Source organism: Schistocerca nitens, chromosome 10 (assembly GCF_023898315.1).
Source record: "Schistocerca nitens isolate TAMUIC-IGC-003100 chromosome 10, iqSchNite1.1, whole genome shotgun sequence".
Taxonomy (NCBI): domain Eukaryota; kingdom Metazoa; phylum Arthropoda; class Insecta; order Orthoptera; family Acrididae; genus Schistocerca; species Schistocerca nitens.
This window is the reverse complement of record NC_064623.1, coordinates 167,641,382-167,785,560: the sequence shown is the minus strand read 5'-3', so window position 1 is coordinate 167,785,560 and position 144,179 is coordinate 167,641,382. Positions and strand designations below refer to the sequence as shown.

The 144,179-nt window shown below is 44.4% G+C and overlaps 1 protein-coding gene and 2 non-coding genes across 3 annotated transcripts; 2 read left to right on the top strand and 1 right to left on the bottom strand.

Moving 5' to 3' along the window:
* Positions 1–56,281: 56,281 nt before the first annotated feature.
* LOC126209966 (thyroid transcription factor 1-like) lies at positions 56,282–134,396 on the top strand. Its single transcript, XM_049939078.1, has 5 exons — positions 56,282–56,361; positions 106,425–106,684; positions 113,598–113,846; positions 127,265–127,537; positions 134,197–134,396. The coding sequence occupies exons 1-5, from the start codon at positions 56,282–56,284 to the stop codon at positions 134,394–134,396; spliced, it is 1,062 nt and encodes a 353-aa protein (XP_049795035.1).
* On the bottom strand, positions 56,677–56,751 carry Trnat-ugu (transfer RNA threonine (anticodon UGU)). Its single transcript has one exon. It is a non-coding gene; the product is annotated as a tRNA-Thr (tRNA).
* Trnat-ugu (transfer RNA threonine (anticodon UGU)) lies at positions 56,919–56,993 on the top strand. The gene has a single exon. It is a non-coding gene; the product is annotated as a tRNA-Thr (tRNA).
* Positions 134,397–144,179: the final 9,783 nt, after the last annotated feature.

Genomic DNA, 144,179 nt, shown 5'->3' with positions numbered 1-144,179 from the left:
CATGCCCAAGGCAGGATTCGAACCTCCGACCGTAGTGGTCGCGCGGTTCCAGAATCTGGCGCCTAGAACCGCTCGGCCACAGCAGCCGGCCGCAGTTTACAGAAGTGGAAGATGTTCTGCACGTTCGCCAGAGTTCCTTGGCCGCGGTGTTTTCCTTTGGGATTACTTAAAGGAGAGTTTGTGCATCAAATTCCCTAAATTTTGCTGAACTGAGTGCGAACATTCGACGAGAAATCAACGTAATTGACAACAACATGTTACGTCCGACGATTCTCAGTATCGTCAGTCGAGCACAGAAGTGCATCGATGTCCAGTGTGTTAATTTGGAACATCTGTTGTAACAATGCTGTTAACACACTGATGAGCCAAAAACTCTTCACCACTGCCCACTACGAGGTTGTGTGCTGCCTGGTCGCACTGAGGGCACGTGACGCCCTGAGAGAAGTACGCTACTGCCCAATAAAACTGCTACACCAAGAAGAAATGCAGATGATTAGCGGGTATTCATTGGACAAATATATTATACTAGAACTGACATGTGATTACATTTTCACGCAATTTGGGTGCATAGATCATGAGAAACCAGTGCCCAGAACAACCGCCTCTGGCCGTAATAACGGCCTTGATGCGCCTGGGCATTGAGTCAAACAGAGCTTGGATGGCGTGTACAGGTACAGCTGCCCATGCAGCTTCAACACGATACCACAGTTCATCAAGATTAGTGACTGGCGTATTGTGACGAGCCAGTTGCTCGGCCACCATTGACCAGACGTTTTCAATTGGTGAGAGATCTGGAGAATGTGCTGGCCAGGACAGCAGTCGAACATTTTACTGTATCCAGAAAGGCCCGTAGAGGACCAGCAAAATGCAGTCGTGCATTATCCTGCTGAAATGTAGGGTTTCGCAGGGATCGAATGAAGGGTAGAGCCCCGGGATGCACATCCATGACAGCAAGAAATTCCAGAAAGAACATTTGTCTTGCTGCCAGGTCAGTAGGAATCCACTTCTGACCATGCCTTATTTTGTACCCATAGTAATGCTAGATGTTTCGTAGGATTTTGTGCATCGTGCTCGCAGGAATGTCGAACGTTCCCCGTGCACTGCATGTTTGCACACCACCGTACGACGGCTCCTACAGTGCCTATGGCCATACACTATGTGTTAAAAGCTATCCGGACACCTAGCTGAAAATGACTTACAAGTTCGTGGCGCCCTCCATCGGTAATGCTGGAATTTAGTATGGTGTTGGACCACGCTTAGCCTTCATGACAGCTTCCACTCTCGCAGGCATACGTTCAGTCAGGTGCTGGAAGGTTTCTCGGGGAACGGCAGCCCATTCTTCACGGAGTGCTGCACCGAGGAGAGGTATTGATGTCGGTCGGTGAGGCGTGCAACGAAGTCGGGGTCCCAAAACATCCCAAAGGTGTCCTATAGTATTCGGTCAGACTCTGTGCAGGCCAGTCCATTACAGGGATGTTGTTGTCGTGTAACCACTCCGCCACAAGCCGTGCATTATGAACAGGTGCTCGATCGTGTTGAAAGATGCTATCGTCATCTCCGAATAGCTCTAAAACAGTGGGAAGCAAAAAGGTGCTTAAAATATCAATGTAGGCCTGTGCTGTGATAGTACCACGCAAAACAACGAATGCAAGCCCGTCCATGAGAAACACGACGACACCATAACACGACCGCCTCCGAATTTTATTGTTGCAACACACACGCTGGCAGATGACGTTCATACCCACACTCTGCTATCGGATCGCCACATTGTGTGCCGTGATTCGTCACTCCACACAACGTTTTTCCACTGTTCAGTCGTCCAGTGTTTACGCTCCTTACACCAAGCGAGGCGTCGTTCGGCATATCCCGGCGAGATGTGTGTCTTATGAGCAGCCGCTCGACCATGAAATCCAAGTTTTCTCACCTGTCGTCTAACTGTCATTGTACTTGCAGTGGATCCTGATGCAGTTTGGAATTCCTGTGTTATGTCTTGGATAGATGCCTGCCTATTACACATTACGACCCTCTTCAACTGTCGGCGGTCTCTGTCAGTCAACAGACGAGGTCGGCCTGTACGCTTTTGTGGTGTACGTGTCCTTCCACGTTTGCACTCAACTATCACATCGGAAACTGTGGACCTAGGGGTGTTTATGAGTGTGGACATCGCGTGTACAGACGTATCACACAAGTGACACCCACTCACCTGGCCACATTCGAAATCGGTGAGTTCCGCGGAGCGCCCTATTCTGCTCTCTCGCGATGTGTAACGACTACTGAGGTCGCTAATACGGAGTATCTGGCACTAGGTGGCAGCACAATACACCTAATATGAAAAACGTATGTTTTTGTTGGTGTCCGGATACTTTTGATCACAAGTGTATCTTCGACAGATGTCGGATCAACTATTTTCCTCCCTCTGCCACATTGCGCTTCAAAAGAACGTGCCTCTTCGAATTTTGTAATCATTTTCTCCAGACCATTAGCAGACAACGGACCAGTGTCTTTTTCCATATCCCTGACTGTCCGAAACTTCAGCAGGGCTACTGACGCACAGTCACCGATCTGGTAAAAGAACAGCGGCGCGCGATCTTTCATGGAGACACCCAAGTTGGGCGTTTCCGACGCAAACCGAGAAACAGCGGCGTGCCGCGCATCGTTGGTGTGCATACTCTCACGCTTAAAGCTGTTTAAAACTGTTGGTCAAATTTTCCTAAAATTTTTTTTGTTCCAAGACGTTTCCCCTTACGTCAATAATAAGCTGTTTAAGGGTGGTAGCACGTCAAGCGGCCCGACTTGGAGCAAGACAGGCAACACAGAACATTTTATTTTCTACTGTCTATACTTTTACAAATAAATTCGTAAAACTTTGTCAGCGTGACCAGGTAGGATTCAGGATTCACACTCATAACAGTGGAAGTTCAAACACATAACAGAATAATTTTTTTTTTTGCTTGTAAAATCAGCATTTTTTCACTTAGTATTAACTGCATTTGTTGCTATAGGTACACTTTTCTTCATAAGCAAGAGAGATTGTTCGATGAATTTTGCACAACATACAAACCATACTTACACGTGTATGAAACTCTAGAATTTTCCAAATCTATTAAAAACTGTGGTAAAGATTGAGGTAATTAACTATAAGAGCTGAGTTTTTTTTCTAAATATGAGCTTTAAAATTCGACAGCTCATTCATTTGTTCAAAATTAAATAAATTCTAGAGTTTCATATACCTGTAAGTATGGTTTGTGTGCTTTGCAAAAATCATCAAAGAATTCCTCCTACTTACGAAGAAAACTGTACCTATAGCAACAAATGCAGCCAGTAGTACATGAAAAAATTATGAAATATCACATGTAAATAAAATTATTTTGTTATGTTTTTGAACATCCACTACTATGAGTGTGAATCCTGAATCCCTGCTGGTCATGCTGACCATGCTGACATAGTGTTGTGACTTGGCAAGACAGCCAAGCCACTAGGAGGTAAAGCCGAAAGGCACGCGTTTAAGCTCACGCAGGATGGTGTGAGGTTTGGAAAATGACAAGGTCTTTATAGTAGCAAAAATAGTACGTAGCTTCTGGAATACGTAACTTTAATCCATAATTGGTGAACATCGGTCTGACGGTACATGCATCACAAGATAAATAGCAAATGACGTAGCAAATGACGTAGCTGAAGGCTATGCTAACTATCGTCTCGGCAAATGAGAGCGTAATTTGTCAGTGAACCATCGCTAGCAAAGTCGTCTGTACAACTGGGGCGAGTGCTAGGACGTCTCTCTAGACCTGCCGTGTGGCGGCGCTCGGTCTGCAATCACTGACAGTGGCGACACGCGGGTCCGACGTATACTAACGGACCGCGGCCGATTTAAAGGCTACCACCTAGCAAGTGTGGTGTCTGGCGGTGACACCACACATAGTTTTACGAATTGATTTGTAAAAGTATAGACAGTGGGAATTAAAATCTGCTGTGGTGCCTCTCCTGCTCCAAGTCGGGCCGCTTGACGTCCTACACCCCTTAAGTTTGACGTCGTTCTGAGCATTGGTCCTCTTTCGACAGCGTTTCTAAACGGCAACTTTAATTATTGATACACTGCAGACGTTATAAATAATTTTGCAAGGTCTTCCTGAATTTTTCTTCTTCGAGCTTTAGTTTCGCTACGTACAAACGTAAACAACACTACAGACTGCGGTTTCGACGTGTAGTGCTGATGCGACTTTCGAATGGAGTTTCAAGTTGCCTTCACACGGAGAGCGGCAATCAGCGGTAGGCTAAGCTCTTATCGGCTGTTGAGCGAACGCTGATGAGCCGAGATTTGGCGTGGCCCTTATCGCTTAAGATACCAGTTGCGTTATATAAGGCTACTCGTCGCCTGACGAACATGTATTCGCTTTTCCTCCACTCTTGTGGTGACATACAGCTTCTGCCAGATCGATAGACTAAATGCAGGGGGTATCAAAAAGAATCATCTGATTTTGCACTGTAACTGATAAACATATGCAATGAATTTTGTTTTTTGATGAATGGGAAACTCAAAAAGTTTTAACAGAATCTTCCGTCGGTTCTTGGTAGAACAACAGTATAAAAATAAATGAAAAGCACCAGTTTGCTTTTGTTCTGCAATATTACTTTTATTGCTAACCGATTTTCGGCTTACAAGGCCATCTTCAGACATTTACTTAGTACACTCCTGGAAACTGAAATAAGAACACCGTGAATTCATTGTCCCAGGAAGGGGAAACTTTATTGACACATTCCTGGGGTCAGATACATCACATGATCACACTGACAGAACCACAGGCACATAGACACAGGCAACAGAGCATGCACAATGTCGGCACTAGTACAGTGTATATCCACCTTTCGCAGCAATGCAGGCTGCTATTCTCCCATGGAGACGATCGTAGAGATGCTGGATGTAGTCCTATGGAACGGCTTGCCGTGCCATTTCCACCTGGCGCCTCAGTTGGACCAGCGTTCGTGCTGGACGTGCAGACCGCGTGAGACGACGCTTCATCCAGTCCCAAACATGCTCAATGGGGGACAGATCCGGAGATCTTGCTGGCCAGGGTAGTTGACTTACACCTTCTAGAGCACGTTGGGTGGCACGGGATACATGCGGACGTGCATTGTCCTGTTGGAACAGCAAGTTCCCTTGCCGGTCTAGGAATGGCAGAACGATGGGTTCGATGACGGTTTGGATGTACCGTGCACTATTCAGTGTCCCCTCGACGATCACCAGTGGTGTACGGCCAGTGTAGGAGATCGCTCCCCACACCATGATGCCGGGTGTTGGCCCTGTGTGCCTCGGTCGTATGCAGTCCTGATTGTGGCGCTCACCTGCACGGCGCCAAACACGCATACGACCATCATTGGCACCAAGGCAGAAGCGACTCTCATCGCTGAAGACGACACGTCTCCATTCGTCCCTCCATTCACGCCTGTCGCGACACCACTGGAGGCGGGCTGCACGATGTTGGGGCGTGAGCGGAAGACGGCCTAACGGTGTGCGGGACCTTAGCCCAGCTTCATGGAGACGGTTGCGAATGGTCCTCGCCGATACCCCATGAGCAACAGTGTCCCTAATTTGCTGGGAAGTGGCGGTGCGGTCCCTTACGGCACTGCGTAGGATCCTACGGTCTTGGCGTGCATCCGTGCGTCGCTGCGGTCCGGTCCCAGGTAGACGGGCACGTGCACCTTCCGCCGACCACTGGCGACAACATCGATGTACTGTGGAGACCTCACGCCCCACGTGTTGAGCAATTCGGCGGTACGTCCACCCGGCCTCCCGCATGCCCACTACACGCCCTCGCTCAAAGTCCGTCAACTGCACATACGGTTCACGTCCACGCTGTCGCGGCATGCTACCAGTGTTAAAGACTGCGATGGAGCTCCGTATGCCACGGCAAACTGGCTGACACTGACGGCGGCGGTGCACAAATGCTGCGCAGCTAGCGCCATTCGACGGCCAACACCGCGGTTCCTGGTGTGTCCGCTGTGCCGTGCGTGTGATCATTGCTTGTACAGCCCTCTCGCAGTGTCCGGAGCAAGTATGGTGGGTCTGACACACCGGTGTCAATGTGTTCTTTTTTCCATTTCCAGGAGTGTATTATCACCAAAGAAGTTAAATGTTACCAGTCAACGTTGGAAGAGAAGTAACACATCTAGAGTGAAAGTAGAAACATACAGTAAGTAACATCTTTGCAATGAAATATTAAAAACTGAACAGTACATAAATAACAATGGAGTTGACAGGAAAACCTTTAGCACAAAATAGGAATAGCATGCCTACATAACAGTTTCTATTAATAAACAAAACTAATAAAATAAGATAAAATTAGTACTAGACAAGGCTGCAGCAAGAGGTATGAAACAAGGAGAGTGATACACAACCAATTAAAAAAAAAAAGGAGAGACAGTTGTCAATGTAAATACAGAATACATAAGGAACTTAAGCAATATCAATAAGATAAACAGAAATTAATAAATACAGGAAAATTGAGCTGTTTGAGGGAACCTACAGTTTGAGAGTGTGGTGGTACAGCATTTTAATATTAACATTATAATCAAAGCAGTGGCTGTGTACCAGGTTTCATTAAATAAATGAGCAAAGTAAAATATGAGCGGTATTTGATGAGACAACTACAATGGGTGTTAAACATGGACAGTAATACAAGTACCAGTTAAAAGAAAGCCTTAACTATTGAAACTATAGTCTATGTGGAATACAAACACAACTGCAAGAAATAAAACAACTTAATGGCTACAGGAAAATGGGAATATGTAGGAAGAGAGAGTGTGGGAAGTAAGGAACAACAAAGATTATTATATGAAGTTTAGGAGAGGGGAAGTGTTGAGTTGTGTCTGGTCATTTAGGATGAGATCTGGGCTGTGAGCAAGATGTTTGTTACTTCTCTTCCAATGTTGTCCGCTAACATTTAACTTCTTTGGTGATAATACTCAGTAAACGTCTGAAGATGGCCTTGTAAGCCGAAAACCGGTTAGCAACAAAAGTAATATTGTAGAACAAAAGGAAACTGGTGCTTTTCATTTATTTTTATTTTCAAAAAATTTTTTTTCATAACTTTTCATAGGTGTTCAACACGGCCCTCGTGAAATGCACGGCATACGTCAGTGCGATATTCAAATTGTTCCCAAGTTGCAGCGAGCATGTCTTGAGTTACAGCTTCCATAACTGCTGTTATGCTATAACCCAGTTCATTCACTGTTGTTGGTAAAGGAGCCACTTAAACAGAGTCTTTTACAAGCCCCCACAAGAAATAATCACATACAGTCAGGTCCGGTGACCTTGGAGGCCAGTAAATATAAGGCTGAATCATTTGGTGCAAGGCGACCGATCCATCGTTCAGTAATCCTTTGATTTAAAAATTCCCGCACTTCCAGATGCAAGTGTGGCACTGCTCCATCCAGTAGGTAAATGAGGTCGTTCGAATCAGTCTCCAACTGTGGGAAACAGCAAGTTCTCAAGCATATCGAGATATGTGCTTCCTGTAACAGTGTTCTCGGCAAAGAAAAATGGACCATACACATTTTCCCGTGAAACTGCACAAAACACATTAAATTTCGGAGAGTCCCCCTCATGTTGTACAACTTCATGTGGTTGTTCCGTACCCCATATTCTCACATTGTGACGGTTCACCTTTCCATTTAAATGGGATCCTGCTTCGTCACTAAAAACTAAGTGTGAAAAAAAACTGTCATCCTCTAGGTTGCCAAGAACGAAATTACATAACTCCACGCCGGCCGCGGTGGCCGAGCGGTTCTAGGCGCTTCAGTCCGGAACCGCGCGACTGCTACGGTCGCAGGTTCGAATCCTGCATCGGGCATGGATGTGTGTGATGTCCTTAGGTTAGTTGGGTTTAAGTAGTTCTAAGTTCTAGTTGCTACAGTTCATTGCACATGTAAAACCGAATTTCTTCGTCTTCGTCTTAACTTTCCCCCAGGATCTGAGTAATACATGAAGCTGTTATATGTAATTACGTGTCTATATCATATTAATATCTTTGTGCTGCAGAAGAATGGCGTTCCGCAAGGAAGTGTTTTGGCGCCATTTCTGTTTAATATTTGCACGAACGATCAACCTATAGCTCCAAACACAGGGAACTTCTTATATGCTGACGACTTCGCTCTAGCCACCCAAGAGCGTAGATTCTGAATCTGTGGAGAACAACCTCACGAAGGCCCTTGAAGGTCTATCCAGATACTACAACACAAACCATCTTAAACCAAACCCTTCAGACACCTAAGTGTGTGCTTTTCATTTGAGAAACAAGGAACCCACTGGCATGTTGAAAAGAGTATGGTCGGGGGTCGAACTGGAACACTACAAGATTCCAAAATACCTAGGAATGGCACTTGACAGATCTCTCGCTTTCAAGAAGCACTGCATGAAATGCAAGTCGAAAGTTTACACCAATAACAATCTCGTACGGAAGCTGGTTGGATCACAGTGGGGTAGTCAACTGAAAACAATACGAACATCTGCGTGAGAGTATGCCTGTCCTGTTCGGTATAATTCAACTCAGCTCTCAACGGAACCTGCAAAACTATAACAGGTTGCTTGCTATTCACTCCAGTAGAATGGCTTTACCACCTCGCAGGAATAGTACCACCACCTGTTCGAAGACAGATATCTGAGCACAAGGAAAGAAAGGCAGTCGAACAGGAAATTACCCATCCTCTATATGGGCATGAACCGCCTCCGCAACGGCTGAAGTCAAGGAAGAGTTTCCTTAGGACATCAAAGGAACTTAGAAGGGAACCTCCCCATCGCACCCCCCTCAGATTTAGTTATAAGTTGGCCCAGTGGGTAGGCCTTGAAAAACTGTACACAGATCAATCGAGAAAACAGGAAGAAGTTGTGTGGAACTATCAAAAAATAAGCAAAATATACAAACTGAGTAGTCCACGTGCAAGATATGCATTTATACTCCGCAAGCCACCCAACGGTGTGTGGCGGAGGGCACTTTACGTGCCACTGTCATTACCTCCCTTTCCTGTTCCAGTCGCGTATGGTTCGCGGGAAGAACGACTGTCTGAAAGCCTCTGTGCGCGCTCGAATCTCTCTAATTTTACATTCGTGATCTCCTCGGGAGGTATAAGTAGGGGGAAGCAATATACTCGATACCTCATCCAGAAACGCACCCTCTCGAAACCTGGCGAGCAAGCCACACCGCGATGCAGAGCGCCTCTCTTGCAGAGTCTGCCACTTGAGTTTATTAAACATCTCCGTAACGCTATCACGGTTACCAAAAAACGCTGTGATGAAACGCGCCGCTCTTCTTTGGATCTTCTCTATCTCCTCCGTCAACCCGATCTGGTACGGATCCCACACTGATGAGCAATACTCAAGTATAGGTCGAACGAGTGTTTTGTAAGCCACCTCCTTTGTTGATGGACTACATTTTCTAAGCACTCTCCCAATGAATCTCAACCTGGTACCCGCCTTACCAACAATTAATTTTATATGATCATTCCACTTCAAATCGTTCCGCACGCATACTCCCAGATATTTTACAGAAGTAACTGCTACCAGTGTTTGTTCCGCTATCATATAATCATACAATAAAGGATTCTTCTTTCTATGTATTCGCAATACATTACATTTGTCTATATTAAGGGACAGTTGCCACTCCCTGCACCAAGTGCCTATCCGCTGCAGATCTTCCTGCATTTCGCTACAATTTTCTAATGCTGCAACTTCTCTGTATACTACAGCATCATCCGCGAAAAGCCGCATGGAACTTCCGACACTATCTACTAGGTCATTTATATATATTGTGAAAAGCAATGGTCCCATAACACTCCCCTGTGGCACGCCAGAGGTTACTTTAACGTCTGTAGACGTCTCTCCATTGATAACAACATGCTGTGTTCTGTTTGCTAAAAACTCTTCAATCCAGCCACACAGCTGGTCTGATATTCCGTAGGCTCTTACTTTGTTTATCAGGCGACAGTGCGGAACTGTATCGAACGCCTTCCGGAAGTCAAGAAAAATAGCATCTACCTGGGAGCCTGTATCTAATATTTTCTGGGTCTCATGAACAAATAACACGAGTTGGGTCTCACACGATCGCTGTTTCCGGAATCCATGTTGATTCCTACATAGTAGATTCTGGGTTTCCAAAAACATGATACTCGAGCAAAAAACATGTTCTAAAATTCTACAACAGATCGACGTCAGAGATATAGGTCTATAGTTTTGCGCATCTGCTCGACGACCCTTCTTGAAGACTGGGACTACCTGTGCTCTTTTCCAATCATTTGGAACCCTCCGTTCCTCTAGAGACTTGCGGTACATGGCTGTTAGAAGGGGTGCAAGTTCTTTCGCGTACTCTGTGTAGAATCGAATTGGTATCCCGTCAGGTCCAGTGGACTTTCCTGTGTTGAGTGATTCCAGTTGCTTTTCTATTCCTTGGACACTTATTTCGATGTCAGCCATTTTTTCGTTTGTGCGAGGATTTAGAGAAGGAACTGCAGTGCGGTCTTCCTCTGTGAAACAGCTTTGGAAAAAGGTGTTTAGTATTTCAGCTTTACGCGTGTCATCCTCTGTTTCAATGCCATCATCATCCCGGAGAGTCTGGATATGCTGTTTCGAGCCACTTACTGATTTAACGTAAGACCAGAACTTCCTAGGATTTTCTGTCAAGTCGGTACATAGAATTTTACTTTCGAATTCACTGAACGCTTCTCGCATAGCCCTCCTTACGCTAACTTTGACATCGCTTAGCTTCTGTTTGTCTGAGAGGTTTTGGCTGCGTTTAAACTTGGAGTGAAGCTCTCTTTGCTTTCGCAGTAGTTTCCTAACTTTGTTGTTGAACCACGGTGGGTTTTTCCCGTCCCTCAGTTTTACTCGGCACGTGCCTGTCTAAAACGCATTTTACGATTGCCTTGAACTTTTTCCATAAACACTCAACATTGTCAGTGTCGGAATAGAAATTTTCGTTTTGATCTGTTAGGTAGTCTGAAATCTGCCTTCTATTACTCTTGCTAAACAGATAAACCTTCCTCCCTTTTTTTATATTCCTATTAACTTCCATATTCAGGGATGCTGCAACGGCCTTATTATCACTGATTCCCTGTTCTGCACTTACAGAGTCGAAAAGTTCGGGTCTGTTTGTTATCAGTAGGTCCAAGATGTTATCTCCACGAGTCGGTTCTCTGTTTAATTGCTCGAGGTAATTTTCGGATAGTGCACTCAGTATAATGTCACTCGATGCTCTGTCCCTACCACCCGTCCTAAACATCTGAGTGTCCCAGTCTATATCTGGTAAATTGAAATCTCCACCTAAGACTATAACATGCTGAGGAAATTTATGTGAAATGTATTCCAAATTTTCTCTCAGTTGTTCTGCCACTAACGCTGCTGAGTCGGGAGGTCGGTAAAATGAGCCAATTATTAACCTAGCTCGGTTGTTGAGTGTAACCTCCACCCATAATAATTCACAGGAACTATCCACTTCTACTTCACTACAGGATAAACTACTACTAACAGCGACGAACACTCCACCACCGGTTGCATGCAATCTATCCTTCCTAAACACCGTCTGTACCTTTGTAAAAATTTCGGCAGAATTTATCTCTGGCTTAAGCCAGCTTTCTGTACCTATAACGATTTCAGCTTCGGTGCTTTCTATCAGCGCTTGAAGTTCCGGTACTTTACCAACGCAGCTTCGACAGTTGACAATTACAATACCGATTGCTGCTTGGTCCCCGCATGTCCTGACTTTGCCCCGCACCCGTTGAGGCTGTTGCCCTTTCTGTACTTGCCCAAGGCCATCTAACCTGTAAAACCGCCCAGCCCACGCCACACAACCCCTGCTACCCGTGTAGCCGCTTGTTGCGTGTAGTGGACTCCTGACCTATCCAGCGGAACCCGAAACCCCACCACCCTATGGCGCAAGTCGAGGAATCTGCAGCCCACACGGTCGCAGAACCGTCTCAGCCTCTGATTCAGACCCTCCACTCGGCTCTGTACCAAAGGTCCGCAGTCAGTCCTGTCGACGATGCTGCAGATGGTGAGCTCTGCTTTCATCCCGCTAGCGAGACTGGCCGTCTTCACCAAATCAGATAGCCGCCGGAAGCCAGAGAGGATTTCCTCCGATCCATAGCGACACACATCATTGGTGCCGACATGAGCGACCACCTGCAGATGGGTGCACCCTGTACCCTTCATGGCATCTGGAAGGACCCTTTCCACATCTGGAATGACTCCCCCCGGTAAGCACACGGAGTGCACATTGGTTTTCTTCCCCTCTCTTGCTGCCATTTCCCTAAGGGGCCCCATTACGCGCCTGACGTTGGAGCTCCCAACTACCAGTAAGCCTACCCTCTGCGACCGCCCGGATCTTGCAGACTGAGGGGCAACCTCTGGAACAGGACAAGCAGCCATGTCAGGCCGAAGATCAGTATAAGCCTGAGCCTGAAACCGGTTCGTCAGACAAACTGGAGAGGCCTTCCGTTCAGCCCTCCGGAATTTTCGCCCCCTGCCACACCTTGAGACGACCTCCCACTCTACCACAGGTGAGGGATCAGCCTCAATGCGGGCAGTATCCCGGGCAACCACAGTCTTAGTCCGATCGGGGGATGCGTGGGACGAGCTGGCCGTCCCCGACAAACCCCCATCCGGACCCCCACAGTGATGCCCATTGGCAACAGCCTCAAGCTGTGTGACCGAAGCCAACACTGCCTGAAGCTGGGAGCGAAGGGATGCCAACTCAGCCTGCATCCGAACACAGCAGTTGCAGTCCCTATCCATGCTAAAAACTGTTTTGCAAAGAACGTCTGAACTAATCTACAGAGAGCGCAAACAAATCGACAAAATTTAAACGGTTATTAAAATACAAGATTGCCTAGTAAATGCAGTAATGCTGCTACTTGCGCACTGCTGACACTGCTCGACAGCGGAAGGAGACTACGCGATTTTACACTATTCAGGTACTAAAACGCGATGCTACAACTCTCAAATACTATAATACGCCCGAAATTTATGAATTAAACAATGAAAGTACCAAAAACACGCAAAGAAATTAAGAATTAAACTATGTAACAAATGAGTGAGCTAGGAGTATACGACTTGCTGCTGCAGCTGCTTATCCAACGGCGGCAGGGAGCACACTGACTGTGACCAACCGACACTGGCCGTTCAAAACAAAAACAGAAGACAAACGACTACGCGAATTTACACTATTCAGGTACTAAAACGCGATGCTACAACTCTCAAATACTATAATACGCCCGAAATTTATGAATTAAACAATGCAAGTACCAAAAACACTCAAAGAAATTAAGAATTAAACTATGTAACAAATGAGTGAGCTAGTAGTATACGACTTGCTGCTGCAGCTGCTTATCCAACGGCGGCAGGGAGCATCAAGGACAAGGTGACCTCACGAGCGCCGTGGTCCCGTGGTTAGCGAGAGGAGTTGGGAAACGAGAGGTCCTGGGTTCAAGTCTTCACTCGAGTGAAAAATTTACTTTTTTTATTTTCGCAAAGTTATGATCCGTCCGTTCGTTCATTGACGTCTCTGTTCACTGTAATAAGTTTAGTGTCTGTGTTTTGCGACCGCACCGCAAAACCATGCGACTAGTAGACGAAAGGACGTGCCTCTCCAATAGGAACCGAAAACATTTGATCGCAAGGTCATAGGTCAACCGATTCCTCCACTGGAAAAGACGGCTGATATATTCTATACGACACTGGTGACGGCATGTGCATCACATGACAGGAATATGTTGTCGACCCACCTAACTTGTACACTTGGCGAATGGGTAAAAAGATTCTTCTACCTTGCCCGACTTAGGTTTTCTTGTGGATGTGATAATCACTCCCAAAAAAGTGATGAAAACATAAGAGTTTGTCACATAAACTGCAACAAATGAATGCAACAGTTTCACAGTCGCACAATTTTCCCTGTGCTCTGTCAAAACATATGTTTTTCATACAACGTCCCCATACTACGGCGCAGTTACCTCGCATCGGACGAACAGATAATAATTGTCTGAAAATAAAAAATTAAACTTTTCACTCGAGGGGAGACTTGAACCAAGGACATTTCGTTCTGCAGCTCCTCACGCTAACCGCGGGACCACAACGCTCTGGGCTTCGAATTCCCATAGATGTTGCCTATCTTGCGCATGCACTACTCAGTTTGTATATTTTGCTTATTTTTTTTCATAGTTCCACGCAACTTCTTCCTGTTTTCTCGATTGATCTGTGTTCAGTTTTTCAAGGCCTATCCACTGAGCCAACGTATAACTAAATCTGAGGGGGCTGCGATGGGGAGGTTCCCTTGTTAGAACCACTGCTGAAAAAGCTAGGTTACAACTGTGGAAGGCTACGACGTACCTTCCCGCTGGTTGGAAAGGAGTTGTTAAAGCTTTACCTCCAGGCCATGACAGGGAATGGAGAACTTGGAAGTCCCTGAGATCCGGAGTTGTAAGATCAAAAGTTAACTTGGGAAGATGGGGATACACTGATCCAAATGGTATTCGGTATGGAGAAGAACAGACAGTTGGGCACATGCTCCAGTGTCGATTGTGCCCAGTCACCTCTACAGAAGATGATCTTCAACAAGCAACAGAAAATGCACTGGAAGTGGCCAAGTTTCGGTCAAAAGTAATTGAATCATAACTGTCTAAAATGTATGTACATGTACCTATATGTTTCTGACACGAGAATAACAACAACAAGTGTTCATATCTCTTTAATTTCTTGTGTTGGTACAACAAACAAATGATTGACGCAGAAAACCGTTTCATTTATATTTCAGTTCGAGCCGCACTCGTCGTGATAACGTCATTTACGGACAGAATAGTTATATGTAGTGCCTAGACAAGGGAATGACTATTCAGCAGATTGCAAATTGAAAGTGTAAGGCGTCGGGCTACAGTTTGTTACAAGAAGCAGCAGAATATAAGCAAATGAGGCTGTGTGAAAGTACAAAGGAAAGCTAGTGACATTTTAACGAGGCCATCCCTAGAATTGCGTCAGAACAGATTTCCTGCTGATCAGAATCTTGAGGGACAGACGCGAATTGGGATGTAGGAATTTGTTTGCTGAAACTGGCTGCCAGATTATCTGCGGTGATAGGGACGCGCCTCGGCTCATTAGAGCGATAAGGCACAGACAGGACGCGAGAATATTCCTCAAGGTTTCCCCAGATACCCTATCTGGCCACAATCGCACGCAGTCAAAGCGACTCGTGTGTTAAGAAAAAAAAGTACTGCCAACAACGGAGACAAAGAACGCCTTAAACTGCGTCGTTCATAGTAGCGTAGGTACAAAATACGTAGACAGGTAACGTGGCGAAAAAGTGTCAGTCTCTGACGTCTTTTACAGACTATCATTATTCAAGGCTATATATACAGTACGACGGAGCTAAGACTACTCCAAATGTATCCAGAATGAATAAATGTAGCGTGGTGAGGTTTTTGCCAAATTACAGCGGACATTGTGGCGAAATTTCTGACTATATATATAGGAATATACAGCCTACAGTTGCAGGTTAACTTTATCGTTTACCCAGGTTTCAACGTTGGTAATAACGTCTTCTTCAGAAGATAAAATATTATTTAAATGTTTGCCTAAAACAAGCCATGTCCTAAGTCAATTTTATAAAACTTGATGCATAACCATAAGGTTTTGTCACTTCTATTAAACAAGCTGTATCAAATTCACTTTAAGTCCGTTGTATGGGCCTCGTCGTGTGACAAAACATGTCACATTACAGAAAAACAAAGTCGGTGTCTTAGTTTGGCGGCTACAAACTATGAAAACTGCTTACGAACGGCGGAAAATACATTAATGGCCATTAAAATTGCTACACCGCGAAATGACATGCTACAGACGCGAAATTGAACCGACAGGAAGAAGATGCTGTGATATGCAAATGATTAGCTTTTTAGAGCACTCACACAAGGTTGGCGCCGGTGACGACACCTACAACGTGCTGACGTGACGAAAGTTTCCAACCGATTTCTCATACACAAACAGCAGTTGACCGGCCTTGCCTGCTGAAACGTTGTTGTGATGCCTCGTGTAAGGAGGAGAAATGCATACCATCACGTTCCCGACTTTGATAAAGGTCGGATTGTAGCCTATCGCGATTGCGCTTTATCGTATCGCGACATTGATGCTTGCGTTGGTCGAGATCCAATGACTGTTTGCAGAATATGGAATCGGTGGATTCAGGAGGGTAATACGGAACGCCGTGCTGGATCCCAACGGCCTCGTATCACTAGCAGTCGGGATGACAGGCATCTTATCCGCATGGCTGTAACGGATCGTGCAGCCACGTCTCGATCCCCGAGTCTGCAGATGGGGACGTTTGCAAGACAACAACCATCTGCACGGACAGTTCGACGACGTTTGCAGCAGCATGGACTAGCAGCTCGGAGACCATGGCTACGGTTACCCTTGACGCTGCATCACAGACAGGAGAGCCTGCGATGGTGTACTCAACGACGAACCTGGGTGCACGAGTGGCAAAACGTCATTTTTTCGGCTGAATTCAGGTTCTTTTTACAACATCATGATGGTCGCAGCCGTCTTTGGTGACATCGCGATGAATGCACGTTGGAAGCTTGTATTCGTCATCGCCATACTGGCGTACCACCCGGCGTGATGGTATGGGGTGCCATTGGTTACACGTCTCGGTCACCTCTTGTTCGCACTGACGGCACGTTTAACAGTGGACGTTACATTTCAAATGTGTTACAACCTGTGGCTTTACCCATCATTCGATCCCTGCGAAACCCTACATTTCAGCAGGATAATGGACGACCGCATGTTGCTGGTCCTGTAAGGGCCTTTCTGGATACAGAAAATGTTCGACTGCTGCCCTGGCCAGCACATTCTCCAGATCTCTCACCAATTGAAAACGTCTGGTCAATGATGGCCGAGCAAGTGGCTCGTCACAATACGCCAGTCACTACTCTTGATGAACTGTGGTATCGTGTTGACGCTGCATGGGTAGCTGTACCTGTACATGCCATCCAAGGTCTGTTTGACTCAATGCCCAGGCGTATCAAGGCCGTTTTACGGCCAGAGGTGGTTGTTCTGGGTACTGATTTCTCAGGATCTATGCACCCAAATTGTGTGAAAATGTAATCACATGTCAGTTCTAGTATAATATATTTTTCCAATGAATGCCCGTTTATCATCTGCGTTTCTTCTTGGGGTAGCAATTTTAATGGCCAGTACTGTACATCCCCATATGTTTATTCGTTCTGGTTATATGTTGGTCGCCTATCTCAGCTGCCTCATCCCGTATATATATATATATATATATATATATATATATATATATATATATATATATATATATATATACAGGGTGTTTCAAAAATGACCGGTATATTTGAAACGGCAATAAAAACTAAACGAGCAGCGATAGAAATACACCGTTTGTTGCAATATGCTTGGGACAACAGTACATTTTCAGGCAGACAAACTTTCGAAATTACAGTAGTTACAATTTTCAACAACAGATGGCGCTGCAAGTGATGTGAAAGATATAGAAGACAACGCAGTCTGTGGGTGCGCCATTCTGTATGTCGTCTTTCTGCTGTAAGCGTGTGCTGTTCACAACTGCAAGTGTGCTGTAGACAACCTGGTTTATTCCTTAGAACAGAGGATTTTTCTGGTGTTGGAATTCCACCGCCTAGAACACAGTGTTGTTGCAACAAGACGAAGTTTTCAACGGAGGTTTAACGTAACCAAAGGACCGAAAAGCGATACAATAAAGGATCTGTTTGAAAAATTTCAACGGACTGGGAACGTGACGGATGAACGTGCTGGAAAGGTAGGGCGACCGCGTACGGCAACCACAGAGGGCAACGCGCAGCTAGCGCAGCAGGTGATCCAACAGCGGCCTCGGGTTTCCGTCCGCCGTGTTGCACCTGCGGTCCAAATGACGCCAACGTCCACGTATCGTCTCATGCGCCAGAGTTTATACCTCTATCCATACAAAATTCAAACGCGGCAACCCCTCAGCGCCGCTACCATTGCTGCACGAGAGACATTCGCTAACGATATAGTGCACAGGATTGATGACGGCGATATGCATGTGGGCAGCATTTAGTTTACTGACGAAGCTTATTTTTACCTGGACAGCTTCGTCAATAAACAGAACTGGCGCATATGGGGAACCGAAAAGCCCCATGTTGCAGTCCCATCATCCCTGCATCCTCAAAAAGTACTGGTCTGGGCCGCCATTTCTTCCAAAGGAATCATTGGCCCATTTTTCAGATCCGAAACGATTACTGCATCACGCTATCTGGAAATTCTTCGTGAATTTGTGGCGGTACAAACTGCCTTAGACGACACTGCGAACACCTCGCGGTTTATGCAAGATGGTGCCCGGCCACATCGCACCGCCGACGTCTTTAATTTCCTGAATGAATATTTCGATGATCGTGTGATTGCTTTGGGCTATCCGAAACATACAGGAGGCGGCGTGGATTGGCCTCCCTATTCGCCAGACATGAACCCCTGTGACTTCTTTCTGTGGAGACACTTGAAAGACCAGGTGTACCGCCAGAATCCAGAAACAATTGAACAGCTGAAGCAGTACATCTCATCTGCATGTGAAGCCGTTCCGCCAGACACGTTGTCAAAGGTTTCGGGTAATTTCATTCAGAGACTACGCCATATTATTGCTACGCATGGTGGATATGTGGAAAATATCGTACTATAGAGTTTCCCAGACCGCAGCGCCATCTGTTGTTGAAAATTGTAACTACTGTAATTTCGAAAGTTTGTCTGCCTGAAAATGTACTGTTGTCCCAAGCATATTGCAACAAACGGTGTATTTCTATCGCTGCTCGTTTAGTTTTTATTGCCGTTTCAAATATACCGGTCATTTTTGAAACACCCTGTATATCCTTGAATACTGAGAGCTTGTATCAGAGTTCATGCTAATGCCTCTGGAGATTCTGTAACAACTACAGCTATCAATCAAGAGGATTACACACCGATACACGGATACCCTGAGCGCTTCCAATAACGCAACTTGATAACATGGTAAAAGAATAATACGGCTGAATTAATCCTCAAGCTGTATCCCTGCGGCATATGCTTACACCATCTGTTGCAGAGTGGCCAGTTCCTGATTAAGCATGTCACCCCTCTACAGACTTATAGACCTCACTCATCCTGCGTCCATGTTCTCTTGATGCTCAGGTGCACGGAAACACAGTAGTTGTCAGAGACAATATCTTCCTTGATGCGAACATCACCGTTGTACTGATTACTGAACCCCCTTTTGCACTGCTTTTTTTATTCTATCTGTACGTTGAGTGAGCAATAAAGGAAACCATAGAAAAATTTGAAGAATTAAAATTAAGGGAGAAGAAATTAAGATCTTGATCTTTGCCGATGACACTGTACCCCTGCCAGAGACAGTTACGCACTTGGAAGACAATAAGATTAACATCAACAAAATTAGAAAACGGGATGTAGACGAATTGGTGGAATGCATTCTGAGGCATCAGGGAATCGTGAATTTCGCATGGCAAGAACGTGTGTGGCGGAGTGCGAGGCAGGGCGGAGGAGCCGGCCGGTGTGGCCGAGCGGTTCTAGGCGCTACAGTCCGGAACTGCGCGACCGCTACGGTCGCAGGTTCGAATCCTGCCTCGGGAATGGATGTGTGTGATGTCTTTAGGTTAGTTAGGTTTAAGTAGTTCTAAGTTCTAGGGGACTGATAACCTCAGAAGTTAAGTCCCATAGTGCTCAGAGCCATTTGAACCAGGGTGGGGGAAGAGACTAAAAAGATGGATGTAGGTTGCAGTAGTTGTTCAGAGGTGAAGAGGCTTGCACAGGATAGGGTAGGATGTAGATATGCATTAAACCTGTCTTCAGACTGAAGATCACAAAAAATTATTTTTACTGATCTGAAAATATTTTTAAGGACTTCTATTGATTAGTATCGGTGCAGATGAGAATATTTTCCACGTATTTAATGTGAGCTGATTTTAGACGTGCATGTTATGCATAAATATTATAGATAGAAAAATCCTCCTTCTCATAATTTTGTTAATTTTCTTCAGAAGCCCTGAATAAATTATCGATGTGTACAAGTAAAGTAATAGATTTCTCGGTAGGGGGTACCAGTATTGAAAGTTATCTAACAACCAATAATGTTTGCAATATTAAATGCAGAAAATATGCATAGTGGTTTGCTGTAGTTGTTACTGTTGTAGGAACTGAAGAACATATTGCAATAATGCTAAAAGTAGGAGAGAGTGTAGAATTAATAGTGACGAACGTAGGAAGTATGCTAGTTGTAATGGTAGTCATTGAGGTAGCAGTTATTGTAGAAGAGGTAGGAGGAAGATGAGTAGTATTGTTTGTGCCAATGGTGGTGATGGAGTTAACATTGGTAATGTTGTTGTTGAGGTGTTGAGGTGATGTTGGTGATATTAGTAATACTGCTGGTGATACTGCTTATTGTTGTAATAATACTATGGGCAGTGTTAGTACGAAGGCAGTTCAATAAGTAATGCAACACATTTTTTTTCTCGGCCAATTTTGGTTGAAAAAACCGGGAATTTCTTGTGGAATATTTTCAGACATTCCCGCTTCGTCTCGTATAGTTTCATTGACTTCCGACAGGTGGCAGCGCTGTACGGAGCTGTTAAAATGGCGTCTGTAACGGATGTGCATTGCAAACAATGGGCAGTGATCGAGTTTCTTTTGGCGGAAAACCAGGGCATCTCAGATATTCATAGGCGCTTGCAGAATGTCTACGGTGATCTGGCAGTGGACAAAAGCACGGTGAGTCGTTGGGCAAAGCGTGTGTCATCATCGCCGCAAGGTCAAGTGAGACTGTCTGATCTCCCGCGTGCGGGCCGGCCGTGCACAGCTGTGACTCCTGCAATGGCGGAGCGTGCGAACACACTCGTTCGAGATGATCGACGGATCACCATCAAACAACTCAGTGCTCAACTTGACATCTCTGTTGGTAGTGCTGTCACAATTGTTCACCAGTTGGGATATTCAAAGGTTTGTTCCCGCTGGGTTCCTCGTTGTCTAACCGAACACCATAAAGAGCAAAGGAGAACCATCTGTGCGGAATTGCTTGCTCGTCATGTGGCTGAGGGTGACAATTTCTTGTCAAAGATTGTTACAGGCGATGAAACATGGGTTCATCACTTCGAACCTGAAACAAAACGGCAATCAATGGAGTGGCGCCACACCCACTCCCCTACCAAGAAAAAGTTTAAAGCCATACCCTCAGCCGGTAAAGTCATGGTTACAGTCTTCTGGGACGCTGAAGGGGTTATTCTGTTCGATGTCCTTCCCCATGGTCAAACGATCAACTCTGAAGTGTATTGTGCTACTCTTCAGAAATTGAAGAAACGACTTCAGCGTGTTCGTAGGCACAAAAATCTGAACGAACTTCTCCTTCTTCATGACAACGCAAGACCTCACACAAGTCTTCGCACCCGAGAGGAGCTCACAAAACTTCAGTGGACTGTTCTTCCTCTTACACCCTACAGCCCCGATCTCGCACCGTCGGATTTCCATATGTTTGGCCCAATGAAGGACGCAATCCGTGGGAGGCACTACGCGGATGATGAAGAAGTTATTGATGCAGTACGACGTTGGCTCCGACATCGACCAGTGGAATGGTACCGTGCAGGCATACAGGCCCTCATTTCAAGGTGGCGTAAGGCCGTAGCATTGAATGGAGATTACGTTGAAAAATAGTGTTGTGTAGCTAAAAGATTGGGGAATAACCTGGTGTATTTCAATGCTGAATAAAACAACCCCTGTTTCAGAAAAAAATGTGTTGCATTACTTATTGAACTGCCCTCGTAATAATAAGGGTAATGGTGATATTCACGAAGGGAGTAATGTTGATGATAGATGTGATGGTAGTAATGCTAATGGTCTTGCCTCAGTGGTAACAGGGGTTCCAATCAGATCACCAAAGTTAAGTGCTGCTGGAAGCTGGCTAGCAACTTGGATGGGTGACTGTCTGGGTCTGCGGAGTGCCATTGCCAAACAGGGCGCACTCAGCCCTTGTGAGACCAGTTGAGGAGCAACACTATTAAGAAATAGAGGCTCTGGTCACGAAAACTGACAATGGCTGGGAGAGTGGTCTGCTAACCACATGCCCCTTCATCATGTGATGCCTATTTGGACAGAGATTTTGGTAATAGTATTCGCAGCGTAGAAGTAGTAGTGATAGTAGTAATAATAATTGGGGGTGGTAATGGTAATAATAAGTAAATAGTGATGGTAATACTAACTGAGGCAGCAGAGATAATTTTGAAGGTGTTTGTAGTAGTGCTGATGCTGGTAGCAATGGGAGTAATATTAATAGTGGCAAAGGCAATAATGATGGTACTGATCACAGTAATTGTCGCACTAGTTGTAAGGTAGAAGATGTAATAGTAGATTGAAGTATCAATGGTAGTGATAGTAGTGTTAGTAATAGTGATGGTGGTGGTGGTGGTGGGGGTGATGAGTGGAAGTGATAGTGATAATGGTAATGGTATTAATCATGGCAGCAGTGGTAGTGAAGTGATGGTGACCTTAGTATTGGACGTCTTGTGGCAATAACAGGGAAATAGTAGAAATGTTAGTGTTTATAGCAATGGAAGTGTTAGTGTTTGTCATTATAGCATAATCATTATTGGTGGTGGTGGTAGCAGTAGAAAGAGAAGAAGAAGAAGTAGTTGTGGAGGGAGGGGGAGGAAGAGGCAGCACAGAAATATTAGTTCTTACAAATGATGGTATTGGTTTAATGGTGACAGAGGAATAGTGGGACCTAATCTTGATTGTATTGGTGATGGTGGTAGTGTTAGTGCAACTAACATCCTGTAGATGACAAGGCCATTAGAGACAGGGCATGAACATTGGTTGACGAATGAAATTGGTCATGCCCATTCAAAGGAACCATTCCAACACTCTCTTTAGGCGATTAAGGGACGTGGTGGAGACTGTAAATCTGGGTGGCGAAACTGGAATTTGAACTGGCGTCCTCTCGAATACGAATACAGTGTCCTAACTACTGCACCATCTAAATTGCTGGCAGTAATAGTGATGGTGATGCTCGATTGTCTTAGCATCACCTTCTTCTAACAGGAGGCATCCACGCCTTAATATTTTTTTCTGGTTGGTTACCTAGAAAAGCAAGAGTAGTAGTTCTGAGCATGCCATTCCGCAGTCATTCTGGAAGGCACAGTGCATCAACACAGGTATGCAGCCGGCCGTTATTTCCGGGCGGTTCTAGGCGTTTCAGTCTGGAACCACGCAACCGCTAAGGTCGCAGGTTCGAATCCTGCCTCGGGCATGGATGTGTGTGACGTCCTTAGGTTGGTTAGGTTTAAGTAGTTCTAAGTTCTAGGGGACTGATGACCTCAGATGTTAAGTCCCAGAGTGCTCAGAGTCATTTAAGAACAAGTATGCATTGTCCTTGGGGACACAGCACGCAGTGTATGTGCATAGTTGAAAGAGCATCAGGATGCGTTTCACTGTACTCCCCTGGACACCAGACTCGCTGGATTTAAACTCAATCGAGAATCTATGGGACCATGTCGATTGGTACTGTTCATGCCATGGATCCCCAGCCAAGTAACCTAGTGTAGATGCCCACAGCACTGGAGTCGGCGTGGCTACACAAACCTATCGGTACTTTCCATGTTGCGACCAGATGAACCTACTTTCGTCTGGCCATAACTGTGCGTTCTTAGACTGCTCTGACAGAAAGCTCATCAAACTAGAACACATGAAATATTATTTGACTTTATTATATAAACGAATAAAGGTTTTACTTAACTTTGACAGACTTTTTTGCCAAAGGAGTAGTCGATATTTACAATTTTCATTTGACCATGAAAGCATTACTTGATGCACTAAGTAAGAAACTATTATCCTTAGGTACAATTTTCGACATGTACAGCACTACGCGTTCACCTGGAACTTTAAAAACTTGTTGGTCCTACACTACAACTGACTGCTTCAGGTGATGTCACAAACTGGGCCGAGCTCTTCAACGCTCGACACTATATTGACATCAGCATGATGGTGCTGCTGTACTGAGAGGGGGTTTATTCTCGAGTGCCTCCTACTGGTTACTGTGGTTTACAGCGAGCTATCCGTAATGTCTGTGGTGTCGACAGGCGTTAACGACTCTGGTATGGTACCGCCATCTCTGCACGACAGGGCATTCCAGAAACACATTGACTTTCTGCATGTCTCACAGCATTCCATGCCGCAAAATGTTGATATTCAGGCTGCTGACAGGCGGTTACATTAATGTGACTGGACATTGTACTCTTAGAACAGTAGCAAAGTAAGACTGCGGCAGATCTTTGGTGTTACCAGGGTGGTAACTAACGAATTCAAACTGGTTCAAATGGCTCTGAGCACTATGCGACTTACCTTCTGAGGTCATCAGTCGCCTGGAACTTAGAACTACTTAAACCTAACTAACCCAAGGACATCACACACATCCATGCCCGAGGCAGGATTCGAACCTGCGACCGTAGCGGTCGCGCGGTTCCAGACTGGAGTGCCTAGAACCGCTCGGCCACTCCGGCTGGCAACTAACGAATTAAAATATACATAAAACAATATGTGAATGATCTGCAAGATATTACAAACCAGGAAAAAGGAGTTAATTCTGTTGCTGAAGTCACGTGTCTGGTGCATTTCCTGGAGCTATCCGACACTGCTTCTGGTACACGTTAAATTGAACCTATTTGTGACTTTAAAATACATCTGGGCGGAATTATTAGAGCCTATTTCCCGGCGACAGCGTGCTAGTAGACACAATGAATGAATGACTATGCAACGCCAGATGAGTAAGCAGACAATTCACGAAAAGTATTTACTCAGTCAAGTGGTTAAATCTGTGAGTGCCCGGTATTGACAGCCACAAGTTCTTCAGGAATTGGTGCTCGTAAAACTGCCACATTGTGTCACAAACTGTAATTGATACTGGATAACAACACGTGCTATAAATACAACCGATGGCCGAGTAGATCCACAGAATTCACTGTAAATTGCTGCTGCCTTTTAACTATTTTGTTACTAAATCTCGCACCTGATAGTCTGAGAAACACACATTCACACAATACTACAGCGGTGCATAAAGACGCAAAAAGTATAACATTAAAATATTCTTTCTCTTTGTGTGCTCAACTTGCTGCTACAAGACGTATCTGCTATATCGTTGGGCTCTCTCGAGGAACGATAAGATAGAAAGAGTCTTATCTCGTTTTCCGTGTGTCGTAATATCAAGGGCAAGTTGTTCGTCAGATCATCCATCAGAAATTAAAGCTCTGGACAGCTTCGTTCCGTGTCCCAGATGCCTACGAAAACGCATTACCGATAGTGCCATAAACGCCAACCAGCTAATAGCGTTTAGGACCCAGTTTTGTTATTACAGGGCTTGCCCAGAACTAGATGCTACCCAGGGCAGTTTCTGCATTGATGGCAACCACATCATAGTTCTTCTGCGTTTCTTCTACGTTTAGATGATTTCGTATTACCAGCTCTTCCGCAATTGCGTACGTATTTTCACAGAAACGTAGACAGTTGTGGTAAGAAACCGAATACGTGGGCTCCTGCCCACTCCTCGCTTATAGGGTGCCTAAAGGGTACTGCGTTCTCGGATAGCTATACAACAGTTCAAGCAAATCACATAGACTCACACAGTGGTTACGGTTACTACAACCACACACAAGTTGGGAAACGGGGCCAAATTTCTAGTAGTTTACTGTCGAGTTGAGATTTTCACAGACAAATGTTTTATTCATATCTTACAGAAACTAGCAGTACGGCAATAACAGCCTCTTAAACACGCCGCTAACGGCAATCAAGTAATTTATAGCAATAGAACAGTTTAAAAAACTTTAGAGAACATTAGTAAACAGGCTACTACAGTAAATACAGAACTTTGTTAATAAAGTACGGTGAGGTAGTGAAGCTACCAACACCGCCATTAAAAAAAAATCAAAGGTCTCAGCAAACACACGATTAATGGCAATAAAGGAATGGAGGAATTTAAAAAAGTTTTTAAACAAAAGTGTCCTGGAATATCATTAAACATAACAGATATGACGGACCCGTGTAAGGGGGCCACAAATCACCCACTCATGGATGCTCAGGCTAGGCAGAATACTGACCAATTTAAATACGCCCGTAAACACAATTGCCACTCTCAGGCTGGTCACTGCACCGACTTTTAGCCAGCGAAAACTTGTAATAAGATGGCTTAACTTGCTGACAGAATTAGAGCTAACCTCGTGCAAGGAAACATTACACCACACAGTCCTGAATGAGCGACCACATGATCAACCAACAAGAATCATGAATTTGCTCGTAACACACGACAGAATAGCGAAACGGTTAATCTGCCAAAACTACAACTCCTATCGGGCAGTAACGAGAGGAGGAGGAAAGATCACTGTTTTCAATAACACCGGTGCCAGGGACAGGAAACCCGGTCGCCGGAGGCCACAAGGCAGAAGAGACACTGGTTACGCAAACATATTACTTAATGATTAAACCTTCCACTAACTGAACTTGCAGTTATGCTCGAACAGGCAGTACACGACCTTCGATGGCAAGGATCCACACATCCGACCGCGCACGCGTCGCCAGTGTACCCGACACACCACGGTCTCGCGACAACACGCTCTGTCACCGGAGTTCACGTCTTCTCTGCAACGTTGACGGGTAGTGACCGCTCTTTCATGTTAGGTGTCTCCTTTTTAAACTCCAGTGTTGAAACGGAGGACTTAAAGAAGCTTGTTAACGTCCCACCAAGGCGAAATGAACAGCAACTACTCGTGGGGCGATTCTGTATACAACCAACACGCGGGGAGCTCTTCCGTCAACCCGACCCGCTCGTTACACTACCGACATACATCACGTGGCGACTCGGTACAACCGACCACGCCTGCTTCGCGCTGAAGAGCCACACTGCACTCCCGTGTCCACCAGATTCTCTCCCCGCCACGCCCCTACTTCCGCGCCACCACCCTAGGTTACAACCGGTCAAAGATCTCACTTCCTCCATAGCAGCTTCCCGGAAGCAAAAACGCAGATATCGATAGCAGAGAGAAAAGACAACCAAGCAGCTACTCAATGACAGACAACATATCAAACAAACATGTCAGGGGAAGAGAAGGAAAACCAATGCAATCTAAACACAAGGTGTAGCACGAGTCGATACACGGCTCACACATTAATAGTTTTCATTACTATAAAGAAGATTGACAATACTTTGTATGAATAAGAACTTGTCGCAAGCGATGGGCGACATGCAAATAGTCAGTCTCCCTCTCTATATACTGTGTCCGTACAAGCAATCGATATGGGTCACTAACAGCTGCTGTCGTAGACCTCTGCTGGTCTCCGTCTTCTAACCGCCCCGGCCTGCTACAGCCGGTCCAGTACTGTGTGCAGTGGTTAGCACACTGGACTCGCATTCGGGAGGACGACGGTTCAATTCCGCGTCCGGCCATCCTGATTTAGGTTTTCCGTGATTTCCCTAAATCGCTTTAGGCAAATGCCGGGATGGTTCCTGTGAAAGGGCACGACCGACTACCTTCCCCGTCCGTCCTTAATCCGATGAGACCGATGACCTCGCTGTCTGGTCTCCTCCCCCACACAACCAACCAACCAACCACTACTGTGCGGTCGGGGCTGTCAGGAGCGGCCCTTATATTCTCCTCTTGTAAACGCCGCTCCTGCGTGGTGTGCTCCTTGTCAGCGAGCTGTTGGCTGACGTCGTATCATAGCCTTTCCTTCTCGTGCGTTCTTCGTCTTGCTGCCGGCGCTTGTGGTTACGCCGGAACAGAATAAATCATATACATTGACGGAAAAAAAACACAGCACCAAGAAGGAGTCGTACGACATAAACGACAGTCGGTAGATGCGTTTCTACACTACTGGCCATTGAAATTGCTACACCACGAAGATGACGTGCTACACACGAAAAAGATGCTGTGATATGCAAATTATTAGCTTTTCAGAGCATTCGCACAAGGTTGGCGCCGGTGGCGACACCTACAACGTGCTTACGTGAGGAAACTTTCCAACCGATACCTCACACACGAGCAGCAGTTGACCGGCGTTGTCTGGTGAAACGTTGTTGTGATGCCTCGTGTCAGGACGAGAAATGCGTACCATCAAGGTTCCGACTTTGATAAAGGTCGGATTGTAGCCTATCAGAATAGCAATAATTAGCACAACAAAGTACGTAAATGGTGAGGCATTGGCGTCGGATGTTGTCTTTCAGCATCCCTAGAGATGTCGGTCGATCACGATACGCTTGCGACTTCAGGTAACCCCAAACCAATAATCGCACGGTCTGAGGTCTGTGGACCTGGGAGGCCAAGCATGACGAAAGTGGCGGCTGAGCACACGATCATAATCAAACGACGCGCGCAAGAGATCTTTCACGCGTCTAGCAATATGGGGTGGAGCGTCATCCTGCACAAACATCGTACGTTCCAGCAGGTGTTTATCAGCCAGGCTGTAACATATCGGCGTACCTCTCACCCGTCACGGTAGCAGTTACAAAACCAGAATCACGCATTTCCTCGAACAAAAAAGGACCGATAACGGTAGATGTGGTACATCCAAGCCATACTGTGACTTTCTCGTCGTGCAATGGAGTTTCCACGACAGTTCTAGGATTTTCGGTAGACCAAATTCTGCAGTTGTGGGCGTTGACAGACCCTCGGAGCGCGAAATGAGCTTCGTCGGACCACAACACGTTACTCAACCAATCGTAATCTTCCGCCATCTTTTGAAACGCCCACACGGCAAATGCCCTCCGCTTCACTAAATCGCCAGGTAACAGTTCATGATGCAGATGGATTTTGTACGGATAGCGTCGGAGGGTACGCCTAAGTGCCAACCAAACAGTAGTCTATGGAATGCCTGTGCGAAGTACAACTGCACGAGCGCTGACTTCCCCGTCTATAGACGAACCCGCTACAGTCTCCATTTCTTCCTGAACTGTCTCAGCAGCATTACGCCTTGCGCTCGGTCGGCCACTACGGAGTCTATCGTCTAAACAACCCGTGGCTTCGAACTTCGAAATCATTCTCGCCACAGCTGCATTTGTCAACGGACCTTTACCCGTTCGAGTCCCCTTCCTATGGCGATAGGATCGTAACGCTGAAGTAGCACATTCCCCATTCTGATAAAACAGCTTCACTGAAAGCGCCTTTTCAGGTAACGTCAACATCCTGCGACTGCTGGCGCATCTGATTCTCTCTCTCATTACGGCTCCTTTTATACACGATTGTCAAGCGCAGTCACTGACGTTTTGCTTTCCAGCGCCATCTGTCGCACATTTTGTGAACTTTGTTTTTTTCTTTTGGTTCTAATAAAACCACATGTCATTCCAAACATGTGTGTCAATTTTTACCCCTGAATCTACATTATTCCATGGTTTATTCAGTTTTCCAATTTATACTGACTTCTTGATCACACGGTGCATACTGGAAATGAGCGTTTGGCGTCATTGGCCGGGAGACCCCTTATGGAGCAGGTCCGGCCTCCTTGGTGCAGGTCTTATTACATTCGACGCCACATTGTGCGACCTGCGCGCCGGATGGGGATGAAATGATGATGAAGACAACACCCAGTCCCTGAGCGGAGAAAATCCCCGACCCAGCCGGAAATCGAACCCGGGCCCCTTAGGACGGCAATCCGTCATGCCACTCAGCTATCGGGGTGGACAAGTACACATTGATGCAACGTTATTCAGTACACTGTTCCCAGACATCTGCACTTACACCTGTTTTGTCGCTAGGGGCTAGTGGTAGACACAGTGGAGTATTTCTTGACATGGGTGCAGCAGTTGGTGTCAGGCATCGCTACACACAGCTCATTGGCCTCTGTGTTTCAGGCGGTGGTGACCCGTGCGGCCAGCAGGCGGCAGCACATGCTCAGCAGTATGGCGGGCTGTTTGTGGGGGAGGTGCCCGCCCACCACCACCCACATCACCACCAGCACCAACACTGGCTCGCCCAGCACCACCCCGGTGAGTACCGCCACCGTCGCCAGGTTGTGATCTTTAAGCACTAAATGGCGCGTCGATTTGCACATTTCCTTACATGCCTCTCGCAGTTCCTCTGGTTCAGTTGAAACTGATACTCCACACTGAGCACTCGAAGCAACGTGCCGGAGCGTCTGCAGTTATCTGGGACTGACTTTGGGAGTGTTGTCTCCCGCATAACGCCGAGGACAGCAGTTGCTCTCTGTGTTGAACACGTAGGGTACGTTCGTACTGCAACCTCTATGACCACACATCGCCGACATGGTTCGGCGACGATGAAACAATCCCATTGAGTCTGCAACTGACATGCAGCATCTCTGTTCGACCTACTACTCGCTACGATCTACATCTACATCGATACATCTACATCTACATTTATACTCCGCAAACCACCCAACGGTGTGTGGCGGAGGGCACTTTACGTGCCACTGTCATTACCTCCCTTTCCTGTTCCACTCGCGTATGGTTCGCGGGAAGAACGACTGCCGCAAAGCCTCCGTGCGCGCTCGAATCTCTCTAATTTTACATTCGTGATCTCCTCAGGAGGTATAAGTAGGGGGAAGCAATATATTTGATACCTCATCCAGAAACGCACCCTGTCGAAACGTGGACAGCAAGCTACACTGCGACGCAGAGCGCCTCTATTGCAGAGTCTGCCACTTGAGTTTGCTAAACATCTCCGTAACGCTATCACGGTTACCAAATAACCCTGTGACGAAACGCGCCGCTCTTCTTGGGATCTTCTCTATCTCCTCTGTCAACCCGACCTGGTACGGATCCCACACTGCTGAGCAATACTCAAGTATAGGTCGAACGAATGTTTTGTAAGCCACAACTTTTGTTGATGGACTACATTTTCTAAGGACTCTCCCAATGAATCTCAACCTGGTACCCGCCTTACCAACAATTAACTTTATATGATCATTCCACTTCAAATCGTTCCGCACGCATACTCCCAGATATTTTACAGAAGTAACTGCTACCAGTGTTTGTTCTGCTATCATATAATCATACAATAAGGGTCCTTCCTTCTATGTATTCGCAATACATTACATTTGTCTATGTTAAGGGTCAGTTGCCACTCTCTGCACCAAGTGCTTATCCGCTGCAGATCTTCCTGCATTTCGCTGCAATTTTCTCATGCTGCAACTTCTCTGTATACTACAGCATCATCCGCGAAAAGCCGCATGGAACTTCCGACACTATCTACTACGTCATTTATATATATTGTGAAAAGGAATGGTCCCGTAACACTCCCCTGTGGCACGCCAGAGGTTACTTTAACGTCTGTAGACGTCTCTCCATTGAGAACAACATGCTGTGTTCTGTTTGCTAAAAACTCTTCAATCCAGCCACACAGCTGGTCTGATATTCCGTAGGCTCTTACTTTGTTTATCAGGCGACAGTGCGGAACTGTATCGAACGACTTCCGGAAGTCAAGGAAAATGTCATCTACCTGGGAGGCTGTATCTAGTATTTTCTGGGTCTCATGAACAAATAAAGCGAGTTGGGTCTCACACGATCGCTGTTTCCGGAATCCATGTTGATTCCTACAGAGTAGATTCTGGGTTTCCAGAACTGACATGATACGCGAGCTAAAAACATGTTCTAAAATTCTACAACTGATCGACGTCAGAGATATAGGTCTATAGTTTTGCGCATCTGCTTGACGACCCTTCTTGAAGACTGTGACTACCTGTGCTCTTGTCCAATCATTTGGAACCTTCCGTTCCTCTAGAGACTTGTGGTACTCGGCTGTTAGAAGGGGGGGCGGGGGGGGGGGGCAAGTTCTTTCGCGTCTCTGTGTAGAATCGAATTGGTATCCCGTCAGGTCCAGTGGACTTTCCTGTGTTGAGTGATTTCAGTTGCTTTTATATTCCTTGGACACTTATTTCGATGTCAGCTATTTTTTCGTTCGTGCGAGGATTTAGAGAAGGACTCTGGAAATCACATTTAACTGAGTGGTACAGGGTTCATCCAATCACCTTCACAGTTCTCTATTATTCTAATTTCGTATAGCGCGCGGAAAGTACGTACGAGCTCTGATTTCCCTTATTTTGTCATAGTGATCGTTTCTCCCTATGTAGGTCGGCGTCGACAAAATATTTCCGCATTCGTAGGAGAATGTTGGTGATTGGAATTTCGTGAGGAGATTCCGCAGAAACGGAAAACGCCTTAGTTTCAATAATGTCCACCTCAAATCCTGTATCATTTCAGTGACACTCTCTCCCATATTTCGTGACAATACAAAACGTGTTGCCCTTCTTTGAACTTATTCGATGTACTCCGTCAGTTCCATCTGGTAAGGATCCCAAACCGCGCAGCAGTATACTAAAAGAGGACGGACAAGCGTAGTGTAGGCAGTCGCCTTAGTAGGTTTCTTACATTTTCTAAGTGTCCTGCCAATAAAACGCATCTTTGGTTAGCCTTTCCCACAACAGTTTCTATGTATTCCTTCCAATTCAAGTCGTTCGTAATTGTAATTCCTAAGTATTTAGTTGAATTTACGTTCTTTAGATTTGACTGATTTATCGTGTAACCGAAGTTTAACGGTTTCCTTTTAGCAATCATGTGGATGTCCTCACAATTCTCATTATTTAGCGTCAGTTGCCAATTTTCACACTATACAGATATCTTTTCTAAAAGATTTTGCAATTTGTTTTGATCTTCTGATGACTTCGTTAGTCGATAAAGGACAGCATCACCTGCAAACAACCTAAGAGGACTGCTCAGATTGTCTCCCAAATCGTTTATATAGATAAGGAACGGCAAAGTCCCTATAACACTACCTTGGGGAACGCAAGAAATCGCTATTGTTTTACTCGATGACTTTCCTTCAGTTACTAAGAACTGTGATCTCTCTGATAGGAAATCACTAATCCAGTCATATAATTGATATTCCATAAGCATGCAATGTCGCTACAAGCCACTTGTGGGGTACAGTGCCAAAAGCCTTCCGGAAACCCAGAAATACGGGATCAATGTGGAATACCTCGTCATTAAACTCAACACTTCATGGGAGTAAAGAGCTAAAATCAAATGGCTCTGAGCACTATGGGACCTAACTTCTGAGGTCATCAGTTCCCTAAGGACATCACACAAATCCATGCCCGAGGCAGGATTCGAACCTGCGACCGTAGCGGTCGGTCGGTTCAGGATGTAGCGCCTAGAACCGTTCGGCCACGCCGGCCGGCAGTAAAGAGCTAGCTGTGTTTCACAAGAACGAAGTTTTCTAAATCCATGCCGACTGTGGGTCAGTAGACCTTTTTCTTCGAGGTAATTCATAATATTAGAACACAATATATGTTCCAAATCCTGCTGCATATCGAGATTACTGATATGAAGCTGCAGGGTTTCTGCTTTATGATCAATGAACCAACGCCGTCTCGATCACTACATCTTTCATTAATAATTACCGTTTTAGATCTGCTGAGCAGATCAGCTGTAGAACTAAGAGGCTTAAGAAATTAGCCAACCAGTTGTTCACCAAAGATTTATTTAGCCCTTGACCTAGGTTTCGATATTTCTAGAAACATCATCTTGTTTTTTATGTCAGTTTTATATACGACAAGAGCCGCTCGGCTTCATCTAATGTAATGTACCACCATGTGATGTAGCGAGGCCCACTCCTTCTGAAGAATATTTTTAGAAATATCGAAACTTAGATGAAGGGCAAACCAGATGGGGACGTTCGCAAGACAACAACCATCTGCACGAACAGTTCGACGACGTTTGCAGCAGCATGGACTATCATCTCGGAGACCATGGCTGCAGTTACCCTTGACGCTGCATCACAGACAGGAGCGTCTGCGATGGTGTACTCAACGACGAACCTGGGTGCACGAATGGGAAAAATGTCACTTTCTAGGATGAATCCAGGTTCTGTTTACAGCATCATGATGGTCACATCCGTATTTGGCAACATCGCGGTGAACGCACATTGGAAGCGTGTATTTGTTATCGCCATACCGGCGTATCACCCGGTGTGATGGTATGGAGTGCCATTGGTTACACGTCTCGGTCACCTCTTGTTCGCATTGACGGCACTTTGAACAGTGGACGTTACATTTCAGATGTGTTACGACCCGGGGCTCTACCCTTCATTCTATCCTTGCGAAATTCTACATTTCAGCAGGATAATGCACGATCGCATGTTGCAGGTCCTGTACGGGCCTTTCTGGATACAGAGAATGTTCGACTGCTGCCTTGGCCAGCACATTCTCCAGATCTCTCACCAATTGAAAACGTCTGGTCAATGGTGGCCGAGCTACTGGCTGGTCACAATACGCCAGTCACTACTCTTCATGGTCCCGGCGGAGGTTCGAGTCCTCCCTCGGGCATGGGTGTGTGTGTTTGTCCTTAGGATAATTTAGGTAGTGTATAAGTTTAGGGACTGATGACCTTAGCAGTTAAGTCCCATAAGATCTCCCACACATTTGAACATTTTGAACAACTCTTGATGAACTGTGGTATCGTGTTGAAGCTGCATGGGCAGCTGTACCTTTACACCCCATCCAAGCTCTGTTTGACTCAATGCCCAGGCATATCAAGACCGTTATTACGGCCAGAGGTGGTTGTTCTGGGTACTGATTTCTCAAGATCTATGCATCCAAATTGCATGGAAATGTAATCACATGTGAGTATTTGCATAATACCCCCCCCCCCCTTTTTAAACCAACCAACCAACCAAATTTACCCTCTCCAATGTTTGTACTCTATTTGTCCTATGAATACCTGTTTATCATCTGCATTTCTTCTTGGTGTAGCAATTTTAATGGCCAGTATTGTAGTCTTTCACGATGATTCCGTACTTATACTCTGTATCATACGTTTTTAGTCATAATTCTGTGAACATGTTATAGACCATTCTTTGATTTCCATTCTGAGGAAGGTACTCCTAGCAGTGTTGAAACCCGGTTAATCCGTTAAAAGTAGTGACCGAGGGTTGTTTTCATTGAGCTGAAACTGCGGAATGCTGCTGAGGATGCATTTCGCACTATAACACCGAACATGCTCAAAAATATGTCAAGAATAATATGGAGGCGTATAGGTTTACAGCGTGATGGGGAACATACCGATATACTGAACAGTCAATTCATAAGTATTTGGGCTACTTCAAATCAAATCAATTATTATTCGCCCAACCTGTAGATGCCAGTAAGCAAGCCAGTAGGTGTGATAGCATTTACGCACCCACGGCTGTCCGACAAAAGTGTATGTTGAGACGCTGAGCCTGGCGCGAGTAGACTACGGCGTGAAGTGGTCGAGGAAAACATTGGGAGTGCCTGGAGCGGAGCGCGCAGTTTGACAGAGCTCGAGACTGGGCAGGCTGGAGCCGTTGTTAAACAGGAGCAGGGGGTGGTAATGGATGAGCAGCTAGCAGCCGGCTGCGGGCCAGGTAATGGTAATGGTGATGGACGCGCGCCCATTACGGCCGTGACTCACCTGTCTGGCTCCCCCAGCGCCAGCCGGTTAGTCTCTGACGGATTCCCATCCCAACCCTAGCCCGGCGAACGCTCTCCCCTCGCGGAAAGAGCGGCGCCGATTCGTACTCTATTCGTACAAGCTAGACAGTCAGCTCCTCAAAGTATCTCAAATGCCCATTTACCCACAATATGTTTAGTGAGTGACTACTGATGATATTGTAGAACAATGTAACTAAGCAAACAACTGTCAAAGTTCATTTCATTTTAAAAGTTAAGTAAAACTATATGTTTAGGTTCGCAGCTTCAACATTCACGATTAATTTAAATGAAACTCTATGGTTCCAGGGACATTTTCAAGTCTCAAACATTTATGTGTTCGTATGCAGACTGAAGTGAAGAATGAAAATTTATGCCAGGGTAGGGAATCGCACCTGGGTCTCCTGATCCCTAGGCAGATGCGCTAACCACTTCACTGCCTGGCACAGTGGCTTTAAGCATTTGCACAGACCACTCTAGAATGCCTCCCTCTTCAAATTGTCGTTCAGCATCAGCCCACTTGGTATTCCCTCTGTAACGCTGTTCAAGTGTAGGGGCAATACCAAGTGGGCTGAGACGAGAATGAGAATTTGGATTGAGGAGGGAGGCATTCTAGGGTGGTCTGTGCAAATGCTTGAAGCCACTGTCCCACGCAGTAGAGTGGTGTGGCGTGTGTACTGTAAGACCTTCAGTACACACACCATCAGATTATTTGACTTAACGAAGTAGGCGAGTGTCAGCAATATGTCTCGTGGTCCTATCGTGGCGTGTTTATCTTCTGCCGATAGGTCAGACGATAGAAATTCCACTTGCACGCTTAGAGCAGCAGATTGACGGTGACCAACTTTAAACAGAACTTGATTAATTTTCACACACATTTATTAAAATAATAACAAGCATAAAAATTACTTAACTTGGTTCTGGATGCTGTTTACAATTGACAATCTGAAGTTCCTTTGGTATTGGTATTTATTCTCACATATATCTCTGACACATGACAAAAGTGTCTATAAATTTATCTTCATGGCTACGTACAGGAAAATGGTAATCTTATTAGGCCCAGACAGAAACTTGAATATAGACTGGTACAGACTGGTGCAGACAAATGGAGACTGACTAATCGGAGGTCTGTACACTTGTTATAATAACTCGCGCGTTCATGTATCACTGTGCGAGTGTAATCTGCAAGGAGAAAAGGTTCTATGTTAGAAGCAATCTCATTGGCTGCGTTACATATTAATACGCGGATCGGCGGAAGCAGAATTTGGTCCGTCTCTAAGGCAGCGCCATCTCGTAGTGCGGAGACGGACGAGCGCTGTGCCTGCGCTGTTGTGCTTAGCGGGGCGCGCTCTAGTGGGAAAGTTGCGTACGCGCTGACTACGCGGAACTATGTACACAACAAGTGGTTAGCGTGTCTGTGTAGTGAACACGAGACCTGGGTTCCAATCTTGGCCTTGGTGCCAATTTTCATTCATCGCTTTAGTCTGCATGTATACACGATTAATTTGTCACTTATCGGTATAATCGCCACCTTTGACCACAGTTATTCTTTGCCTTCAAACAACCACACGTACCTGTGCTGCTCCCTCAGCCAAGGTCGCACTTCAGTTTTCAAGGTCTCCCCATCTTCAAACGGAAGCCCTTGAGTCGAGGCCTGGGCTGGTCTTACACATGGCCTATAAGGGACAAATATGGATAACATGCTGGCCATTGGTGTGCCTCAACATCAAGCAGACAGTTAATAGTGATATGTGCCATGTTATGTACGAGCATTGTCCTGTTGGAAAATAGCACCACAGTACTTTCATATGAGAGGTAACACATGAGGATGTAGGCCGCAGCATACCTTTATGCAGTGAGAGTTCCTTCCATCACTACCTGCGGTGGTCTGAAGTGATACCAGATTGATTCCCACACTACGTACCCAGGAGCAAAGCGTCTGCGCCTCTCCTAAACACTGGAAGAATGTGATCTGTCCCCAGTCGTCCCATACGCGCCGCCAGTTGTCATCCGGGTATTACAGATCCGTGATTCATCACTGTACACAATGCGACGCCATTCACCGGCAGTTCACGGTTCGCAGTCACAGCATCATTCTAAATGCAGCTTTTTTCACGTCGACAAATTGTATATATCTGCATTTTTCTTTAGTCTTGGTTCCATTGTCAGCCGCAACGTCACAATAGCCTCTCTGTTACTTTTGGCTTTCTTAAAGCCAAGCCAGCCGGAGTGGCCAAGCGGTTCCAGGCGCTGCAGTCTGGAACCGCGCGACCGCTAAGATCGCAGGTTCGAATCCTGCCTCGGGCATCGATGTGTGTGATGTCCTTAGGTTACTTAGGTTTAAGTAGTTGTAAGTTCTAGGGGTCTGATGACCTCAGAAGTTAAGTCCCATAGTGCTCAGAGCCATTTTCTTAAAGCCAAACTGATCGTCTTCTTTCCCTATAGGAACGCCATAATGTTCTATTTACGTTTTCTCTTTCATCAGAATAATTCCATACCACGCAGCTACAACTCTCGAGACTGTTTCGGCGCAATACTGCTCTGAATTGAGGCTAATAGTTTCTGCTCTAACACCACGTTTTCGAGAAACGAAATTCGGGAAAGTAGCGGATATCTGGACTGCCTGAAATTCACACGCAACCATTTATCCACCTGTGACGTGTATAAACCGTGCGACTGCCTGCATTTTGCCTGACACAAAGGCAGCGTGCTCCCGTAGGCGATGACCTATACAGTTAACGCTTGCATCGAGCGACGTGAAAGCATTCACATCGTTAAGAGCGGCTGCGACATTTCGTGACGCTTTGTGGTGTTACTGCGGGCGGAACTCAAAAGCAACTGGTGCTTTCTGAACGTACAGTCAGTTCCAAAATGATATAAGCGCTGCAAAAGCCTCGGTGGCTACGCGGCCAACATGGCTGACTAATAACTGAAGAGGTACGCGTTCGATTCCCCGCTAGGTCGGAGATTCTTCTTCCGCTCGGTGACTGGGTCTGTGTTGTCATAACTGGCATTACACTGTTGACATGGATGTATGGGAAAATCCCGATCGCCAATAAATTAAAAAAAAAAAAGCTTGACTAGCGCGTCCGCTGTTTATTCAGCGAACTGCGTGATTGGAGGTACACAAATACAATGTATTAACATGGTTTTAAGTATCACCTGAAAAAAATACAGGTACATAAAAACATTTCTCGTTTATTTATTGGTACATGTCGGCACTTCTTTCGTGCCACATATACTTGCTTCACTCAGTCGAAGAGAAAGATTGGACGTGATGCAAGCTCAAGAAGTAAGACTCCTTCACACAGTAAAACTAAAATTATGTACAAATCTTTAACATAATGCAGCGCTTCAGCAACCGTGAATTGTTCAGACAATAAGAAATTGAGCCTTCAGTTGCAAGGCAAAATTGTTTTAGTTTACCTAGGTTTCGATGCCAATAATAGTATCTTCTTCAGAATCTATAATTTACCCAAATGGACATACATTAAACATTGAAATACATCATCAATCTAATGATTTCATAAGAAGCAAAAGCGTGATACTTACAAAAATTAAATTATTTTGAGGGCCAAACGTGGGCCATGTCACAGAATAAAACTGATACAGAATAAAGATGCATAATCGTAAGATTATGCCTATCAGTACCAAAAACAATAAGGAAAACGTAGACGGAGCTACGCCGGGAGAGGAATTACAATTTTCATTATTATGAAATCATTAGATTGCTGATGTATTTCAATGTTCAATATATGTCCGTATAGGTAATTTATAGGGTCTGAAGAAGATACAATTATCGGCATCGAAACCTGGGTAAACTAAAAAAATTTTACCTTGCAACTGAAGGCTGAATTTTTTATTGTCTGGGTAAAATATTGTTGTACTACAATTTCAAAACAACAACGTCAAATATTTAACGAAAATTGTGCAAAAATCTAATATGAAACAAAAATATCTGCACTCTACAGGGTGAAAAGTATTTCAACCGACGAAATCTGGGAGGTTGTAGGGCACATCGAAACAAATATTTTTCCCTAATGTCATTTTTTCCTATGAGGAGTATTTAAACCGGTAGAGGAAGACTTCTCTGGTCGCAAATTAATTAAACCAACAAACACTTTTCCATTTTTTTTATGACCAAGAGACAACACATTAACACAAACCAATTTCAATGACATAGATTTTCAAAAATGCCTCCATTGACACGTAAACAAAGGTTACACCGTCGGATCATGTTCTGTCTGACACGGGCGAAAACCCCAGGAGTATCCTGAATTGTTCCTGCTGCTGCTACTATCCGGGCAACGAGATCCTCTTCTGATGCAACAGGAGTTGCATAAACAGGATTGCGCATCTAGCCCTACACAAAAAAGTCCAGAGGGGACATATCTGGGGATCGAGCAGGCCATGGTACAGGACCACCTCTGCCAGTCCACGTTTCTGCGAACCGTCGGTCCAGGAATCGACGCACACGACAACTGAAATGTGCCGGCGCCCCGTCATTTCGGAGCCACATGCGTTGTCTTGTAGGGAGCGGGACGTCTTCCAGCAATTCTGGCAATGCTCTGGCGAGAAAATTGTAATAGTGCCTGCCATTTAATGACCTAAGTCATTCCTTCTCTAAATCCTCGCACAAACGAAAAAATGGCTGACATCGAAATAAGTGTCCAAGGAATAGAAAAGCAACTGGAATCACTCAACAGAGGAAAGTCCACTGGACCTGACGGGATACCAATTCGACTCTGCACAGAGTACGCGAAAGAACTTGCCCCCCTTCTAACAGCCGTGTACCGCAAGTCTCTAGAGGAACGGAGGGTTCCAAATGATTGGAAAAGAGCACAGGTAGTCCCAGTCTTCAAGAAGGGTCGTCGACCAGATGCGCAAAACTATAGACCTATATCTCTGACGTCGATCTGTTGTAGAATTTTAGAACATGTTTTTTGCTCGAGTATCATGTCGTTTTTGGAAACCCAGAATCTACTATGTAGGAATCAACATGGATTCCGGAAACAGCGATCGTGTGAGACCCAACTCGCGTTATTTGTTGATGAGGCCCAGAAAATATTAGATACAGGCTCCCAGGTAGATGCTATTTTTCTTGACTTCCGGAAGGCGTTCGATACAGTTCCGCACTGTCGCCTGATAAACAAAGTAAGAGCCTACGGAATATCAGACCAGCTGTGTGGCTGGATTGAAGAGTTCTTAGCAAACAGAACACAGCATGTTGTTATCAATGGAGAGACATCTACAGACGTTAAAGTAACCTCTGGCGTGCCACAGGGGAGTGTTATGGGACCATTGCTTTTCACAATATATATAAATGACCTAGTAGATAGTGTCGGAAGTTCCATGCGGCTTTTCGCGGATGATGCTGTAGTATACAGAGAAGTTGCAGCATTAGAAAATTGTAGCGAAATGCAGGAAGATCTGCAGCGGATAGGCACTTGGTGCAGGGAGTGGCAACTGTCCCTTAACATAGACAAATGTAATGTATTGCGAATACATAGAAAGAAGGACACTTTATTGTATGATTATATGATAGCGGAACAAACACTGGTAGCAGTTACTTCTGTAAAATATCTGGGAGTATGCGTGCGGAACGATTTGAAGTGGAATGATCATATAAAATTAATTGTTGGTAAGGCGGGTGCCAGGTTGAGATTCATTGGGAGAGTGCTTAGAAAATGTAGTCCATCAACAAAGGAGGTGGCTTACAAAACACTCGTTCGACCTATACTTGAGTATTGCTCATCAGTGTGGGATCCGTACCAGATCGGGTTGACGGAAGAGATAGAGAAGATCCAAAGAAGAGCGGCGCGTTTCGTCACAGGGTTATTTGGTAACCGTGATAGCGTTACGGAGATATTTAATAAACTCAAGTGGCAGACTCTGCAAGAGAGGCGCTCTGCATCGCGGTGTAGCTTGCTGTCCAGGTTTCGAGAGGGTGCGTTTCTGGATGAGGTATCGAGTATATTGCTTCCCCCTACTTATACCTCCCGAGGAGATCACGAATGTAAAATTAGAGAGATTAGAGCGCGCACGGAGGCTTTCAGACAGTCGTTCTTCCCGCGAACCATACGCGACTGGAACAGGAAAGGGAGGTAATGACAGCGGCACGTAAAGTGCCCTCCGCCACACACCGTTGGGTGGCTTGCGGAGTATGAATGTAGATGTAGATGTAGATGTAAGTAGCAGATACGGCCCAATTAAACAGTCCCCAACAACACCGACCCACACATTAACGAAGAACCGCACTTGATGAGACTAGTAACTGTGGCATGTGCGTTAACCTCACTCCAAACATGCGAATTGTGCATGTTGAAGACTCCATCACTCCCGAACAGTGCTTCATCGGTAAACAACACAGAGGATGAAAATGTAGGATGCATTTCACACAGTTCCAGGCACCACTGCGAAAACTGTGCTCTGGATGGATAATCAACTGGTTCCAGGTTGTGGACACGTTGTAAGTGAAATGGACGTAACAATTGCGCTTTAAGGACTGTTCTTAGATTCGTCTGATTCGTCCCTATGTTACGTGCACTTGCATGAGTGCTGATTGAAGGATCCCGCTCCACATGCTGCAAGACAGCTTCCTCAAATTGCAGCGTTCTTACCGTGCGACGGCGTCCTTGTCCAGGTAATCTGCTAAATGACCCGGTCTCACGCAGACGTTGGTAGACAGCAGCAATGGTCGTATGATGCGGGATACGGCGATTAGGATACTGTTGTCGATAAACCCGCTGTGTAGCTCGTCTGTTGTGTTGCGCTACGTAGTACGCACCAACTGTATCAATGTACTCACTCCAGGTGTATCGCTCCATTAGTAAACAGAGACAATGCACTACTACACTGGTGGACAGCAGTTGCCTACAACTGAAGACTGTATTACGCCCTCTAACAACTGACGAACGTAATACGGCCTCAACCGGTTTAAATAATCCTCATAGGATTAGCCTCGATGTTTTATCACCAATCCAGGTTTGTTCTTTACATTAACTGTTACAGGCCGTCCTTCCATTATACGCTTCAGAATCGATGCATACGGCCTCCACCTGGACCACTCAAATTCCTCGAACACAATTACATTATGAATGCGACGAATTGAGAAAATTTTCTCACGGAAGCAACATCTATATCTGCCATTTTGTTCCGAATTCGGATTTGGTGGATACGATCCTCGCATTCATAATGTAATTGTGTTCGAGGAATTTGAGTGGTCCAGGTGGAGGCCGTATGCATAGATTCTGAAGCGTATAGTGGAAGGACGGCCTGTAACAGTTAATGTAAAGAACAAACCTGGATTGGTGATAAAACATCGAGGCTTGGTCATATTTGTATCTAATGAATTTTCAATTGGCGATGAAGCATTGATTTCACGACTTAATGTAGTTCATGCAGATTGCCATATATTGCATTGTTGTTCCATGAAGGCGGAGGTGGATTCGTCGGATGCGTCCCCTACAACCTGCCAGAATTTGTCGGTTTAACTACTTTTCACTCTGTATATTGCCTTTTTGATATCAATACATATGGTGGAAAGTATCACCGACATTTATCGTTATTTTCTGGTGGAAATATCGATATATCGATATTTTATCAACAGCCCTAGTAAACAATGCAGACTTTTCAAGGAAGACAACTCAGTGTTTATAAGAGCCATTTACGCACATCATCCTAGCTGGATAGCTGCCCACTCGGTCTGCATGTCGTATGGAGGAATTGACAACCAGGGTTCAACAGTATCGAGGTGCCAGTTTCCAATCATACAATGCTAGCATGGTATGTGTCTCTATAAACTGTATATACGATGTTCAGGTATTATTTAGTTTCCTTCACCCCTTGCGTGTGCTTTATTTTTTTCGTCGTGCAGTGTGAATGTAGCGAAATGATTACGACAAAAAATTCGGATTAAAGGAGAGCTTGTACCGAGGCTTACTGACAGCAGTTCTTCGCAGGGAACATTCCGCTAATGATGCAAGAAAAGGAGAGGGGGAGGGGAAACGATAATGTTACCCTGTAAGACGTGTTGCGAAGTCCAGTGTGCTAACCAACACGCCACCTCGCTCGGTAAGACCTCGAGGGACTTGCAAAGTGTGAACGCCCTAGTTATCAGGAGGGTGAGGTCTGCAATCTCATTTGGGTGGACTGTGCAGCATGGATACGGCTGAGCTTTCACCGGATAGAAATGAGAGGAATAACATCCGTGACACAGCCGGATAGGCGTTATGGTAATCGCAGGACGTCTGGATAGCTCGGTTTGGGAGGACCAGGTTTTTCGCGGAATATTTGGCTGTATTGGGGCATAATGTCTTCTCTTGGACTGTAGTGAGATCCGCCTCTTGTGTCACAATTCTTGATGGATCTTTTTCTTTACGCCTCCGACAACACCTATATGTGGAAGGCAAGTGCAGTAACGTTGGCCATCAATGTTTCGCCAGGTGGTGCACCATCTCCATACGTGAGATACCAGAGTGTCTCTTGAGCCATAATAACTGGACACATTTAAGTTCATTCTCACAATGACAGACGAAGAGAGCTGAGGTAACGTCAATCGTAGAATGTACGCAACATCGGTCAGTGAAATAGCTATCCTTCGTGCATCTACACTACTGGCCATTAAAATTGCTACACCAAGAAGAAATGCAGATGATAAACGGGTATTCATTGGACAAATATATCATACTAGAACTGACATGTGATAACATTTTCACGCAATTTGGGTGCTTAGATCCTGAGAAATCAGTACCCAGAACAACCACATCTGGCCGTAATAACGGCCTTGATACGCCTCGGCATTGAGTCAAACAGAGCCTGGATGGCGTGTACAGGTACAGCTGCCCATGCAGCTTAAACACGATACCACAGTTCATCAAGAGTAGTGACTGGCGTATTGTGACGAGCCAGTCGCTCAGCCACCATTGACCCGACGTTTTCAGTTGGTGAGAGATCTGGAGAATGTGCTGGCCAGGGCAGCAGTCGAACATTTTCTGTATCCAGAAAGGCCCGTACAGGACCTGCAACATGCGGTCGTGCATTATCCTGCTGATATGTAGGGTTTCGCAGGGATCGAATGAAGGGTTGAGCCACGGGTCGTAACACATCCGAAGTGTAACGTCCACTGTTCAAAGTGCCGTCAATGCGAACAAGAGGTGACCGAGACGTGTAACCAATGGTACCGCGCATCATCACGCCGGGTGATACGCCAGTATGGCGATGACGAATACACCCATCCAATGTGCGTTCACCGCGATGTCGTCAAACACGGATGCGACCATCATGATGCTGTAAACAGAACCTGGATTCATCCCAAAAAATGACGTTTTGCCATTCGTGCACCCAGGTTCGTCGTTGAGTACACCATCGCAGACGCTCCTGTCTGTGATGCAGCGTCAAGGGTAACTGCAGCCATGGTCTCCGAGGTGATAGTCCATGCTGCTGCGAAAGTCGTCGAACTGTTCGTGCAGATGGTTGTTGTCTTGCAAACGTGCCCATCTGTTGACTCAGAGATCGAGACGTGGCTGCACGATCCGTTATAGCCATGCGGATAAGATGCCTGTCATCTCGACTGCTAGTGATACGAGGCCGTTGGGATCCAGCACGGTGTTCCGTATTACCCTCTTGAACCCACCGATTCCATAGTGTGCTAACAGTCATTGGATCTAGTCCAACGCGAGCAGCAATGTCGCATTACGATAAATCGCAATCGCGATTACAATCCGACCTGTATCAAAGTCGAAACGTGATGGTACGCATTTCTCCCCCTTACACGAGGCATCACAACAACGTTTCACCAGGCAACGGCGGTCAACTGCTGTTTGTGTATGAGAAATCGGTTGGAAACTTTCCTCATGTCAGCACGTTGTAGGTGTCGCCAACGGCGCCAACCTTAGGTGAACGCTCTGAAAAGCTAATCATTTGCATATCTCAGCATCTTCTTCCTGTCGGTTAAATTTCGCGTCTGTAGCACGTCATCTTCGTGGTGTAGCAATTTTAATGGCCAGTATTGTACGTGATTACTCTGCTGTTCACTGTAAAGTGCCTTTGTAGCGGGTTCACCGAACCAAAGCTGTTTCTCTACTTTTTCCCTGTCGAACGGCATGCGGGAAAATAAACGAACATAAAATCTTCCTGTGAGAGCTCCGATTTCTCCTATTTTATTATGATGATCGTTTCTCCCTATGTAGGTCACTGCCAACAAATTATTATCTCAAATGGTTCCAATGGCTCTAAGCACTAAGCAGATGTGTTGCGAGCTAAACAGGCCTGTTGTGGCACTGGTGTTTAATAAGGCGGCAGAGAAGTGACGCCGGCAATATTGCCGCGGCAGAGCGGGGGTGGGGGCGACGAGCGATTAAGTTGCGGGGGTGCGCGCGCCCCCAGACCCCGGCCGCTCATTAGGGGACTCCCCGCGGCTCTTAACACCGGTCCCGGGGCAATATCTCCAGGCGGCGCTGGCCGCGTTCATTGTATTAGCCGCCGCGATTGTGCCGTCATTAGCCGGCGCGCTTATTGCGGGCACGCGCCCGATCCGATGATTTATCTCAATCTGGTATTCATGCGCCTCCCCCCCCGGGCACTGCCGCGGCCCGGACGGCGCCATCAATCCCGGTTAGGCAGGCAGCGAGCGCCAATATGCCGCCTTATTGGCCGCCACGCTGCGAGCCCGGGGCGGCCGTCTGCAAACACGGAACCGGCCGGCGCTGTCGCCCCACTGCCTTTAAGGCCTCTTCCACGACCGGCGCAGCGCTCGTGTCCGACAAGTCGTCAGAGCCTCTCTTACCCACACTAACATACCGCGTGATCAAAAACTCAGTCTAAATTTGAAAACTTAAGAAACCACGGAATAATGTAGACAGAGAGGTACAAATTGACACACATGCTTGGAATGACATGGTGTTTTATTAGAACCAAAAGAAAACAATGGTCACAAATTGTTCGACAGATGGCGCTGGACACCAAAATGTCAGTGACTGCGCATGACAATCGTGTATAAAAGGAGCTATAATGAGAGAGAGAATCAGTTTCCTCTCCTTCCCCCAACTGTCCAGTTTTCCTCCACCTGCTCTCGGCTGTGGTATGTCACGTTTGCCAACTTTTTGGTGCAGTAGTTGAAACGTCCCCTTATGAGCAATTCTACATAACTGAGCTTAAACTGACACACAATATTTTGTGCGCAACGCTATCTGACTTTCAATAATCCCTACAAAAGAATGGGCCCTGACTAACATTAAACTATACCTTTCACAAATCACTTACCTCACAAAAATCTTCGCTACTCAAGCTACTGCAATACAGCGAGCGCCACTACTGCCAGCTAAATAAAAGATTCAAAGTACTGAAGGCACTAACTACTGATAGGCATAGTTAGCAAATGAAAGATTTTGATAGAGAACAACCAATGTATTTACCTCAATAGTCATAATATATATAGCAGTTCATGACAAATTTCAAAACTCCGCCATCTCTCTCCCCACATCCACCACTGCTGGCGGCTCACCTCCAACTGCGCAACGCTACGCTCTGTTCACAGCCAGCTGCCTAACACTACAATGGTTGAGTATTACAACAATGCAAAGCAGCCACAGACTGCACACAGCACAGCCAGTGATTTTTCATATAGAGCGCTACGTGGCGTTACCAATAAGAAAACATAAACAGCCTACTTACATAGCCCCCATGCTCCCCACAAAAAATTTTACAAATTGTTTTGGGCAGTGGCCACTAATGATTTGAAAAAATTTTTCATAATTACAATAACAAAGAAATCAAATGCACACACTTATTGATACAATGTTGGTCAAAAGCTAAAATTTTCTCACAGTCCATAAAGATAGTCCTGATCATTCATCATAATAGTAATTACAGTTTTTTTCACAAAGTCTCATTAGTAAAAGAAATTGCACACGGAAGTAGTGGATTTCCAGGCAGTCTTGAAGAAGTAGTGTTGTCCTTCCAACGGAAAGACAGTGCTGACTCTTGACATGCAGACAAGTAATGGGCCACAACAGAGTAAACCCACCGCAGAGTCAGTCGAAGTTTTGAAGAATATTGGTAGGTAGGTCATCACAGAGTAGACCCACTGTAGTCCTGGTAGAGATTGTGGTATTGGTGGGCCACCAGAGGTGCAGACCCACTGCAGTCCTTGTAGAAATAATGGTATTGTTGGTTCATCAAAGATGCAGACCCACTGTAGTCCTTGTAGAGATGGCCAGCAGCCATCTGTTGTGATTGTGCAGGTGCACAATCACCATCGAAGTGTCTTGCAGATAATATAGCAAGTCCATAACCACCACTTGTGCACTCACAAAGTGTTTGGAATTGTCCTTAGAACCAGCAATGCTGTTATCCAGTCCCTTGCTGAATTATTAACACACGTGCAAACACTAACAGTCCCTACTTCACATATATTGTCCATATGCTATGACCAACAGAAATGTGTGCAGTGAAATGGAACTTACAAGTTACTTAATTTGATGAACTGGTGTCAAGTACAATTTTATAACATAAGAACACAATAACAAAGGTACAAAACACATCATTAAAAAAATAATAATACAGATAACATTTGTAGTAATAGGGGCTTTACAAAAGAATAGAAATAAACATATACATCAGTGTTACAGGAATTATGACATAAGTAAATACATAAAAGATCAGAATAACTTTCGAAACATCAACTTCACACATGAGCATTAAAACAAAACAGAATAAATAATGTCTAAACATCTTTACAAAGAAAATAACATATTATCAGAAAAATTCTACAACATAACTCTTATTAGCTAAACACATAAAGACAGGAAAAACACAAATATACAAGAGTAGACAAACACATAACAGAATAACACAGGGGGAAAGGACAGGGTTTGTTTTACTGCAGTATTTTGCAAACAAAACTTTCTTTACTTCTTGGAGATCTCCCTTCATTCATCATTATTCCCAAAAAGTCCTATCTATACCTCCTTCCTGTATTCTATTCATATTTCTTTCAAAATAATTATTTCTCATTGTACAATACTCATTTTGGCACAAATCTTTTTCATATAACTTCTCAATGCATTCTTTCCCTATTCTTCATAGTCAGTTTCTTATATAGTCTACCCCTCTTAAGCTAACTTAAATCTACTGAGATCAGATGCTAAACTAAGGAACGAGGCAATGCAGCAGCACAAAACAATTAACACAAACAGCAATGATAAAATATTCAAATTCGCAAAGCAAGCAGCAATATTACAACTGTTCCAGTGAATGTTCAGTGTTGTTCGTCTTTCTCGTGTTGCGAACAGAAACCATGCTGTCGCTAGATGTGAATTTTATGTCTTTTGCGAACAGAATTCAGACTGTCGGCGTGTTTTTTAATTGTCTGTCTATTGTTTTACCTGTGTGCTTCGTATGTATTTTATTAGCATCATCATCCCTCTGTTCTTTGTTTTAAGATCCAAGATTTTTTTTCGCCATGTTACTCTGTAAGTCTCCGATTTTATCGCCTGCTTTTATTATTTATTCTCTTCATCTTTTTAACAAAGTCTGTAGACTGAAGAGCGGCATACTCAGCTGCTGCCAGCCCGCCCCCTTCGGGGGGAATTGAAATTCAATAAAAAAAAAAAAAGAAGAGAGAATCAGATGCGCCACTAGTCGCAGCATGTTGACGTTTCCTGAAAAGGCGCTTTTAGTGAAGCTGTATTATCAGAATGGGGAATGTGCTATTTCAGCGTTACGATCCTATCGCCATAGGAAGGGGATTCGAACGGGTAAAGGTCCGTTGACAAATGCAGCTGTGGCGAGAATGATTTCGAAGTTCGAAGCCACGGGTTGTTTAGACGATAGCCCCGTAGTGGCCGACCGAGCGCAAGCAACACCAACTCAAAGGAAGACCTCGGAGCTTGTTGGTGACGTCACGTCAGCTAGGCACGGCGAACGCCAGGTCTGTTGCAGGCAGAAGCGCCTGGGCGTGCTTATCACTATAAATCTCTTATTTTTGGACAAAATGTTTGGTATTGTTTTGGATTCTGCAGTTTTATTTAGATGAAAGATTTTCTTACTATCGTAAAGCTACAAATGAAGATCATAGTTCTATATTACTGAATCCTGTCGAAACAAACGTAGATCAATATGAGAAGATGCTTTGCCCCACTGCAAGCTTCGAAAATTTTACATTCAAGTAACTATATTTACTTGATCCATTTTGTTATCGAAACTTACCCCAACTCCCTTACAATTAACTCGTTTCTTTTATTTATTTATTTATTTTCGTTTGATATCGTCACTGGAAATGTGAGTTTAAATGTCCAACTGTTGCCAGTCATTAGATTACAGTCGTTTTCAACGAAAGGAATTCTAAACAGAAAATAAAATAGCTTCATACATCGAAAATACTGATGAGTTTAAACTTTTTTAAACATGCACATTAGAAAAGATAAATATTTCCATCTTGCAACTGAAAGGAGAAACTTTATAAGATAAACAAATTTTATTTGATAAAACAAGTATCTCTGTTTTGCCTCTTCTTCAGTCCCCCACCCCCTCCTCCAACGTGTACAATCGCGAGATATTTCACTAACATTCAGTGCTCCTCACCCATAGTCAACTAAGATACCCGAAGAAGAGCCCCAATATGTTCACAGTTTCTTGTAAAAGCAACTCAGTACAAACGTAACTTCCTCAGATTTGCAAATAAGGTAAAGAAGCACGAATTCTGTTGCTGCTGGACCATGAAGTTATTTTTGTATGTCAATCCTCAAAACAGGTGGAAATTTAAGTTGTGGAGTACACTATTTGTTTAGAAGTGTAATGAATTGCACAATTGATTGTGCAATGAATTGCAATTAATTGATTGCAGACATCTCTCAGTACTATGTGAGTTGCTCAACTACCGCCAACAGTTTCACATTTTCCTGTGTCCGAGAGGGAGACACCACCATTATGAGTATGCCTGCAACAGACCTGGCGTTCGCCGTGCCTAGCTGACGTGACGTCACGAACAAGTGCCGAGGCCTTCCTTTGAGTCGGTGTTGGCACAAGGCGTAATGCTGCTGAGACAGTTAAGGAAGTTCAAATGGTTCAAATGGCTCTGACCACTATGGGACTTAACTTCTGAGGTCATCAGTCCCCTAGAACTTAGAACTACTTAAACCTAACTAACCTAAGGACATCACACACCTCCATGCCCGAGGCAGGATTCGAACCTGCGACCGTAGTGGTCGCGCGGTTCCAGACTGTAGCGCCTAGAACCGCTCGGACACTCCGGTCGGCAGTTCAGGAAGAAATGGAGACTAGCGGGTTCGTCTATGCACGGGGAAGTCAGCGCTCGTGCAGTCGCACGTCGCACCAGCATTCCATACACTACTGTTTGGTTGGCACTGAGGCATACCCTCAGATGCTGTCCGTACAAAAACCATCGGCATCATGAACTGTTACCTGGCGATTTAGTGAAGTGGAGGGCATTTGCGGTGTGGGCGTTTCAAAAGATGGCGGAAGATGACGATTGGTTGAGTAACGTGTTGTGCACCGACGAAGCTCATTTCACGCTCCGAGGGTCTGTCAACGCCCACAACTGCAGAATTTGGGCTACCGAAAATCCTAGAACTGTCGTGGAAACTCTATTGCACGACGAGAACGTCACGGTATGAGACTTTTTTTATCGAGGAAATTCGTGATTATGGTTTTGTAACTCCTACCGTGACGGGTGAGAGGTACGCCGAAATGTTACAGACTCGCATCATCCCCAGCCTGGCTGATAAACACCTGCCGGAACGTACGATGTTTATGCAGGATGGCGCTCCACCCCATGTTACTAGACGCGTGAAAGATCTCTTGCGTTGCGTCGTTTGGTGATGATCCTGTGCTCAGCCGGCACTTTCGTCGTGCTTGGCCTCCCAGGTACGCAGACCTCAGTCCGTGCGATTATTGGCTTTGGGGTCACCTGAAGTCGCAAGTGTATCGTGATCGACCGACATCTCTAGGGATGTTGAAAGTTAACATCCGACGCCAATGCCTCACCATAACTCCGGACATGCTTTACAGTGCTGTTCACAACATTATTCCTCGAGTACACCTATTGTGGAGGAATGATGGTGGACATATTGAGCATTCCCTGTAAAGAACATCATCTTTGCTTTGTCTTACTTTGTTATGCTAATTATTGCTATTCTGATCAGATGTAGCGCCATCTGTCGGACATTTTTTGAACTTTTGTATTTTTTTTTGTTTTAATAAAACCCCAGGAGTCATTCCAAGCATTTGTGTCAATTTGTACCTCTCTATCTACATTATTCCGTGACTTAATCAGTTTTCAAATTTATACTGACTTTTTGAACACCCGGTACATAAGCAAGCTGTACGCTCGAATACAGCGTGACGACAAACTCCTGCTGTCACTTCTAAGACTCGTAACGTGGAAACTACTCTGACGGAAAGAAAATCGCCAACATCGAGTAGGAATTGCGCAACATGAACGAAAACTGGCATGCGTGTTTTTACATCTGAAAGATGATGCCTATTCCAATTTCACACTAGACGTGTGCCTTTCGAGCATCGCTTCAGTTGTGTGACTGGATTCGTGATTTCCTGGCTGAAAGTCGGTAGTAATTGGCGGAAAGTCATCGAGTGAACCAAAAGTAATGTCTGGCGTTCGCCGAGGATTGTTATAGGTCCTGTGTTGTTCCTCATGTGCATAAACGAATTAGTACAAAACCTGAGCAGCCCCCTTAGATTGTTTGCAGATGACGCTGTCATTGCCGGCCGGAGTGGCCGTGCGGTTCTAGGCGCTACAGTCTGGAACCGAGCAACCGCTACGGTCGCAGTTTCGAATCCTGCCTCGGGCATGGATCTGTGTGCTGTCCGTAGGTTAGTTAGGTTTAAGTAGTTTTACGTTCTAGTGGACTGATGACCTCAGATGTTAAGTCGCATAGTGCTCATAGCCAGCCATAAGTTCTGCATGCCATTTGACATTTCTCCTGGTCTGTCGATATTTCGATGCATTCCGAGTCAGATCTACAACGATGGAAATAAGCTTTGAGTGCTGCTAAGCGGTTTGCAACAAACCACGGTTTTCTATCTCTGATAATTTGAAGGATATGATCCCTTCGATATGCTAGCGGGACTTTGTGGATACTTTGTGAACTGTATTTTTGACACCACCTTCATCAGATTATGTAAAAATGAAGTTGGATAAGCTTCATCTGTCAGTTGCCGCTGAAGGGCATTAAATAAGAAAAAGTAGCGTCTCGATGTAATATCCGGTCGTCAAATATCTTATCAGATATGTGAAGATCTTACGTTTAACAAGACATTTGACGATCTGTTGTTATAGCCAATAGCTACTTATTCTTATTTAACTCCTTCAGCGGCAATTGATGGATGAAGCTTACTCAGTCACATTGTTACATAATCTGGTGATACCTTACAAGGGCGAAACACTTAATTGTGATTAACAAAAACAAGTTTGCAAACGAAACTGTTTTCATTCAGAAGACTTAATCACGCCCAGGGTAGTCCGGGAATAAAAAAGAAACACATATTTTGATTAATAAAATGTCGAAGATACCGAAGATATTTTGAAAGTCACCCGTGATTTATTTTCATATCTTTCCGTCTCGCACCAGTTCATTGGTAGGTGGCCTTGAATGAAATTTCTCCTTCACATTCGTATAAGTATTGCATGTGCCACCGTAGCTATAGACTTGAAAATAATGACGAGTTAAAATTTCTGTACATCAGACTACGACTAATGGTGGACAAGAAAGTCAGTTTGCCTGATCTGGTTCTATGGCGTACTAGAACTGGACCCCTTGTTCATCGTCTCCTGCTTCGGAAAGAGGGAGACGAAGGAAGCAAGAACAAGTGAATGTTATGAAGGGCAGTCAAATGTAAACGAGACAGATGTAAAAAAAAGTAAGTAAACGGTTTATTATTTCAAAAGTAATCGTCATAACTGATCACACCGATATCCCACGGTGGGACAAGGCGGTCAGCACCGTCACGGAAAAATGATTACTGTTGCTCAAGGTATCATGACTGTATCCAGCAAATCGTCGGCCATGAATGTTTCTCTTCAGCGCTCCGAAAATATTGAAATCGTCTGGGGAGAGATCGGGACTGTGTCGAGGTTGTGTAAGGGCTTTCCAGCGGAACTTCTGCAACCTGCTCGAAACAAACTGGACATGTGGGATCGTTGACATACGGTCACCATCTCTCCACACTCGATTTCCATATTTTTGGAGCCCTGAAGGAAGCCATCCGTGGCGTCGATTTACTTCGAACAAAGAGGTGCACTGATGGATATAACCACGGTTCCGTAGCAAACCGCAAACTTACCGTCTTGTCTCACAGTAGGATAAACTTATTAACAGTCATTGCGTTTGAAAGAATAAGCAGTTTACCTACTTTTTTACATCCGTGTCCGTATCATTTGACTGCCCCTTATAATATTGTAAGTCTGTGGTCTACGTAACCTTAGGCTGAAGTAACTCACTGATATTTTTTTCTAGAGTTATTACAAAAATCGTAGCTACGATGTAGGCGGTAAAGAAAGAAATGTTAGAACCGGCTAGAGCGATATTTGATTAACGCAACCCAGTGGGCTATACTGGGCGGCGAATGCTCAACTGAAACGAAAGTATTATCGGGTATGCTCCAAGCAAGTGTAATAGGCTACCTAACATTTTCAGTAGACACAAATGAATTATCACGTATGATCACAAACACTACCAGACTGTTGGCTGATGATGCTGTTGTGTGCAGCGAAGTGTCGTTGGACCATCGTAAGGATTTGCAGAGAGGCATGGACAAAAATACAACTGATTTTATGAAGGCAGTTGTCGATAAATAATAGATAAACGTAAGATAATGCCTGTAACACAGGGAAAGAACCCTATCTTATTCGAAACAAATTTAATGACGAACATCTGAAGGACGTCCTATCGTTTAGATATCTAGAGACAATAGAAGCGGTTAGATATTAGACGATCACGTAGAATCAGTATTAGGGAAAACGAATGGTAAACTTAAATTTGTTGGAAGATATTGTGTCCATTGGTGAACAAGATGGCACACGCACTTCAACATTTATTAAATGGTTAAAACGTCAGCATACGTTTTGCAAATTTTACAATATGCACAGCAAAATAATATAAATTCGTAACTTTGTTATCACTGAATGTAACTGTTCGACACTCTCACGGTTCGACAGTACTGTGCAAATCTCTTGTTCGAGTGGCTAGCGTTGCTGCCTGTGGATCACGGGGTCCTGGGTTGAATTCCCGGCCGGGTTGGGGATATTCTCTTCCTGGGGACTGAGTGTTCATCGTCATCATCATCATTCGTGACAGTGGCTAGATTGGACTGTGTAAAAAATACTGGACTGTGTAAAAATTGGGACTTCGTTTGGGCGCTGATGAGCGCGCAGTTGAGGGCCCCACAAACCAAACATCATCATCATCATCATCATCATCATCGACAGTACTGTGGATCGCTGCCTAGCAGTACATTGTTCAAGCACTTGCTGATCAGTATCAGAGCAGTAAACCCCCGATACCTTAAAGAATTGAGCTCCCACCTTTGGAACAACTCGAAACCTTTGATTACGTTATAAATGAGTTAATAGGTTTCTTGACTTGAAGCATGTAAGAAAGAAAAAAATTTAGAAAAACTATGACATTATCGGTATGCTTAAAGTTTATGGAAAGTAGCTAAATGCTTTCATTATGAACCGCTGGATGAATAAAGTATGGGTAATTTCCACTCCATCTTATGAAAAAGTTAATATTTTACGCATCTAAATGTTCATGTCGTCGTATTTCCACAGGTGTGTGTCATACATTGCTGTAAGTTCACAGATGTATTCACTGATATTTTTGGATACTGTCTGCAAACTGTATTGCGAATAGAGTCGATAGTAAAGACGTAATGCCCGATGCAGACGTTTGACTGCATGAACAGTGAAAATGTGGTAAACAAACTTTTTTTTCTTGCTGCCTTTTCTGAGTGTGTGTGTGGAGGGGGAGAGGAGGGTTCCATGTGGGTGTGGGTGTGTGGGTAGGGGCAGGGTATGTCAGTGGTAAGAAGTTTCGTAAAGGTTTGTAATTATAAGTTTGTTGAAAGCCGCTAAGTGCTGTCACTGTCAAATACTGTATTAATATAGTCTGGGTATTTGTACGCCGTCAGTTACGCTTCCTCAAGACAAAGACACAGTTTGTAACTGCAGTACTTGTCTTATTGTGTTAAACTTTTGACATAAGATTACACTACTTAATGAATAGGTTACGACAAATTTTTAAATATTTGGAGTCGGTCAATAATTATATGAAATATTAACAATCAAGGTGACTGTTTTTAGGTTACTGCGTGCTGCGATAGCGGTTTAGTGATATTAATAGCTTCGCGCCAGGTCCTTGTATTCTCACTGTGAGTGTTCCGAAATCTGGGCCACAACCTTCCGATTCAGGAAGGACACGCCCCCTCGGGCTTGATGTTACGCAGTCTAAGCAGTGGACTGCTGTTCCTGCTGTCTTGGCGTAATCTGACGTAAATGGCCGGCTGGGGATGGCCGAGCGGTTCTAGGCGCTACAGTTTGGAACCGCGCGACCGCCATGGTCGCAGGTTCGAATCCTGCCTCGGGCATGGATTTGTGTGATATCCTTAGGTTATTTAGGCTTAAGTAGTTCTAAGTCCTAGGGGACTGATGACCTCAGAAGTTAAGTCCCATAGTACTCAGAGACATTTTAACCATTTTTTTTATTTTTTTGACGTAAATGGGGGATGGGCGTCGCTGGTTGGCGTCGTCGAAGAAGTTGCCCTCAGGCGCTGCAGAAGTCCACGAGCGGGATGCTGGCGTCCACGTGAGTAGAGAAGTCGAGCGAGAAGGTGCAGGGTTACGCAACCCGTCGACACTCGAGGGGGGGCAGTTTGCCTACCTTTAGGCGCTAGAGCAGCCGCCAGATTGAACCGGTCTCGAAGTTTCTGACAGGATCATTTGTTCATTTGTAACGGGCTCAGTAAAGTGGCGTGGGTTGTACCAGCGAACTGGGGAAGGGGGTCTTACAGGGCTCCTTTGTAGTTTTATTAACATACATGTTTATGAAATGACAATTAAATGGACACCCTAGCTGCAAACAAGCGTTGATGTGCTTCATTGTGGACATGTTGAAAATGTGTGCCCCGACCGGGACTCGAACCCGGGATCTCCTGCTTACATGGCAGACGCTCTATCCATCTGAGCCACCGCGGGCACAGAGGATAGTGCGTCTGCAGGGACTTATCCCTTGCACGCTCCCCGTGAGATACACATTCCCTACATGTCCACAACACTACATTCGTAGTGCGCCTAATAGATGTTTGCCCATCATACTCATTACTCGTGCAAGGGATAAGTCCCTGCAGACGCACTATCCTCTGTGCCCGCGGTGGCTCAGATGGATAGAGCGTCTGCCATGTAAGCAGGAGATCCCGGGTTCGAGTCCCGGTCGGGGCACACATTTTCAACATGTCCCCAATGAAGCACATCAACGCCTGTTTGCAGCTAGGGTGTCCATTTAATTATCATTTCATTTCTAGGAAAGCTGCATGGTCATCCACGGTAACTGTTCTTTCGTGAACAGATACTACCGTCATATATACATGTTTATGTTTCACTCCCACGCGATCACGCCACAGGGGGCCGAAAACAGGAGGGTTGAAAAAGCATAACTACCCCTTATTGCTTCAGACCGCTTCAAAATCGAATGGTTTCCTAGTATTTCTAATTTGTACACAAGAGCAAAACATGCGGTCAGGTTGACCTTCCATGGGGATGCAGCACCACAGTGTCCTTAATAAGAAGTGTTAAAACGACCGAGTCTGTCAGCAGTGCAAAAGGATATCAGGAACATCTTCGTGCAAGACCTTAACTTTTCCCGGCGAATCGAATGTTCAAATAACTTACGGGTTTGCTGCCGGGTGACGTCGTCGAACACCGCCGATATTTCGACAGGAGCATACCCTGCCATTGTCAAGGCACAAATGCAGGGAAGAAGAAATGTGCCAGCTTATTTAATACCTCGGTTCACAGAGGAGAAACAAGGAAGACACCACACTCAGAACAAGTGTCAACACAAACAGAGATAACCAACTTCAGAAATATCGATAGTTACTGTTAATCAACAGGTGAGGTAACACTAATTCTGTCCCTCTGTTTTTTGATGAGAGACAGAGCCGGATTCCAAGCAGCATTTAAACAAAATCCACCATCTCTGTTAATAAGGTTGCTTGATAGTCTGATTTCAATTGCTTCCTTAATAACACTATCCCAATAGCTGGACGTGCAAGCCAGAATCTCCGTGTTGTTGTATTCCATTGGATGACCGGTGTCAAGGCAATGTTCTGCAAAAGCGGATTTGCTCGGCTGTTGTAAGCGTCTTCCATAGTCCTGACAGTCTGACCAATATATGACATGCCACAACTGCAAGGAATACGATAGACCCCAGCCTTACGCAAACCAAGATCATCTTTTACGGACGCCAACAGGGTCTTAATCTTAGAAGGTGGTCGAAAAACACATTTCACATCATATTTCCGCAAAATACGGCCAATCGTGTTGGAAATGCTTCCTGCGTAAGGCAAAAATGCCGTAGACTCAGGTGCCGCTTCTTTGCTATCGTCACTCACCCGTTGCACAGAAGGCTGATGGCGCAACGCACGTTTGATCTGCCTCTCACTATAACCCTTCTGACGAAAGGTGACTTCGAGATATGCTAGCTCAGCTGCCAAACTTTCAGGGTCTGAGATAACGTGGGCCCTGTGAACCAAGGTGCGAAGTACTCCTTCACGCTGAGCTGGATGGTGAAAACTATCAGCTCGCAGATACAAGTCAGTGTGGGTAGGTTTCCTATAAACAGAATGTCCCAACGTACCATCAGTCTTCCTTTTGACCAACACATCAAGGAAAGGAAGGCATCCATTCTTTTCCACCTCCATAATGAACTGAATATTGGGGTGGATTGAATTCAGATGTTCCAAAAACCGGTTTAAATTCTCACTACCATGAGGCCACACAACAAAAGTATCGTCTACATATCTGAAAAAACACGCAGGTTTCAAGGTCGCTGACTCCAATGCACGTTCCTCAAAGTCCTCCATAAACAAATTGGCTTCCCATTGCAACTCCATCAGTCTGTTCGTAGTACTGACCATCTGACCATTGAATAAAAAGTAAGTGGAAGTCAGCACATGTCGAAACAAATTTGTTAACTCGACACCAAACTTAACCTCAATTAGCTGCAACGAATCAGAGAGAAGAACGCGAGTGAAAAGAGAAACCACATCAAAACTGATTAAAATATCAGAGTCATTCAATCGCAATCCCTGCAATCGATGTAAGAAATCTGCACAGTTCTTAATGTGGTGTTCACACCTACCTACTAGTGCGCTCAACAAACTAGCGAGAAGTTTAGCTACACGATATGTCGGAGCACCAATATTAGAAACAATAGGCCTTAACGGGACAGCCTCTTTATGGACCCTTAGGGAGGCCATATAATCTAGGTGGTACAGCACAGTAAGAATTAAGACTTGATAGTCACCTGTGACAAAGAACTTTTCTTCAGGAGGTTATTTGTCTTTCTTTCAACACTCTTAGTAGGGTCAGCACCGACTTTGCGATACGCCGAATCATCTTTTGAATGCAATCGTGCTTGTTCAACAAAACGGTGGCGTTTCCCTTGTCCGCAGGTAAAATAACAATATCAGGATCCATTCTAAGTGAACGTAAAGCAGCCGCCTCAGCTGCTGTAATGTTACATTTGGGTGGACGGGCCCCAGTCAACACACGACAAGCTTCCCTCCTAACCTCTTCCGCAGCCTCGTTTCTCCTCTGTGAACCGAGGTATGAAATTTGCTTGCACATTTTTTCTTTCTTGCATTTGTGCCTTGAGAATGGCAGGGTGTACTCCTGTCGAAATATCGGCGGTGTTCGACGACGTCACCCGGCAGCAAACCCGTAAGTTATTTGAACATCTTCGTTTTGCTCGTAGCACGGTCACCTGTCGATGTCGACTGTGTGGGAATCAGAGCCCCATCGAAGGAGTTGGTTCTCATTGACACCCTTTGCACCACCCTTAGAGGCTTTTCCGTGCCGATTTTGAGCAGCGGTGTGTCTGAAATGTTTTCCTGAGCAACCCATATGAAAACCTAGTGATTTCACCGGTGGGTGTCTCAGCGAGACCTCCATCGCAGAGGCGTCGAAAGAAGGGATGAAATGAGAGTAAGAGAGTCTCCGACTACTTTCTCATCGTGTGTCACGTCCACGGTGGGTTGGGTACAATTTTGTTAAATTTGGTGCCAAAGTGACATCATTAACTCACCTTGCAGCACACATCTGAACTGTGGCCTTTTTTCTCGCATGTGTCGAGACCTTCCTGTTTGAAGCGTTATTGAGCTCGAGGTTGACGTCGTAGGACGCCACACTTTTCATATTTGCTAAGTTATATACAGGGTGTCACAAAAAGGTACGGCCAAACTTTCAGGAAACATTCCTCACACACAAATAAAGAAAAAATGTTATGTGGACGTGTGTCCGGAAACGCTTAATTTCCATGTTAGAGCTCATTTTAGTTTCGTCAGTATGTACTGTACTTCCTCCATTCACCGCCAGTTGGCCCAGTTGAAGGAAAGTAATGTTGACTTCGGTGCATGTGTTGACATGCGACTCATTGCTCTACAGTACCAGCATCAATCACATCAGTACGTAACATCAACAGGTTAGTGTTCATCACGAACGTGGTTTTGCAGTCAATGCAATGTTTACAAATGCGGAGTTCGGAGATGCCCATTTGATGTATGGATTAGCACGGGGCAATAGCCGTGGCGCGGTACGTTTGTATCGAGACAGATTTCCAGAACGAAGGTGTCCCGACAGGAAGACGCTCGAAGCAATTGATCGGCGTTTTAGGGAGCACGGAACATTCCAGCCTATGACTCGCGCCTGGGGAAGACCTAGAACGACGAGGACACCTGCAATGGATGAGGCAATTCTTCGTGCAGTTGACGATAACCCTAATGTCAGCGTCAGAGAAGTTGCTGCTGTACAAGGTAACGATGACCACGTCACTGTATGGAGAGTGCTACGGGAGAACCAGTTGTTTCCGTACCATGTACAGCGTGTGCAGGCACTATCAGCAGATGATTGGCCTCCACGGGTACACTTCTGCGAATGGTCCATCCAACAATGTGTCAATCCTCATTTTAGTGCAACTATTGTAAATTTTCAAAATCAACATGTGTGGGCTGACGAGAATCCGCACGCAATTGTGCAATCACGTTATCAACACAGATTTTCTGTGAACGTTTGGGCAGGCATTGTTGGTGATGTCTTGATTGGGCCCCATGTTCTTCACCTACGCTCAATGCAGCACGTTATCATGATTTCATACGGGATACTCTACCTGTGCTGCTAGAACATGTGACTTTACAAGTACGACGCAACATGTGGTTCATGCACGATGGAGCTCCTGCTCATTTCAGTCGAAGTGTTCATACGCTTCTCAACGACAGATCCGGTGACCGATGGATTGGTAGAGGCGGACCAATTCCATGGCCTCCACGCTCTCCTGACGTCAACCCTCTTGACTTTCATTTATGGGGACATTTGAAAGCTCTTGTCTACGCAACCCCGGTACCAAATGTAGAGACTCTTCGTGCTCGTATTGTGGACGGCTGTGATACAATACGCCATTCTCCAGGTCTGCATCAGCGCATCAGGGATTCCATGCGACGGAGGGTGGATGCATGTATCCTCGCTAACGGAGGACATTTTGAACATTTCCTGTAACAAAGTGTTTGAAGTCACGCTGGTACGTTCTGTTGCTGTGTGTTTCCATTCCACGATTAATGTGATTTGAAGAGAAGTAATAAAATGAGCTCTAACATGGAAAGTAACCGTTTCCGGACACATGCCAACATAACATATTTTCTTTCTTTGTGTGTGAGGAATGTTTCCTGAAAGTTTGGGCGTACCTTTTTGTAACACCCTGTATATACACTCCTGGAAATTGAAATAAGAACACCGTGAATTCATTGTCCCAGGAAGGGGAAACTTTATTGACACATTTCTGGGGTCAGATACATCACATGATCACACTGACAGAACTACAGGCACATAGACACAGGCAACAGAGCATGCACAATGTCGGCACTAGTACAGTGTATATCGACCTTTCGCAGCAATGCAGGCTGCTATTCTCCCATGGAGACGATCGTAGAGATGCTGGATGTAGTCCTGTGGAACGGCTTGCCATGCCATTTCCACCTGGCGCCTCAGTTGGACCAGCGTTCGTGCTGGACGTGCAGACCGCGTGAGACGACGCTTCATCCAGTCCCAAACATGCTCAATGGGGGACAGATCCGGAGATCCTGCTGGCCAGGGTAGTTGACTTACACCTTCTAGAGCACGTTGGGTGGCACGGGATACATGCGGACGTGCATTGTCCTGTTGGAACAGCAAGTTCCCTTGCCGGTCTAGGAATGGTAGAACGATGGGTTCGATGACGGTTTGGATGTACCGTGCACTATTCAGTGTCCCCTCGACGATCACCAGTGGTGTACGGCCAGTGTAGGAGATCGCTCCCCACACCATGATGCCGGGTGTTGGCCCTGTGTGCCTCGGTCGAATGCAGTCCTGATTGTGGCGCTCACCTGCACGGCGCCAAACACGCATACGACCATCATTGGCACCGAGGCAGAAGCGAGTCTCATCGCTGAAGACGACACGTCTCCATTCGTCCCTCCATTCACGCCTGTCGCGACACCACTGGAGGCGGGCTGCACGATGTTGGGGCGTGAGCGGAAGACGGCCTAACGGTGTGCGGGACCGTAGCCCAGCTTCATGGAGACGGTTGCGAATGGTCCTCGCCAATACCCCAGGCGCAACAGTGTCCCTAATTTGCTGGGAAGTGGCGGTGCGGTCCCCTACGGCACTGCGTAGGATCCTACGGTCTTGGCGTGCATCCGTGCGTCGCTGCGGTCCGGTCCCAGGTCGACGGGCACGTGCACCTTCCGCCGACCACTGGCGACAACATCGATGTACTGTGGAGACCTCACGCCCCACGTGTTGAGCAATTCGGCGGTACGTCCACCCGGTCTCCCGCATGCCCACTATACGCCCTCGCTCAAAGTCCGTCAACTGCACATACGGTTCACGTCCACGCTGTCGCGGCATGCTACCAGTGTTAAAGCCTGCGATGGAGCTCCGTATGCCACGGCAAACTGGCTGACACTGACGGCGGCGGTGCACAAATGCTGCGCAGCTAGCGCCATTCGACGGCCAACACCGCGGTTCCTGGTGTGTCCGCTGTGCCGTGCGTGTGATCATTGCTTGTACAGCCCTCTCGCAGTGTCCGGAGCAAGTATGGTGGGTCTGACACACCGGTGTCAATGTGTTCTTTTTTCCATTTCCAGGAGTGTAGAAATTGTAATAATTTGTTTGTACATGCACAATACAGCTATCGTTTCCCAGCCCTCTAGGGTAATTCCTTCGTGGTTCTTTTTCTGTATGTATGAGCCGAATCGCTTGGCCGTGACTGAGCCCTCTCCTTGTAAGCTAACGGCGAAGCATCAATTTCTAATGTGGGCAACCGTCATTATTGCGCACTCTCCGCTTCTGATCTGCACTGGACGAGACTGCTTCGCGCGCACGGTTAGGTAGCCAGTGTGGCGGTATCTGGCTGTCAGCCGTCCCAGTGGAGTGGTGGGTTCTGGAGTGGCTGGTAGCTGCTCGCTAATCCGCGATGAAGTCAGCGCCACTTGTTGCTCAAGAGATAGATAGATAGTCCCTCTCCTCTCACTGCCTTATCTCCCTCGCTCTCTACAGTGCTTGTCGGGATTACAGCTATTGGCTTACTGCTACAGCGCCACCAACAAGTGGCTGTGCAAACAGTCGCGGATTAGTGGGACTGTAAGCGGGGAGCCAAAGAAACAATACCGGAGGTTCGAGGACGCGCAAACGGCCTGAGACACCCGGTAAAACGAAAAACCACTCAAAAGTTTGTAATGGCACTTGAATTACGAAACCATCACGGCACCTCACCTCAACCTCTCGATACCAGCAATATTCTACTATGTTTCTGTAAAATAGTTAACATATTTCTGTGACAACATTCAGATTTGATTTCATTAATGTAGAGGTACTTCGATACATCGATACGTATATGTTGCAATGATATTATTCTTATGCGTATTCTTTCTTTTGTCACTATGATCATTGACGTGCTTGTAACTCTGATTTTTGGGCGCGTAAGCTATTATTAGAGAGTCTAGCTTTGGTCGTCATGCTAAAAAGACGCAAAAAAATGGTTCAAATGGCGCTGAGCACTATGCGACTTAACTTCTGAGGTCATCAGTCGTCTAGAACTTAGAACTAATTAAACGTAACTAACCTAAGGACATCACACACATCCATGCCCGAGGCAGGATTCGAACCTGCGACCGTAACGGTCGTTCGGTTCCCGACTGCAGCGCCTAGAACCGCACGGCCACTCTGGCCGGCGAACTTTAACAGCGAGGAAGATATTTTCAAGTATGTTTTATATTTTGAAGTGATGCTTTGTGAGTTACGTGATATTGAAACAAAAGTAATAAAAAAGAAGTGTAACTTAAATGCCGGCCGGTGTGGCCGTGCGGTTCTAGGCGCTTCAGTCTGGAACCGCGTGACCGCTACGGTCGGAGGTTCGAATCCTGCCTCGGGCATGGATGTGTGTGATGTCCTTAGGTTAGTTGGGTTTAAGTAGTTCTAAGTTCTAGGGGACTGATGACCACAGATGTTAAGTCCCATAGTGCTCAGAGCCATTTGAACCATTGTAACTTAAATTAGAAGTGCTGATTACTTTTTTACATCACCGTTGTCCTAACTTGCAAAAGTTTAACCTTCAAGAATGATTTATGAAACACATCTATAAAACTTTTGAATATCGCAGAATAACACCTAGGCCTCTTTGCATCCGAACTTGGAATCATCACTACCTAGATTTTCGACGATTGAACCATGAGTTCACAACGAGACCAGCGTGGGAAACACGAAAAGATGAGTGCCTGGTTTATCCATTTTTTCGAGAAATGACTTTATTAACTGTGCTCTTATGACACTTACCACATAATATAACTTTGTTGTTGCCCGAAAATGCAAAATTTAGCAGCGTGAGCAACACCACAATCATAATTAATTTTTGACCTTTGTTGTGGTAGGGTTGTTAGAAGTTGCTAATTTTACTTTTCTTCCTTACTCGTTCACTAGTTTCAGACCGAGACCCGTTACCAAATCATCGTAACATAGTAAAAAATGGTATTTCCGGTGGTGTGAAAACCATTTCAAAAATGTGCAATGAACAGTTACAGAGCATACAGATGATTATTAGTTTCGTTTTACTGATTAACAAATGTTGGTGACCTACAGCTATTCCAACATGCTGGAAGTTCATAGACTGAGTCCCTGTCAGAAAGTAAGGAAGTGACAGAACTTGATTCCGACTAGTCGGTGGCCAACCGAAAATAACTCCTGCGAAACGGAATACGTCACTACGTTTCCGTTTTCAAAAATGTTCAAATGTGTGTTAAATCTTATGGGACTTAACTGCTAAGGTCATCAGTCCCTAAGCTTACACACTACTTAACCCAAATTATCCTAACGATAAACACACACACCCATGCCCCAGGGAGGACTCGAACCTCCGCCGGGACCAGCCGCGCAGTCCATGGCTGCAGCGCCCCAGATCGCTCGGCTAATTCCGCGAGGTTTTCCGTTTTCTAAAAAAAAATCTACATCAAAGGCCATACATGACACAGGATTTTGCGGGTCAGGTGGAATCGTTTGAAAATTATACATACCAGGCGCGCAGATAAATAGTTTCCCAGAAGGCGAAAAATTAGTCATTACGATCCCATAACGCTTAACGGAGTAGGAAAGCCCTTGCTATATAACTGAGTAACTGAGGTGAGGGGGAACGGGGGGGGGGGGGGGGGCGCTTACGAAGTGTCATTAGGCTGCGTTCGGATAACGCGGGGGGGGGGGGGGAGAAGGGGGAGGGACTTGATAAGTCAACGATTCTAAGACACATGTATGACCTTCGGTTCAGATTATGTTTTTGTTGTTCCGTACTATAAATAAAATTTATTTGAGCTATAAATTTCACTCCAATTTGCCATCTTTGACAAAAAGTACTACAATAAGTGAAAAAAATGAAGAAAGTTCAAAAATTTAAATAACTTGGATCCGGAAAAGTCGTTTAGACCAATGGACTGAATAAATAAGCTAACAACGCCAGATCCCAGAAGCTCCAGATGGCTATCAGCTTTCCAACTACGCCAAGAATTTTAAAAAATGTCTCCATTTGTGCAACACAGTTACAAATCCACAAGCGCTCTGTGCAACGTACAGAAAACAGAAAGAAAATGGAGAAAAAAGAGAGGAGAACACTCCGAAACATTCTGCGACCCATCATCGTCCAAAATGACAGTCATAGATTAAGAAGGAACTAAGAGCCGTATCGAAAAATTCCCAAACTCTCAGGCACAGTTTCCGGAGAAGGCGGAGCAGTTTCTTTGGACACGTGAAAAGAATAGAGGAGAATAGATGAACCAAATAAATAACGGCTGATAGTCTAATACCACATTTTATTACGGAAAAAACTGTGTCATGTACTGTGCTGTGTGTAGGAACCAAAGACGTTACTGCTTGCACAAGAAAAGTGAACGTTATCATTATATTACATCTGATTTTTATTGTCTCTGTTTATGAATGAAATTTAATGACTCCGATTTTGTTCTTGCTCCGATAAGGATGAAGGGAACTTACAATTATGCATATTACGTATTACAACTCGACAGGAAGAGTAAAATGTTGTATTTAAGGATAAAATAAACGAGTGTTCATTCTGATAAATAATTATGTGAGATTCGAATGTAAATATTATTCGATTCAGTCATTCTAACTACTACAGAAAGTTTCAGCTACACTACGTTGACGTGGAGCTAGAGAGACGCGGGAGAGATTGGCGAACGAACCTAAATTAAACACGCGACTTTTAACGGACTCAAGAACATGTAACAAGAAATCTGCCACAGCTCTTTACGAACACATTACCACACGACAAAACGCACAAAAGGCTGGTTTAAAGGACATCGTAATACACCAAGAATACATTCTAATCTTGCCTATAAAACCATAAAATTCAATAAAAATAACAATGTTATGGTCCTATGAATATTCGGTATGTAGACGCCTATATGATAAAAAATTTAGGTATATCATCGTACGTGAGGCATAAGTAAGGAAGGAGAAGTATACGCAACAAGGTGCATAATATAGTATTGTCTAATTTTGATATGTGTTAAAGCACATAATTTTCGCGGTGCTACACATGAAAATGGGAAAAGGTGGTAACTGCAAAAAAATGGTTCAAATGGTTCTGAGCACTATGGGACTCAACTGCTGAGGTCATAAGTCCCCTAGAACTACTTAAACCTAACTAACCTAAGGACAACACAAACATCCATGCCCGAGGCAGGATTCGAACCTGCGACCGTAGCGGTCACGCGGTTCCAGAGTGTAGCGCCAGAACCGCTCGGCCACCAGCGGCCGGCTGGTAACTGCAGTTGTTGAATTTATATATAAATAATTTGAACTGTTAAGGCGACAATTACATCTTTTAAAATTGTGTATTCCATTACTGATCGGACTGGTAAAAAATTCGTAGACAAAATCTTGTACATCGTTGCACGTTCAGAGACCGTGAATAGATACAACTGAAAGAAAATCAGCCTTCGGCCACTAATTTTAAACAAACTAACCTGGTTTCGACACTGATAGGAGTGTCTTCCTCAGAACTTAAAACAAAGAATGGTCTATATTCTATACCATGGTCACAGAATTATGACTAAACATGTATGGTAGAGTATATGTACGGAAACGTCTGCCAGTCTTTCACGACGTTTCCGTGCTTTTACTCTATCATACATGTTTAGTCATAATTTTGTGACCATGGTATAGAATATAGACCATTCTTTGTTTTAAATTCTGAGGAAGACACTCCTAGCAGTGTCGAAACCAGGTTAATTTGTTTAAAATTAGTGCCGAGGGCTGATTTTCTTTCAATTGAAATTCCTAGACATATTTTTGACCCTTCAGCGAACACCCTGTTATCATCGTAACCTGTTGTGACAGACCCCTCCCCGCGTGGTAATGCAGAATGCGAACCACCTCTTTGAGACAATGAACGATATCCTGCGCTAACCGAATCACTCTGGTAGCGAGGAATGGCGTGTTGAAATCTGGAAAAAAAGCGGTGTTAACTCTCCACTTAACGATCGAATCCGTGTAACGACCCTTATCTCCGGTCCGCTGCTGTTATCTGCGTGTGCCGAGATAGCCTCTGCTTTGCAAGATCGATACTACGCCTGGGTATTGACGACCAGCACCACTCCACGCTTACATGCGCGATACACGTAATATACTCACCCACTGCAGGCCTCTCGGTACTGACCAATTACTTTAATACCCAGACTGGCCTGTCCGCGCCCTCTTTCTCTCTCATTATTCGTGATATCTCGAACTGTTATCTTTTTATTAAAATGTTTAACGTTAACTCATAGCCATCCGAAACAAACGCCTTCTTGGTTACTCTGTACAGCCGTTTAAATATTCCGGCACAATTGTAGCTATGTAATGCTGAGACAGCAAAGGACCTCGAAGAGCAGCTGAACGGAATGGACAGTGTCTTGAAAGGAGGATATAAGATGAACATCAACATACGCAAAACGAGGATAATGGAATGTAATCGAATTAAATCGGGTGATACTGAGGGAATTAGATTAGGAAATGAGACGCTTCAAGTAATAAATGAGTTTTGCTATTTGGGGAGCAAAATAACTGATGATGGTTGATGTAGAGAGGATATAAAATGTAGAGTGGCAATGGCAAGGAAAGCGTTTCTGAAGAAGAGAAATTTGTTAACATCGAGTATAGATGTGTCAGGAAGTCGTTTCTGAAAGTATTTGTATGGAGTGTAGCCATGTATGGAAGTGAAACATGGACGATAAATAGTTTAGACAAGAAGAGAATAGAAGCTTTCGAAATGTGGTGCTACAGAAGAGTGCTGAAGATTAGATGGGTAGATCACGTAACTAATGAAGAGGTATTGAATAGGATTCGGGAGAAGAGAAGTTTGTGGCACAACTTGACTAGAAGAAGGGATCGGTTGGTAGGACATGTTCTGAGGCATCAAGGGATCACCAATTTAGTATTGGATGGCAGTGTGGAGGGTAAAAATCATAGAGACCAAGAGATGCATACACTACGCAGATTCAGAAGGATGTAGGTTGCAGTAGGTACTGGGAGACGAAGAAGCTTGCACAGGATAGAGTAGCATGGAGAGCTGCATCAAACCAGTTTCAGGACTGAAGACCACAGCAACAACAACAAATGAAGGGAAGCTTCCTGAAAATCATGGTTGAACTAGGGGATTGGAACTATTTTATTTCCAGTACAGTGGTGTCTCAAACAAATGTTAAAAATGTGTGTCTAATGACAATCTCAACTGCGAGAATAACTGTTACATTGAATGAATTATTTTCAGAATATATTATTTTTATTTGGCGCTGACTGAGTGGATAATGTCCGAAAACCACAATAAGAAAAAACTAATATATTCTTGAGCTCAAACTGCCTGTTTATTTTTACGTATAGTGGATACTCCTCGGAACTTACGTTACTGTTAACTGCAGCCTTTTCTAAGTGTCTTCAATCCGGTTTGGCACTCTTGCATCATGTGCAGGGGTGTAGGTCTTTTGGCCAGGCCGACAAAACCAACGATTTTACCTTCTCAAATAAAACCCTTCTTCGTGCAGCTACTGTCTGCTTATAACATCTGACCGTCGATGCGGGGTCGTTGTTATTCGACTCCTGTAATTTCAGTAGGCGGAAAATGCTAGTTGTTGCTTCATTTAATTGGTCGTGCGAAAAAATTCTCCCAGCATATTTACTGCTCCGAAAAATGACAAACGATCTGAATGAAGCAATATGTGGACGGGAATGTTTCTCTACGGAACAGTAAAGCTTACTTATCGAACTTCCTGGTACGTGCACATTTATTCCTCTAAAGACAATGTGCTCTATGAAATCACGGCTTCATAGTAGTTTTGCTATAATATGTACTCTTTCTACTTCTTCGCAGACAAAAGTAACTACGTCATTATTTATCATATTCTGAATAACGCTAATATTCTTAACTCACCACTGATTTCCATTACAAAGATTGCAGTGCTTTGTGCTTCTCATATACGCTTACTGATTTCTTCCGACCGATGTACTTTTACAAACTCCAATGAAAGAACACAAGACGTCAGTGTAGAAGCTGGACCTTTTTAACAGAAGTATTTGTATTTCTGGTTTGTATTCTCTCTGACCTCTGTGACTTCAGCTGTCTATGTCGCGCTTCCTGATTAATCTCAGATATTAAAGATAGAGTAAATATCTCTGGAGTGAGCATTGCGTTCTGCGCATGTTGTCAACATTAAACCAGGATTGTCACGTGTTTTCGAGACTTTGCCGTCCGTGTGTGCTTTCTGCAGCGTTTGAAGTTTATAATATCAAGAGTTTTTGTTGTGTTTCACCGTTTGTTGATAGTGTAATAGCGAGGGTGAATTACTGTTGTTGCTACGGATGCAGAGAAAAATATGTGAAAGGAGGGATAGTAACTATTCATGGGTACATACCATGTAGCTCTAATTAAAGTTATCATATTATTAAGAGACACTGTATATGTTCAAAAATTTCGAAACGCCTTATAATTAAGGCTTGATTCTGTAGACCTATTTTTCTACGATTTTATGACTATATAACAGATATTACGGCTCATACAAAAGCTTACAAACAATCGCTTCCTCTCGCAAATTTGCTAGTGGAACAGCAAAGGGAATGGTTAGTTGTTTCAGTAAATACTATCCTCCATGCATTTATCAGTGACTTGTCGATTATGTACATAGATTACTCATTCTACTATTTATTTAATAAACTGGGAGCAAGTACTTAAAATGCGTTAAATAAATACCTCAAAGTGCCACCAATAAGAAATATTGTGCTTTAGGTCGCAAAAACGAGAAAATAAATACGCAGAAATACAAGAAAAAAGGACGAATTAGCAGGGATATTATCGCTAATGTGTGGCAAATTTGGTGTTTTTCGGACACTTGCAAAAGTACTAGCGTACTGTCAAGTCGTTTTGCAGGACTATCACTGCAAAAATGTACGCCAGGCTCTGTAATACTGTAAAGTGCGGTATCATACCAAAAACTACCAAAAATCGAGTGCATCTGAACTATGACACCTATCGCAAAGAAGCAGAATGTAATATCACTTGCCCTTAAAAGTTACGTAGCTGGTTTATTCCCGGTATCAAATGGATACTGTTAAAATGTCTGCGTAACATATATAAATAATCCACGACACGTACGAAAAGAATCCGTCTGTACTAGGGATGTAGTGACATTCTATATATACAGGGCGCTAAACGGACAAACACACGACGTCCCGAGATCACGTGACCAGGCCGGCAATGTATGTTGACAACACAAAATCTGTTCTGCGCATGTGAATGCTCACTCCAGAGATATTTACTCTATGATATTAAACGAACAAATTAATTTTTCTTTGGTCGTGGCTGACTGATATCTTGACATGTAAGTTCTGCAACTCATACAATATACAAAGTTACTAACGTAATTCACTTTAGTGTCAATACATGAGAAAATTACTTGAAATCCATAATGTTTTCTCCTTCGTTACCGACCACAATCACAATGTAATTTTTGAATGAAATTGACGCCGCTTAACTGTTAAGTTTATTATATTCATTTATACACACAATCGTGATTTCTGGTTTATAATCACTATCAAGCGCAAAAGGTGAAAATAATCATTAAATATCCGACATCTCTGAATAAAATGTAGTTGTCGAAATATTACTATAGGCTACATGCATGGTCGTAAACAGGGAGTTTCAGAAGTGATGATCAATATGACAGGAATGACCATTTGAAACAAAAAAGTCAAGTAAACATGGCGTCTAAAACACAAACCTTAAGAGCTATTAACAATTCTTGATCTTTGATACGGTGAAACAAATCTCTTCTACTGCAAGCTCTTTGCTTTCCTTATTTTGGGAAGTGCCAGTATGGATCAAAACAGAAAAAAAATTCCAGTGAACATGCGCTCTAAAATGCATATATTAAGAGCAATGAGCACTTTTTCATCTTCGCTACTTTGAATCATAACTCTTCTAATGAACAAATGCTCATTTCTGTCATATCCCTGAATATGGACTACCACATCCGAAACGCCTGTTTAACAGTCGTGTCAGTATGAGGTCAAAGTATGAACTGAAAACAGCTATTAGGCTGTGTGTGATGTCAGCTATAATACCTGCTTTTACTTCGTATAATGTAACTGGAATATACGACCACACATGCATCCTAAAATTTCGATGACTACGTGGCATTCAGACGTTTCGGATATTTAATGACTTTCTTTCAACCTTTACAGTCGTTAATGACAATAAATCGGAGATCGCGATGGTGTAAAATAACTGAATAATGATTTTAAAAAATTACAATTTGATGGCGGCAATTTCATTCAAAAAGTAGCTATATGAATTCCGTTCAAGCAGCAGATGAAATTATTGTAGTGGGTGCTTCTCTGGTCTGTTCGTTTTTCTGTGTCTCACATTTAGGCCTGTATCTGCATCCAATTCCGCAAAATGTTGTCAAGTGCACGGCAGACAATACTTCCCACATTCTTCGGCCGGCCGGTGTGGCCGAGCGGTTCTAGGCGCTTCGGTCTGGAGCCGCGTGACCGCTGCGGTCGCAGGTTCGAATCCTGCCTCGGGCATGGATGTGTGTGATGTCCTTAGGTTTAAGTAGTTCTAAGTTCTAGGGGACTGATGACCTCCGCTGTTAAGTCCCATAGTGCTCAGAGCCATTTTGAACCACATTCTTCCCGATTCTCTCGCGTCCTCTTAAAGAGGCCCCTGTGGCCAAGCGGTTCTAGGCGCTTCAGTCCGGAACCGCGCTGCTGCTACGGTCGCAGGTTCGAATCCTGCCTAGGGCATGGATGTGTGTGTGATGTCCTTAGGTTAGTTAGGGTTTAAGTAGTTCTGAGTCTAGGGGGCTGATGGCCTCAGATGTTACGCCCATAGTGCTTAAAGCCATTTGAACCATTTGTACTGTGAATATTTTGGAAGAACTGGGGGTACACAAAAAATCTCGAAATATAAAGCATCTAAGGGTTCAACTGCTCAATAGCTGTAAAACAATTATTATCAAGAAGAAATTCATGTAACAACGGGCATGTGACTATAATAACACAGCAGAAAGCTCACACGTCAGTTCCACCTAAACCTAAGTAGAAATATAATCTATAAAGATACGTTCTTGAAAATAACTAAGACGTTAACAAGATTTACTATTTGCAACACTCACAGGACTTTTGAAAATGGCTTGTAAATGGAAATAGGCTAGCTCTTTGTGTAGAGACAAGGAAATTAATATTACATTGTAGCTACTGGAAACGACTTCTTGTAAAATGTCCTGTTCGGAAGTAGCATGCTACAGGCCCTACTGTCAAAAAACTGTTGAAATTTAATAACTGGTTAGGCCTACGCTTAGTTTATAATTATATAACAGGTTTTATTTCTTCTATTTTGGAGTTACGACGCCACTTCTCGCTGGTGCAACAGTTTCGCACTGAGGGAACCTCATCGAATTGGTCCGGCGAGCTTCAACTGGTCCAGGAGGCATCGGGCGCAGCTTCCGCGGGGGGCGTGGCCTCACCCCGGCTGGCCCCGCCCCGCCGTTTCCCCATTGGCCCACCGCCGTCCCCTACCCCTGCGCCGGCCGGCCCGCCTCTGTGACCCATTCTAGCGCGCGGATGCGCGTGCAGCTGCGCCTTTCGGAGACAGCTGTGCGCTGTCGCGCCCTGCGCCCTCGAAAGGGACTGCCGCGCTTCTCTCACGCCCTTCGCAGCACAAAAGGGCGCGGCGCGATTTCACACGGATCCGCGGCCCTTCCAAAATGGCGGTCGGCCCGCCGGTACCTGGCCTGGAGAGGGGGGCACGCGTCCCGCGACAATGACGGCTATTGTGACGGCCCACAATGCGGCTACATCTGTACGCAACGGCCGACGCCTGCTAAACGAAAACTAAACTACAAGCGCCCGCAAGCGTCCGCGCCGTTCACAATGTCCGACCGGCCTCCAAAGCCGCTCTTCACGCCTCGCTGGAGATTTCGATCGCGGCGTCTGTTGTGTTCCGTGTTTACGCCTCCAACAGCGGACACGCTGTCGCCGTAAAGCCATACTGTCTGTGAGTCAGCCTCACCACGCCTATCAACCATTATTCTCGTCTGAGGCCCCTCGTATTCAATCACTACGGATCCTACGTGATGCCTACCGCCACCTATCCACGAAGAAACTCCTTGGAAAACCTCAGTACCACAGTATCAATGGAAAGCAATTTCTTCTGAAGCCAGTATCACTAAATATTATTTATTTCACGCTGACCGGTTTCACAGAAGCTTCCTGTTATCATCTGATCTACAAACGCCAAATAAAGGATAAATGTCATTGAAAGGAAAATTTTATAATTCTATTATAGCACAATTTTCCACGTTGGGTAACGTATAATTAACATTTTTTTCTTTATTGATATTTCACCCCCGCACACCTTCTCGCCCCATAAGGGTGGGGCGTGGGCTGTCAGCAGTGCAATTCTCCGCTCTTCAACCAAGCGAATAAAAAATACTTCAGTGAGAAAAAAAAACAAATAGTTCAAATGGCTCTGAGCACTATGGGACTTAACTTCTGGGGTCATCAGTCCCCTAGAAGTTAGAACTACTTAAACCTAACTAACCTAAGGACACCACACACATCCATGCCCGAGGCAGGATTCGGACATGCGACCGTAGCGGTCGCGCGGTTTCAGACTGTAGCGCCTAGAACCGCTCAGCCACTACGGCCGGCCTACAAACAAAATTTAGGGCTGTTTCCTACTTTAAATTAAAAGTCAAAGGCGGACAGTTATAAAACGGAAAGATATACTTTTTAATTTAATTTAATCCATATTTCGCCGCTTCAAGCGTTTTTAATTTAATCCATATTTCGCAGCTTCAAGCGTTACTGTATTCAAGGTATGAGTTTAAAAAACGCCTTCAATCACAACTTCTCGTGTTTTATGAACTACACGATTCATTTCGGGCATTTCGGGCATTGTGGGTCTATCATCAGGTGTAATTTGTCTTAATACTTGCTTTAGTTCTTCTCTTGAATGAGGTGAAATGCATATTCCTGTCACGAAATGTTTAATGTTAGGTTACGAGCCGGCGGTTCTAGGCGCTACAGTCTGGAACCGCGCGACCGCTACGATCGCAGGTTCGAATCCTGCCTCAGGCATGGATGTGTGTGATGTCCTTAGGTTAGTTAGGTTTAAGTACTTCTAAGTTCTAGGGGACTGATGACCTCAGAAGTTAAGTCCCATAGTGCTCAGATCCGTTTTTTAGGTTATGAATTTCGTAAGTCACGCGGAAAATATGAGTGAAATAGTAGAAAAGATGAACAGTGTAAGCAAAAGCATACATTTCTTGGATATTAAAATTACCAACCACCAACCAGCATTCACAGAAAACGCACATACACAGACATAACACTGGACAACTCATCATGCCATCCCACTACACAGAAACACACTGCATTTAGGTCCATGATTCTCACAGTACACTCCCGTGATTTAGAAGAAAACACCTCAAGAATGAGATAGATACAATAAAAAGCATTGCCACAAGCTACACAGCCAAAACAATTTACAATTTAATCAAACAAATTCACAAAAATAAGACAGAGAATGGAAACACAGTTAAAGAAGAGAAAATATTCGCCAGTATCCCATACCTGCGCCCCATATCACATAAAACCGCTAACCTTGTCAGAAAAACAAATCTAACAGTTGCATTCTCAACTAATTATAAGTTAGAAAACTTACTCGCCCATAACATAAAATCAAATACGCATACATACAGCAACATCGGAGTGTACAAAGTATGATGCCCCAGTTGTCCTGCCTACTATGCAGGGAAAACAGGGAGAAACTTCAAAACCCCTTTCCAAGAACACGTAAATGCTTTCAGGCTCAACTTCTAAAAGTCAGTCATTGCACAACATATGTTGGAAACGATACATGTGATCAATAGTCTAGAAAACAATATGATAGCACTACATAACGAAGCCAATGGTAAGACTCTGAATCTGCTGTCTTAACAGAACAACGGGAGATATACCTCCACAAAATCAAAAAAACCGGAATCTATGTTAAATGAACAAACAGATTCCGCAAGCCATACTTATTTGTGTAATTTTAAAGACCTATTCTAAAGTTATTTCCTGCATATGTCAATTGTTTAATAGTTGTATCTTTAGAGCCGGCCGGAGTGGCCGTGCGGTTCTAAGCGCTACAGTCTGGAGCCGAGCGACCGCTACGGTCGCAGGTTCGAATCCAGCCTCGGGCATGGATGTGTGTGATGTCCTTAGGTTAGTTAGGTTTAATTAGTTCTAAGTTCTAGGCGACTGATGACCTCAGAAGTTGAGTCGCATAGTGCCCAGAGCCATTTTTGTATCTTTAGCACTACGAATAAATTCATCTTTGACAACACCATGTACAAAAACATCTGTGAAGTGTTTACAAACATGTGTTTGCAAATGTGCCTCTTGAATCAAGTGTCGTGTACGAAAACTGGTGCTAAAACGTTAAAAACGCTTTTCTTGTATTATGTGGTAAGTCTACACTGTTAATCGTTTCCACTATTTCGCACGTATTTTCCGCGTTTGACTTAAGAAATTCACAATCTAACATTAAAGCTTTTCGTGACAGGAACACAGTGTGCGATTTGCAGGGGGGGATGGGGGGGGGGGGGATTTCACCCCCTCTGCATGAGACCATCCCCTCCTCTGGTTTTAGTTTATGCGTCCCAACCTGGGATGTTTATTTCCTACGCACTGGAATAAAACTTTATATATAATTTAAATTTGTGGAGCCGAACACTTACTATTAATACTATTAATATGTTTCAGTTTTCTATCATCAGAATAAGTAAAGCTTTTCACAAATGTGCCTCTACTTTTTGTATTCCCCTCGTATACCTGTATGTAGATGATTCCGAAAATAAGCTTTACCTATAATGTACTTTTAAAGATATAACAAGGGATGGCTTTTCTGATAGTGCATACGCGTGAATAGTGAATTTAGGCATTAACATATATTTATAAATAGCTGTTTAACCATGCGTAACGCCACGGTCCAAGCTAGTTACATATATAATTCTAATAACCCCCTAAGACATCCCCCCCCCCCCCCCCCCCCCCACTGGTAAAAGCACAAATCACACCCTGCAGGAACATGCATTTGACCTCATTCAAGAGAAGAACTAAAGCAAGTATTAAGACAAATTACACCTGATGATAGACCCACAGCGCCCGAAATGCATCGTGTAGTTAATAAAACACAAGAAGTTGTGAGGGAAGGCGTTTTTAAATCCATACCTCCAGTGGAAAAAAATGGCTCTGAACACTATGGGACTTAACTACTGAGGTCATCAGTCCCCTAGAACTTAGAACTACTTAAACCTAACTAACCTAAGGACATCACACACATCCATGCCCGGGGCACTATTCGAACCTGCGACCGTAGCGGTCACGCGGTTCCAGACTGTAGCGCCTAGAACCGCAAGGCCAGTCCGGCCGGCTCCAGTGGAAAGATATACTTTTAAAACACATTACAGCAAGGGGAAAGTCTTCTGATAAAAACGCGGAACCACTCCACTTCCACTTAAAATCTGAAGGACCTGCACTAGGATGAGAGATACTGCCAGAGGAGAAACTATGTTCCATGTGGGTGGAAGGGTAGGGGTCTGTTAGGTATGAAAACTACGGAGGTGAGGGATAGGAGATGTGGTAGATAGTGACAAATACAATTGGTGGTAAAGACAGAGCTGAGGAATAGTGTTTCGTATGGTTAGGGCAGTGGTTGCAAGATGAAACGGATGGAGATGGGAAAAGGAGAGATCTCATTGTCTGGGAGAGGGAAAATAAATGAAATACCTTCGGAAATTTAAAGTGCATACATATCAGTTCGTCGACCTCGGGGAAGATCAGTTTGGATTCCGTAGAAATGTTGGAACACTTGAGGCAATACTAACCTTACGATTTATCTTAGAAGAAAGATTAAGGACAGGCAAACCTACGTTTCTAGAATTTGTATACTTAGAGAAAGCTTTTATCAATGTTGACTGGATTACTCTCTTTCAAATTCTGAAGGTGGTAGGGGCTATTTACAATTTGTACAGAAACCAGATGGCAGTTATAAGAGTCGAGGGACATGAAAGGGAAGCAGTGGTTGGGAAGGGAGGAAGACAGGGTTGTAGCCTCTCCCCGATGTTATTCAATCTTTATATTGAGCAAGCAGTAAAGGAAACAAAAGAAAAATTCGGAGTAGGTATTAAAATCCATGGAGAAGAAATAAAAACTTTGAGGTTCGCCGATGACATCGTAATTCTGTCAGAGACAGCAAAGGACTTGGAAGAGCAGTTGAACGGAATGGATTGTGTCTTGAAAGGAGGGTATAAGATGAACATCAATAAAAGCAAAACGAGGATAATGGAATGTAGTCGAATTAAGTCGGGTGATGCTGAGGGAATTAGATTAGGAAATGAGACACTTAAAGTAGTAAATGAGTTTTGCTATTTGGGGAGCAAAATAAGTGATGATGGTCGAAGTAGAGAGGATATAAAATGTAGACTGGCAATGGCAAGGATAGCGTTTCTGAAGAAGAGAAATTTGTTAACATCGAGTATAGATTTGCCAGGTAGTCGTTTCTGAAAGTATTTGTATGGAGTGTAGCCATGTATGGAAGTGAAACATGGACGATAAATAGTTTGGACAAGAAGAGAATAGAAGCTTTCGAAATGTGGCACTACAGAAGAATGCTGAAGATTAGATGGGTAGATCATATAACTAATGAAGAGCATGCGAAAGTTGCTGGATTTGGACGGGTTACTCCTGTAACTGGAATGTCAGATCTGAAAATGGCTCATGATGAACTGAAACCGGTCATATGAATAAAAAAAAAGTTTGCAATCAAGACAGATTATAAGTAACATTATACAATCACTGATTGCTGCTATCCCATCAGACATACGTGTGTTTTTGCAAAAATGACTGAACTAAGTCGGTTTAGAAGTTCCAAAATGTGCTGTTTCCAGTTTAAATTTTCATCAACACGGACGCCTAGGAATTTTGAAATTTTATTATTTCTTCAGATTTATTCTCAAACCAGGAAAAGTATGTGTGCAGCCCTGTGAACATGACTGTTGTCGTGTTGGACGTCGGAAGTGTGCGCACTAAATTCAGTGCGAAGATCCAGAAGATACCGCCGTACTCGGTCACAGAATAGGTTCAAGTAAACGTCTGGCTGCTACAGAATGGATCCAAGAACACTCTTCTGAATTTAAACACTTCCGCTGGCAACCAAATTCTCCAGACATGAACATTATTGAGCATATCTGGGATATTTTGCAACGTGCTGTTCAGAAGAGGTTCAAATGGCTCTGAGCACTATGGGACTTAACAGCTGAGGTCATCAGTCCCCTAGAACTTAGAACTAATTAAACCTAACTAACCTAAGGACATCACATACATCCATGCGCGAGGCAGGATTCGAACCTGCGACCGTAGCGGTCGCGCGGTTCCAGACTGTAGTGCCTAGAACCGCTCGGCCACCCCGGCCGTCGTTCAGAAGAGGTTTCCACCCCCTCATACCCTTAAGGATTTATTGACAGTCCTGCAAGATTCATGATCTCAGTTCCCTCCAGCACTACTTCAGACATTAGTCGAGTCCATGACACGTCATCTTGCGGCGTTTCTGCGTGCTCGCGGGAGCCCTAGACGATATTAGGTAAGTGTACCAGTTCCTTTGGCTCTTCAGTACATACCGTCTTCCGTGAAGGTAATTCTCCATTTTGGGAGCTGGTTGCACAAGAGAGAGCATAACTGACGTTATACTCTGTTTCTAGGAGAATTTCTTGCATTTTTTAAAATCTGTCGATGAAATTATCGAAAAGCGACATGTATCGATTTTAGTAAAATAATAATAAAATGTGTGTTCAAAAAGGAATATTTAATAACGGCCAAAGCAATATTTCCATTGACGTCTACAACGACTTTCTCAGCTTACCTCATCAACCGTATATTTCAAAATATTGTACAGAGAGGCAGCAAGGCTGTAGAATTACCCGCACCACAGATGTTCTTTTTGGTGGCAGGAGAGATACGAATCGACGCAACTATCTTGGCGTCCGTGAAGGCTAGGGGTACGAGCTTTCCAGGGAGATAGATAAATAGATGAGATAAGATACCGGTCCCTGTATAATTAGCAGCGGCTGCGTCACGTGACGGGAAACCATAACGGACGACGTAATAGTGAACATTCCGACAATGCGTTGCCAGAACCACGCACTAGGCGCGTGTTACTGCCCAGATAGCGAATACTCCGCTCAGGGTCGCGGAAGCTATTCCTCCGAGCACTAGAACCGTGAATGGATACACGGCCGCAAAACCGACTGTCAACATTCTCTCCACAGTTTTTATTCTTTATAAAGAACTAAATTTCGTAGGTTAATTGAGGAAGCTAATGTTGCATAACACAGAAGTATCTGACATGTACAGCGTAACAATTACTGAACTATTGTAACACCTACAACGCCTCTCGGTGTTAATAAACCAAAATAGCTCCCATAGCTCCCATGCTCTCAAAATATAAATTCAGAAAATGTCCCAAGCCCCTCCACAAGTAGTAATTTTCGAAATACAAATAAGAGACAAATAGAGGGAAATCTATAGTAGAAAAATAATAGAAAAAGAAAAGAATTTTAATCATAAATTTTGGAAGCATGGAAGGGGGGAAAACGATAGAAATGGTTAAATTATTAGTTATTCTTATTGTGGTGTCACCGCCAGACACCACACTTGCTAGGTGGTAGCCTTTAAATCGGCCGCGGTCCGTTAGTATACGTCGGACCCGCGTGTCGCCACTGTCAGTGATTGCAGACCGAGCGCCGCCACACGGCAGGTCTAGAGAGACGTCCTAGCACTCGCCCCAGTTGTACAGCAGAATTTGCCAGAGATGGATCAATGACAAATACGCTCTCATTTGCCGAGACGATAGTTAGCATAGCCTTCAGCTACGTAATTTGCTACGACATAGCAAGACGCCATTACCAGTTTATATTGAGATTCTAATTATGTATCATCAAGAGCGATGTTCTCCAATTATGGATTAAAGTTAAGTATTCCAGAAGCTATGTACTATTTTTGGCTACTATAATTACTTTACCTTGTTCCAGACCTCACGCCAGTCTGCGTGAGCTTAAACGCGTGCATTTCGGCCTCCTCTAGCAACACGGTGTTGGCTCTTCTGCCAACACATCACTTATATATAAGAAAATCAATATTATAGTCACAGAACGTAGGCCTTGAACGCTAAAGATAGCGTTTACTAAAGTATAAATAGACATACTATACAATTATGATACTCCAGTCTCTATCCTCTAGTCTGTTCGAAGTCAAGTAGGACGTACAGCTTTAGGAAGCAACAATAGGAGCTTTATTAATCCAGGGCGCAAGAATAAATCGCGACGAGATTGTTTTTTGGGAAGCATTAATTTCAGATCAGAATTAGAATTTTTGTCATATTAGAGGAACGGGGAGATGATCAATAATCTCTCTGACTTTAACGTCACTTCGTGTGAAGATTTAAATATTTTACGGAATTAACGATTTTTGGACAGATTCGGACTTTGTATTGTGATAGTGAAAAAGCTTTACTTCACGCGACTAGTAATCATAGTTCGTGACATTTTATGGACATTAAACGGGAACAATCTTTTTTTTCGAAAGTGAAAGAACATTGTTTAGCATCTCTGATATTGACGGGGTTCCAGATTAGATACTTATTCAAAGAACCCCTTTGAATGCGATCGTGTGAATGAACTGATTTATTCATAATTATTGTTAAATAAAATAACGTGTTGATTTGGAACTGACTATTCGTCTTGAACTTTACTTCGATTTAGATTCATAAATAATTAGGTTACGTGATTTGCACCAAGAATAAACTGCAGACTAGTAACTGAAACAAGTGAACGAGAATCTATTGAAAACACTAGTATTAATTTACTTATGGTTTTTTCCTTCAGAACTGGGAAGACAATACGTGTAGTGACTCACTGGGGTTAATTTAAGAACTAGCCGGGATAAAACAAAACCCCTCAATACCAGTCAGTGTATAGATAAATTAACATTCCTACTTTCATGCAAGATAGGGAAGTCGGGACAGAAAAAAGCGTCGCTACACTATATGAAGAAAAAAAAAAAACGTAAATTAGTTACAAACGTCGGCGTGCACACTCTTTATTCAACTTGTAAACGTCACTAAAGGTATTCCTAGGTAGGTTATGACATTTCCGATATGCCAGGCATCATTGGTGATAATATGGCGCAGACGAATAGCGAATTTCCCCATGACCCGCGGAAGTGTCGGAAATCATTGCTGTCGATGACATCATGAATACCGGTTTTCAGCTCAGCAATGGTTTTGGAGTTGTTGCTGTACACCTTGTCTTTAAAGTAGCACAACAAAAAGGTGTGGCATGTGTTCAGATCCGGAGAATATGGCGGCCAATCGAGGCCCAAGCCAGTGACATGTGGGTACCCCAGAGCCAGAATGCGGTCCACACAGTTCTCCTCCAGGACATCAAACGATCTCCTACTTCGATGGAGTCGAGCTCTGTCTTCCATGAACCACATCTTGTCGAAATGAGGGTCACTTTGGATAATGGGGATGAAATCAACTTCCAAAAGCTTCATGTATGGTTTGGTAGTCACCGTACCATCAAGGAATATCGCACCGATTATTCCGTGACTGGACATTGCACACCACACAGTTACCCGTTGAGGGTGAAGAAACTTGTCGATCGCGAAATGCGGATTCTCGGTCCCCCAAACGCGCCAATTTTTCTTATTGACGAACCCATCCAAATGAAATCGGGCTTCATCGCTAAACCAAACCATGCAGCTCGTACTAATTCCCATCATGTCCCTCGGCCAACCGTGCAGTTTGAACGTCCTAACGCAAACTGTTCAGAAGTTATGACGAGTTTATTTCCTATTGTTTACTGATTAGCACCTTGTATGTCTGCACGGTGTATACAAAACAAAACTGGCGCGGATAATGTAAAATTAGGCGTTTATTTACTACATCTATATCTACATACATACTCCGCAATCCACGATACGGTGCCTGGCGGAGGGTACCTCGTACCACAACTAGCATCTTCTCTCCCTGTTCCATTCCCAAACAGAGCGAGGGAAAAATTATTGCCTGTATGCCTCTGTACGAGCCCTAATCTCTCTTATCTTATCCTTGTGGTCTTTCCGCGAAATGTATGTTGGCGGCAGCAAAATTGTACTGCAGTCAGCCTCAAATGCTGGTTCTCTAAATTTCCTCAGTAGCGATTCACGAAAAGAACGCCTCCTTTCCTCTAGAGACTCCCACCCGAGTTCCTGAAGCATTTCCGTAACACTCGCGTGATGATCAAACCTACCAGTAACAAATCTAGCAGCCCGCCTCTGAATTGCTTCTATGTCCTCCCTCAATCCGACCTGATAGGGATCCCAAACGCTCGACCAGTACTCAAGAATAGCTCGCACCAGCGTTCTATAAGCGGTCTCCTTTATAGATGAACCACATCTTCCCAAAATTCTACCAATGAACCGAAGACGACCATCCGCCTTCCCCACAACTGCCATTACATGCTTGTCCCACTTCATATCGTTCTGCAATGTTACGCCCAAATATTTAATCGACGTGACTGTGTCAAGCGCTACACTACTAATGGAGTATTCAAACATTACGGGATTCTTTTTCCTATTCGTCTGCAGTAATTTACATTTATCTATATTTAGAGTTAGCTGCCATTCTTTACACCAATCACAATTCCTGTCCAAGTCATCTTGTATCCTCCTACAGTCACTCAACGACGACTCCTTCCCGTACACCACAGCATCATCAGCAAACAGCCGCACATTGCTATCCGCCCTATCCAAAAGACCATTTATGTAGATAGAAAACAACAGCGGACCTACCACACTTCCCTGGGGCACTCCAGATGATACCCTCACCAGCGATGAACACTCACCATCGAGGATAACGTACTGGGTTCTATTACTTAAGAAGTCTTCGAGCCACTCACATACTTGGGAACCAATTCCATATGCTCGTACCTTAGTTAGGAGTCTGCAGTGGGGCACCGAGTCAAACGCTTTCCGGAAGTCAAGGAATATGGCATCCGTCTGATACCCTTCATCCATGGTTCGCAAGATATCATGTGAAAATAGGGCGAGTTGCGTTTCGCAGGAGCGATGCTTTCTAAAGCCGTGCTGATGCATGGACAGCAACTTCTTTGTCTCTTTTAAATGTGTCACAGCTGCAGTACATATGTTTTGCGACTAGTTTATCCGACTGATTCATTCTCTAGCTTGACCTACGGAGGCTGCACCGAAAGTGCCTGATCTTGACGAATGGCAGTCATCTAAAACTGGTAGTACATGCATGACACAGTGACGCTAGATGAATTCGCAATATAAATATGCTCACTGTACTGTTCAGTTTGATTCTGATTAGCGTCAATGAGTGATACGTGTAGCGTTTAGTTTGATTCTGACTTGTATAGTGAGCATATGTACAAGGCGTGTTTTTTAAAGTAAGGTCCGTTTTGTTGTAGACAATAGTAGTTCGCACGCATACCGCAACGAGCGCGTTCGTCGTGTACCGGCATGCCTCGGGAACAACTATGCTCAGTTTCAACTCTGCAGCTAACCTGTACGGTTCTGTTCTGTGCTTTCAAAATGATAAGTCTATCCACTCGCCCGCCGCGTATGAAGTTCGCTCAGTGATACGGTTTTTGTCAGCAAGGAACCTGTCTGCTGCAGAAATTCATCGACAGATTCGCGAAGTGTACGGTAATACTGTTATGAATGAAAGCAAAGTGCGTAAGTGGGTACGAGAATTCAAAGATGGCCGTGACAACGTCCATGATGAGGTCCGCTCCGGTCGCCCTGCTTTGATTACAGACGATCTGGTGGCTTCAGTTGAAGCGAGGATTCGTGAGAACAGGCGCTTCACAATAACAGGTCTCTCAAATGAATTTCCTGGCGTGGCGAGATCAGTGTTTTACAACATTGTGTCTGAAAACCTAATGTTTAGGAAACTGTGCCCCCCATTGGGTCCCGAAACTCATAACAGAGGACCACAAAAACCAAAGATTTGAGTGTGCGATGAAGTTCTTGACTCGTTATCACGAAGAAGGTGACGGCTTCTTGATTCAGATCGTAACTAGAGACGAAATATGGGTTTCGCATATCACGCCCTTATTGAAGCAACAGAGCATGGAATGGTGACACACACACACACTCGCCTGTAAAGGTGAAGGCTAAACAGACTCTGTCCCAGCGCAAAATCATGGCGTCGGTGTTTTGATAGAGGCATGGAGACATGTTGGTCGACTTCATGCAACGAGGAAGAACGATCAATGCACAAGCATACTGCCAAACCCTGACAAAAGCTACGCAGATCGATTCAAAACAAAAGACACGGCATGCTGACAAATGGATTCGTCCTTCTCTATGACAATGCAAGACCACACTGCAGGTCAGACCCGCGATTTATTGGACAGTTTTGGCTGGGAAGTCTTAGACCACCCACCCTGCAGTCCTGGTCTTGCGCCGAGCGATTACCTCCTCCACCTAAAACAACACCTCAGTGGCAACCGTTACAGTGATGACGACGACGTTGAAACGGCACTGAACTCTTGGTTATCGGAGCAGGAGGCAAGTTTTTATGAAGAGGGTATTTTAAAATTGTTTGTGAGGTACGATACGTGACTGAACAAACTTGGCAACTATGACGAACAATAGAGCGAAGGATGTACTTTCTGAAAATAAATTTACTTTTTTGAAATAACCTTTCGTTGTGTACTTATGTTCAAACGGACATTACGTGAGAAACACGCCTCGTATATTGTGACATTCATCTAGCGTCACTGTGTGATGTATGTACTGCCAGTTTTAGATGGTCGCAGAGTGGAAAGGTACAGAAATACACTCCTGGAAATGGAAAAAAGAACACATTGACACCGGTGTGTCAGACCCACCATACTTGCTCCGGAAACTGCGAGAGGGCTGTACAAGCAATGATCACACGCACGGCACAGCGGACACACCAGGAACCGCGGTGTTGGCCGTCGAATGGCGCTAGCTGCGCAGCATTTGTGCACCGCCGCCGTCAGTGTCAGCCAGTTTGCCGTGGCATACGGAGCTCCATCGCAGTCTTTAACACTGGTAGCATGCCGCGACAGCGTGGACGTGAACCGTATGTGCAGTTGACGGACTTTGAGCGAGGGCGTATAGTGGGCATGTGGGAGGCCGGGTGGACGTACCGCCGAATTGCTCAACACGTGGGGCGTGAGGTCTCCACAGTACATCAATGTTGTCGCCAGTGGTCGGCGGAAGGTGCACGTGCCCGCCGACCTGGGACCGGACCGCAGCGACGCACGGATGCACGCCAAGACCGTAGGATCCTACGCAGTGCCGTAGGGGACCGCACCGCCACTTCCCAGCAAATTAGGGACACTGTTGCTCCTGGGGTATCGGCGAGGACCATTCGCAACCGTCTCCATGAAGCTGGGCTACGGTCCCGCACACCGTTAGGCCGTCTTCCGCTCACGCCCCAACATCGTGCAGCCCGCCTCCAGTGGTGTCGCGACAGGCGTGAATGGAGGGACGAATGGAGACGTGTCGTCTTCAGCGATGAGAGTCGCTTCTGCCTTGGTGCCAATGATGGTCGTATGCGTGTTTGGCGCCGTGCAGGTGAGCGCCACAATCAGGACTGCATACGACCGAGGCACACAGGGCCAACACCCGGCATCGTGGTGTGGGGAGCGATCTCCTACACTGGCCGTACACCACTGGTGATCGTCGAGGGGACACTGAATAGTGCACGGTACATCCAAACCGTCATCGAACCCATCGTTCTACCATTCCTAGACCGGCAAGGGAACTTGCTGTTCCAACAGGACAATGCACGTCCGCATGTATCCCGTGCCACCCAACGTGCTCTAGAAGGTGTAACTCAACTACCCTGGCCAGCAAGATCTCCGGATCTGTCCCCCATTGAGCATGTTTGGGACTGGATGAAGCGTCGTCTCACGCGGTCTGCACGTCCAGCACGAACGCTGGTCCAACTGAGGCGCCAGGTGGAAATGGCATGGCAAGCCGTTCCACAGGACTACATCCAGCATCTCTACGATCGTCTCCATGGGAGAATAGCAGCCTGCATTGCTGCGAAAGGTGGATATACACTGTACTAGTGCCGACATTGTGCATGCTCTGTTGCCTGTGTCTATGTGCCTGTGGTTCTGTCAGTGTGATCATGTGATGTATCTGACCCCAGGAATGTGTCAATAAAGTTTCCCCTTCCTGGGACAATGAATTCACGGTGTTCTTATTTCAATTTCCCTGAGTGTAGTTGAAAGTGGTTCGGTGAACCCTCTGCCAGGCGCTTAAGAGTAAACTGCAGAGTAGTCATACAATGTAAACTTTCACGGCCGGTATTGTCTTCACTTAAAACTTCCGGGCTGATAGGCCGTGGTCGAAGTATAAAACTGTATCCTGAAGTTTCGTCTCCGACTGCGGGAGACATCCTCGGAGGTAAAGCGGCGAACTGCGAAGAGAACTCGAGGAAGCGCTGATTATATAGGCAGTACAGAGGGCGCCACTGTTGATCACGTGGCGTCGGCTATGAGATTATCTCTGGTAATGCCAACATTCTCGATTGAAAGTAATCGATCGTCACGCTTGCGGTGCAACGTTGAATCCAAATTTTATCCAGTTTAACACCTTCGTCTCTCCTGTTAAAATTATTACGATGTTTATCAATCTCGATAGCCTCTCTATACAAGCGTGCATAATAATGCGAGGTTTTTGATATGACGCTCGTCTCGCTGAATTTTATTTCATGATGCCGAGTAGTCATTTAGATTTAGATGAACGAGAGGGTGGAACTGTCTGTTGACGTGAGAGAAGAAGAAATGGACAATGTGCCGTGTAGTCCTGCCCTCCGGTGTTTTTGAAATACCGCCAACTGTCGTGTACGGCGCTGCTGTGGAAGTGACGCATCCTGGCGGCAAGTTTTCGGGACATGAGTCGTGCAGCGGCAAAGGCCTTGTCCTCTCTCGAGTCATATGGCGTAGTGTGTGGAACCAAATAACAGTAGGGGTTACCTCTGGCGGTTGTGATCACAGCTTCTTCTTCTTGTACGCTCACACAAATTATGACGATGTGTCCCGCCGTAGGGAAGTATACACTAATCAGTATATTTTGTTGTTGTGGTCTTCAGTCCTGAGACTGGTTTGATGCAGCTCTCCATGCTACTCTATCCTGTGCAAGCTTCTTCATCTCCCAGTTCTTACTGCAGCCTACATCTTTCTGAATCTGCTTAGTGTATTCATCTCTTGGTCTCCCTCTACGATTTTTACCCTCCACGCTGCCCTCCAGTACTAAATTGGTGATCCCTTGATGCCTCAGAACATGTCCTACCAACCGATCCCTTCTTCTAGTCAAATTGTGCCACAAAATCCTCCCCAGTTCTATTCAATACTTCATCATCAGTTATGTGATCTACCCATCTAATCTTCAGCTTTCTTCTGTAGCACCACATTTTGAAAGCTTCTATTCTCTTCTTGTCCAAACTATTTATCGTCCATGTTTCACTTCTATACATGGCTACACTCCATACAAATACTTTGAGAAACGACTTCCTGGCACTTAAATCAATGCTCGATGTTAACAAATTTTTCTTCTTCAGAAACGCTTTCGTTGTCATTGCGAGTCTACATTTTATGTACTCTCTACTTCGACCATAATCAGCTATTTTGCTCCCCAAATAGCAAAACTCCTTTACTACTTTGTCTCATTTCCTAATCGAATTCCCTCAGCATCACCGGACTTAAATCGACTACATTCCATTATCCTCGTTTTGCTTTTGATGATGTTCATCTTATACCCTCCTTTCAAGACACTTTCCATTCCGTTCAACTGCTCTTCCAAGTCCTTTGCTATCTCTGACAGAATTACAATGTCATCGGCGAACCTCAAAGTTTTTATTTCTTCTCCATGGATTTTAATACGTACCCCAAACTTTTCTTTTGTTTCCTTTACTGCTTGCTCAATATACAGATTGAATAGCATCGGGGAGAGGCTACAACCATGTCTCACTCCCTTCCCAACCACTGCTTCCCTTTCATGTCCCTCGACTCTTATAACTGCCATCTGGTTTCTGTAAAAACTGTAAATGGCCTTTCGCTCCCTGTAATTTGCCCCTGCCACCTTCAGAATTTGAAAGAGAGTTTTCCAGTCAACATTGTCTAAAGCTTTCTCTAAGTCTACAAATGCTAGAAACGTAGGTTTGCCTTTCCTTAATCTTTCTTCTAAGATAAGTTATGATGTGTATGAGATAAGATGTGTAAGATAAGTTATGATGTGTATCGTGTAATGGAATATGTATACTACCAGACAGAAGACGTAGCTGCGGTCGGCAAAGCAGATACAAGACAGATGTCTGGCTGAGTTCGTACACTGGACTGTTGATGACTGGGAACGTGTTGCCTGGTCGGACGAGTCTCGTTTCAAATTGTATCGAGCGGACGGACGTGTACGGGTATGAAGACCACCTCATGAATCGATCGACCCTACATGTCAGCAGGGGACTGTTGATGCTGGTGGACGCTCTGTAATGGTGTGGGGCGTGGGCAGTTGCATCGATATGGGACCCCTGACACGTCTGGATATGACTCTGATACGTGACACGTACGTAAGCATCCTGTCTGACCACCTGTGTCCATTCGTGTCCGTTGTGCATTCCGACGTACTTTGGAAATTCCAGCAGGACAGTGCGACACCCCACACGTCCAGACTTGCTAGAGTGGTTCCAGGAAGACTCTTCTGAGTTTAAACACTTCCTCTGGCCACCAAACTCCTAAGACGTGAACATTACTGAACATATCTGGGATGCCTTGAGATACGCTGTTCAAAAGAGATCTCCACCCGCACGACTCTTACGGAGCTACGGTCAGCCGTGCAGGATTTATGGTGTCAGTTCTCTCCAGCACTACCTCAGACATTAGTCGAGTCCGTGCCACGTCGTGTTGCGGTGTTTCTGCGTGGTCGCGGTGACCCTACATGATATTATGAGGGTGTACCAGTTTCTTTGGCTGTTCAGTGTAACTTCCGCACTTCAAGATGCTATTTTCTATGTTACGGACGTGTAGACGACTTGTAGCTAACACGCAACCAGCCAATGAAATTATATTTGCGATCTTGACTGTTAAGGATACTTCTGAGTCCACAGGTGTAAAACAACATACACTCCTGGAAATTGAAATAAGAACACCGTGAATTCATTGTCCCAGGAAGGGGAAACTTTATTGACACATTCCTGGGGTCAGATACATCGCATGATCACACTGACAGAACCATAGGCACAAAGACACAGGCAACAGAGCATGCACAATGTCGGCACTAGTACAGTGTATATCCACCTTTCGCAGCAATGCAGGCTGCTATTCTCCCATGGAGACGATCGTAGAGATGCTGGATGTAGTCCTGTGGAACGGCTTGCCATGCCATTTCCACCTGGCGCCTCAGTTGGACCAGCGTTCGTGCTGGACGTGCAGACCGCGTGAGACGACGCTTCATCCAGTCCCAAACATGCTCAATGGGGGACAGATCCGGAGATCTTGCTGGCCAGGGTAGTTGACTTACACCTTCTAGAGCACGTTGGGTGGCACGGGATACATGCGGACTTGCATTGTCCTGTTGGAACAGCAAGTTCCCTTGCCGATCTAGGAATGGTAGAACGATGGGTTCGATGACGGTTTGGATGTACCGTGCACTATTCAGTGTCCCCTCGACGATCACCAGTGGTGTACGGCCAGTGTAGGAGATCGCTCCCCACACCATGATGCCGGGTGTTGGCCCTGTGTGCCTCGGTCGTATGCAGTCCTGATTGTGGCGCTCACCTGCACGGCGCCAAACACGCATACGACCATCATTGGCACCAAGGCAGAAGCGACTCTCATCGCTCAAGACGACACGTCTCCATTCGTCCCTCCATTCACGCCTGTCGCGACACCACTGGAGGCGGGCTGCACGATGTTGGGGCGTGAGCGGAAGACGGCCTAACGGTGTGCGGGACCGTAGCCCAGCTTCATGGAGACGGTTGCGAATGGTCCTCGCCGATACCCCAGGAGCAACAGTGTCCCTAATTTGCTGGCAAGTGGCGGTGCGGTCCCCTACGGCACTGCGTAGGATCCTACGGTCTTGGCGTGCATCCGTGCGTCGCTGCGGTCCGGTCCCAGGTCGACGGGCACGTGCACCTTCCGCCGACCACTGGCGACAACATCGATGTACTGTGGAGACCTCACGCCCCACGTGTTGAGCAATTCGGCGGTACGTCCACCCGGCCTCCCGCATGCCCACTATACGCCCTCGCTCAAAGTCCGTCAACTGCACATACGGTTCACGTCCACGCTGTCGCGGCATGCTACCAGTGTTAAAGACTGCGATGGAGCTCCGTATGCCACGGCAAACTGGCTGACACTGACGGCGGCGGTGCACAAATGCTGCGCAGCTAGCGCCATTCGACGGCCAACACTGCGGTTCCTGGTGTGTCCGCTGTGCCGTGCGTGTGATCATTGCTTGTACAGCCCTCTCGCAGTGTCCGGAGCAAGTATGGTGGGTCTGACACACCGGTGTCAATGTGTTCTTTTTTCCATTTCCAGGAGTGTATCACTTATTATTTGACCATTACAAACAATCTTTTGTTTTCTTCCCCAGTGCTACGGAAATAGTCAAATTCAGGTACTCACAGTTTTTATGTCAGTCCTACTTTCACCTCGTGTCTTGTGAAACGTCCCTTTAGAAAAATTTATGAATGACTGTGCTGGTAAACCCCTTACGTTATTTGATTTTCAAACAGCTGAGCAGAACTGAACGTACTGACATTTCACTCTTTACTTATTCTGATCATCACTAAACTGACACACAATATTTTTAGCGCAACGCAATCTGACTTTCAATATTCTCTACAAAAGAATGGCCCTGACTAACAGTAACCTATACCTTTCATGAATCACTTACCTCACAAAAACCTTCGTTACTCGAACTACTGCAATACAGCGAGCGCCAATACTGCCAGCTAAATAAAACATTCTAACTACTGAAGGCACTAACTACTGATAGGCATGGTCAGCAAATGAAAGATTTTGATAGAGAACAAACAATGTATTTACCTTAATAATCTTCCAAAGTCATCATATATATATATATATATATATATATATATATATATATATATATATATATATATATATATCAGTTCATGATATCCAATATTAAAAATTTACTCTTTCTGATGGACACACGTCCAGATCGTCCGCTCTCAAAATTGTGCCATTTCTCTCCCCACATCCACCACTGCTGGCGGCTCACCTCCAACTGCGCAACGCTACGCGCTGTTCACATCCAACTGCCCTACACTACAATGGCGAATATTCCAACAATACCAACCAGCCACAGACTTCACACACCACAGTCAGTGATTAGTGATTTTCATTTAGAGCGCTACGTGGTGTTACCAACATAAAAACCTAAACAGCCTACTTACACTTGTTTGCAACCATAAATTTTGTCTCCTTGGTATTTTTTTAAAATTTCACTTTTGTTATCTCTTGCATAAGATCTTAAGCATTTATTGACTCTTTCCCTGAGTTTGCTGCTGTAGCAATGTCATCGGCGAATGTGAGGCAGTGAACATGAATACCATTTAACTATTTGACACGGCTGGAAACCGAAGAACAATTTGTTCAGGTTTTTTTGTGTCTCTTTTTTTCACCTTTATCGACGATTATTTTATGAACTGTTTGATCGCACATCTTTCAATACTGTAACCCCTGCATATATAGATTTAACGAAATTTCAGTGCTATAATCGCCGTGTGCGTTACGTGATGGCAACTTTACCAGCTTGCCCTCTCGTACCTCACGTGGCGCGCTCCTTGCCAGTTCTCCATCGATTACCCTTCCGGGCTCTCTCTGCGGTCGCCATCTTGGCTCAGTGCGCTGCGCCTTACCTGTCCACAGGGTTCGCCCCAGAGAGGTAAAGAATAGCAACAGACAGAAGCTATGGGACGTCATCCAGCGCTCCCTGCGGGTCCGCGCCGTACTATTACACGTCACGTTTCGGGAAATTCTGCAGTCGTTTTGGGCGTGACAGAGCTCGAGTATGGAACTGTAAGCTACGCAGTTGCTGAGTTTCTTCCCGGAATCGTGGTTGACGCTTACAGTACAAATGCACGCACGCGCCGAATTAAAGATTTAAGACTGGTGTAAATATTTTTTATTACGATCATATAAAAAGCTGATAAATCACAATTAGTAGCCACTAGAGACTAGACGCTAGTGGAACTCTTCCATTTCCATAATGCGTTTCGGGAGTGCCCCATCGTCAAATGAGCTGCAAATTCAATAAAACATTTTTACATTCCACGTTTTAACGCATCCAGAAACATATTTACACAGGCACAATGGTTTGAACCAAATTCATAATTTTTTTACAGAAATATGCAATATGAATATAATGCTGTGACAAAGAAATCTTTCGAGTTACAAGACAGTAAGTTGTTATATTTACATAAGGACAGGAATACTTATAAGACATAGAGACAGCGACCAGATGAACCAATATAGTGCCGGCCGTGGTGGCCGTGCGGCTCTAGGCGCTACAGTCCGGAACTGCGGGACTGCTACGATCGCAGGTTCGAATCCTGCCTTGGGCATGGATGTGTGTGATGTCCTTAGGTTAGTTAGGTTTAAGTAGTTCTAAGTTCTAGGGGACTGATGACCTAAGATGTTTGGTCCCATAGTGCTCAGAGCCATTTGAACCATTTTGAACCAATATAGTGCCTCTCAACGCCACTTACGCTTGATGGCGTAGACGACAACAAACCATTACTTTCTCCTAAGATTTATTTTACTGTAGGAACTAGGGGTGCACTACAGCGAAATTCCATAAATGACGTAGTAAATGGTAGGCTTACAAATAGTAACACTGTTAGGGAAAGGAACATAAATGAATGTGTAGCCGACGACTTCTCTTTGTTTTTTGTTCGGTCTTTTTTTTTAATATAATTAGAACCTCACATCGTTCAGTGTTCGTCCATTGTGTATTTTATATCCTTACAAAATATAAATTTTATTTTATAAGTAAGTTGATTGCAAGTACAATTTACATGCACAAACATAAAAATATAAGTGATTATTGTTGTTATTTTTTGCTCAGTAAAACGATGTTCATCATGATAAAAGACAAGTGCTTTCTGTTATTATTGATAGATACGAAAGTTGTTTATGAATATCAGAAACATGTTCAACGAAGTATTGAAGCGATGTTTGATACATTTCTGTTCCGCTTTTTTAAAAATTTTATCGTATCATTGAGGAAATTCCGTGTTCTAGCGCTACATGACAAATCTGGATTGTTTCCTTTGTTTTTTACAACATTCCCCTGTTTCGCGTTACAAATAAACAATTTTGGAGTAAAACCTGAATTAAACATTGGCAACTACAAGTTTGCAATAAAAACTGTTTATTTTTAAGTAAAAGGCAGGAGGATAACTATGTAGAGCAAAACTGTCCCATCAATTATGTGGCCCTTTACATATCCTCATACAGTTTCTAGACGGTTTACTGCTTCCAATTTTTAGGGGAATCGAGCAACATACTGGTCGCATACGTAAAGAAAGCGATCGTTATGAGGTAATGCTAGATAGGTTTGCAGCGCACCTAACGTATAGGTAATCCAGGTACGACCTTATATGGCCAGTGCTACTAGAAAAACTACGCTTACTTTTTAGTACATGGTAGGTTACGGTAGTTTTAAAACTGTAGTAGCAACAGATATTTATACAAATTTTAATGTTGCGTGTATTCCATGCCAAAATATACTCCGAGTAAAACATATTTAATACAAACGGTAAAGGGAAATATACTGAAGTAAAAAGTTTATACCTAATTAAGCAAGATTCTTCCGCAAGTTCTTTGGCAAGAAACTTGCGTCAACAACTTGCTGATACTGTGCTGATACATATGCTTTCAGTACCACTACGAGTGTCAGCCGAAGTGTAAAATGACAAGTAGGCGGGTGAGATCTGCTGCAGCTCTTGTGATTGTAATGCAAAACGTGAAAAAGAGAAAGAGAAGTATTTGGGCTAGAGAGTAGATAATGAGAAGATCGGAAAATGGTGCCTATAATAACCTTTTGCAAGAACTTAGTATCGAGAGCATGGATACTTTTGAAAACTTTTGCGGAATGTCATCAAATAATCTGGAGTATTTGTTGATGTTAATAGCGTCCGTCATATCAAAACGAGACACAAACTTCCGTAATGCTATTTCAGCAAAGGAACGTTTGCTAGTCACTCTACGATTTATAGCTACCGGTGAGCTACGAATAAAATAGGCATTTCATTTATTTATGTGAAACATACAACCAAAAAAAGTTTGAATTTTGAAATCTTTTCTTTCTAGGAGACTCATACTATGTACTTGTTTCAAATTCCCGTCAGCACGATTTCTCTGATCGTTCCCGATGTATGTAGAGCCATTTTTAACGTCTTGAAAAGGGAAAATTATTTGAAGCTATGTGAAAACACAACAATGCAATTAAATTCTTATTGAAATAATCTGCATTTTACAGAATGATATGCTTATAAATTTTTTTTTCTTATGCTCGTAAAATGGAAAGTGACTAGCTAATTAAATAGAACATGTAATAATTACACATCTTTTTCTAGACTCCTAAAACATAAAGCGAGTCGATGTAGGTGGCAAAGGGGTTGTGTCTTCAAGTTATGCTACTGTCTCTGTACTTCTTTCACAGATGTGTCGAATATCGACGAGATTTCATTTAATGCGCTCATCTTCTTCACTCTATCCTTAAAGTCTCGGTTATGCACGTTCCATATTTCGGGGTAGCTCCTCCATTTCTGAAATTTGTTTGCATAAAATACGTAAGATGGTTGCATAAAATTAAGTCACCACATTAAGTAAAATGTTAAATATGAGTGTTATGCAGACGACATACTTAACTATAACTTGCGCTTCCTACTTGCAGGAAATAGAAATAAATCCTAAAAGCTGCAAGTTACTTGCGGATACTTCTTGCGTGGTGTTCACAGTGGAAGCGGAAAACGTGCAGCAAGTCACTTTCGCAATAAATAGCTAAAGTCGCAAGTCGACTTGGCGATATTTTTTTTAAAAAAGAATCCTTTATTTTCAATCATAATAATTATACATGAATAACCCACCACTTTAGTGATTAGTGGGTCTTAGTATTCTACAATGTTATTTATAATTGCAGCTACTACATATTAATTTGCAAGACTACAGACAGTATTACTTGGGTTAATGGGCAGATTATTTCTCGTGTTAACATTACTTTCTAATAACTACTGGTGATTTGTGTGAACTGCCTGCAGCGTTACATGTGTGCCAGTGTTAGTATAAACCCACTTGGGTGCCTGGCTCATAGAGCTAAACCCTACGAGCGTGCCCCTGACACAAGACAGGCAAGGAGTTTATTGTCACTGCAGGTTCCTAGTCTACTATCCTATTCTATTCTACTAAAACTACTAAATAATCTACGTCATTGTCGGTGCATTTGTCAAGTCCGTGAAGTGGATCACCCCAGTCCCATAGGCCTGCACGTGGCGGATTCCAACTGTTTAGTCGACCTATCCACGAACAGGCGGTACGGGATCGGAGTGCTGGACGCGATTGGTGATTAGCAACTAGTCACGAAAGTCTCTCAAGAAAATTGTCAATACTTTTAGTGATACCTCGTTGGCTAATGTATTCAGTGTTTGAAACGTCTCTTCTTGTCTCAGTAGGTTGTTACTCGGCAGTTGCTGTCGTAGTGCGGCTGCTACATCATCGAAAAGGGGGCACTCGTAAACCACATGGTCTGGAGTACCCTCCGATGCGCCACAGTCACACGTGGGCGTCGCCATCTTCCCAAACCGACATAGATATGTCGGAGAGGGGCCATGCCCAGTGAGGAAGTGGAACAATCGCCGAGTCGGCTCAAAATATTTCATTCCCATTCTCTCCCTTACATTTGGTAGGAACTGAAAAGTTTTTCTGCCAGTTTCGTCCATCTCCCATAACTCCTGCCATAAATCTTCGCCCCTCCTCCTTATCTCACCCTTATCCCTATCAGGTGCTGCCATAATTTCTTCTATTTTTGTGATGTTGTCTTTCTTAGCCCAGTACCATGCGGTCTGCTCTCTTATTTTGATGTCCAGAGGATAGAGCCACATTATGACTAACAGGGCTCCCCCTGCGGATGTTCTATAAGCCCCCACAGTAGTAACATGTTCCTTTGTAGCCTTCTCACTGTCACGGCGATATGTTTACACTCGCAGATCGCGCGGCAAGTTCCGCCGCGCAAGTAAATTGCTGCAATATCTTGCTAGAGTAAACCGAGCCTTAAGTCGTCGGCACACGGACCGTGCTGTCGAACGTTAACGTTGAGCGTGCCAAGTTCAACGTGCTGCTGAACGCTCAGGAACGATGCGACTTGTGCGTACGGCACGTGGTATACGCGATCGCAACGCACTCCAGCGGCAGTTGAGGGATGTTTCTAGTTCGTAGTAAATCGTAGATCACACTGTTTAGTCGACGGGTGCGCGTAAAATTCCAACGTTAGCTCTATTAAAACGCACATTTCCTCCATCATCCACGAAAAGGAAAGTATCATGTCCAGTCAGTAAGGACACAGGCTTAAAAAAGTTCCATTACAAACAGTGCGGTACAAACTTGGAATACTTCTCCGCATAAGATAAACATTACTTCATCATTCCCACGTTTTAGTAAAACGCCAAGGTCAGTCTTACTTGGTCACTGTTCCTACCCAGTAGCAGAATCTTTGCAACATGTGAATTACGAAACGTAAAAGAACAGGAGCAAAATATCTTTATATAAGTAGCTCAAGGTCTCCTGTAGATTAGGCCAATCGAACAAAGTCACCCCTCAGAAAAAGGTGAACTTATATTTACATAACATCAAATATTATAGCATATACTTATATTAAACTAATAATAAAGTATCAGAACCTAATAAAAACGCAAATCTTAGAAAAAAAATAACTTTTGCTAAAAACGTTATCGTAGTAATGTTATGTTAGTAATTGAAATTCAATTATTACAAATTGTACCAAGAACGATGCGTTTTGGGTGCATCTTCAGTGTGTCGCTGCCTTCAAATAGCCTACTCTCATAATACGCAAGTTACAATAATAATTCTTTTGCCACGAATAATATGTTTCTCATTATCCTATTGGAATGAATCACACAACTAACAACGGGTTTTCCAGTGATTCTCAATTTGCTGGTACTCAGAAACGGCATATATACGTATAGGCTTGAAATGAATGCCAATATGGCACCTCGCAACTCCGTACTGAAGGGAGACGGCGTGCGTGTGACGTAGGTGGCGTTGTGCCATCTCATTGGTCAACGCTCAGACGCACGCTCAGAATATCTGACATGCCAGATATTGCTCCGCACGTTCGGAAAGACTCCCGAGCGTGCTATTCCACGCTTTGACGTCAGAAACTCGGCACGCTCAACGCTCAACGTTCGGGTGCACGGTCCGTGTGCCGACGGCTTTATTGTGGTCGCGGCGCAGCCCCTGTGCCTCTGGTTTGCCCACCGGCTGCTGCGCACGCAACAGACGCCGCTCCGGCGGGCGCGTATCGACTGCAGGCCTCTCTCTCTCTCTCTCTCTCTCTCTGACCACAGGGGTCGCGTGCTGCGCCAGCACCGGCCGCTAATCAGCTACCACTGCCGGCCCGAGTGCCGGGCCACGGAGGCGGCAGCGGCCGTTCTCCACTTAGCGCTCGCCTCCAAAACGTCTTCATTGCGACCCCAAGCCTGCTGAACCGAAAGCTTGAAAACTCTGCCCTCGCGCAGAAGTTAAATACTGTAGTACAGTAGACGCAACATCGACAATAAAACTCGATAACAACCAACAAGGATTTGCATCAAGGCTATTGTGTTTCACATACCCTGTTTAAAATATACACTACTGGCCATTAAAATTGCTACACCAAGAAGAAATGCAGATGAAAACGGATATTCATTTGACAAATATGTTATACTAGAACTGACATGTACATTTTCAGGCAGTTTAGGTGCACTGATCCTGAGAAATCAGTACCCGGAGTAACCACCTCTGGCCGTAATAACGGCCTTGATACGCCTGGGCACTGAGTGAAACAGAGCTTGGATGCCGTGTACAGGTACAGCTGCCCATGCAGCTTCAACACGATACCACTGTTGGTTAGTTGGTTTGTGGGATTAAAGGGACCAGACTCCTATGGTCCTCGGTCCCTAATACCACTGTTCATCGAGAGTAGTGACGAGCCAGTTGCTCGGCCACCATTGACCAGACGTTTTCATTTGGTGAGAGATCTGCAGAATGTGCTGGATGGGGCAACAGTCGAACATTTTCTGTTCAAAATGGTTCAAATTGTTCTGAGCACTATGGCACTTAAAAAGAAAAGGTCATCAGTCCCCTAGAACTTAGAACTACTTAAACCTATCTAACCTACGGACATCACACACATCCATGCCCGAGGCAAGATTCGAACCTGCGACCGTAGCGGTCGCGCGGTTCCAGACTGTAGCGTATAGCACCGCTCGGCCACCCCGGCCAGCGAACATTTTCTGTACTCAGAAAGTCCCGTACAGGACCTGCAACATGTGGTCGTGCATCATCCTGCTCAAATGTAGCGTTTCGCAGGCATCGAATGAAGGGTAGAAAAAATGGCTCTGAGCACTATGGGACTCAACTGCTGAGGTCATTAGTCCCCTAGAACTTAGAACTAGTTAAACCTAACTAACCTAAGGACATCACAAACATCCATGCTCGAGGCAGGATTCGAACCTGCGACCGTAGCGGTCTTGCGGTTCCAGACTGCAGCGCCTTTAACCGCACGGCCACTTCGGCCGGCGAATGAAGGGTAGAGCCACAGGTCCTAGCACATCTGAAATGTAACGTCCACTGTTCAAAGTGTCGTGAATGCGAACGAGAGGTGACCGAGACATGTAACGAATGACACCCCATACCATCACGCCAGGTGATACACCAGTATGGCGATGACGAATACACGCTTCCAATGTGCGCTCACCGCGATGTCGCCAAACACGGATGCGACCATCATGATGTAAACAGAACCTCGATTCATCCGAAAAAATGACGTTTTGCCATTCGTGCACCCAGGTTCGTCGTTGAGTACACCATCGCAGGCGCTCTTGTCTGTGATGCAGCGTCAAGGGTAACCGCAGCCGTGATCTCCGAGCTGATAGTCCGTCCTGCTGCAAACGTCGTCGAACTGTTCGTGCAGATGGTTGATGTCTTGCAAACGTCACCATCTTTTGACTCAGGGATCGAGACGTGGCTGCACGGTCCGTTATAGTCATGCGGATAAGATGCCTGTCATCTCGACTGCTAGTGATACGAGGCCGTTGGGATCCAGCACGGCGTCCGTATTACCCTCCTGAACCCACCGATTCCATATTCTGATAACAGTCATTGGATCTCGACCAATGCGAACAGCAATGTCGCGATATGATAAACCGCAATCGCGATAGGCTACAATCCGACCTTTATCAAAGTCGGAAACGTGATGGTACGCATTTCTCCTCCTTACACGAGGCATAACAACAACATTTCACCAGGCAACGCCGGTCAACTGCTGTTTGTGTATGAGAAATCATGTCAGCACGTTGTAGGTGTCGCCACCTGCGCCAACCTTGTGTGAATGCTCTGAAATGCTAATCATTTGCATATCACAGCATCTTCTTCCTGTCAGTTAAATTTCGCGTCTGTAGCGTCTGTAGCAATTTTAATGGCCATTAGTGTGTTTGTGCAGGAGATAGAAACATGAGAAAGTGTTTACGTAGGAAAATTACAAGAATTAACTAAAAAGGGGTGAAAAAATGTTTATTTGTAGAGGCACATAACGAATGATGACAAATAAAATGAATTTAAGGTTTGAACCTAGTATTTGTAAGGAAGAACTTAATTTAGCGAGGGGAGAAATGGAAACTGAGTCTGATCATTTGATTATAGCCTGCCATTCTACGTAATGTGTTTACGATTTACGCTCGCGCGATGTCAATACGGGCAGCGGGCAATAACAGGAACCGATTGCTTACGTACGTGCACGGCCAAGTATCTACGTTTCCAAAACCATTATCCTGACACGAACTGTTTTTTTTCTGGGACAACCGTAGGAAATACGCAAACATGTTACTAGACTTTTTTGTCAAGGATTTCTAGATGTGCCATCTGTATAATTTTGGCGCCTTATACCGTTTACACCCTGTATATTGACAAGAAAAGTTTCGACGTAGCTGTCTATAAAAATATCGGCTGCCCATTGTAAAAATATTTAAGTATTGATTTATTATTAGATATCCTGTACATCAACAAGCTAACAGCATACCCGTCTCGCGAAAGAATTGAAAGGGAAACGCACGGTCACGCTAGGCGATAACAACTTTGCTGACAATGGTAACTAACTGCATGTAAATGGCACAATAAAAGGTGCATGAAGGGTCCGTCGGTCGGTTGCGTCACACATCGGATTTGTCCAGAACACTTCACGTTTTTTTCATTTCTGCTAACGCCAGCGACCTAGCAGTTTTAGTGCGAAAATTGCGTGGCGGAGCTAAACGTTGCAGTTTCTGTTGGCAGCTCCGGCGCTTTTACGTCATCATTTCCCCTCACACGTTTCCGCTCATCGCAAAGACCAATCTTGTCATTTAACATATTAAAAAACTAGAAACCCGCCTCGATTGCGAAAAAGCACCTAGTGTTAACCTAGGTTTCGGCGTAGATAACTACACCTTCTTCAGAACAATAAAACCCGCAAGTGCCTAAGAAGACCTTTGTCAATGATTAAAAGAACACCATAGCTATACATTTATAAACGAAAAAAGGGGAACACAAACAGTACATGTGTACAAAGTCTAAACCGTTACTTAACTTAATGGTGTAACCTCCACCTCACACCAGCCTATGTTCGATGGGCCATGACCCGCCATAAACTGCAGCTACAATTGGTCCACTCGTGGGTTTCATTGTTCTGAAGAAGGTGTAGTTATCTACGCCGAAACCTAGGTTAACACTAGGTGCTTTTTCGAAATCGAGGCGGGTTTCTAGTATTATAATAATCAACGATTGCTGACAAGCTGCGTTGTTGAAGGTTCTTGTCATTTAAATTTTTGTTCATCACTCTGACCAACTGTTTTTGCAGAATGCCGATGTGAAGAAATAGGACACTAGTTGGGTTAAAAATTGTTTGTTAATGCAACTGGTGTTCTATTTCCTCACATGGGAAGTCTTGTTATTTCATTCACACTGCCCCCCCGCCCCCCCCCCCTCCCCAGTGCTATCAGACTTCTTCTTTTGTGATAAAAGCTCGAAAAATAGTAAGGCTCCATCACACAGGAAAGTAAAATTGTGGTTTACTTCACTTTCAAAGGGAGAACTTCAAATAATAAGCGTAAATTGTGAAAGAAATGTAATATCAAATAAAAAACATCGTCTCTCCATACCACCATTTTGATATCGATATTTCGCAGAGAAGTACCTCGCGTATAGGCTGAAGTGCCAGACTGGTATAGGCACGCGTATTGAAATACAGAGATATGTAAACAGGCATAAGACAGGCACTGCGGTCGGCAACGCCTATACAAAACAAGTGTCTGGCGCAGTTGTTAGATCGGATACTGCTGCTACAATGGCCGGTTATCAAGATTTAAATGAGTTTGAACGTGGTGTTATAGTCGGTGCGCCGGCGATGGGATACAGCATCTTCGTGGTAGCGATGAAGTGGGGATTTTCCCGCACAATAATATCACGAGTGTACCGTGAATATCAGGAATTCGGTAAAACATCAGATCTCGAATATCGCAGCGGCCGGAAAAAAATTCTGCAAGAACGGGACCGGCCGGCCGCTGTGGCCGAGCGGCTCTAGGCGCTTCAGTCCGGAACCGCGCGACCACTAACCGCTACGGTCGCAGGTTCGAATCCTACCTCGGGAATGGATCTGTGTGATGTCCTTAGGTTAGTTAGGTTTAAGTAATTATATGTTCTAGGGGACTCATGACCTCAGATGTTAAGTCCCATAGTGCTTACAAGGGAACCTCCCCATCGCACCCCCCTCAGATTTAGTTATAAATTGGCACAGTGGATAGGCCTTGAAAAACTGAACACAGATCAATCGAGAAAACAGGAAGAAGTTGTGTGGAACTATGAAAAAATAAGCAAAATATTCAAACTGAGTAGTCCATGTGCAAGATATGCAACATCAAGGAGAAATTTAGCTGATGAGCGCCATGGTCTCGTGGTTAGAGTGAGCAACTGCGGAACGAAAGGTCCTTGGTTCGAGTCCTCCCTCGAGTGAAAATTTTACTTTCTTTATTTTCGCAAAGTTACGATCTGTCCGTTCATTCGTTGACGTCTCTGTTCACTGTAATAAGTTTAGTGTCTGTGTTTTGCGACCGCACCGCAAAACCGTGCGATTAGTAGACGAAAGGACGTGCCTCTCCAATAGGAACCGAAAACATTTGATCGCAAGGTCATAGGTCAACCGATTCCTCCACAGGAAAACACGTCTGATATATTCTTTACGACACTGGTGACGGCATGTGCGTCACATGACAGGAATATGTTGTCGACCCACCTAACTTGCACACTTGGCGAATGGGTAAAAAGATTCTTCTACCTTGTCCGATTTAGGTTTTCTTGTGGATGTGATAATCACTCCAAAAAAAGTGATGAAAACATAAGAGTTTGTCACATAAACTGCATCAAATGAATGCAACAGTTTCAGAGTCGCACAGTTTTCCCTGTGCTCTGTCAAAACATACGTTTTTTACGTTTTCAAATGTTTCCGTGCGTAGACCGTCAAATTCTGTATATGTCCAAGCAAATCGGAACATGTCCTGGAATTTTGGAGTGCGAAGTTGATTATGTGTGAGTGCCTGAACTTTGATAATTATCTGAAAATAAAAAATTAAAATTTTCACCCGAGAGAAGATTTGAACCAAGGACCTGTCGTTCCACAGCTGCTCACGCTAACGACGGGACCACGGCGCTCAAAAGCCAACACTCTCCTTGATGTTGCCTACGTTGCGCATGGACTACTCAGTTTGTATATTTTGCTTATTTTTTTCATAGTTCCACACAACTTCTTCCTGTTTTCTCGATTGATCTGTGTTCAGTTTTTCAAGGCCTATCCACTGTGCCAACTTATAACTAAATCTGAGGGGGGTGCGATGGGGAGGTTCCCTTGTTAGAGCCATTTGAACAATTTGAAGAACGGGACCAACAACGACTGAAGAGAATCGTTCAGCGTGACAGAAGTGCAACCCTTCTGCAAATTGCTGCAGATTTCAATACTAGGCCGTCAACATGTGTCAGCGTGCTAGCCATTCAACGAAATAACATCGATATGCGCTTTCGGTGCCGAGGCTCGCTCGCGTACACTTGATGCAGCATGATACAAAGCTTTGCACCTATTCTGGGTCTGTCAACACCGACATTGGATTGTTGATGACGACTCTCGTTTCAAATTGTGTCGAGCGGGTGGAGGCGTAAAGGTATGGAAACAACCTCAAGAATCCATGGACACTGCATGTCAGCAGGGAACTCTCGAAGCTGGTGGAGACTCTGTAATGCTATGGGGCCATGCAGTTAGAGTGATATGGGACCCCTGATACGTCTAGATATGACAGGTGACACGTACGTAAGCTTCCTGTCCGATCACCTGCATCCACTCATGTCCGATGTGCGTTCCGACGGACTCGGACAATTCCAGCAGGACAATGCGACACCCCACACGTCAGGAATTGCTACACAGTGGCTCCAGGAGCACTCTTTTGATTGAAACACTTCCACCAAAGTCCCCAGACATGAACATTATTGAGCACATTAGTGATGCCTTGCAACATGGTGTTTGACTTCTTAAGTAATAGAACCCAGTACGTTGTCCTCGATGGTGAGTGTTCATCGGAGGTGAGGGTATCATCTGGAGTGCCCCAGGGAAGTGTGGTAGATCCGCTGTTGTTTTCTATCTACATGAATGATCTTTTGGATAGGTTGGATAGCAATGTGCGGCTGTTCGCTGATGATGCTGTGGTGTACGGGAAGGTGTCGTCGTTGAGTGACTGTAGGAGGATACAAGATGACTTGGACAGGATTTGTGATTGGTGTATAGAATGGCACCTAACTCTAAATATAGATAAATGTAAATTAATGCAGATGAATAGGAAATAGAATCCCGTAATGTTTGAATACTCCATTAGTAGTGTAGCGCTTGACACAGTCACGTCGATTAAATACTTGGACGTAATATTGCAGAGCAATATGAAGTGGGACAAGCGTGTAATGGCAGTTGTGGGGAAGGCGGATGGTCTTCGGTTCATTGGTAGAATTTTGGGAAGATGTGGCTCATCTGTAAAGGAGACCGCTTATAGAACGCTGGTGCGACCTATTCTTGAGTACTGGTGGAGCGTTTGGGATCCCTATCAGGTCGGATTGAGGGAGAACATAGAAGCAATTCAGAGGCGGGCTGCTGGATTTCTTACTGGTAGATTTGATCATCACGCGAGTGTTACGGAAATGCTTCAGGAACTCGGGTGGGAGTCTCTAGAGGAACGGAGGCGTTCTTTTGGTGAATCGCTACTGAGGAAATTTAGAGAACCAGCATTTGAGGCTGACTGCAGTACAGTTTTACTGCCGCCAACTTACATTTCGCGGAAAGACCACAAAGATAAGATAAGAGAGCTTAGGGCTCGTACAGAGGCATATAGGCAGTCACTTTTCCCTCGTTCTGTTTGGGAGTGGAACAGGAGAGAAGATGTTAGTTGTGGTACGAGGTACCCTCCGCCACGCACCGTATGGTGGATTGCGGAGTATGTATGTAGATGTAGAAGAAATCCCTGCAGGATTCAAACGGTTCAAATGGCTCTGAGCACTATGGGACTCAACATCTTAGGTCATAAGTCCCCTAGAACTTAGAACTACTTAAACCTAACTAACCTAAGGACATCACACACACCCACGCCCGAGGCAGGATTCGAACCTGCGACCGTAGCAGTCCCCCTGCAGGATTCATGGTGTCAGTTCAGACCAGCACTTCTTCAGACATTAGTCGAGTCTACGGTACGTCGTGTTGCGGCACTTCTGCGTGCTCGCGGGGGCGCTACAAGATATAAGGCAGGTGTACCAGTTTCTTCGGTTCTTCAGTGTATATCGATATTTTGTCGATAGCTCTAATGTCGATGAAGGCTCGGTGCGCGCTATCCTCCTGTACAAGTGGGAATACTCGGCGGCTCTAGCCGGTGTGGCCGGTGTACTGCAGCTGTTTCTCGCCCCGTCGGAACTACCTGTCGTATCGTGTGCTACGGCATCACCACAGACGTCCGTCATTAGTCGGCAGTGTTCTTTACGCGGTCGGGGCCCCGGCCGGATGTCGGAGTCGCTGCCGGCGTGTTATACACGATAGCTGCGGGCATTGAGTCAGGAGTCGGGGCTTTGTGGCCAGACGGGCGTGCTTCCGACGCCGCCTTTCTGGAGGCCTGCGGGCCCCGCCCACGCGGCTGCGCTCTGCACAGGTGCCGCGGCCGGCTTTGAGGATCTGCCGGTCGTACATCACCGCCCCGGAAGCGCCGGTTGCGTCACACAAAGCGGCGGCCAACAGCCGTGTAACCGCCTTTGTGGCGCGACCCGCCCACGCTAGCCGCTCCAGCGATCTAGCGTCTTCTGTGAGATCCCGCGGGACAGAGCGGGGGCGGCTGGACACAGGCGCGTAGCCGTCAAAGGCGTGCGGTGTGTTCAGCTGTGCGGGGAATCCCCACACCCAGCCAGTGTGAATGAAATCGGGAGCAAACAGTGCGACAGCGGACAACGTGGGATGACTTTTGGCAAAACGCAACCAAACCCCGACACGTCCGAGATGTATTACACAGCCACCCTTCACACACACACACACACACACACACACACACACACAAAATATACACAGTGTGTTTCAGAAGTGATGGTCAATGGTACACACACAGAAAGTACAGGCCAAAAGTAGCTAAAAAAATGGCTCTGAGCACTATGGGACTTAACTTCTAAGGTCATCAGCCCCTAGAACTTAGAACTACTTAAACCTAACCAACCTAAGGACATCACACACATCCATTCCCGAGGCAGGATTCGAACCTGCGACCGTAGCGGCCGCGCGGTTCCAGACTGTAGCGCCTTTAACCGCTTGGCCACCACGGCCGGCAAAAGTAGCTAAAAAGCTCCAATAAACATGTGTCCGCGAAACCACTGTTGCCGAGGTATCGCATTAAATTTGAGTTGGGAACCAACTGTGAACGCAAGGATGGCTGACATAGTGTTTAGTGTATCTGTAATTGTGAAACAGTTAAGATCCTTAGACGCCAGGAAGGCATCTGGCCCAGACGGCATCCCCGTAAGATTATATATTGACTATGGTAAGACAGAGATTTAGTTCGGAGTTCGGACAGCAAAAGACTTGGAAGAGCAGTTGAACGGAATGGACAGTGGCTTGAAAGGAGGGTATAAGATGAACATAAACAAAGGCAAAACGAGGATAATGGAATGTAGTCGAATTAAATCGGGTGATGCTGAGGGAATTAGATTAGGAAATGAGACATTTAAAGTAGTAAAGGAGTTTTGCTATTTGGCGAGCAAATTAACTGATGATGGTCGAATTAGAGAAGATATAAAATGTAGACTGGCAATGGCAAGGATAGCGTTTCTGAAGAAGAGAAATTTGTTAACATCGAGTATAGATTTAAGTGTCAGGAAGTCGTTTCTGAAAGTATTTGTATGGAGTGAAGCCATGTATGGAAGTGAAACATGGACAACAAATAGTTTGGACAATAAGAGAATAGAACCTTTCGAAATGTGGTGCTACAGAAGAATGCTGAAGATTAGATGGGTAGATCACATAACTAATGAGGAGGTATTGAATAGGGTTGGCGAGAAGAGGAGTTTGTGACACAACTTGACTAGAAGAACGGATCGGTTGGTGGGACATGTTCTGAGACATCTAGGGATAACCAATTTAGTAAAGGGTGTGAAGGGTAAAAATCGAAGAGGGAGACCAAGGGATGAATACACTAAGCAGATTCAGAAGGATGTAGGCTGCAGTAGGTACTGGGAGATGAAGATGCTTGGACAGGATAGAGTAGCATGGAGAGCTGCATCAAACCAGTCTCTGGACTGTCCCGGGTTCGATTCCCGGCGGGGTCAGGGATTTTCTCTGCCTCGTGCTGGCTGGGTGTTATGTGCTGTCCTTAGGTTAGTTAGGTTTAAGTAGTTCTAAGTTCTAGGGGACTTATGACCACAGCAGTTGAGTCCCATAGTGCTCAGAGCCATTTGAATCTCTGGACTGAAGACCACAACAACAACAACAACAACAACATATAATACATTAATAAAATTAAAGTGTGTACTTACTGGAAAAGATGCAGTACTTACAAGTCACATATTAAAAAAGATCTAAGCCGGAAAGGCGACGTCATGAATAGTTGTAAGTAAGATGGCGAGCCGCTAAGGGATTGGGTTGTTTTGTGGGAGGAGACCAGACAGCGAGGTCATCGGTCTCATCGGATTAGGGAAGGAAGTCGGCCGTGCCCTTTCCAAGGAACCATCCCGGCATTTGCCTGGAGCGATTTAGGGAAATCACGGAAAACCTAAATCAGGATGGCCGGACGCGGGATTCAACCGTGGTCCTCCCAAATGCTGCCGCTAAGGGCTGCTAGTACTGTGAACAACAGTTATTAATGTATTATATACCTAACACATTTTAGAACAGTTAGTCTAATTCTGAAGACGTCGCTCATAGTAGCGTCGAAACCAGGTCAATTTTGACTTAATGTTTGTGACCGAGGCCTTATTTGTTCTAATATAAAACATGTGTCCGCAAATCAACTCTTGCCGAGGTATCGCATTAAATTTGAGTTGGGAACCAACTGTGAACGCAAGGATGGCTGACATAGTGTTTAGTGTATCTGGGATTGTGAAACAGTTTAAGATCTTTAGACGCCAGGAAGGCATCTGGCCCAGACGGCATCCCCGTAAGATTGTTTGTTGTTGTTGTGGTCCTCAGTCCAGAGACTGTTGTAGCTCTCCATGCTACTGTGTCCTGTGCAAGCTTCTTCATCTCCCAATACCTACTGCAGCCTACATCCTTCTGAATCTGCTTAGTGTATTCATCTCTTGGTCTCCCTCTACGATTTTTACCCTCCACGCTGCCCTCCAATGCTAAATGTGTGATACCTTGATGCCTCAGAACATGCCCTACCAACCGGTCCCTTCTTCTTGTCAAGTTGTGCCACAAACTCCTCTTCTCGCCAACCCTATTCAATACCTCCTCATTAGTTATGTGATCTACCCATCTAATCTTCGGCATTCTTCCGTAGCACCACATTTCGAAAGCTTCTATTCTCTTCTTGTCCAAACTATTTATTGTCCATGTTTCACTTCCATACATGGCTACACTCCATACAAATACTTTCAACACTTAAATCTATACTCGATGTTAACAAATTTCTCTTCTTCAGAAACGCTTTCCTGGCCATTGCCAGTCTACATTTTATATCCTCTCTACTTCGACCTTCATCAGTTATTTTGCTCCCCAAATAACAAAACTCCTTTACTACTTTAAGTGTCTCATTTCCTAATCTAATTCCCCCAGCATCACCCAACTTAATTCGACTACGTTCCATTATCCTCGTTTTGCCTTTGTTTGTGTTCACCTTATACCCTCCTTTCAAGACACTGTCCTTTGCTGTCTCTGACAGAATTACAATGTCAATATGTTGACTATGCTACAAATATCGCACCACTCTTATCGATCAGCTATCAGAGATCACTGGAACAGCGCAAAGTTCCAAGGGACTGGAAGGAGGCCCAGGTCATAACAACCTATAAAAAGGGTAGAAAATCGGATGCACATAATTACCGGCCAATTTCACTGACATCGATTTGTTGCAGAATCATGGAACATATCTTGTGTTCAGACATAATGACCTTTCTCGACTCTGAGAAGCTCATCTGCAGAAACCAGCACGGTTTTAGGAAACAGCGGTCATGCGAGACACAGCTGGCCCTCTTTGTGCATCATATACAACAGGTTCTAGGTAGCGGCTCCCAGTTTGACCCCATATTTCTCGACTTTAGAAAGGCGCTCGACTCAGTTCCGCACTGTCGCTTACTCCAAAAAGTGCTTACCGTCTATCCGATGACATATGCGTTTGGACAGAAATTTTTCTGTCAGACAGAGAAAAGTATGTCGTCCTGAAAGGGGAGATTTCAACAGAAACAAGCGTAACATCAGGTGAGCCCCAGGGCAGCGTAATAGGTCCGCTGCTTTTTACGATTTACATAAACGATCTGGTTGATGGTATTGACAGTGGCATTAGACTGTTTGCCGATGATGCTGTAGTCTATAGGAAGTCAGTATCACAAGAAAGTTATGAACAAATTAATAAGGATTTGCAGAAAATAATTGCGTGGTGTAATGACTGGCAGTTATCTCTCGATATTAGTAAGTCTAACGTACTGCGTATAACAAGATGAAAATCCCCATTAATGTAAGAGTACAAAATAAATGCCCAGTCTTCGGAAGCGGTAACATCCGTCAAGTATCTGGGTGTGACTGTTCGAAATGATCTCAAATGCAATGATCAGATTACACAAGTAACGGGCAAGGCGAACTCTAGTTTGCGGTTTATTGGTAGAATTTTGAAGCGATGCAGTCCTTACGTTAGTTACTCCCTTCTTAGAGTATTGTTCTTCTGTATGGGACCCTTACTAGATGGGTCTGATTCAAGAGATTGAGATCCAAAGAATAGCGGGAAGATTGGTGACTGGTGCATTTAGCCATCGCGATAGCGTCACATATCTCATAGAAAGTTTGTACACTTATAGAGAGACGACGCGCTAAACGGAAGGGGCTGGTCACTAAATTCCGAAATCCGATCTTCACCGAGGATGTAGAGCATATATCATTACCAGCAACTTTGAAATCGCGCAATGATCGCCATTCAAAGATAAGGGAAATTAGAGCTCTTACTGAGGCGTTCAGACAGTCCTTTTTTCCTCGTGCCATCCGCGAATCCTGACAAAACTCTACCATCTGGTGAGCAAAATGTTTGAGACAGGCGAAATACCCTCAGACTTCAAGAAGAATTTAATAATTCCAATCCCAACGAAAGCAGGTGTTGACAGATGTGAAAATTACCGAACTATTAGTTTAAAAGTCACAGCTGCAAAATACGAGGGCTATTCCGAAAGTAAGGTCCGATAGGTCGCGAAATGGAAACCACGGTAAAAATCAAAAATGTTTTATTTGCAACAGTTAGATACACCTTGCAGCTACTTATCTCCATAGTCGCCGACCCGACTTAGACGTGTATCGTAGCGTTGTACCAACTTTCCCATACCCTCGCTATAGAAGGCAGCCGCCAGTGCTCTCCGCCAATTCTCTACGCTGGCCTACGGCTCGTTGTCTTGTGCCGAAATGTTGTCTTCATAACCAGCGGTTCATGTGACCTGAGCTGAAACTCAGAGGGAGACAATTACGGGCTGTATTGTGGGTAATCTCACATTTCCATTTGAAAACGATGCAGGAGCATCTTCATTGCCCCTGCAGAATGCGGCTGAGAATTGTCTTGAAGACGAAACAGCACGACAGTTATGTAATGTTAGCTGCATAGCTTCAGAGGAAATTTCTCACCAGGCCCCCGTACTTGGCGGCAGACACTATTTTCTAGACATCTTTACGCACTCACTGCGAGCTCAGAAATGAGAAGAGCGACGTGATGCTAATACTAGAGACACTACCCAACACATCTGTGCAAAGCTTTATCGGATTTTCATAGTCGTTTCCATTTCGTGACCGATCGGACATTACTTTCGGAATAGCCCTCGTACTAACGCGAATTCTTTATAGACGGATGGAAAAACTGGTAGAAGCCGACCTCGGGGAAGATCAGTTTGGATTCCATAGAAACGATGGAACACGTGAGGCAATACTGACCCTACGACTTATCTTAGAAGCTAGATTAAGAAAAGGCAAACCTACGTTTCTAGCATTTTTAGACTTAGAGAAAGCTTTTGACATTGTTGACTAGAATACTCTCTTTCAAATTCTGAAGGTAGCGGGGATAAAATACAGGGAGCGAAAGGCTATTTACAATTTTTACAGATCCAGATGGCAGTTATAAGAGTCGAGGGACATGAAAGGGAAGCAGTGGTTGGGAAGGGAGTGAGACAGGGTTGTAGCCTCTCCCCGATGTTATTCATTCTGTATATTGAGCAAGCAGTAAAGGAAACAAAAGAAAAATTCGGAGTAGGTATTAAAATCCATAGAGAAGAAATAAAAGCTTTCAGGTTTGCCGATGACATTGTAATTTTGTCAGAGACAGCAAAGGACTTGGAATAGCAATTGAACGTAATGGACAATGTCTTGAAAGGAGGATATAAGATGAACATCAACAAAAGCAAAACGAGGATAATGGAATGTAGTCGAGTTAACTAGGGTGATGCTGAGGGAATTAGATTAGGAAATGAGACACTTAAAGTAGTAAAGGAGTTTTGTTATTTGGGGAGCAAAATAACTGATGATGGTCGAAGTAGAGAGGATATAAAATGTAGACTGGCAATGCCAAGGAAAGAGTTTCTGAAGAAGAGAAGTTTGTGAACATCGAGTATAGATTTAAGTGTCAGGAAAGTATTTATATGGAGTGTAGCCATGTATGGAAGTGAAACATGGACGATAAATAGTTTAGACAAGAAGAGAATAGAAGCTTTCGAAATGTGATGCTACGGAAGAATGCTGACGATTAGATGGATAGATCACATAACTGATGAAAAGGTATTGAATAGAATTGGGGAGAAGAGTGAAGATATCAACAAACTGGCCTCTCGTTGGGGAGAATGTGTTCGTCGCCAGAGTGACTATGTTGAGAAATAAATATGTACACATGAAGAATAAAGATGTAGAATGTTAATAAAGTTTGTTTTATTTAAAAAGCCTTACGATGGTTCAAATGGCTCTGAGCACTATGGGACTTAACATCTATGGTCATCAGTCCCCTAGAACTTAGAACTCCTTAAACCTAACTAACCTAAGGACATCACACAATACCCAGCTATCACGAGGCAGAGAAAATCCCTGACGCCGCCGGGAATCGAACCCGGGAACCCGGGCGTGGGAAGCGAGAACGCTACCGCACGACCACGAGATGCGGGCAAAAAGCCTTACGAGTTTTCACATAAAATATACAGAGCGATTATTTTAAAAAAAAAATGAAAGTAAAGAAAATGTGTGTGAAATCTCATGGGACTTAACTGCTAAGGTCATCACTCCCTAAGCTTACACACTACTTAGCCTAAATTATCCTAAGATCAAACACACACACCCATGCCCGAGGGAGGACTCGAACCTCTGCCGGGACCAGCTGCACAGTCCATATGACTGCAGCGGCTCGGACTGCACGGCTAGTCCCGCGCGGCGATTATTTTTCAGCATACCCTCATACCGTATCCAGGAGCCTACGCTTTCTTCGTATCTCGAATGATTTTACACTCACACACATCATTTATCTCTATTTTAGCTTGTCTTCGCAAACTCTTAGGTTCCCTCGTAAGCAGCATGTACTGAGTAGTTTTTTTGCCGCGGTGTCGGCAGGCGTGCTGGCGGCGGTGCCCCAGCAGACGCACGCGGTGCCGCCGCCCCCGCAGCAGCTGAGCCCGGACAGCACGTCGCCGGGCACGCAGGGCCACGGCCAGGCGCACGGCTCGCCGCCCCCGCCGCCCCACGACGCCGCCCCCGCCGCCCCCGACTCGCAGCTGCAGCGCGCTCCGCCGGATGTTCACGAGGACGGCGACAGCCGCGACTCGGAGCGGCTGCACCACCACCAGCCGGGCGCCCACCCAGGTCAGTGTTGCCAACATCTGTTTGCTAAGGACACTGGACGAATAACACTGTCCAACAATGAAATTTTTACACCAACAAAAATAACCAGTCTTTATATGTTTTGGAACGCTGAATTCCAGAATGGCAGTAATTTTTGTATTTTAGCTCCAGTTTTCGGGTTATACGAGGTTTGTTACGTTCTTGTTTCTGTTCCTCAGCCGCTTTTCCCTGCTATGTAAGGAATGCCACTGAAATCATGGCTGAATGATACGTTTCAACCAGTTACACACAGGTGACAAAAGTCACGGGACAGCGATATTCACAAATACAAATGGCGATAGTATCGCGTACACAAAATAAGAAAGAGCATTGCACTAGCGTAGCTGTCATTTGTACTCACAAGGGAACCTCCCCATCACACCCCCCTCAGATATAGTTATAAGTTGGCATAGTCGATAGGCCTCGACAAACTGAACACAGATCAATCGAGAAAACAGGAAGAAGTTGTGTGTAACTATGAAAAAAAAAGCAAAATATACAAATTGAGTAGTCCATAAGCAAGATAGGTAACATCAAGGTTAATGTAGGTTAATGTTAGCTCAGGAGCGCCGTGGTCCTGTGGTTAGCGTGAGCAGCTGCGGAACGAGAGGTCTTTGGTTCAAGTATTCCCTCGAGTGAAAAGTTAAATTTTTTTTTTTAATTTCAGACAATTATTATCTGTCCGTCCGTCCGTCCGAAGCGAGGTAACTGCGCCGTAGTATGGGGACGCTACACCTAAACAAACATCGAAACAAAACATATGTTTTGACAGAACACAGGGAAAATTGTGCTACTGTGAAACTGTTGCATTCATTTGTTGCAATTTATGTGACAAACTCTTATGTTTTCATCACTTTTTTGGGAGTGATTATCACAAGAAAACCTAAATCGGGCAAGGTAGAAGAATCTTTTTACCCATTCGCCAAGTGTACAAGTTAGGTGGGTCGACAACATATTCCTGTCATGTGACGCACATGCTGTCACCAGTGTCGTATGGAATATATCAGACGTGTTTTCCTGTGGAGGAATCGGTTGACCTATGACCTTGCGATCAAATGTTTTCGGCTCCCATTGGAGAGGCACGTCCTTTCGTCTACTAATCGCACGGTTTTGCGGTGCGGTCGCAAAACGCAGACACTAAACGTATTACAGTGAACAGAGACGTCAATGAACGGACGGAGAGATCATAACTTTGCGAAAATAAAGAAAACTTTTCACTTGAGGGAAGACTTGAACCAAGGACCTCTCACTCCGCAGCTGCTCACGCTAACCACGGGATCACGGCGCTCCTGAGTAATGCTGTCCTTGATGTTGCTTATCTTGCAAATGGACTACTCAGTTTGTATATTTTGATTATTTTTTACGTAGTTACACACAACTTCTTCCTGTTTTCTCGATTGATCTGTGTTCAGTTTTTCAAGGCCTATCCACTGTGCCAACTTATAACTAAATCTGAGGGGGGTGCGATGGGGAGGTTCCCTTGTCAGGTGATTCATGTGAAAAGGTTTGCGACGTGATCATGGCCGCGCGACGGGTATTAAATGACTTTCAACGCGGGATGGTAGTTGGAGCTAGACGCACGGGATGGGAGATTCCATTTTGGAAATCGTAAGGGAATTTAATATTCGTAGATTCACAGTGTCAAGAGTTATAACACTACTGGGCTGCGTGGTGGCGCAATGTTTACGTAGCTTGCGTAATCAAATACCAAGTTTGGTATATTACTTATTATGTCCTAACAGAAAAAGTAATCCTGTCAAAGAAAAGCCACGTATAACACTACACTCTGCTACTATTACACCATAACCCCAAAGTAGGAGTCAGTTTACAAAACAAAATTATTTTGTTATAGTAATTATGGTATAACGCACTCAGAACAGTGTTACCCTCTGAGAGGAATTTTTATTGTTTGACCATGTTGTACCTAACGGAAGTGGCTTATCGGAAATGAAAGTCAGAATTACGTAACTAATTAAACAGTGACTAACGAAGAAATTGCCTTCCTGCACTGTTAAACTGATAATGGTAAAACGGCCGCCAGCCTAACTAGGCAAAAGAATGATCAACATTCTCGTTGAAGAAAATAGTAATTAATAATTTTAACAGATAAACACAACCTATACTTGACCACAAGCGAGTGCAATTAACTCTGATACATACATATACATATGATAAAGTTGAAACCAACAATTAGAGCAGCAGAAGCAATTTGCAAAATTATAACAGCTACTAAAACACACTATTACTTTACACAAAGTGACTTGTCTTTATAACGTTATTATTAATATGCAATTCTAATACACGAGAGAGAGAGAGAGAGAGAGTAAACCTGAATATATAATTTCCTACTATTGCAGTTTTCCACTTTTACTGCAGTGAGACACAAAAATAACATATATGCAAGACACTGGCTCACCTTCTGCTATTTGCAATAATAAGCAGTAATGTAATCATTTACTAAGCAAGAAACATTATAAGCCTCAGTCTTAAGAACCTTTACTTGAAATTGGCAACAACACGTTAATAAGCAGTTTTCACTAGGAAAATCAATTTTCAGTTCAAGAGGCTTTAATTAACAAAATCACTCTAGGCTCCAATGTACTTTCAGTAAGGACACTCGGTAATCAGTATAGTCCAAACGGTGAGGATCCTAAGAGGTTATGATGAGGAGAAAAGTCAAGGTAGATACACAAATTCAGATATAATTTACCTTATATTTCAGCACATTAGCACATCCTTTAAGCTGATCCTTCACTGTACATCATAATGTCACTATGAAGCGATGATTGCGCAATGTGGTGGCAACTGCATGCAGGTAGGTGGAATTGCAGGCCGATTTCTTGATGGCGATGATAGAGACAAATTCCAGAATATTTCCAACTATTCGAGCCCTTGGAGAGAAGCATGAAAATCCTCTCTTGGAAATCAGCACAATATGCGTCTTTCCCATGGAATAGCACGGACTCGTAACTCGTGTCCGTCTGGTGGCTCGTCTCCGACGGCTTCCGTCTCCGTCTCCGTGTGCTTTCCGACTGACTTCCTCGTCTACTTCCGTGTCCGTCTCCGACCGGTGGCTACCAGTCCCACCTTTTTCCGCAAGGCCAAACACAATTTGCGCATTCTGATGCAATACCGTTCCCGTGGGGAACCACTACACCTTATGGTGCAATAATTGCTAAGATTCCTAAGTGAGGATCAGCAGTTTACATAACAACAAACAAACGCATTGGATAACACAGAGCTTTTGCACATATTAACAAATAAAGAAATATACAGTTATGTGTTACCCATTCAATCACACACATTTCCAGAAGTAACATTAAATAAATAAAAGCAAAATAAATCAGTAGATCATTAGAGCTATGGTGTTACAGAGTGTGCCGAGAATATCAAATTTCGGTCATGAGCACTCACGACGAACAATGCAGCAGCGTACAGTCGTCGATGCCAACAGACAAGCAACACTGCGTGAAATAACCGCAGAAAAAGGTATCTGTTAGGACAGCGTGGCGAAATTTGGCGTTAATGTGCTGTGGCAACAGACGACCGACGCGAGTGCCTTTGCTAAGTCCAGATTTCAGTTGGTGAGAGCCGATGGTAGGATTCGAGAGTGGTGGAGATCCCACGAAGCTATGGACCTAAGTTGTAAACAGGGCACCGTCCGAGATGGTGATAGCTCCATAATGGTGAGGCCCGTGTTTGCATGGAATGGACTGAGTTTTCTTTCCCAACTGGATGGACCACTGCCTGAAAATGGTTACGTTCGCCTACTTGGAGACAATTTGCAGCCAGTCATGTTCCCAATCACGTCACCAGGTCACAACTGTCGCGATTGGTTTGAAGATCATTCTGAACGATTTGAAAATATGATTTGGCCACCCAGATCAACCGACATGAATCCCATCGAACAAAGTTTAGCTAGATTTACCTAGGTATTAGTTAGGATGACCCAACCTTCTTCAGAATAAAAGTGACTACCGTCTGTCCATAGTGGACATGGTCAAGCTAAAAATGGTTCAAATGGCTCTGAGCACTATGGGACTTAACAACTGAGTTCATCAGTCCCCTAGAACTACTTAAACCTAACTAGCCTAAGGACATCACACACATCCATGCCCGAGGCAGGATTCGAACCTGCGACCGTAGCGGTCGCGCGGTGCCAGACTGAAGCGCCTAGAACCGCTCGGCCACAAACGGCCGGCGTCAAGCTAAAGCTATAAATCCATAAATTATCGTCAGATTGTAAAAAATTATCTGAAGCTGCCTCGGCCCCACATCGCGACCGCGATGCGGCAGCCACGAGTGCTGTACTGGAGTTCCAGTAAAGCGCTTGTGTCCGCTGCTCTGCCGTCGCGAAATGGGGCCGAGGCAGCTTCAGATAATTTTTTACAATCTAACGATAATTTATGGATTTATAGCTTTAGCTTGACGATGTCCACTATGGACAAATGGTAGTTACTTTTATTCTGAAGAAGGTTGGGTTATACCGACTGAAACCTAGGTAAATCTAGCTAAACTTTGCAACTGAGGCTGTTGGTTCTTAAAATTAAAATTAAAGGCCGGGATGGCTAGAGGACAAATGGAAGGATGTAGAGGCTTATCTCACTAGGGTTAAGACAGATACTGCCTACAGGAAAATTAAAGAGACCTTTGGAGAAAAGAGAACCACTTGTATGAGTATCAAGAGCTCAGATGGAAACCCAGTTGCAAGCAAAGAAGGGAAAGCAGAAAGGTGGAAGGAGTATATGGAGGGTCTATACAAGGGCGATGTACTTGAGGACAATATTTTGGAAATGGAAGAGGATGTAGATGAACATGAAATGGGAGATATGATACTTGACTGAGCACTGAAAGACCTGAGTCGAAACAAGGCCCCGGGAGTAGACAACATTCCATTAGAACTACTGACAGCCTTGGGAGAGCCAGTCCTGACAAACTCTACCATCTTGTGAGCAAAATGTTTGAGACAGGCGAAATACCCTCAGACTTCAAGAAGAATATAATAATTCCAATCCCAAAGAAAGCAGGTGTTGACAGAAGTGAAAATTACCGAACTATCAGTTTAATAAGTCACAGCTGCAAAATACAAACGCGAATTGTTTACAGACGAATGGAAATATTGGTAGAAGCCGACCTCGGGGAAGATCAGTTTGGATTCCGTAGAAATGATGGAACACGTGAGGCAATACTGACCTTACGACTTATCTTAGAAGCTAGATTTAGAAAAGGCAAACCTACGTTTCTAGCATTTGTAGACTTAGAGAAAGCTTTTGACAATGTTGACTGGAATACTCTCTTTCAACTTCTAAAGGTGACAGGGGTAAAATACACGGAGCGAAAAGCTATTTACAATTTGTACAGAAACCAGATGGCAGTTATAAGAGTCGAAGGGCATGAAAGTGAAGCAGTGGTTGGGAAGGGAGTGAGACAGGGTTGTAGCCTATCCCCGATGTTATCAATCTATATATTGAGCAAGCAGTAAAGGAAACAAAAGAAAAGTTCGGAGTAGGTATTAAAAGCCATAGAGAAGAAATAAAAACTTTGAGGTTCGCCGATGACATTGTAATTCTGTCAGAGACAGCAAAGGACTTGGAAGAGCAGTTGAACGGAATGGACAGTGTCTTGAAAGGAGGGTATAAGATGAACATCAACAAAAGCTAAACGTGGATAATGGAATGTAGTCGAATTAAGTCGGGTGATGCTGAGGGAATTAGATTAGGAAATGAGACACTTAAAGTAGTAAAGGAGTTTTGCCATTTGGTCAGCAAAATAACAGATGATAGTCGAAGTAGAGAGGATATAAAATGTAGACTGGCAATGGCAAGGATAGCGTTTCTGAAGAAAAGAAATTTGTTGACATCGAGTATAGATTTGTCAGGAAGTCGTTTCTGAAATTATTTGTATGGAGTGTAGCCATGTATGGAAGTGAAACATGGACGATAAATAGTTTAGACAAGAAGAGAATAGAAGCTTTCGAAATGTGGTGCTACAGAAAAATGCTGAACATTAGATGGGTAGATCACGTAACTAATGAGGAGGCATTGAATAGAATTGGGGAGACGAGAAGTTTGTCGCACAACTTGACAAGAAGAAGGAATCGGTTGGTAGGACATGCTCTGTGGCATCAAGGGATCACCAATTTAGTATTGGAGGGCAGCGTGGAGGGTAAAAATCGAAGAGGGAGACCAAGAGATGAATACACTAAGCAGGTTCAGAAGGATGTAGGCTGCAGTAGGTACTGGGGGATGAAGAAGCTTGGACAGGATAGAGTAGCATGGAGAGCTGCATCAAACCAGTCTCAGGACTGAAGACCACAACAACAACAACATTTATACAGTTGCTGACAGGGCCGTGAAATATTGAAAATATTTAAGATGTCCTAGGTGTCGGAGGAGACGTATAAGTGGTACAAGTGACGAGTGGGTGCAGGTAGTTGGACGCAGAAAGAGTGTCGTTCTACGATCTGGAATGAATGATTGGAGCAGTGGATGTTCACGTTACATTGGCTTGGGTTTAAGCCGTCGGCACACGGACCGTGCTGTCGAACTTTAACGTTGAGCGTGCCAAGTTCAACGTGCTGCTGAACGCGCAGGAAAGATGCGACTTGTGCATACGGTACGTGCGTCCCAACGTGGTATACGCGATCGCAACGGACTCCAGCGGCAGTTGAGGGATGTTTCTAGTTCGTAAATCACACTGTTTACTCAACAGGCGCGCGTAAAATTCCCACGTTAGTTCTTAAAACGCATATTTCGTCCATCGTCCACGAAAAGGAAAGTACCATGTCCAATTAGTAAGGACACTGGCTTATAAAAGTTCCATTGCAAACAGCGCGGTACAAATTTGGAATACTTCTCTGCATACAATAAACATTATTTCATCATTCCCACATTTTAGTAAAAGCCCAAGGTCAGGCTTACTGGATCACTGTTCCTACCCAGTAGCAGAATCTTTGCAGCATGTCAATTACGAAGCGTAAAAGAAAAAGGAGCAAAATATCTTTATACAAGTAGCTCAAGCTGTCCTGTAGATTAAGCCAATAGAACAAACTCACCCCTCAAAAAAAGGTGAACTTATATTTACGTAACATTAAATATTATAGCATATACTTATATTAAACTAATAATAAAGTATCAGAACCTAATAAACGCCAATGTTAGGAAAAAATTTTGGAAGTGTTAAGACGCGAACCACCGCCCCAACAAAAAGTTGTTATTGTACAGAGACGCTACCCATTACGCTAAAACCCTGTCTCCCTCTGTTTTCTTAATCATATTGTGTTACGCTTGCTAAAATCGTTAATCGTAGATAATTATGTTACTGAATGAAATTTAATTATAACAAATTGTACCAAGAACAATGCGTTTTTGGTGGATCTTCAGTGTGTCTCTCCCTTCAAATAGCCTACTCTCATAATACGCAGGTTACAATAATTCTTTTGCCACGAATGTGATGTTTCTCACAATTTTATTGGAACGAATCGCACAACTAACGGAAATACGGTAGCGTCCGATCCCGTCCGTCTGCTTTGACCCATGACGTCACAAATATGTCGGAAACAAAAACAAACACACACACTTTCCACAAGAAGCCTAATGACACTAACGGGACAAGCGCGGGAAATGGGGTGTTTTGGGTGGGGGGCAAACTAAATATAAACAAATTTAGACGCCTTGCGTAGCTACAACGTGTAAGTGAAGACAGCCATGCATGAATACCCACCCACCTCCCCTGGGGTCGTAACCCCTGCAACCCATAGAAGATAAAGATGCTTCAGTAGCTTATTAGTGTTTTTTGTCTTTAAAAAAAAATCTCGCGGGATAGAACGCACAAATCAGAAAGATAAATATAATAAACTAAAACAGAAATTGGAGGAAACAGATAATTAAAATAAGTAATAAGTGTTTTTAAATTAAAAAAAAAAAAGATCTCACGAGATAGAACGAACAGATCAGAAAAGTAAATAAAATAGGATAAAACAGAACTGGAGACAGGCACACTCAAACCAAACTCCGCGCCGTCATGACGTCACACACGACAACACCCTTACGTCACGGGTCAAAGCCGACGCGTGGAATCGGACGCTTCTGTCGACCCCAACTAACAACGGGTTTTCCAGTGATTCTCAATTTGCTGGTACTCAGAAACGGCATATATTCATATAGGCTTGAAATGAACGCCAATATGGCGCGTCACAACTCAGTACTAAGGAGACGGCATGCTTGTGACGTATGTGACGTTGTGCCATCTCATTGGTCAACGCTCAGACGCACGCTCAGAATATCTGACATGCCAGATATTGCTCTGCGCGTTCGGAAAGACTGCCGAGCGTGCTACTCCACGTTATGACGTCAGAAACTCGGCACGCTCAACGCTCAACGTTCGGATGCACGGTCCGTGTGCCGACGGCTTAAGGATGAGGCAGATGAGGTTATGTATGGACGACGGACGTGAGATTTAATCTTCGTGTTCGACTGGTTTTTTTTTTTGGTCATCAGTCTACTGACTGGTTTGATGCGGCCCACCACGAATTCCTTTCCTGTGCTAACCTCTTCAACTCAGAGTAGCACTTGCAACCTACGTCCTCAGTTATTTGCTTTACGTATTCCAATCTCTGTCATCCTCTACAGTTTTTGCCCTCTACAGCTCCCTCTAGTACCATGGAAGTCATTCCCTCATGTCTTAGCAGATGTCCTATCATCCTGTCCCTTCTCCTTATCAGTGTTTTCCACATATTCCTTTCCTCTCCGATTGTGCGCAGAACCTCCTCATTCCTTACCTTACCAGTCCACCTAATTTTCAACATTCGTCTCTAGCACCACATCTCAAATGCTTCGATTCTCTTCTGTTCCGGTTTTCCCACAGTCCATGTTTCACTACCATACAATGCTGTACTCCAGACGTACATCCTCAGAAATTTCTTCCTCAAATTAAGGCCGGTATTTGATATTAGTAGACTTCTCTTGGCCAGAAATGCCTTTTTTGCCATAGCGAGTCTGCTTTTGATGTCCTCCTTGCTCCGTCCGTCATTGGTTATTTTACTGCCTAGGTAGCAGAATTCCTTAACTTCATTGACTTCGTGACCATCAATCCTGATGTTAAGTTTCTCGCTGTTCTCATTTCTACTACTTCTCATTACCTTCGTCTTTCTCCGATTTACTCTCAAACCATACTGTGTACTCATTACACTGTTCATTCCGTTCAGCAGAGCTACCGAAGCACGACTCACGACCGGTACTCACAGGTTTACTTCTGCCAGTACCTCGACTCCTACCTTCCAAACTTTACAGAAGCTCTCCTGCACTTGCCCGCGAAAGGCAAAGGTCCCGAGTTCGAGTCTCGGTCGGACACACAGTTTTAATCTGCCAGGAAGTTTCATATCAGCGCACACTCCGCTGCAGAGTGAAAATCTGATTCTGGAGATCATTTAATTCTTCTTCACTTTCACTCAAGATAGCAATGTCATCAGCGAATCGTATCATTGATATCCTTTCACCTTGTATTTTAATTCCACTCCTGAACCTTTCTTTTATTTCCATTATTGCTTTCTCGATGTCCAGATTGAAGAGTAGGGGCGAAAGGCTACAGCCTTGTCTTACACCCTTCTTAATACGAGCACTTCGTTCTTGATAGTCCACTCTTATTATTCCCTCTTGGTTGTTGTACATATTGTATATGACCCGTCTCTCCCTATAGCTAACCCCTACTTTTTTCAGAATCTCGAACAGCTTGCACCATTTTATACTGTCGAACGCTTTTTCCAGGTCGACAAATCCTATGAAAGTGTCTTGATTTTTCTTTAGCCTTGCTTCCATTATTATCCGTAACGTCAGAATTACCTCTCTCGTCCCTTTACTTTTCCTAAAGCCAAACTGATCGTCACCTAGCGCATTCTCAATTTTCTTTTCCATTCTTCTGTATATTATTCTTGTAAGCAGCTTCGATGCATGAGCTGTTAAGCTGATTGTGCGATAATTCTCGCACTTGTCAGCTCTTGCCGTCTTCGGAATTGTGTGGATGATGCTTTTCCGAAAGTCAGATAGTATGTTGCCAGACTCATATATTCTACACACCAACGTGAATAGTCGTTTTGTTGCCACTTCCCCCAATGATTTTAGAAATTCTGATGGAATGTTATCTATCCCCTCTGCCTTATTTGACCGTAAGTCCTCCAAAGCTCTTTTAAATTCCGATTCTAATACTGGATCCCCTATCTCTTCTTAATCGACTCCTGTTTCTTCTTCTATCACATCAGACAAATCTTCACCCTCATAGAGGCTTTCAATGCATTCTTCCCACCTATCTGCTCTCTCCTCTGCATTTAACAGTGGAATTTCCGTTGCATTCTTAATGTTACCACCGTTGCTTTTAACGTCACCAAAGGTTATTTTGACTTTCCTGTATGCTGAGTCTGTCCTTCCGACAATCATATCTTCTTCGATGTGTTCACATTTTTCCTGCAGCCATTTCGTCTTAGCTTCCCTGCACTTCCTATTTATTTCATTCCTCAGCGACTTGTATTTCTGTATTCCTGATTTTCCCGGAACATGTTTGTACTTCCTCCTTTCATCAATCAACTGAAGTATTTCTTCTGTTACCCATGGTTTCTTCGCAGCTACCTTCTTTGTACCTATGTTTTCCTTCCCAACTTCTGTGATGGCCCTTTTTAGAGATGTCCATTCCTCCTCAACTGTACTGCCTACTGCGCTATTCCTTATTGCTGTATCTATAGCGTCAGAGAACTTCAAACGTATCTCGTCATTCCTTAGTACTTCCGTATCCCACTTCTTTGCGTATTGATTCTTCCTGACTAATGTCTTGAACTTCAGCCTACTCTTCATCACTATTATATTGTGATCTGAGTCTATATCTGCTCCCGGGTACGCCTTACAATCCAGTATCTGATTTCGGAATCTCTGTCTGACCGTGATGTAATCTAATTGAAATCTTCACGTATCTCCCGGCCTTTTCCAAGTATACCTCCTTCTCTTGTGATTCTTGGACAGGGTATTCGCTATTACTAGCTGAAACTTGTTACAGAACTCAATTAGTCTTCCTCCTCTTTCATCCCTTGTCCCAAGCCCATATTCTCCTGTAACCTTTTCTTCTACTCCTTCCCCTACAACTGCATTCCAGTCGCCCATGACTATTAGATTTTCGTCCCCCTTTACATACTGCATTACCCTTTCAACATCCTCATACACTTTCTCTATCTGTTCATCTTCAGCTTGCGACGTCGGCATGTATACCTGAACTATCGTTGTCGGTGTTGGTCTGCTGTCGATTCTGATTAGAACAACCCGGTCACTGAACTGTTCACAGTAACACACCCTCTGCCCTACCTTCCTATTCATAACGAATCCTACACCTGTTATACCATTTTCTGCTGCTGTTGATATTACCCCATACTCATCTGACCAGAAATCCTTGTCTTCCTTCCACTTCACTTCACTGACCCCTACTATATCTAGATAGAGCCTTTGCATTTCCTTTTTCAGATTTTCTAGTTTCCCTACCACGTTCAAGCTTCTGACATTCCACGCCACGACTCGTAGAACGTTATCCTTTCGTAGATTATTCAATCTTTTTCTCATGGTAACCTCCCCCTTGGCAGTCCCCTCCCGGAGATCCGAATGGGGGACTATTCCGGAATCTTTTGCCAATGGAGAGATCATCATGATACTTTTTCAATTACAGGCCACATGTCCTGTGGATACACGTTACGTGTCTTTAATGCAGTGGTTTCCATTGCCTTCTGCATCCTCATGTCGTTGATCATTGCTGATTTTTCCGCCTTTTGGGGCAATTTCCCACCCCTAGGACAAGAGAGTGTCCTGAACCTCTGTCCACTCGACTGGGTACTAGGTTTATACACTCCTGGAAATTGAAATAAGAACACCGTGAATTCATTGTCCCAGGAAGGGGAAACATTATTGACACATTCCTGGGGTCAGATACATCACATGATCACAACCACAGAACCACAGGCACATAGACACAGGCAACAGAGCATGCACAATGTCGGCACTAGTACAGTGTATACCCACCTTTCGCAGCAATGCAGGCTGCTATTCTCCCATGGAGACGATCGTAGAGATGCTGGATGTAGTCCTGTGGAACGGCTTGCCATGTCATTTCCACCTGGCGCCTCAGTTGGACCAGCGTTCGTGCTGGACGTGCAGACCGCGTGAGACGACGCTTCATCCAGTCCCAAACATGCTCAATGGGGGACAGATCCGGAGATCTTGCTGGCCAGGGTAGTTGACTTACACCTTCTAGAGCACGTTGGGTGGCACGGGATACATGCGGACGTGCATTGTCCTGTTGGAACAGCAAGTTCCCTTGCCGGTCTAGGAATGGTAGAACGATGGGTTCGATGACGGTTTGGATGTACCGTGAACTATTCAGTGTCCCCTCGACGATCACCAGTGGTGTACGGCCAGTGTAGGAGATAGCTCCCCACACCATGATGCCGGGTGTTGGTCCTGTGTGCCTCAGTCGTATGCAGTCCTGATTGTGGCGCTCACCTGCACGGCGCCAAACACGCATACGACCATCATTGGCACCAAGGCAGAAGCGACTCTCATCGCTGAAGACGACACGTCTCCATTCGTCCCTCCATTCACGCCTGTCGCGACACCACTGGAGGCGGGCTGCACGATGTTGGGGCGTGAGCGGAAGACGGCCTAACGGTGTGCGGGACCGTAGCCCAGCTTCATGGAGACGGTTGCGAATGGTCCTCGCCGATACCCCAGGAGCAACAGTGTCCCTAATTTGCTGGGAAGTGGCGGTGCGGTCCCCTACGGCACTGCGTAGGATCCTACGGTCTTGGCGTGCATCCGTGCGTCGCTGCGGTCCGGTCCCAGGTCGACGGGCACGTGCACCTTCCGCCGACCACTGGCGACAACATCGATGTACTGTGGAGACCTCACGCCCCACGTGTTGAGCAATTCGGCGGTACGTCCACCCGGCCTCCCGCATGCCCACTATACGCCCTCGCTCAAAGTCCGTCAACTGCACATACGGTTCACGTCCACGCTGTCGCGGCATGCTACCAGTGTTAAAGACTGCGATGGAGCTCCGTATGCCACGGCAAACTGGCTGACACTGACGGCGGCGGTGCACAAATGCTGCGCAGCTAGCGCCATTCGACGGCCAACACCGCGGTTCCTGGTGTGTCCGCTGTGCCGTGCGTGTGATCATTGCTTGTACAGCCCTCTCGCAGTGTCCGGAGCAAGTATGGTGGGTCTGACACACCGGTGTCAATGTGTTCTTTTTTCCATTTCCAGGAGTGTATTTGGCAGAGTGTCAGTCGAAGATATAGAGCTTTTTAGTGGCACTCTTAGGGCTACTGACAATGAAGACGCCCCTGACCTGGTGTGTTTGGGGTTCCTCAACAGGTGAGGACCAGGGCGCGCAGGCCGGCGGCGAGGGCGCGGCCGGCGGCCAGCCGGCGCAGCAGCCGCAGCAAAAGAAGCGCAAGCGGCGGGTGCTGTTCAGCAAGGCGCAGACGTACGAGCTGGAGCGCCGCTTCCGCCAGCAGCGCTACCTGTCGGCGCCCGAGCGCGAGCACCTCGCCTCCATCATCCGCCTGACGCCCACGCAGGTCAAGATCTGGTTCCAGAACCACCGCTACAAGACCAAGCGCGCCCAGCAGGAGAAGGGCCAGCAAGGTGTGTACACTGCCTGCCTGCTCCTCTCGCCTGCATCTCCTCTCCCTCTCCCTCTAATCTCCTCTCTTTTTGTCCGCCAATATCCTAACTCTTCCAGTCTCCTTCATCTCTCTTTCATTTCCTCTAACTCTTGCTTTTGTCTTTGTCTCTTTCTACCTTCACCAGCATCCTCACTCTTTCATTTTCCTCCCTCTCTCTTTCTACATCTACATCTACATCCATACTCCGCAAGCCACCTGACTGTGTGTGGCGGAGGGTACCCTGAGTACCTCTATCGGTTCTCCCTTCTATTCCAGTCTCGTATTGTTCGTGGAAAGAAGGATTGTCGGTATGCTTCTGTGTGGGCTCTAATCTCTCTGATTTTATCCTCGTGGTCTCTTCGCGAGATATACGTAGGAGGGAGCAATATACTGCTTGACTCCTCGGTGAAGGTATGTTCTCGAAACTTCGACAAAAGCCCGTACCGAGCTACTGAGCGTCTCTCCTGCAGAGTCTTCCACTGGAGTTTATCTATCACCTCCGTAACGCTTTCGCGATTACTAAATGATCCTGTAATGAAGCGCGCTGCTCTACGTTGGATCTTCTCTATCTCTTCTATCAACCCTATCTGGTACGGATCTCACACTGCTGAGCAGTATTCAAGCAGTGGGCGAACAAGCGTACTGTAACCTACTTCCTTTGTTTTCGGATTGCATTTCCTTAGGATTCTTCCAATGAATCTCAGTCTGGCATCTGCTTTACCGAAGATCAACTTTATATGATTATTCCATTTTAAATCACTCCTAATGCCTACTCCCAGATAATTTATGGAATTAACAGCTTCCAGTTGCTGACCTGCTATATTGTAGCTAAATGATAAGGGATCTTTCTTTCTATGTATTCGCAGCACATTACACTTGTCTACATTGAGATTCAATTACCATTCCCTGCACCATGCGTCAATTCGCTGCAGATCCTCCAGCATTTCAGTACAAAACAATGGCGTAGACAGTGAAACAATTAGTGAAGAGGGAAGCATTATCGATCGATCGGTCGGCAACAGCTCGCCTCCGGAATCGGGAATGACAGGACACAATTTTGCAAATACTGTAGACTCAGGTTTTGGGTTCTCACCGTTTTCTCAAATGAGTCAAGACACATTTTCCGCTTGTCAAAATGTGAATGTTGCCGGTGCAAATTCACTGCCGAAAAGCACTGAGGAACATGTTTCAGACACCAGTGCATTGTTATTACAATTAATGCAACAAATGGGACAAAAGCTTGAAAAATTAGACACAATGGAACAAAATCAGAGACAAACACAGCAACAGTTAGACACAATGGAACAAAATCAGAGACAAACACAGCAACAGTTAGACACAATGGAACAAAATCAGAGACAAACACAGCAAAAGCTTCAAAAGTTAGACACAATGGAACAAAATCTTCAAAAGTTAGACACCACACTTGAACAAACACGTGAAGATTTAACTACTGAGTTACATAAAATCTTTCATTTGCTAACTATGCCTATCAGTAGTTAGTGCCTTCCGTAGTTTGAATCTTTTATTTAGGTGGCAGTAGTGGCGCTTGCTTTATTGCAGTAGCTCGAGTAACCAAGATTTTTGTGAGGTAAGTGATTTGTGTAAGGTATAGGTTAATGTTAGTCAGGGCCATTCTTTTGTATGGATTTTTGAAAGTCAGATTGCGTTGCGCTAAAAATATTGTGTGTCAGTTTAAGCACAGTCATGTATAATTTATTCAAAAGGGGACGTTTCAACATGCGTCAATTCGCTGCAGATCCTCCTGCATTTCAGTACAATTTTCCATTGTTACAACCATTCGATATACCACAGAATCATTCGCAAAAAGCCTCAGTGAACTTCCGATGTCATCCACAAGGTGATTTATGTACATTGTGAATAGCAACGGTCCTACGACACTCCCCTGCGGCACACCTGAAATCAATCTTACTTCGGAAGACTTCTCTCCATTGAGAATGACATGCTGCGTTCTGTTATCTAGGAACTCTTCAATCCAATCGCACAATTGGTGTGATATTCCATATATTCTTACTTTGTTCATTAAACGACTGTGGGGAACTGTATCGAACGCCTTGCGGAAGTCAAGAAACGGCATCTACCTGGTAACCCATGTCTATGGCCCTCCGAGTCTCGTGGACGAATAGCGCGTGGCTGGGTTTCACACGATCGTCTTTTTCGAAACCCATGCTGATTCCTACAGAGTAGATTTCTAGTCTCCAGAAAAGTCAATATACTCGATCATAATACGAGTTCCAGAATTCTACAACCGATCGATGTTAGAGATATAGGTCTATAGTTCTGCACATCTGTTCGACGTCCCTTCTTGAAAACGGGGATGACCTGTGCCCTTTTCCAATCCTTTGGAACGCTACGCTCTTCTAGAGACCTACGGTACACCGCTGCAAGAAGGGGGGCAAGTTCCTTCGCGTACTCTGTGTAAAATCGAACTGGTATCCCGTCAGGTCCAGCGGCCTTTCCTCTTTTGATCGATTTTGATTGTTTCTCTATCCCTCTGTCGTCTATTTCGATATCTACCATTTTGTCATCTGTGCGACAATCTAGACAAGGAACTACAGTGCAGCCATCCTCTGTGAAACAGCTTTGGAAAAAGACATTTAGTATTTTGGCCTTTAGTCTGTCATCCTTTGTTTCAGTACCATTTTGGTCACAAAGTGTCTGGACATTTTGTTTTGATCCACCTACCGCTTGGACATAGACCAAAATTTCTTAGGATTTTCTGCCAAGTCAGTACATAGAACTTTACTTTCGAAATCATTTCCTTAAACTCTTTTGTTTCTCTCTCTCTCTCTCTCTCTCTCTCTCTCTCTCTCTCTCTACTCTCCTCAATCACTTTCCTCTAAAACTTCTTCATTCTTCCTTTTTCCTCTCTCTCTGTCACTCTGTCTTTCATCTCTAACTCTTGCCTCTATTTCCTTCTCTTTCTCTCCTCTCTCTCTGTCTGTCTGTAATATCTTATACCATTTTCTAAAACTCTCCCTCTTTCCTTTTTATCTCTGTCACTAATTTTTTGCTCTCGCCTTTTTGTTTTTGTCTTTAATATCCTCTACCTTGTTTCTTCTGAAACTCTCACTCACTTACTTGTTGAGTCATCAATCTCCGGCCTGGTTCGATGCAGTCCCCCACACGTTCATCTCTGTGTCAACCTCAATTATTTGTTGCATATTTTCCAGTCTCTGTCTTCCTCTATAGTTTTAACCTCTACAGCTACGTCTAGCACTAAGGAGAATATTCCATGATGTTTTAGCACATATCCCGTTTTACTGTCAGTACTTCTTGTCAGTATTTTCAATTCGTTCCTTTCTCCTCCGATACTGCAGAGAACCTCCTAATCTCTTACCTTACCAGTCTATCTGATTTTCAACTTTCTTTTGTAGCACTACATGTGAAACAGTTCGAACCACTTCTGTTTTCGCTTTCCCACAGTCCACGATTCACCGCCATACAATGCTGTACTCCAAATATACGTTCTCAAAAATACCTTCCTCGAATTAAGGCCTATGACTGATATCAATATACTTCCTTTTGACAGGAATGCCCTTTTTGTTTGTGCTAATCTGCTTTTATGTCACACTTGCTTAATGTATTATGGTTTATTTTGCTTCAAAGGTAGCACAATTCCTTGACTTTGTCTACTACGTGACCATCAGCTTTTAACTTGAGCTTCTCTCGGTTTTCATTTCTGCTACTTCTCATTACTCCTGTTTTTCTTCGGTTTATCTCATTCCCCATTCTCTACTCATTAGACTGTTCATTCCATTCAACATATGCCATAATTCTTCCTCATCATAACTGAAGATAGCAGTTTCATCAGCAAATCTTATCACTGATACTTTTTCATCGTGTTTTAATCCCACTCTTAGACCCTTTCATTTATTTCCATCATTGCTCCTTCAACGTACAGACCGAACAGTAGGAGTTAAAGGGTGCATCGCTATCGTACACCTTGTTCAATCCGAACTCCTCCAGTGCTATTGCCCCCTTTTGGTTTTTGTATGCAACGTATAAACCCGTCATCTGCATTCCTTCTTGGTGTAGCAATTTTAATGGCCAGTAGTGTATTCTGATCAGATGAAGCGCCATCTGAACTTTTGTATTTTTTTGGTTCTAATAAAACCCCATGTCATTCCAAGCATGGGTGTCAATTTGTATCTCTCTGTCTACATTATTCCTGGATTTATTCATTTTTCAAATTTGTACTGACTTTTTGATCACGCAGTATTTTCACCGTATATCTCCACTTACCGACTACCAGGGTTTGACACTGTACGCTTTGACGTCAGACACACGTCTGTTGCGTCTTTTTTCCCCATTTCTGAGAGAGCTGTCCGCACGTGTTGCAGGCTGCGTGCACGACGGCGGACCCGGAGGTGTTCCGGGGGCGGGCGTGGGCGGCGCGGGGGCGGTCCCGTCGCCGCGGCGGGTGGCGGTGCCGGTGCTGGTGCGCGACGGCAAGCCCTGCGTGGGCGGCGGGGGTGGCGGCGCCGCGGGGGCGGCGGCCAAGGCCGTGGCCGGCCCCCAGGAGCTGCCGCCGCAGTACGCGCCGCTGCTGCAGCCACCGCCGCCCCACCGCGCCTGGTGGTGAACCTCTGACGCAGACGTCGACGCCGCGGCCGCTTCGTGCTCTCCGAGACAGCAGTACAAAGCACCCTCCACCACCGCCCACAGCCGCTGCCCAGTGAACAGAACAACTCTACGCGTCAGTGGACCACGCCCTGACCGGGATGGACGCTAGACCTCTGTTAAACTGCCACGAGACCATTCACTCCATCTGTACAAGACTGCCACGCTCCACCGCACACAAACCTGTATTTCCACGACGCCTGGCACCTCAGTTCTTAAGCCTTACGACGACCTACGCTCCCCATCGAAGAAGCCATCCTCATGTGGGCGTAAAATTGATCACCTTCACATATCTAGTCTCCGTTTATTGATTTGCTACGGAACCGTTCTCTCATACTCTACTGCATACCAACATGGATTTCCACATTTGTCGCGTCATTTTGAGCGCTCCGATATCACTGCATCTCCTCAGTAGCATATGAGAACGCCAGGTGCCAAGTTGACATTCATATCTCGCTGCATTGTTCAGAACCGTTCGTCTTCAATGACGAATTTTGAGAATTCACGAGGCATCGTTTACGTTACGATGGAGCAATGTCGTGTCATAAGTGACTTTTCATTACGAGTCAGCTGAAAACAGAACTGCCATACATAAATCTCGTTTGTTGAAAAAAAAAATGTACATCGGCTTAAAAGAAGCAATGGATCGCAGTAATGAACAGTGTAAAATAAAATCTTAACAAAGTTGCCTGCTTGCCTGATATGCCCTACTGCAAGATGGTGAAAGCGCTGTTTCTGGGCATGAATGGTCTCGGTTTCCATGACGTCATGAGTTCAGCCTTCCGAAAGAACTTCTGATACACTAGTCTCAATACCGTCTGCGAACAAAAAGTGCTTTATTCTATCTCAAAAATGTGGATGCTTTCATCAGATTTGTCCTTCCTTGGTCAAAAATTTGAAAAAAGAAAACAAAGAAGGATACATATGGTAGTTTGTAAGGCTATGAAGCAAAGCCAATGTGATTGGAGACTTTTAATTAAGATACAAATTTCGGCGTATCATTCTCGATGCTGACAAAGAAATGAAATATCGGCTTACAAGAAAAGTGTTGACTGTAATAATGAGCAATGCCAAACAGCTGCAGTGATCCAAGAAATGAGGGGCAGGAAAAATTCCATTCCCTTTAGATGTGCTTCTTGATTGACCTACTCAGCTCAAAGATGGTGAAAGCTCTGTGGTTCTGAACAGGCACGAATAACTTTCCAGCTCCCTAAAACAAAATTAAGCAATTTAAAGATACCCCGAAGTCCTGAGAACCATTCTATAGATGTGCTGCTCAACCTTGCCGTACCAAACGGTGGAAACAATACGTCATTCATGGACTGGAATGGTCTCGTATATTTCAAAAATTCAGCAAAATCCAGCAACGAACAACTGAAAACGATGAAAACTGTAGTGCTGTCTCAAGAAACAGCTGATGTGAATTAATGATTTGCCTTAGGAGATACTGCTTGACTTAACTGACTAAAATATGGCGAAAATGTCATATTTTGTTACAGGTAGAATTTTCGAGCACGATAAAGTAAAATTAATTCGACGACTTTATAAAGACCAGAGAAGCATTGTAGATATGTGCTACTCAGTCATGCTGGACGGAGTGGTGGAAACAGTACGTCATTCGTGGACTGGAATCGTCTCGTATCTTTCAGTAGTTCAACAACATCCAGTAAACAGTGGGAAACAATGAAAATGTTAGCATGATCCCGAGCAGCAACAGGTAGGGAATAGCTCTGTTGTGTTGAGAAATAGTGCTCCCTTGATTCATGCGACTGAAAGAAAATCGTTTATTTCGCTTCAGGACTGATTCTGGAGACAACTTAAAGACTGTACGGTGGAAATACTGCGACATTCGTGCACTGGAATGGTCTCGTGGCTAACGATAAACAGAAAGCTGTAATTCAAAGAAAGCTTTAACAGACTCCACTTCTTTTCATGGTTGTGGAAAATGGTTCTACTTACGCCCTCTCCAAGGTCAGATCGTCATTCATTCAGCAGGACAGCACGGTTTTGAAGCGGCCAACTCGTCGAGCGCAGAGACAAAAAGCGAGGATGAGGAAGCGAAGGAGATAAAGAAGAGCGGAGTTCAAAAACTGCCAGCAGGTGGGAGCGAGGACTCCACCGGCTGTGGATCTCAGAGGAACCGCCCCAGATCTCAAGTCAAGTTCGTCTTAGTCACACGTGCAGCGTTCCCCTGATGTTGTGAACGTGTATATTCGTGTATGTATGAGAGCGTGTGTGACTGTGTGCACCGTGTGAAATCGTTCCTCTCACGTGCCGTTCGTCCCACGGGTGGACAATGGCGCGACGTGCCCCTGTGCTATGTGAGGGTGTAAATATTTTGCGTGAATGTTTGTGTCGTGTTTCGTCTGTTTGTTGTGGGGCGAAGCGAAGCTATTCCCCCATCACTTAACTTTGTGTGTGTTCCAATTGTTCGTCCTGAGAGGACAACAATTATGCCCAGTTTATACATATACATATGTATTATTATACAAACGATGCGCAACTACCAAGGTACCGCAGTAACAATGTATGTTTTAGTACATTTGTTCGTCCCGGATGTTGGACAACAATGACGTAGGTTTGTCCTATATTGTAACGAAGCCTGGTTTTGGTTTTGTTTACTGGCAGTTTTGGGGTTTAATATTTCTTTAATTTTTCTTGCCTTCTCTCTCTCTCTCTCTCTCTCTCTCTCTCTCTCTTTCCTTCTTTCTTTCACACGTGAGCGGTGGTCGTCTTTGCGATGGGACACTACGCGCTTTAATCTTCATTTATATTTTTCTTGTTATTGTTCTTTTTATTATTTTTGTTTTTCTTATCATTTTTATACGGCACACTGTTCGGCGTGCGAATAGTCAATAGTGTGCAACAAATGTTTTTTTATTAATTTTTACTGTTTTTTACTGTATTTGTTCGATTCGAATGTGATCAACAAATCTATATATATATATAATATATATTTCTTTCGTTTGAACATAGACGGTTTTCTGTCTTTACTTTCAGTATTTTATTTCTCACCGGTATAAATTGTTCTTCACCGTCACTAGTGACGAAGATGGGTACGGAGTGAGCAAGGATTGGATTCACCTGTCCCTAACCCGCTCCCCAGAGCATTTTGCAGAAATGGTGGAATTAAGCGTTTGTCATAATCTGAGTTCTCATTATAGGGCGAAAAGATAATTAGCAATGCATACAGTTCTCTACATAAACTATACATAAAAATAGAGTGGAAGTAGTCATGAAATGCAACACACTTGTCACAAAACGGTCAAAGTATAACGAAACAACATTTAGTAAAATGAAAAACTTACACTCCATTTTAAGTAATGATGCACTGGAACGACCTGGTTTCGGAACCTTCATTACCATTCTCTCAGAATAATAGCTGATTATGCTGATTTCCTTCATCGTTAACTCTCAAGTAGTGGACCAAACGGCTCACTGCGTCATTAGCTCTGCGATTGTTGGACACACTACCTTTCTGCTGTGCAAAATTTTCCGCATCCTCTTGGATGATTATGTAGCGTTATTACAATATTTTTACATTGTGCATCATCAACATGTGATTTTACCATTTCATATTACCACATACGATCTCTTCTGCTTGATCAGACTGATTGACTCCGCACTGCCTGATAGAAACATGGTGACCACCGGATTATTGGCCAATGGTCAACACACATCTGGCGCATAAAATTTTTGAGGAACTACTGGTAGCACACAAAATTTCATTAACACAAGTTTCGAATTCGTATAAAATCAGAGAGGGATTGGTGTATGTGAGTAAACTCGTGTCACAAGATGGGGCATTTTCATTCTCACAAGGAACTGCAGGAATCCAGCAAGTGGTTTATGTCTCCTTCTTTTTTCTGACACTCGAAGAATGAGTTATCTTTGATACCTATCAGATATAGCTAAGTGGGAAGGAGTTCACGCTTCCATACCAACGTAGTTAACAAATTACTGCTCGCCTGAAATTTTCGAAACCAGTGGGTTTCTAATGGCGGGATGCACTCTTTAGTTCCACTCTCTTTTCTGCCAAAATAAGGCCAAACGGTGTGTAATGTGAATTTTTAGATAAGCTACACACCGCTAAAATCGACGTTTGTTTGGGCCCTAGGCTGCCTCTCCTCCCCCTCCCATCCCCTCCCCCCCCCCACCCCAAAAAAAAAAATCAATGGTCCTCTGCTGAAGCCGATTACTCCCTAGATGTCCGTCGATATAGCATCAAAATTACGGAACTAGCAATGATAAGTTTGTTAATGGCCAAAGCGAACTTCATAACTGATGTTCTTGGTTAACTGGTGTGGTAAAATGTCAACAAGTATAGCAATACGAAAAGTGCATCAAAAACATTTCAGAGCATCGGCATTTATTGGTATCAAAAATATGTACATACAAAAGGTCAAACGATATTGATAAGGCACTACATAGAGCCATCCATTGTGTTTTTTCCTTGTAAGTAGCAAAAAAGCTCAGGAATAACTGTTTTTTCTCCTGAAGTAGACCTGACAATTTATTATTATTATTCCCACTTTTACTATGTATTTAGTTTCTAGTAATTTAATTTTCCTTCTGGATTTGTGCCTATCTTCATAAATTTTCTTCAATATTTCTTCTTCTAATTAATGTTTGAATTCCTGGTACCTATGTAGCAGTAGGTCTCACTGTCTTCTTTCTTGCTGGTGGAACCCATTCCATGATCCGTTGTGGGTCTCTCCTCCCACATGCTTCTAGTATGTCATTGCCATGTAAATAATTTTCCTTCCACAAAATCCGTAGCATAACTTCTGACATCCATTTTCTTCCTCATGACTGTTTCTGAACCTTTCCTGCCTGCATTTCCCTGGACACCATCTCTTAATGTACATAATGGTCGCCATTAATCTTTTATTAATTTTGGATTCAACAGCCTATGCTTCTGATCGTTACACCGTAATGCTCCTAATAATGGTTTTGAAGAATTTTTTTGCTTTATTTCTCTTCTAATCAGTTGATCCCACAAAGTACCATATAATATTCCAAGAGTGAACTTTCCAGAATTTATTGTTGAATTAATTTCCTCGTCTTTTTCAACATCTTATGTCATTTTTATTCTCAAATATTTGCGCTCCTCAGTATGTGTAATCGTTCCCACCACTTCTTCCAGCATCAAATGATGATTTTCTTCTCCTATTAGCACATACCTCGTCATTTTGATCTGATGGCCCAATTTCTTATAGTCCTCCATAAATAACCTGGTGATACGCTCAGTGCCTTCTTCATCTTGTGTTAAAGGTAGCTGCTCATGCTTCACTGATTATTTCGCCATTAGAAAATTACTTCACCAACTGGTAGTCTTAGACTGTAAAGCTTAAATCACTTTAATTTTATCCATTGTTTTTCAGTGTTCCGTGCGCGACTGTTTTACTTTCGTAAAATGAAGAACAAACCGCCTTCAGTCACAAGATGCGTTTATTTACTGCACTATGCATTTCGAGCCCTGGAGGCTCATCTTCAGGTGCTTTTTAGTGATTTACATCGGGTTTTTTTAGTTGTTTGCAGTTTAACAGAAGCAGACATCATACAATGTTAAACTGCAAAAAACTAAAAAAACCTGATGTAAATCAGTAAAAAGCACCTGAAGATGAGCCTCCAGGGCTCGAAATGCATAGTGCAGTAAATAAACGCAACTTGTGACTGAAGGCAGTTTCTTCTTCATTTTAAATAATTTTTTCACCTTTAGATATTTGGCCGCTTGTGAAACAACAGTCGTGGCAAAAATATCAACGTCATCGTGGAAGATTTGGAATGTATAACGGAGACGCGAAAGCACGAAATGTACTACTGTGATCTGAGTGAGCGGTTTGGAAACAGATTGGGAGACACGATGCGCCCCACACATCAACGTCATCGCGAAACATTTCTTCTCTAGAAACCTTGACGTTGACAACCCTTTCCGCCCGCGTGAAGCCGCTGTTTGAAACGTATTGCCGAGTGCTTTGTCGCTCCGTTCCATCAAGTGTGAAGCGACTTTTAGCGAGGAAGCCAGCGCTAATATATTTGTTGCCGGCAGCGAGTTGGACAATCGCGCGCCACCCTCTTTGTCCGCCAGCAGAGGGCGACATAGCCCCTCAGCGTATCCGGGCAGAAACGCGAGTCCGGCCTGTCCAGTGGAGCGGAGGGACCAATTGGGGAGGGAAAAAATCTCGCAAAAAGGCCAGATTCTGCCCCAGAGGGTCGCAGGCGGCTAATTTTTTCAGGAAGCGCCAGGGGCGGCATAAATATACGTGATCTGTCGTTTCATTTTCTGAGCGAGCCCCGGTTCCACCCTTCGTCGGTCCTCACCCCCTTTCCTGCCGGTACCTTCCCTTTTCTGCCCCCTCCCCTATTCCTTCCTACCTCCCACCACCGGAGGAGGCGAGCATAAATAATCCGGAGTCGGCGGCGAGCGGTAATAAAGTTTTTTTCTGCCCAGATTGGCCGCGTCTAACCGCTCCTCGGCGAGCGCTGGGGTCTCCGTCGACCGGAAGCGGGCGAAAACAATGCGGACGCCGCGTAACGGCCGGAAGCGATACTTCAGCGGCCGACGGCGGAAGTCGCCCTAAATATTCGCGTCTTCTGCCTGGGGACTTCGGAGGTCGCGTCTCTCCCCCTCCCCGAGCGATCGAAAAACAACGCCAGAGATATTACTGCGCGCTGCGCTAAGACTTCTGGTCGCAGTCGTCAGGGAGCGAGTTAACACTGCACAGATCCTGATACAGAAAGGGGGAGGGGGGGGGGTACTGCGTACTCTCTTCACTCTTCAAAGTCTTTGCTCTATGTAAAACATTTGAAGTACAAGGGGCAGTCTGAACAGCTTTAATCGAGGAAACGTTAGCGACAGCCCCGGACATTTGCACAAGCCCTGCCCATTTATCTCCCTTCACACCTACCCTCTGCCACACCAACCAAGAGCGTATCTGATCTTTGGTAGTCCTCGTCGCTGTCGTGTTTTTGTTCGTCGGTTTTTGTTTTACCGCGGTTGTTCATACTAGCAGTGTTGTGCTGTTACTACTTCTTAGCAGTTTGTGTAATACTGTCAAAATGAAACACAGATATGCACTCTCAATAAAGTTATCATACACAAGGTACCTAATCTTGACTGTTTTGGCCAACTGCTGTCAAAAGTGATATCTAACAGACATTAAAGTACGATAAGATGTGTTGGAATGACACTGACGACATTATGTACATATGTTTAACAATAGGCAGCTCTAAAGCTCTCAAACACTGAAGAAGAGCTCAAAGTAATCTCGTGTCTGCTACAAGCAAGCAGTCATAAGAGTTCACAAGTAAAAATTCACCCATTACACAGGCAAATATTAATGAAGAATGTCACTGTATAAATATCTGACTGCTTGCATTACGCATTTCTACATTATCCCACTCTTATGTTCTTTAGTCTTAATGAGGTAATCAGAAACAAACCAAGACATCGACTTTGCCTTGTTTATGCACAACATTGATTTTAGACAATCGAGATAATGGACAGCACCCTTGGCGATACTACCAATTAATATTTCCCAACAGAATTTCTTACACTACGCGAGGTGACGGAAATTTGCGCTCACTGCAGTTAGCAAATATCAGATTTTTTGATACAGTGCGGATGAAAGCTCATGAAATAAAAAAAGTGTGGATACCAATTTTTACTTTTCATTCTTATTGATGATTTTTTTCAACTCGCATATTCAATGAACATATTTCTAATTGTTTTCACAATGGTACCGGAAAAACTGTATTTCGTACTAACTACTGATTTTCTCCCTTGTTATGACTGGCATATCTGTGATACGAACCACTTTGATGTTGGAACATGCGGCAGACCATGGGCGGAGCTTAGGATATGGATTGGTGTGGAGGGGGGTGATTGGGCGCGACTTGTGCACCGCCCGGGGCTGTCGCTAACGTTACGTCTTTAATCGTCACCTCTGAAAAAGATTTTAAGAATTCATTCTTTGTTTGGATGTGTCTGTAGTCCTGGTATACCTTGAAATCCCTTTCCATAGGTTCACAGTATCAAACGACAAATACCGATATTTTACCTCATGAGTTGTGTCGGAAAAAAAGCGTTTTACACATGAAAATATTGATTCCTACAGGTCGCGATAGTCATCTTCAATAAAAAAAAGTGACACTCTATTAGATCCAATATCTCCATCTCTGTTTCTAATATCTATCTATAATAATGCGAGACAGTCGATTTTCATATTTTTTGAGCTGAATAATACAAGCACTAAACGAAGCAATGTTTTTATTTTCGTTACAAATTAATAATTTTAAAAATTTAGAACTTGCGTTATGGAAATACAGGTCAAATTATCAGAAAAACAGCTGATTGTACCCAAACGTAAATAAATTAAATTTTTTCACACTTACACTGCTTTAAAGAACAATATAAAATCAAACAAATAAGAGGAAACATGAAAACAAGGAACTCCAAGTGAAAAGGCTTCAAACATGATATTGTTAAGGTTGGCCTGTCATTTTTCACATGCTCAGTTGTTTAAATTACTGGAACCATGTCGTGTGGCCAAAATTATGGGTAAGAAGCAAAAATGTTATAAATCATTGTTGCGACCACTCATTACATTACGTTCTATAAACTACTGATAGGAGTAAAAGTATCGAGTAGAAACTATCGGTTTCTTGAGACCAAGAGGTATTGATAATTTTGTGTGTCCCTGCCTCAATCACACTACCTGAGCACACTGTGAGATTAGCCAAAATAGAATTGCCAAGCCCAATCATAAAGTGGACTACAGTGTGATTATTCGTTCTGCCATCAGCAGAAATGTAGCTGTTATAAGAGGTCCATCCACAAGGCTGAAGAAGTTATCCAGGTTGATCTGGCTCAGATGCAAACATTTCTGCTGCTGCCACTCCATTTTTCTATTAAAGCGGCTGTGCCATCTTGATGGAGCTCCTCTTGTGGCTTGCTACAGTTCTGACACCCAAGAACTTCAGTGGGCAACCAAGGTTGCAGACATGTACTACCAAAGAACAAACAATGTGTTATGTATCTTTATTTGTTTAAGGAGACAAATGATACTTTATGACTGCCCCAAATTGCAAGAAATGGTAAATCCTATGCTGGCAATATTTAAATTGTTCATGTACAGTTTCACTCTCCAAAGCTATCAAGAGAGGTAGATGCAAGAATTTCTTATACATATCTTGTAGCGCCTTAGAAACATTACAGATACAGAATAATTAATTTTAAAAATGTCGCAGAACATATTTGTAGAAAAATTCCGCATTTTATTACATATATCTTGCATTACATACTCTCTGTAACGCAACAACAGAGATATGACATGCTGCACTAATATCTCTGGCTGAAGCTGCCAGAGAACAACTCAGTACCAAGCAGTTCCACTGCAACGGAGTGGAAAGGGAGATTTCTTCATTCTCCAAGGCGTTTGGCTTACCAGGCACATTTTAAGGAAGGGCGATTCGCAGTGGAATATAACAAACATTAGAATATTATAGTTACGATGAAATTTGCATTCCAGTAGTTACTTTTTCAGGAAAAAGGTCTGGTCCTTATTGTAGAGCTTTTCTTCAGCAAACCTCGACCATGTCCACGCTCTCCATTCTCACTGCAAGAATTTTTCAACCATGTACATTAAATGGAGAGCATGCCCAAACAAGGAGAAAGGTACAGCAGTCCTTTTGTTATCAGCACTGAAGCTGCTAGATTACTCATTTTCAGCTGTGTATGTCTTGTCTTGTTGATTAACTCCATGTTAGATTCACGTAGCAGAAATAATAGCGGACAGGCTTTGTAAGAGAAACTGATTTTGCTTTCTTTAGATTTTCTGAGGCTCTTTCTTGATGACTCTGTCAGACTCATATGCACCTCTGAACATTTTTCAGTGTTTTCTCTTATCATTCATTAAAATCTGGCTATGAATTGTGAAAGTATGACAAAATCAGGCACATATTTGTTTTAATATGGAAATAAATATTAAAATCTTCATGAAAACCTCTACAGGCTAATTTGTTAAAGGGCTGCAGTTCTTTTCCCTAGCAGGAATCCTAAATACAGATCGCTTCAGTTCCAGACAATAAGCTACAATGAAATTACCTTTACACCTCAAATCCCACTACATTCATATTTTAACTTAAAACTTGGACTATGCAAATAAGTAATGCACTATTGCGTTTTTACTTAGTGTTAGTACCGAAATTTCACGATTCTTATCCAATGCAGAGCACTAGAATCTCTGTGTAGCGAAGCCGCTGAGACTGTCGCATCACCTTGGAACTCAAACACAGCTGAGAAATACATCCAACAAAATATCTTTCTCCAAATACTGCTCCATACTATTACGACTGAAGTTGGCGAATTTTAGCTTTGCCCAGGCACAGACATCTCATTGGAACTAATATCTTTGTTCTGTCATCTCACTCAATAATTAGTGTGTAAACAAAATACCTGAAACAAAATGTTTTTATTAGGCATCCAACTCTGTAATGGAAAATTATTCTGTTTGAAACTCAGTTTTGGCGTCACTGAGAAAGTTCTTTAAGTATGAAAATTATTGGCATTTCACCTATTCTTAGTATTCTCTCGCACGATAAACAGCTAGTAGCATTCCTTGAAAACTCTTTGAACATAGTCTTTAGTATACCATCCAATTTAAAGGGTGTTTTGAATAAAAATAATGATGTGCATGTTCCACTTGTATTGCGTAAATTTTGGTGTCTGGTGTGTTACTGTCACCCTTTGCAATTGTTTGCCTTATGCTTAACCAATGAATCGCGACTACAATATATTTATGTGGAATACTGGACACCTCTGATTCATGGATACCACATCCCGCTTTATTTTCTATGTAAAACAGGTTTACAGAAAAAACATCAACAAAAGGCCTTACGACAGTGTATTAGGTTGTATAGCTCCATACGAAATTAGGGAGTCTCTATAAACCAATGTTGAGGTGTGTCTTTTTGACGTTACCTAATACACTTTCATTGATGCTCTACACAACATTTCTTGAAACCAGTGACATAAAATTTTTAAAATATTTAAAACTTATAGCTTACTTTACTCAAGAGGTGTTACAAAAGTACCGTTGTTTCAGCTTCCATTCATTCATTTCTATGTATGCAGCCATAAGTCACTTATACTGTAGACTGCATTTCCTTTTCTGCCTTAAGAACATCATTTATATACGAAAGACTCACGAACCACCAGAATACAATTTGCTAAACGGAAGATCACAGTTCAGAAGCAACAATTATCCATAAAAAAAGGGGATTGGTTTCTGTAGTATTTCTCTGAAGTGCACGATTCCATAACTGCAAAACTACCAATTTAGGCATAATAGCTATCATTTCGGCCCTGAAGTGAGCTATGAAGACAGGAGAGGAAAAGTTGATTAGATCATTACGCTTGGGGAGCGGGTAGGTGGGCGAAAGACAATATTAAAAACACAGTTTTGCATCATTCTTGAAACAGAAAGTTTGTGTTATAGTATGTCAATAAAGAATTTATGTGAATAAAGAATGTACATAGCGGATGTGTGCTCAGGTTTAATCCAGTCAGTCTGGTAGATACAACTCTACTATATCATTCCTATGTAGAAAGACAACAAATGTACATTATGTCATAGGTTATTGCTGTGGTTATAGAGATTAGTGGAGTGAAAAGCTGAATGGAAGTGTACAAACTAAGGTTGAATTTGTATAAAGTAATACTAATGAAAAAGATAAATGTCTAGAATAATTTATACCGTTGTAATTGTATACCGTGAGAAAAAAAATATTGTGGTTGTATATAATGCAGTTATGAATAAAATGTATGCACTCACAGTCTTTCGAATTCTTTTTGTTTTGTAAACCCTATCCTTTTGAGATATCTATTCCTGAAATATAGCAAAGCACTCTTTAAGACAAACTAATGCTTCATTATATACATCATCATCTGCTGGAACTCACTGCTGTTAACTGCC

What these genes read in the sequence shown, in the direction of transcription:
- LOC126209966 (XM_049939078.1), top strand. Translation starts at nt 56,282, where the DNA reads ATGGGCGTCGCTGGTTGGCGTCGTCGAAGAAGTTGCCCTCAGGCGCTG. An exon ending in AGCGGGATGCTGGCGTCCAC is followed by an intron (nt 56,362 to 106,424) that starts GTGAGTAGAGAA and finishes CTTTGTGGCCAG; the next exon opens with ACGGGCGTGCTTCCGACGCC. An exon ending in CCAGCCGGGCGCCCACCCAG is followed by an intron (nt 113,847 to 127,264) that starts GTCAGTGTTGCC and finishes GTTCCTCAACAG; the next exon opens with GTGAGGACCAGGGCGCGCAG.